The following is a 132,579-nucleotide window of genomic DNA, read 5'->3' on the forward strand; positions in this document are numbered from 1 at the left end:
CTTCCGGCTTCCCAAAGAGCCTTCATCACACCAGCTGGAAGACACACAGAGCTCTCTTTTAGCAAAAGTGACTGGAGACGCTGGATATTTTGCCCCAGGCCAGGCAGACAAGGAGAATATTTGGGCATTTGCCCACGGACCACTTCATCCCCTCCCCTGGCACCAGCCTCTGTCCCTCTGAGGTGCCAGGTCCCCAAGCTTCTGCTGAAGAAAACTTGAGCCACTGGAGCAGGAGGCGAGGTGCACTGGAAACACAGCTGCCTCCCTCCACGGCCTTCACACAGAGGGCGGTGCCCGCCAGCCCACCCTTGAAGGCCGCTCTGTCTCTCTCCTGACCAAAGCAGCCACTTCCGGGATCACATAAGGATGGAAGGCAGCCATCTCGAAGTTGGCTCCGACTGAATAGATCGCACTGTGAAAACACAGCCGGCCCTACCCCCATTCCAGCCATTGCCTGGGACAGAGTCCTCGTGGTGGTTATTTTTCCTACGACTGCGACCAAACACTCGCCAAGAAGCAATGTAAGGGCGAAAAGGGTTGTTTCAGCTCACGGGTTCCGGCTACGTAATCTATCATGGTGGCAGGAACGTGAGGCAGCTGGTCACGTTGAGTTTAGTCAGGGAGCAGAGATGCTGGTGCTCAGCCCACTTTCTCCTTGTGTTCCCTTGGGGACTCCAGGCCACGGTGTTGCCTACATTCAGGGTGAGTCTTCCTCAGCAAGCTTTTCTGGAGACGCCCTCACAGACATAGCCAAGAAATCTGGTGATTTCTACGGAGAAGCTTGCTGGGGGCATCCTCACTGTTTATGCAGGGTCTTCTCTCAGCGGTGTTCAAGTTCCCCCTTCAGAGAAGGACACCAGTCTTTCTTCACCTTGATAACGTTTTCCAAGATCCTGTCTCCAAATGCTGCTTCATGCTGAAGAGATGGTTGGTGGCTTCAGTGGGAATTTGATGGGGAGATAGAATTCCAGCCCTGACTTCAGGGAAGTTTGGACTTTTTTTTTTTTACTTTAGCCCTTTCTAACATGAAGAATGCCTTTGAGTGCTGAAAACAAAAGCCCATTTGAGCAGCCGAGGACCAAAAGCTGGGGAGTCTTCCATGTGCTCTGTGGGGACCAGCTCTCAGCGTCAGGTGAGGTCTGAGGAGACCACTTAGTCGGTAAAGTGCTTGCTGTGCAAACACAAGAACGTGAGTTCGAACCCCAGACCCCATGTAACAAGCTGGGCATGGCAGTGCATGTTTGTACGGCCTGGACTGGGGAGACAGAGGCAGAAGCCCTGGAGCTTGCTGTCTAGCCATCCTAGCGAAAATGGTAAGCTCCAGGTTCAGTGAGGGGACCGGAGGTGGACAATGACCATGGAAGACACCTAGCCGTGATCTCTGGCCTCCACACACACATAGACACAGGCACACACACACACACACACACACACACACACACACACACACATACACACATACACAGACACACACAGACACACACATACACAGACACACACACAGACACAGGCACACACACACACACACACACACACACACACACACACACACACAGAATGTTGGGAAACTCCATGGTAAACCAGCAGATGCATTTTCTCATGTGATGCTCCTCTCAAGGCCTCATATGACACTCAAGAATGAACGTATAGAAACAATGAATAAAGAGTAATGGTTTCCCTAAGCACTTAAGGCCTCTGCAGACAGAAAGCCTAGATGGGCCCCAGGCTCAGAAGTAACAGTTTGCAGGTCTGAGTGAATGTCTGTCTGTGGGTGGCAGGGTCTCCCATTCATAACTCTTTATTGTGTTTTTTGAGACAAGGTTTCTCTGTTAGTCCTGGCTATCTTGGAATTCACTCTGTAGACCAGGCAGGCCTCAAACTCAGAGATCTACCTGCCTCTGCCTCCCGAGTGCTGGGATTAAAGGTGTGCGCTGCCGCCACCACTACAATGGCTCATTTTTTCCCCCTTCTTGATGACACCTCTCTATTCAGGCTCGTAAAAGCCCAGGAACAATCTGTGAAGATTACAGAGCATTATGGTGTGAAATTTCCTCCCCTCCTCTCTCCCTTCTCCCTCCCTCTTTTTCATCATTTTCCCTCTGTCTTAGTCACTGTCCTATCGCTGTGGAGAGACATCACAACCAAGGCAGCTCTTACAAAAGCAAGAATTTAGTTGGGGGGCTTGCTTACAGCTTCAGAGACTTGGTGCATTATCATGCTGTCAGGAGCACGGCGGCAGGCAGACAGGCACGGTGCTGGAGAAGTGCCAAGAGCTACATCCAGCAGGCAGCAGGCAATGAGGTAGACACTGGCACGGTATGGGCTTTTGAAACCTCAAAGCCCACTCCCAGGGACTCACCTCCTCCAACAAGGCCACACCTCCTAATCCTTCCCAAATAGCTCCACTTCCTGGTGACTAAGCATTCAAATATATAAGCCTACGGCCACCTGGCAGTGGTGGTGCATACCTTTAGTCCCAGCACTCAGGAGGCAGAAGCAGGTAGATCTCTGTGAGTTCAAGGCCAGCCTGGTCTACAAAGTAAATTCCAGGATAGCCAGGACTGTTACACAGAGAAACCTTGTCTGGAAAACCCAAAAAGAAGTATATTTTTATTTTTATATACATATATAATTTATATATTAGCAATATACAAATATATAATAAATAAACATATGAATAAAATTATATATGTATGAGTCTGTGGGGCCTATTCTCATTCAAACCACCACACCTGTCTCTTCCTTCCTTTTCCTTCCCTTCCTCTTTCTTTCTTTTTAAACAGGCTTTCCTGTACACGAGGCTGACCTTGACCCCCTATGTAACGAAGGATGACCTTGAACTTCTGATCTTCCTGCCTGCACTTCCCCAGGGCTGAGATTATAAACCTGTACAGACATACCCAGTTTATGTGATACTAGAACTTGAACCCAGGGCTGTGTGCACGCCAGGAAAGCACCCCATCAGCTGAACTGTATCCCCAGCCTGACAACTGATTCATTCTTTCACCCCTCCTCCTCCTCCTCCTCCTCCTCCTCCTCCTCCTCCTCCTCCTCCTCCTCCTCCTCCTCATTATGCTGGAGATTGAACCTCTGGCTTCTCACACACTATATGAGTCCTCTACTGAGACACATTCCCAGACTTCTTTTCACCACTAAATTTTGAGATGGGGACCCCCTAAGTTGGGTAGTCTGGCCCTGAACTTACAATTCTTCTCTTCTCTCAGCCTCCCAAGTAGCTGGGATGATGGGTCTTCACCACCAGGCCAGCTCTAATTTCTTTTTGTTGAACTCCATAAATACTGAATCTATTTTGTTCTCAGAGAATTAAAAACTTTTTTAGGGACTAGAAAGATGACTCAGAAGTTAAGAGCACTCACTGCTCTTGCAGAGGATTTGGGTTCAGTTCCCAGCATCCACATGGTGTCTCACATCATTTGTATCTCCAGTTCCAGGGGATCCAACATCCTTTTCTGACCTCTGAGGGAACCAGGTGTGCATGTGGTACCATATACTTACCTGGAGGCAAAGACTCATATACATAAAATAAAAATATATAAATCTTAAAAAAAAAAACCAACTTTTCATCATCAGATCAGATTTGCCAATCCTTCAGCTTTGCAGAATCTTCCTCACCACTAACAACTCCATGTTTTTGGCAAAACAAAGCTAAATGTTGCTAAGTGGCTGGACTATCATCTGGGCACAGTAGCTTATGCCTATAACCCCAGAACTCAGAGGCTGCTGAATAGAAAGACTTAAGTTAAATGCCAGCCCTAGCTGAATGCTAAGACCCCATCTAAATTAAACACATGAATAAATAAATCTAAACTAAGTGAAAGAAGGCAAAAGGCCATATGTTGCCAGATTCTGCTTCTGTGAATGTCTAGGCAGAGGAAGGGGGCTGGTCAGCGATTTGAAGACCTGGGGTTGAGGGAGGGTGAAGGTAACCACAGATGGATGAGAGATGTCTTCCTGGAAAGGTGGGGTGCTTTAAAATTGAATCACAGAGGTGCTCACAAAACCAAAAGCATACTAAAAACCATTCAACTGTACACTGGAATAGTGTATAATTTATGCCTCATGTTGTCAATTACCGAAGACTGAGTGGCTTATGAACAACAGAAATTTGTTTCTTGTGCCTCTAGGAAAAGAACCCTGAGTATAGGGTGCAGCTTCTAAGAGGGCCCATCCTGGGTACAAGCTGTTAACATCTTGCTGTATAGTAACAAGGCGGTAAGAGAATTGATTAGCATTCTGCCCTCTTCTCCTACAGGCACTAGAGCAGTGGTTCTCACTCTTTCTGATGCTGTGACCCTTTAATACAGTTCCTCATGTACTGGTGACCCCAACCATAAAATTATTTTTGTTGCTACTTCACAACTGTAATTCTGCTACTGCTATGAATCATAATGTAAATATCTGTGTTTTCCGATGGTCCTTGGCAACCCCTGTGGAAGGGTCATTTCAACCCCCAAGGGGGTCACGACCCACAGATTGAGAACTGCTGCTCTAATTCAACCCTTGGTGAATGCACCCTTTTACCTAATCACCCCCAATAGTCCTATCCACTAAGAACCTCACTTTAGGAATTTCAGCATCTGGAGCTGGAGAGATGGCTCAGTAGTTAAGATTGCTTGCTGTTCTTCCAGAAGACCTGATGTGGCGGTTTGAATGAGAATGGCCCTCATAGGTTCGTATATTTGAATCCTTGGTCCCTGGCTGGCGAAACTAATTTTGAAAGGATTAGGTGTGGCCTCGTTGGAGGAGGTGTGTCACTGGGGATGGGCTCTGAGGCTTCAACAGCCCATGCCAGGCTCAGTCTCTCCTTTTCTGCCTCCTGCTTCCGGATCAGATGTAAGCACTCAGCCACTTCTCCAGCAGCACGCCTGCTGCCACACTCCCTGCCGAGATGGCCATAGACTCACCCTCTGAGACTGCGAACGAGGCCCCAACTATACGCTGTCTTTTGTAAGTTGCTTTAGTTGGGGTGTCTCTTCGCAACAACAGAACAGTCACCAAGACATTGGAGTTCAGTTCCCAGCACCCACATCAGACAGCTTCAGTAACTTTTGTAACTCAGAGAACCCTGATGCCCTCTTCTGGCCTCTGTGGATACCTGCAACACATGGCACACACTCACACAGATAAACACATGAATACAAATTTAAATAAAACCTTTAAGGAAGATAGCAGTGTATGAGTTGGGAATGGAGCAGAAACTTCCAATCTGTGATCCTTTTTAAAGCTGTTCTCTTAAAAATCTTCATGAGATCTCCCCAATGTTACTATGTTTTTACTTTGGTATATCTGAGAAGAGTCACATGTCTGAAGCTCCTATCTCCAGGCGGTGGTGGCGCACGCCTTTAATCTCTGCACTAGGGAGGCAGAGTCAGGTAGATCCCTGTGAGTTCCAGGCCAGCCTGGTCTACAAAGCAAGTTCCAGGACAATCAGCGCTGTTACACAGAGAAATCCTGTTTTGAAAAACAAACAAATGAAGAAGAAGAAGAAGAAGAAGAAGAAGAAGAAGAAGAAGAAGAAGAAGAAGAAAGATAAAGTTAATTTTATTTTCAAAGTTATCTTCCTTGAAATCCCCTGAGATGTCCTTTAAACATTTGAGCTTAGAATTTGGACACTCTCCACTTTTACCTGATTCCCTAACCAAGCCCAAATTGAAGGTATCAAGAAAATATAAAGGAAAGAAGTGATCCAGGCCAGAGTGGGGCCTGGAGCAATTGACTGTCCGACTGCTGCCTGTAATCCAGTGGTTCTCAACCCATGGGTTGTGCCCCCTCTGGAGCCATATATCTGATATTCACATTACGATTCCTAACAGTAGCAAAATTATAGTTACGAAGTAACAAGGAAATAATTTTATGGTTGGGGGTCACCACAACATGAGGAAATGTATTAAAGGGTCGCAGCATTAGGAGGGTTGAGAAACACTGTATATCTAACTCTCCTGTTAAATCAGAAGCTAAAGAAAGATTAAAACCAGCAGCTGAAAACCAGACAAAGAAAAAAAAGCCCTCATCCATGGCTAGAACCAAACTGTAGGAAGAATTCCAAAAGGCCAGTCATGGTGGCTCACATCAGTAATCCCAGTGCCCCTGGAGAGGCAGGGACAAGTGTATTACTTACTGCAAGTTCAAATCAGCCTGCTCTACAATAGTGAGCTCAAGGCAGAGGAATAAACCTACTTCCTGTATGTATGTATTGAGAGTATTGTGTATCAATAAACAGCTAGGAAACATAAGCTCTCTAGTTTTGCTCTGCCAACCTGGTTTGAAAATCTGCCTTACATTTGCTGGTCCCAAGTGCTGTGCATTTGTGTTACTTGTTGGGAATGCAAGGCAAGCATCAGCCAGCACTCTGACCTTCTGTGAAGGCTGTTGGTTCCTGCTCACACTTGCCCTCTGCTCTGTGACATTACTTGTTGTTGCTGCTGGTTTTGGGTTTTTGTTTGTTTGTTTGTTTTTGTTTTTTGTTTTTTGTTTTAAGACAGGGTCTCTCTGTGTAGCCCTGGCTATCCTGGAACTTGCTCTGTACACCAGGCTGACTTCCAACTCAGAGATCCACCTGTTTCTGCCTCCTGAGTGCTGGGATTAAAGATGTGTGCCACCACACCTGACATACTCTGTGATATCTTTTTGTTCGTTTGTTTATTTGTTTGTTTTAAGACAGGGTTTCTCTGTGTAGCTTTGGTGCCTGTCCTGGATCTCGCTCTGTAGACCAGGCTGGCCTCGAACTCATAGAGATCCGCCTGGCTCTGCCTCCCGAGTGCTGGGATTAAAGGTGTGTACCACCACACCTGACATACTCTGTGATATCTTAAGCCCTGCCTGATGTTTGAAGAAGGAGGGACTCGTACTAGCTAGCCCAAACCACAGATTGTCTCCGAAATGAATAGATTTCTGGATGTATACTCCCTCCTGTGGATGGCAGGCCATGTCTTAAAACCAGAACAGAAGCTATCCAGTCAGAGATTTACTTTCTCTTTAGAACCCAAGTCCAGACACAGCATAGTCTGCTCAGAGGATGAAAGTGGCTATGATTGGCAGATCTTGTCTTCAGCTCAGAATGAGGGTTAACATGGTGGAAACGGTGGAGGACAAGTTGGTTAGTATGTGGTTATGGAAGGCTTTGGGAATGAGGAGAGCTCTTGGCCTACCAGAAGCCCCAGTTAACAATGGCGAGAGCATATAGGAGAGGGTAGAGGAGTCTGGGAGACCTCCAAGAACATGGAGACCTCCAGTCCCAGCAAAGGGCATGTGTTGACTGTCCACCCCAGGCATCTCTGTAGGTGTGAATGTTGGCCCTTCTGTAAAACTCTTGGGCATAGGATTGCTTGTTTATTGTGCTTTGCTTATATAGCACCCATCCAATGCCCTCTGCTGGCCTCCACGGGCACCTGACCAAATGACATACATATATATACAATAATAAAAATAAATCTTTTGCTGGGCAGTGGTGGAGCACACCTTGGCAGGCAGAGGTAGGCAGATCTCTGATTTCAAGGCCAGCCTGGTCTACAGAGTGAGTTCCAGGACAGCCAGGGCTACACAGAGAAAACCTGTCACGAAAAAAATGGTATTTTTTCTTTTTAAACCACAACCAGGAAAGGAGCTGAGGTGTCCAGAATTCCCCATATTGTACCTAAAGGTCATGAGATCGAAATCCTACTTAAATACTACTAAAAGAATGACCTGAAGAACTTTAAAATGCAGATTTGAAAGTAGAAGTGAGACTGTTTGGGGAACAGAGGGACTAATGGGAGGTGGGGAGGGAGAAAGGAGAGAGAGGGTAATGGAATATGGGGGAATATGTCCAAATTACATTATGGATTATTAAAAAAAATTAAGACTTTTTGTCAAGCAAATTTGGCAGATTCTCTTAGATTTCCAAAATGACCATTCAAGTATCAGGAGGCCTTCTACTATCATTTAACTTGTTACACCACCAGATTATCTCAGTGGGATCTTGGGTGCTGGGAATCCAGCTCAGGGCCTTCTGAGGGCTTGGTAAGTACTCTTCAACCGAGCCACACCCCAGGTCATCCTACTGTACTTCTTAGGATGTGGTGTCCCCTGCTCTCTGCAGGTTGGAAACCACCTTTGTTGTGAGTGACTTTAAGCTTTGTTATCCTCTGGCCCTTCTGGACATCTCCCATATGGAATAGAGTGAAACTCGATCTCAGCTTGACTTGGAGGAAGATCACTGGGTCAGTTACTTTTGTGCCATTGTGACTACATGCCTGACTGAAATAACTTCATGACAGAAAGATTGGTTTGGGCTCACAACTTCAAGAGGGTTCCAGTCTGTTGTGGAGGGGGGCAGCATGGTACATCAGTTCAGTTCACAGTGCGGATCGTGTAGTGTAGGTCAGTCACATGTGGCGCTTCAGGAAGCAGAAAACAAGGCAGGAAGTGGGCAGGGATCATACACCCCCTGGAGCCCTCCCCCACTCACCTGCTTCTATCAGTAAAGCCCCAACTTCCCAAAGTTTCCAGAACCTTCCCAAATAGTGAGTAGCACCAGCTGGAGACCAAGAGCCAACACATGAGCCTGCAGGGGACATTTCAGACTCAAACCTCGGCAGTGACTCAGTGACAATGTTGTCATCTTACTCTCCTCAGAGTTTTCTCTGCGTCCTTTCAGGATTCAATCGCTATTTACAATGCAAGGGTTTCTTAGCCTCTTTGCACCTTGTGGGCAAGGCTAAGTGAAGACAGTCTAGGCTAACTCCCCTGGGGACTGTGCCTGCCAGAGCCTAGGCGCTTCTGTAGTCAGGGTGTCTGGCTCCAGCCCTGGTTTCCCGGCCATTAAATCTTGTGTCCTCAGACAGCCACATCACTTCACTTATGGGATGTGGATAATGGCGTGCACTCCACCTTCTCAGTCATTACTGTGATGACCCAAGGAGATAATGTGTGGGAAGTGCCCCTTAAAAAGGGCCTCAAGAATGAGTGCTTATCTGCACGTAGACAGTACAGGCCGGCTTTGCTTTCTTCTTCATGTTGTCTGGAATTGGCACTTTAAAAAATGTTGTGTTTTTTTTTTAATTAAAATGGCACATATTTTAAACCGAATGTATGTAATATTAAGCACATAGATGTCATTTACAAATCTTCTGAGGCAGGAGATCACTACTATAAGGCTGAGGTCAGCTTGGTCGACATAGCAAGTTCTAGATCAACTAGGGAAACATAGAGAGGCCCTGTCTGTGAATAAATACTAAATAAATACATAAATGTTTTATTTTGACGTTAAGCCCCAATCTTCTTAGTTTTTCTAGTAAAATACAAAAAGTTGCTAACTTTCTGCCTCCATCTGATGAAACAGAATGTCTCTCTGAGCACGTAGAAGACAGTCAAGCTAGGGGCCGGGGATGTGGCTCAGCTGGTGAAGCGCTTGTCTAGATTGCAGGAAGCCTGGCTCCTGCTAAGAAGTGAGTCTAGCTTCTCTCCGGGTACGTGGAACATTTGCCCCATCTCCTCCTCTTATGGTGAGATGGGAATTCTACTTGCCCCAGCCCTGAGAGCTTCAGCAGCCCCTTAGTGGTTCCTTGCCTGGCGCCCTAGGTGGTGTAGGTGGGTGTCCGGACTTCCAGGCCCTGGCTGTCAGCCCTGCAGATGACTCTCCCAGCCGGTGCAGCCAAGACCCCTTTAAGCTCTGCCGGAACTCTGGGAGGGTCTCCAGGCGAAAGGTCAGTACGGATGGTGGGGTGGCCTATCCTGTCAGGTGTTCCTATCCCGTCAGGGATCCCAGCCACTCCTGGCTCTTTATCCATATAAGAGCTTCTGCTTCCTATGTTTTGTCCAGTTTGAGGCACCAGTGGTCCCAACATGAGCAAAGGCAAATGGTACAAATGTCATTCTCAAGGCTAAAGTCTTCATATTGGCAGCAGCATAGCACATGAACGTTGGTGAGTCCAGACAAAGACCACAATCTCTCTCCCTCTCTCCCTCCCTCCCTCCCTCTACTCTGGGCATGGAACACTGGGTCTTGTTCTCACACATCCTAGCTAAGCACTGCACCACTGAGCTATACCCCCAGCCCTCACTAAAGGACAGAAAGGAAGGATGCTCTTGCTTTTTGCCTGTTTGTCCTCACTCTCACTGGCAAGTTCTTCTATCCTGTTGCTGAAACAATCCTTTGCTAGTATTAGAACCGACTTCCATGTGATTCCAACATTGACTAAAGACCAGCAGCTCGCTGGGAATCCTCTGGGACTCCAGCACCAGATTGGGACTGCTGAGACATCCAGTCTCCTGGATGGAACAATCTCAAATTATTGGCCTTTCTGTCAGGAGGCAGCCATTGTTGGACTACTCCAACGAGAACTCTGACTAATACACTCTTCTTACACTCTTTCCCTTTGGAGGATCAGCACAGCCACTTGCTGCCTGAAACAGGCCTAGTCTCACCTTTGACCTCTTACCACTTCATATCTCACCAGTCAGTGGCTGTCAGTTCACAATCTTAACCCATGCTCTGAACCCCACTTAGCAGCAAGGTCACAACAGAGATCTCTGTCTGCCTAACACCCTGAGGTGTCTCCTAAGTCTAACAGCACCCCCACACCACACATATATAGGTAGGTGCTGGTCACTGGCTGCATGCATGCAAGGTAGATTCTCATGCTTGCAACCTTGCCTGGGCCTTGTTATCTCTCATGGACTGAGCAATAGTTCAGCTGGATTTGATGGCACCAGCTCTACCACCCAGTGATGGCAGCCCTTTGTGATGACACCCAGAACTCATTACCTACAACAGTCACAAGACAGGAGAGATCATGAGGCCATGGATGAGAAAGAAGCCCTGGTCCTTGGAATGTGATTGCAGCCTCTCACCAGCTGAGAAGCAAGAATGCTAACCCAATTAACATTTGCTTTGAAGCTTGCTGTCTTAGTTACTGTGAAGGAACTGTTGCTGTGAAGAGACACAAAACCAAGGCAACTCTCATACTTCTATTTTATGTCCATTGGTGTTTTACATTGTCTGTGTGAAGGTGCCAGACCCCTTGGAACTGGAGTTACAGACAGCCATGAGCCACCACGTGGGTGCTGGGAATTGAACCTGGGTCCTTTGGAAGAGCACCTAGTGCTCTTAACCACTGAGCGATCTCTCCAGTACCCAAGGCAACTCTTATTTAAAAAGAAAGAAAGAAAGAAAGAAAGAAAGAAAGAAAGAAAGAAAGAAAGAAAGAAAGAAAGAAAGAAAGAAAGAATTTAATTGGGGGTTCCTTACAGTTTCAGAGGGTTAATCCATGGTCATCATGGCAGCATGAAGGCAGGACACTGAGAGCTTACATCCTGATCTTCAGGAAGCAGACAGAGAGAGACAGAGACAGAGACAGACAGACACTAGACCTGGTGTGAGCTTTTGAATCCTAAATGCCCACCACCAATGACACACCTCCTCCACAGTGTCACACCTCTCTATCCTCCCCAAACAGTTCCACTGAGAACCAAATATTCAAACATATGAGCCTATGCTGGTTCAAACCACCACAGTGGCTGACACATTGATGATATTCCTTTCCTATGTGGCTATTTTATAGTAAAGTAGCACTAAGCCAGGTGTAAGGCCTGAATGTATAAGGTTTTGGGTAGAGCTTCCTTCCTCTCCTCGACATTTTCGGGAAATCTCAAACCAGACTTACTCTGCTTACAGTAAAGATAGATACCCCACTTTCTAGCATCGCTCCATCTAGACCTCATCAGTTGGAGTCCTGTTAGGTTCTGGTCAGGAACCACCCTGAGGTCTCATTTAGGTTCCTTGCCAACCATTGGAAAACAGTAGTTTCAAAACTCACCAAGATTCTCTATACAACTATTGTAGGGACGAAGAAGGGTGACTGACTCTTCTTTGAGAAGTCCACACCCAGTTTCTGGGTGCGTCTTACTTTCTTCTGGAGCACCTTCCTTTCTCTTAACCCTTGTACTGAAAATCTACATCACAATCTCTTTTAACAAATCCTAACCTCTGCTTTGTACTGGCTTGTTTTCTTTACAGTACTGAAGATGGGATCTGGTTTTATCAGAGTTGAGGTCCTGTAAAGATTAAAAGAATGCCTTGGGCCGTTGCAGGTGACATTGTGGAACTGTGTCTCTGACAGTCATGGTCCCTAAAGTTTCTGTGAACACTGAATTCATGAATACAACCCCATTGCTCCTAGGGAGCAACCCTTAGGTCAGGCTCCCTCCTGTGAGACTCCAGTAACATCACTTTTGTCTGCCCACCTGCCTGCCTCTATGTCACCTGTTCTGTGTATGTGTGTAACACATCTTAGTTAACACTCACTGCTAACTAGTTGTTTTTAGGATTGTGGGTTATTTTTTTTTTTAAGAAGATTTAACATTTTTAATTTTTATTTTGTGAGTTTTGTTTTGCCTCGGATGGATGCTTGTGCACCATGTGCATGCTGTGCTCACAGAGGCCAGACGAGGGCAGCAGATCGCCTGGAACTGGAGTTACAGATGGTTGTCAGCTGCCGCGTGGGTGCTAGAGGTTGATCTCAGGTCTTCTGGAAGAACAGTGAGTTCTCTTAACACACTGGACCACCTGTCCAGCCCCAGTATTGTGTTTTGAGACCGTTTCATGTAGCCCAAGCTAACTGAAGTGTCTATGTAGCCGAGGAAGACCTCGCACTCCTGATCTTCCCTCTCCCACCTTCTGAATGTGGAGTTCCAACCACGAACCACTGTGCAGTTTATGCTGTGATGGAAATTGAACTCGGGGCTTTGTGCAAGACAGGCAAGCTCACTATGGGCCTAGCCATATACCTAGCCCCAGAAGGAACATCTCCACTATGCATTTTCTCTATAACACTAATTTCAGTGTTCTGGCCCTCAGGAGCATCAGACAATGAAGGATTCACCTGGGACCACAATAAACAACAAAATAACCAACAAAAAGCACAAAGATAGGGAAATCGTGGCACTAGAAAGACTGGAAAGGGCACTTGTTTATAGTCTGTCAGCTCAGCTGGGAACAGGAACAGCAGGAAACCCAAAATGTCCACTCCTCTCTCCATGTCCACAGATGAGAACACTGCATGTGCTACCTTGAGCCTCAAATGTTGGTAAGCAGGGGAATTCACAAATGCAGAACTTGTAAGTACACTGTAGATAATGTGGTTGTCTCTATCCTGAAGTTCCTCTGCCTGACATTCAGTGTCTTACCTTTGTCCCCACAGGACCAGGTCACATTTTTACGCCATTTCAACCACAAGGACCAGTTATGTTCATTTGACTTGTGTGTTTAGATTGTGGTTAGTAAACAGTAAGAAATAAAAGAGGCAAAAAGATTAATTATAGAAAAAAATAAGCCCTCTTTTTTTTTCAGCCTTGCTCATGGCAACCAAAGAAAGAGCTTCTCTATGTGGTCCTCTGTTGGTAGGGACGGATGCCCAGGAATCCCCTGTCCATGGTCAGCTTCCTGCCGAGGAATATGCTGTTTGTATTGTTTTAGAAGACCAGGCTAGGCCCGGCGGTGGTGGCGCACGCCTTTAATCCCAGCACTCGGGAGGCAGAGCCAGGATCTGTGAGTTCGAGGCCAGCCTGGGCTACCAAGTGAGTTCCAGGAAAGGTGCAAAGCTACACAGAGAAACCCTGTCTCGAAAAATTAAAAAAAAAGACCAGGCTGGGTTTTGTGAATAAAACTGAATGCATGTTTGTGTCATCAAAAAACAAAACAAACAAACAAAATAAAGAGTGGGCCAGCAAAACGTCTCAGTGGGTAAAAGCCCTTGCCACTGAGCCTGATGACCTGAGTTTGATCTCTGAGACACACATAATGAAAGGAGAGAACTGTAAGTTGTCCCCTGACTTACACACACGTCATGGCACAACATACATTAAATACATAAAAATGTAATACGTTTTAGAAGCTTAATTTTTAATGGTCTTAGGATCTCTAGGACAGAAACAGGCAAGACAAAGATTATTTTGCTGTATTGTTTTTGTTTTTTGTTTTGTTTTGTTTTTGAGATAGGGTCTTGCTCTATAGCCCAGGCTAGCCTCAAATTTGTGATCCTTCTGCCTCAGCCTCCTGTGCGTTGGGATTACAAGTGTGCACCATCACACCTGACTTTAGGTTGTTAATTTAAAATTCTCTTTTAGTTTATAGTAAGTTCTCCCAGAGTGAATTCACACATTACTAAGTTGTCTTAGTTAGGTTTTCTACTAGTGTGATGAAACACCATGACCAAAGTCACTTGGGGAGGAAAGGGTTTATTATGTTCACAGTTCCATATAGCAGTTCATCATCAAAAACAGTGAGGGCAGGAACTTAAGCAGGGCAGGAACCTGGAGGCAGGAGCTGATGCAGAGGCTGTGGAGAAGTGCTGCTTACTGATTTGCTCCCCATGGCTTTACTCAGCCTGTTTTCTTACAGAACCCAGGTCCACTAGCCTAGGGTTGGCCCCACCCACAGTGGGCTGGGCCCTCCTACATCAACCACTAATTAAGAAAATGCTCTACAAGCTTGCCTACAGCCGGATCTTACGGAGACATTTTCTCTGTTGAGGCTCCTTCCTCTCTGATGACTCTAGCTTATGCCAAGTTGACATAAAACTGCCCAAGACATAGTCACACTTTTAAGGAGGAGAATGAAAAAGGTGGAGACCTATTTACTGAGTCACACAGGTCTTTGTGGTCACCAGGGAGTGACAACAGAGTCCAGTCTGGCTAATCCGTGGAACTGCACAGCGCACAGTTTCCTCTGCTTTGTCGTGTGGGATTCTGATTACTGTGTCTGAATCAATTCTGTCTAGTCTTCCAGTTCTATTCACAACCCAATTCCCTCAGTGTGCGAATTCCCAGAGCATAGATGCTGGAAGCGTCCACGTGCCTCCACTGTGGGTGGGTGCTGGGAACTTCATCCTCGCTCTGCTTTCTGCTTGGGGAGGTTTGTCCCCAGAACCTGGTTGGTGTTCACTGAAACTGTGAGTGATGCCTGGTGGGGATCTCCAAGCTTTCAGTTTCTGCAAAGCTGTTATCTGAACAGGGCTTCCCAAGTATCGAAAGCACTTTTGGACATAGTGAGTGAGCTGGTGAGTGGACTTTTCAAAAGCTGGCCTTGTGTCCACTGAATAACTTTGATTTTGTATGGGACTCTCCACTCTCATTCATTCAGGATTTTAAAAGGAGAATGTAAATAGGTGGAGTCTGAGGATAATTCTCACATCTCTGAATGCAACCTGCCACACGCACGCGCCAAGCTCTGTAAAGTATCCTTCCTACTCCCATGCACAGCTTTGGCTCCTACAAGGATGCTTCATGAGCCCCACCCCCATTCACAGCTTACTAGCCCTCCTTACCAGGGATTGAGCCCATTTGAAAAAAAAAAAAAAAGCAGATGAGATGAAAATATATTTTGAGAATATCCAACAATTTTTTGAACATGCCATCAGTATAAAAAGGTGTTAGTAAGACATCTTACACTCTCTACTTGGTGACCACCATGTATCTTGTACAGCACATCCCAGCTAGGACCAGCCACATCTCAGGACTCAGCTGTGTCTCCTGGTTAGTCACTAACACTTTGGATGGTTCAGTTTGGGGCACCATTCTTTAACCCTCGTCTACAGTTGATTGACAACTAATATACTCAAAAATATAAGTCAACAGATTCCCGCCACCCTGGAGCACAGGTTCTGGCACATGGTTCTGTCCTTGACCCGGTCCTGTTTATCATTTCCATTGATGACTTTGGAGGTGCCTTGGCTGGGAATACCTGCTCTCTCAGCTTCATTTCATCAAGTACCAATGGGAGTCACTGGACAGACCTCAAGGAGAAAAGAGGGAATGTGACATACAGAGGCCTCTGCAAAACACACCACAGAGCTCAGTGAGCCTCGGAGCAGCCAATGTGGCCACTGTCACTGTCACCATAAATGATGACTTCATTAATTCAGAGGGCAAGAATTCAAGAGAGGATAGGTGTGAAAGTCGGTGAAGAGTCAAAGTTCAGGGTGTGACAGTGCCATGCCAGCACCATCAAGGGGCTGAGGCGAGAGGGTGTGCACGAGTTCAAGGCTGTCCTGAGCCACACAGTGAACTCTAGGCGGGCTTAATTACAATGTAAGATTCTGTCTCCGACAAAAACAAGACAATAAGGGTTCAGATATTGTCTTTGCCCAGTTAGGACTCAATAGGGCAAATACAAAATGGCGGCAATCACTATGGAGAATGCCAATGATGCCTATATTCAGCCTTGGTAGGTTTTAAGACTGAGGGTGTGGGCTATTGCTCCTTTGTGTGACTTCCCTGCAAAGGGATTAAACTGTAGCTGGATTAAAGCTCACTGTTGTTCGGAAGTGTGAAGCATCAAAGCAGACTTCACGTGGGTTTAAGCTTTGAAAGGAGGCAGCTCACAGCGCGGTGCAGGGGGGAAGCCTGGAACTGCTCAGCACTTGTCAAATACAGCTGGACTCTTTCTCACACCCCCGCCTCCCCGAGCAAGAAACTGTGAGCTGTTGGTGTCTAGAGGAGAGTGAGGAGGCAAAGAGGTGACAAACGGTGTCCGGCCAGACAGCTGCAGGGCTCAAGGTTCTGTGACCTGGTGTAAGGACCCTGGGAGGTGCGTGCTCTGGCTGCTCCAGGAGAGAATGGCCTCTCTGCCGGCCTCGGGGCAGAGGGCTCTGGCACTTGAGCAGAATAGACTGGCTGCTGAGAGTGACTAAGTTGTCAGGGTGGAACCTCATGAATGGGATTAGTGTCCTCATGGAAGGCTCCAGGGAGCGCCCCTCCACCCTGTGAGGACAGACAGAAGGCTGTTTGTGTGACACTGTGTGGTGCTTGGGCTCTCTAGGTGTCTTGATCTTAGAATCCCCAGCCTCAGAACCAGGAGCGGTAAACTTGGTTGTTAATAAATAACTAAGTCTGAGGTATTTGGTGAGAGTAGCTCCAGCAGACAGAGACAGCATATCAGATGAAAGCCAAGACTGCATACTCCAGTCTTGTCAGCAGTTGCTTTAACATCCCCCTTCTTTCATAAGCATGAACGTTAAAAAGCAGGTACCAGGGGAAGGCTAGGGAGAAAGCTCAGTCAGAACAGTGCTTGTCACAGAAGCTTGAGGACCTGATTCGGGGTTCCTCGACACCCATGTAAAGATCTGTGTTGGAAGGCACCCATGAACCCAGCACTGGGAAGAGAGACAGGAGGACCCCTGGAGCTTGCTGGCCAGTCAGTCTAGCTGATTGGGCGAGCTCCAGGTTCAGCGAGAGGCCCTGTCTCAGAAAAGGTGGAGGTAAAAATGTTTGATGGCCAGCCCGGTGACCTTAGTTTGACCCCTGGCATCCACACAGTGGCTTTCCCGAAAGTTGTCCTCTGACCTCACATGTGCACACACACAAAAATAAAAGAGACACGGTGGAAGACACCTGACAATGGATTCCCTGACTTCTGTTACACACACACACACACACACACACACACACACACACACACACACACACGCAAGGCCTGATGGCACAGTTCAGCAGTGGAGCACCTTTCCAGCAGGCACAAGCAGTATTTAATCCCTGGCACGGCTAAATAAATAAATAAACAAAGCAAGCAAGTGCTGGCACTTCCCATGGGTGTCAAAATATTTAGTTGACTGTTGCATAATTGTGTCTGGTTTATTCACGCAGTCCTTATCGGTATTGAATTAGTTCTGTAGTGATGTCTGTCCATCTTCGGGTGTTATTTGCTGACGGGGATTTTAGTATGTTCACTACTTTGAGTACATACCAGAAGGTAGGGCCTTTTAAACCCTGTGGTTGGCACTGGCCAGGTGGTCCTGACACAAAGGTCCCTAGGCTGTTTTCTAACCAGCTTCATCCTCTTTCCTTCAGCATCCTCCTTCCGAGGAAGGATGTACTTTAAGATGACTTCCGGGCCTCAGATGCTTTGCAATGCTTCCTCTTGCTCTATCGACTCACTTGACCATCCTGTTAGGTCTTCTAGAGAGGCAGCAAGGTGGCGGGTGAAAAAGAATCCAGGCCAGGTTGTGAAAGGCAGGTCTACTGTTTTCCACCCCTCCCCTCTTCCCTCCCTCCCTCCCTCCCTCCCTCCCACACAGGCAATCTCAGACTCTCCATTGCTTAACAAGTGGATGATGAAGGACCGCCTAAGTTTTAGGCAGGTGAGACGCTGAACGCCTGGGAAAGTGTGGGCAGGTGGGTTGGTGGTCTCCAGGGTGTCTGCCCTTAGATCTCACTGCCTAACCTACAGCTTCTCACTGTCTGACTGGGTCTAACATCAACTTCCCAGGTTGATTTTGAGGTGGGCTCCATGTACAGGAGCAGAAAGCCCCCAGAGCTAGAAGGTGCTTTTACAGCAGGCATCTGAAGCGCCTGAAACATTATGCTCCTACTGAATTAACTCAGATTCATTCAGTCCCTTTAAAACTAAACTCAGTAGCCATGGGCATGAAAGTTCTCAATACTGGCTCCCTAGGTTTCTCTGCTATTGAACAGAGCTCTGACTTCCTCATCTTGAATCTGAGCCAGTGGGTATCTTTTGCTAACGCTAACATTTGAGTCTTCCAGGAAGGGCAAAACCTGTTCCTGACTCCTCTCTCTCTCTCTCTCTCTCTCTCTCTCTCTCTCTCTCTCTCTCCCTCCCTCCCTCCTTCTCTCCCCCCCCCCCCCCGCCCCCTACAAGCTTTCTCTGTGTAGCTTTGGTGCCTGTACTGGAACTCACTCTGTAGACCAGGCTGGCCTCAAACTCACAGAGATCCGCCTGACTCTGCCTCCCGAGTGCTGGGAATAGACGTGTACCACCACCGCCCGGCCATTTCTCTTTTCTTTAAGGCGTACTTTTAGTTACTTTTGCTGAAGGTGGTAAAGAGTTCCTGAGATTCAACCTCCCTCTCTAACTCCCCGACACTTCAGTTTTCATTTTTTCCACTTACTGATTTTAGGGTGTATGCTGTGCACACATGTCATGGTGGTGCATGTACGATCACAACTTGCAGGAGTCGGTTCTCTCTTTCCACCAGGTGGAGCAGGGTCGTTATTCCTTGACATTTCTATTTAGAATTACTTTAGTGTTCTTGGCTGGGCTGAAAGACAAGTTGGTCCATTTCTTTAAAAGAGTGAACAAAGCAAGACCGGTACTCTTCTTGACTGCTGAAGTTCAGGAAACCTTGACATCCACAGAGGCGGCAAATAAGCCCCTGTGAATGAGCACTGGGCGCTGTTGTGGCTGGGGCCAGCACTCTGGGTCATCACTCTCACGCTGAGGCGCAGGCATTCCCGGGGTTGGGCGCTGGAACTGGGCCCCCTTGGTTGATAGAAGCTGTTTCAATGGCTGGTCAGAGTTAAGCCAGCGAGGCTAGACTCATCCAGTCAGGAGCCTGTCTGGAGTGCAGAAGACCACTAGGGTTTGGGGTGCAGAATGGGGGGTGGGAACAGCGCTGGTCGGGTGGGCCTGGGCCTGGAAGTGGGGTTCAGAGGGGAAGGGAGATGACCAGCTGGAGGTGGGGTGCACAGGGCTGGAGTAGGACTGGAAAGTGGAATATAGGCAGGTGGAGACCCGCTGCAGATGTGATGAAGAAGGGAGGGGACTGACTGCATGAGGGGGTTCACGGAGCTGAGACTTAAGGTGTCCGGGGGTGGTTGGTCCGGGGTGCAGATGGGTGGAGATGGAGCTGGAGGCCAGCCGGCCTTCAGGGAGCCACCTCAGGGCGAGCAGCAGGGAGCCGAGGAGGGGGCGGGCCCCGAGGAGGGGCGGAGACCAGGGGGCCGGGCAGCGGGCGGGCCTCGGGCGGGCGGGAAGTGGGTGGGGACCCGCGGGGCTCCGGGGACCTCGGCTGAGCTGCGCGCGCCTGTGTTGGTTGGCGCCGCGGCGAGATGAGCGGGGCAGGGTCGGCGGGCACGTCCCGGGGGCTGCGGGTAGACGGGCTGCCGCCGCTACCCAAAAGCCTGAGCGGGCTGTTGCACTCGGCGGCGGGCGGCGCGGCGGGCGGCTGGCGGCACCTGGAGCGGCTGTACGCGCAGAAGTCGCGCATCCAGGACGACCTGAGCCGAGGGGGCGCGGGCGGCGGCGGGACGAGGGCTTCGGGGACGAGGACCAAGCCCCCCAACCTGGACGCTGCGCTGGCGCTGTTGCGCAAGGAGATGGTAAGGACTAGGCGCCATGGGTCCCGTCGGGGCACAGTCTCCTCTGGTCCCTGAAAGTCCGTGCTCCCCTCTCGGATTTCCCGCGGCTGGACATCCACGCCCAGGACTGCCTTAGATTCTGGGGTCCTCCTGGGCCAGGCCAGGGCGCGTCATAGTCTGCCTACCGGGTCCCAGGAGAAACAGGCTTCCTGTGAGCCTGCAGATCGGTGTGGACAGCAGATGGATGGCCGGGCCCCTCCCCGGCTGCCCGCCAGGAATCCGATTACCGGCACGGAAGCCGTGCTCCGGCCGGGTGAAGTCCTTACGTCTGGTCTCAAACAATGGGGTTTAGTTTTTCTCCGTCCTGCGAAGTGCAGTAGGTGTTCCTGGACCAGGACTCGCGATTCAGGGTGACGCCAGGGCAGGGATTTGGGCCACAGGGAGCCCTGTCCCAGCTTGCTTCCTGCGGCAGGCCAGGTAGGGAGGGACAGAGACATCCACCCAAGACTCTGCCCTCTTTCCTTTCCCCTAGTCCAAGATCCACTGGGCCAGGTAAATACTAAAGAAATCTAATATAAGAAAACTGTTTATCCTGATAATAAATTTGCCAAAGAAAGTTAGAGGAGTTGACTCCTTTAATCATCCAGTGCGTTTTACATATGGTTTAAAAAATTAGATTTCTGCTGCTTTCTTTTTTATTTTATTTTTATTTATTTATTTATTTATTTATTTATTTATTTATTTATTTATTTATTATTTTTTATTTTTTATTTTTTGGTTTTTCGAGACAGGGTTTCTCTGTGTAGCTTTGCGCCTTTCCTGGAACTCACTTGGTAGTCCAGGCTGGCCTCGAACTCACAGAGATCCGCCTGCCTCTGCCTCCCGAGTGCTGGGATTAAAGGCCTGTGCCACCACCGCCCGGCTTCTGCTGCTTTCTTAAGTCTACCCTGCAAACTAAGACTTAATTGAATCCACTATGCAATCTTTTTTTTTTCCCCCTCCGAAATGGAATTTCTCTGTGTAGCTTTGGAGCTTGTCCTGGAACTCGCTCTGTAGACCAGGACAGTCTCAAACTCACAGAGATCCTCCTGGCTCTGCCCCCACCCCCACCCGAGTGCTGGGATTAAAGGCGGGTGCCACCACTGCCCGGCCACTATGCAGTCTTAATGCTTTTTCATCATGGAAGTGATGTCTAATTCTCTCTGAAAAGATTTCCTGAGTTTCTTACAGTTCTTCTAAGTTCCGAACTAGCCACCTTTCTTTATTAATAACCACTATTTGGAGTCTAGCACATCCGGCAAATTGCAATTGATTAAATACATCCATACCTAGTGTGTTTACGGCCTAAACTTGGACATAACATGAACCTCTGTGTAAAATAAGAAGACTGTCCCCTAGGTGTTGGAGTTTTGTTTTTATTTTTTTTTCTTGCATAAGATGCAGGATGACTTCTGGCTCTGAAGCTCTACTTTATAAACATGCTAGGGAGGCTGGGGAGCCCTGCTGCATTCCCGAAGGGATTTCCCAGGTCCCTCCTGATGTGACTAAAGTATGGAACCTTATAATTATGCCTTGGGCGGTAGCTCCGAAGCTCACCTGTAGGAAATGAGTGGCTGTCAGTCTGCCTGATAACAGTGTGAAAGGTAGGGTTTGGCTACAGGCCCTGACAGGCCCTTCCAGAAAACCATCTCGAGGATTTTCAGTCTGTCTTGCAGCTCAAGAGACTTACTGACCTGGGGGAACAGTGAGGTTTCTGCGATAACTCATGTCTTGCTTAAACAAGAACGGGCTTTCATTTCCAGAGCCTCCTGCAGAATGTCTGTGTTGATCTATTTAATTTGAAGGCCTGAGGTCAAATCTGTGGTGGGGATATAATTCCATGTCGGGACAGGATGTGACATATGCCTGAGGGAAACAGCTCCCTGTGAGCATAGAGAGAGAGAGTGTCCCCCGGATTGAGTGAGGGGGTTCTTCTCCATGGGGTTTCAGAGTCTGAGGTGGGAAGGCCTCAGGAGACAGGAAGAGAACACCGAGACAGCAGAGAGTGGAGCAGTGAGCCTCCAGCTTGACTGCCAGGAGTTTGAACAAGAGACACTTAGGAGGGTGGCCATGTGGCTGTGGGAAGCGAGGGTCACAGGTCATCAGCAGGAGTAGAAACTTTGAGGTGTGCAACAGGAACAGAAGGCTCCTGGGAAACACCCTGGAAGCACCTGGGAGTGATGGGTACAGTGGAAGCCACCTTATTGGCAACAAAACCCCCAGAGTCACAAGAATTGCTAATGAGTCCTCAAAGCTGATAAGGAAAAAGTGAATCAAAGATGACTCAAGGTTTTTGTTTGTTTGTTTACTAATGGGAAGCGTCTTGAAACAACAATTAAGAACCACAGTCCTAAAACTGGGACTATCCGCTCAATGGCAGAGCTCTTGCCCCGCGCACGAGGCCTGTGTTAACTGCTTTTGTCATTGCTCTGACAGAAGGGACGTGAGGGAGGAGGCTTTATCCTGGCTTCCTGTTCCAGGGTACAGTCTAGAGTGGTGAGGAAAGGATACCGGCTGGGGCGTGAGGCAGCTGGCGGCATTCTCTCTGCAGTCCGGATTCGAAGAGATGAATGCTGGTGCTCAGCTTGATTTTCTCCCTTTCTTCAGCCTGGGATCCAAGGCCATGGCAAGATATTACCCATGGGTAGGATGGGTCTTCCCAATTAATTAATTAACCTCAATTAACTCAATCTAGAAACTCCCTCAGAGATTTCCAGACGTTTCTCTCCTAGGTGGTTCAAGATCCTGTTGACAGTCAATACTAATCATTCCCAGGCCCTGTGTTCAGGTTCAGTATCAAGCAAATCTCCCCATGTCACAGTCCAGCACACAGAGAGATGATTACTGCTAATAGTTGGAGATATGTGAATATTTTGGCTGTATGTAAATATTCTGGTTGAACGTATACCCTGATGTGGTAGGGTGTACCTGTGATCTCACCAGTAGGGAAGCTGAGGAAGGAGGATTATAAGTTTGAGTGCAACCCTGGTTATACAACAAGACCCTATCTTAAAAAAACAAACAAAAGACAAGTGCTTTCTATACATTGTTTAAATCCTTGTGTTTTAGTTTTATCTCTGTTGCTGGGATAATATACCCTCAAAAAACAACTTAAGGAAGAATTTATTCAGCCTACAATTCCAAGTTACAGTCTATCATTTTGGAATGTCAAAGCCATAAGAACCTGAAGCAATTAGTTAGATCCAAGTAGAGAGAATGAATGCATGCATTCATGTTAGTGTTCAGCCCCCTTCCCCCTCTACTTATACAGTTCAGGATCCTCTGCCTAGGGAATGGTATCCGCTCACAGTGGGCTGGGTCATCATATATTAATTACCACATCAATTAACATTCCAGACTATTCTCCATATATTCCACCAGGCCAACCTAATTTAGACAATTTTTGAGACTTTCTTTTCAGGGAGTTCTAAGTTGTGCTACACTGATAATTAGAACTAACCATCACACCTTGTAAATTCTTCAAGGGAGAGGCATTCGACATGTATTTTATATTATTTTTCCTCCTCTTCCTCTTTCTTCCTTTTTGAGACAAGGTCTCACTATATAGCCCTTGGCTGGCCTGGAACTCACAGAAATCCACCTGCCTCTGCCTTTTGAGTGCTGGGATTAAAGACATTCACCAGTACTCCCAGCTTATTTTTTTAATCTCTTTTAGATTTTACTATTTTTAATTAAATGCATGAGTGTATGTATGCATGGGAGTATGTGTACATGAGTGCAAGTGCCCTTGGAGGCCAGAAGGAACTGGATTTACAGGTGGGTGTTGGGAACCGAACTTGGGCCCTCTCCCAGAGCAGTGTGAGATGTTGCTCTCTGAGCCATCTCTCCAGATCCTAATTATATTTTCAAAAGTCAGCTGCTCCCAGCTTAACTCCCTCGAGTTCTCACCCTTCGTTGGGTCTGTGGGGCTCCACAGCCCTGTCTGATCATTGCACTGTCTGGTCTGTACACGCAGTCACATGAAGCGCGAATACCTGGGTCACAGTGTATTTATTCTGCAGCTCAATTTTGGAGGGTGCATTCTGCAAACATGTTTCTGTCACTGTGTATTGTTGGGTCTTCAGTGAATGCAGAGGGTGTATAGTGTGGCGTCGCTGTGTCATTTTGGACCTTGTTATTGGGTTAAAAGGAAGTTTCTTACAGCATTGTGTCAGGGAGAGCGGCTGTTGGGGGAGGGGACTCATGACATGCCATCCGTAGAGGAGTGTGCCGAACAGTTCAGATGCAGAGTTGGAGGGGAGGAAGAGGGCTGGTTGGAGCTGAGGGTGCAAGTGTCCCTTCAAAGGCGGGACACTAATGATAAGAGTTAGGGGAGCAGCTACATGGACTGGAGAGGGCAGGAGCCCTTCCCTCGGGGCAGAGGCTCAGTCCCGAGATTGGTTAACACTGTACTCTCCTCAGACTTGTGCCTTCGATCCATGTTACTTCCTGTTCTAGTAACCCCACGTCTGTGAGATTTTGTCACTCTGAGTCCCTGTAGCCTCCAGGGAAGAGTCCATTTTGAAAGAGCCAAAGGTCACACCAGTGCTTATTGACTGTAAAAGCAACCATTTTTAAAAAAATCCTTTTATTTATTGAGTTTTTGTGGTTGTTTAGTTTTTGAGACCGTCTTACCATTAGCCCCGCCTGGCCTAGAACTCTCTTTTAGTGGTATTTATTTATATTATTATTTTTGAGATGGGATCTCAAATAGCCCAGGTTCTCTTTGAACTATGCAGCTAAGGCTGAACTTGACTCTTGTTCGCTTTTTTTTTTTTTTTAATTTTTCATTTTTTGAGATGGAGTCTTACTATATGGGCCAGACTAACTGAGAACTTGAGGTCTCTGCCTCCCAAATGTGGGGTTTATAGGCGTGCACCACGATGACACCCAGCCTGAAAAGGCCATTTGAAAGCATTGTTCTGGGGCTGGGAAGACAGCCTACTGGGTATAAAGTGCTCGTGGTGTGCAAGCATGAGGATCTGAGTTTGGATCCCCAGAATGCACAGAAAAGCCGGACATGGCAGTGCGAACCTGTAATCCCAGCTCCAGGAGCAGAGACAAAAGAATCTCTGAAGCTCACTGGCCAGCCAGTCCAAAACAGCTCCAGGTTCAGTGGGAGACTCTGTCTCAGAAATAAGCTAGACATGAAACTGAGGAGACATTGATGTTGCTTGCACACGTGCGTGCGCGTGTACACACACACACACACACACACATACACACACAGAGTTTGTTATGTTCTCAACAGAATGGTAGAGTCACATTCTGGATGTTCACAGAGTGAGCATTTGTAAAATGCTGCAGAGGACTAAGGGCAAACAGGAAATCTGGAGATGTGAGTGGATATGGGTGTCTTTACGGTTCCAGACTGCTAGACTTTGACCTATTTACCTCCCTGTGGAGCAGCAGCACCTCAGGCTCGTGTTTACGGACTGAACTCCCAAGTGCTTCATCAGTTGCTCATGCTCCTTCTTCTCCATCTAGTTAAAGCAGCCATCTGTTGCATGTAAATGTCAGAGGGCCCCAGCTCTTGGCACACTGGGCATCTTTCCATCTGCTGAGGCCTCCGAGGAGCAGCAGCCTAGGCAGTCACTGCTGCATCTCAAGGATGCTGGTGCTTCCCACACCCACCCCTTTGTTCTGGGGCTTGATCCCTGCATTACTGAGGCTCTTAATGCTAGGTAGAGGAATGGGAGGTCTTGGAGGGACAACCATGGCCCACTGCAGGTCACTCCAGCGAGCAGCAGCTGGGAGCTTTGAGGTTCCGCTCTTGGTTCCCTGTGGATTCCAGCCTTCCATGATCCTGTGACAGAAACCACACGTGCAGACTGAGCCGGAAGCCAGCCAGTCAGATCCATGCCCAATGCCAGTGCTAGCTGAGGCTTCAGACACGGTGCCTCCCTCCCACACTTGTTTCCATAAAGGTCACTTATTGCTTCATTCCTTCCTGTGCTGGTCCCTGTCCCTGCAGACACAGAACACTAAGATGGTTGTTCTCAGGACGCAGGAGACAGAAGTCCAGGCCTGCCTTCCAGAGCAACAGAAACTCACTAAGGCTTGTTCATTTTATTATTATTTGTTTACGTTTAAGTTTGTGTATGTGTGTGTGTATGTGTGTGTGTGTGCGTGCGTGTGTGCGTGTGTGCGTGCGCGCGCGCGCGTATGTGTCATGTGCAGACATGTCTTGTTGTGCCTGTGGAGGTCAAAGGTCTCTTTGCAGGGGTCAGTTCTCTCCTTCTACCATGTGGGTCCCAGGGATCTAACTCAGGTCGTCAGCCTTGGCAAGAAGCATCCTTACTCACTGAGCCATCTTGCCAGCCCGACCCTGTTCATTTTTATTTGCTCTGTTAACGTCTGTGATTGGCTCTGAGAGCCACAGCTGCCTGGTCGTGCAGGCCTATATATTCTGAGTCTTGTATAAGGGATGAGAAGTGGTGTCCTTGATCAGAGGAGCAAACCTTTCCCCTGTGATCAGAGCTCCATAGTACAGGATAATCTATGGGAAACCGGTCTGTTCCAGCCAGGAACAAGTCGACAGAAGAAGATGACTAAAGCACGTACTGAAGAGCAAGTGTGCAAAGAGGCTGTTGGAGCCAGGCCTGGCGGCTCATCCCTGTAATCTCAGCACCCTAAAGTGGAGGCAGGAGGATCACTGCGAGTTTGAAGCTAGCCTGAGATACACAGTGAGGCCCTGTCTCCAAAAAGCAAATGAAAATCCTACTAGTGATAGAAGTAAATAAACACCATAGAAGATAAATTACAGTGTTCAGCATCCTTTGTAATTGCTGATGTAAAAATGACTGTGCTGTACCTGAAAGACCAGCGAAGACTTGACAGGAGGCTGGCGTGGGCCTCTCTTGCCTGGCTGGCAGAGGCTGGTGCACTTCGTTTTGGAGGTCGGTTTCACAATACCCATGGAATTGAATCTGAAGCTGCCCTTTGGCCCTGTAACTTCATTTCCTTAAAAGCTCTAAAACAGTGCTTTACAGAATGCAAGGGGAAACTGAGGTGCTGTTTTGTTCATGTGAGTGGGGGTACACTGCACGTGAGTCCATGTGGACGTTAGAGGATAGACACCTCGGGCGGTGGCCCTCAAGTGTCAAGCTTTTGTTCTTGACACAGGCTCTCTCGCTGAAGAGGCGAGGGTGGCCGGCCGTCTCAGGGGTCCTCCTCTCTCTGTCTCTCCAGGATTCTGTTACTGACTCCTGTACCACACCAGCTTTTTGCACATGGGCTCTTGGCAGGTCTTTCTGCTTGCAAAGAGATGACTCTTAAGGAGTCATCCCTCAGCCCTGCATACTGGATTTGAAGGCATGAGAGGGACCTAGGACATGGGCAGTGTGACGGCTAGCTCTCCAGGCTCTGACCCGTTTTTATAGCTCTGTAGACCTGGGACTCAATGCTGACTGAGCCCTCCTAGCTTGATTAGGGCATCTCCTTCCAGGCCCATCGCACCTCTGTTTTAACCTTGCTTCAGGTTTGAGGCCTGAGGTTGGGGTGTGATGGAAGGACTCGTGAGTCTCCCACCCCACCCCACCGACACTTGTGTCTTCTCCCACACTCGTCATTTTCAGAACGTATCTTACAGATACGATCACACGAGGGAATAGCAATTCTCCTGCATGGGTGTAATAGAGTTTGTTTGTCTTCCAGCCCAGTATTTTGTTCTGTTTTCAGGTTTTTCGAGACAGGGTTTCTCTGTGGAAACCTGGAACAGCCCTGGCTGTCCTGGAACCTGCTTTGTAAACCAGTGTGGCCTCGAAATTGCAGATGTGCCTGCCTCTGCCCCCCCTCCCCGCCCCCAGGAGTGCTCTACCACTCCTGGCCTTCGGCCTTCAGTTGTGACTTAATATATTACCCAGGCTGACCTGTGAGTCACGATCATCTTGCCTCAGCCTCCTGAGTAGTTAGAATTGCAGGTACATACCACTGCACCCAACTGCAGGGCTTTTTTGTTTTAAACAAATATTTATTTTAGGCTGGGTGGGGTAGTGCATGTCTTTAATCCCAGCACTTGGAAGCAGAGACAGGTGTATCTCTGAGTTTGAGGCCAGTCTGACCTACATAGCAAGTTCCAGGACATAGAAAGACCTTGTCTCAAAAATAAATAAATAAATAAATAAATAAATAAATAAGAATAAATAAATAAATAAATAAATAAATAAATAAATAAATAATGTCTATGTGTGTAGACCTGAGTATGTGTGCAACATATGCACGTACCACCTGATTTTGCATGAGCATGTGTGCATGCACTTGTGACTATGTCTATGGAGGCCAGAGGTTGACTTTACATATCTTCCTGAGTCCCTTCCCACTTTATTTTGTGAGACAAGCTTCTCACTGAACCTGGAACTTGCTAATTTTGGCCAGACTAGCTGTTCCAGGCATCCTCCTGTCTCTGCCTACCAAGCTAGGATTACAGGTGTGCACCGCCACACCCAGCTTTTACTTGAGTTTTGGGGATCGAACTCAGGTCAGCATGCTTTCGAGACAAGCTCTTTATCTACTGAGCCATCTCCTCATCCCTTGCACAATAATTTTTTAACTCTGACAAGGGACAGTGGGCATCATCTCCTAGAGGTCTTTGTGTGACACTCATAGGCTAATACTCCCTCACCCCCCACCCTTATTGCCTGCTTCCCACCTCCTACACCTGGCCAGGAGTAAGAACATTTCCCTATGTGTTTGTTTGGCTTTGAATCTTCACTGTAGTTGGGAAGAAGTTGCTTTCCTGTTTAGTTTTGTAAATAGAGTAGTGTATCATTCTTGTTTTTGTTGTTGTTGTTGTCTGATTTTGAACCTTGAATGAGAAATAATTTATACTGTGGAGCTCAGGTAGACTGTGCTTGGCACACCATTGATTGGATGGAGGTGGGGGTCCCACTGGTATAAGTAGGTAACAAGCTAATTAAAACAAGGGAATTATTCCTAAAAGGTACTTTTTTTTTTTTTTTGAGACAGGGTCTCATTATGTATCTGTCTCTGGTTAGAACTCACTGTGTAGACCAGGCTGGCCTTGGACTCACAGAGATCCTCCTGCCTCTGCCTCCCCAGTGCTAGGATCACAGGTATGTGTTGTTTTTAACTAAGTCTATCATTCAATTTTACCAATAAAGTCTTCAAAGCCAGATGCTGGGGTGAAAACCCACTAGCTCAGAGAGGCAGAGAAAGCTGACCTTCCGCTGCCGCTGCCACTCACCATCGTTGTTGCTGCTGCGCCGTTGTTACCACCGCAGAAAAGGGGGCTTTTCCTACTCTGTCTCAAACAAAAAACTCCTCCAACCATATCTCCTCGCCTTCTGCTTCCTGTGCATCTCGCTCTTCCCGGCCTCCCAACTTCCCCTCACTCTCTATGGTCACTTCCAGTCAACTGGTTGCTTGCTCTGCCTCTTGATCTATGGTTGATTTTATTTGAACATAATCTTGGGGTTCACAATGTGATCAAATATCCCGCAACAGGTGTGCACAACCATGCCAAGCTAATATGTCTTAATATTTTAATGTTTTGAGTCAGCAAAAATTTCCTTTTCCCCCCCAGTATTTTGTGTATGTGTGTGTGTGTACATCCTGTTTGTGAGTGTGCGTGCTCCTGTGTGGAGGCCAGAGGATACCGTCAGGTGTCTTCCTCTGGTCCTCTCCACCCTGTGTTCTGAGATACGGTCTCCCACTGAACCTGAGATTCACTGATTTGGGTGGAATGACTCCAGTGAGCTCCAGGCGTCCCACTCTGCCTTCTCAGTGCTGGGGTTATATTACAGGGGTGATGCTGCTCACAGATAGCCACCTGCCTCAGCCTCCTGAGTGCTGAGACTAAAGCTGTGCACCACCACACCTGGCTATGGCTGGCTTTTAAAAGTGTGGGTTGGGGGCATCATTTTTGCATGGCAAGCACTTTACAGACTGAGCCATCTCTCTAGACCCAAAAGGTTCCTCTGGACAGAGGATGGTGGTGAGCACCTGTCACTCCAGCACTTGGGAGGCAGAAACAAGAGGATCGGGGGTTCAAGGTCATCTTTGCTGTAAATTGAGTTGACGCCAGCCAGGGCTCCATGAGAACCGGTCTAAAGAAAGAAAAGCTTCTAGGCCTCTTAAGCCCCAGCCACCTAGTGATGAGCCCCTCTCCGCCAGCCTCAGTGAGTTTCTGGGACTCTACTGACCCTCAGCCCAGCAGGGAGCCACCATCCTGTCTGAGATAATTCCTGCAACTGAGCCTATTGTTAAATTCCCTTAGAGCAGTGGTTCTCAACCTTCCTAACGCTGCGACCCTTTAATACAGTTCCTCATGTTGTGGTGGCCCCAAACATATATATATATATATGTTGTGGTGACCCCAAACATGTGTATATATATATATAGCCACTTCATAACTGTAATGATCTGATATGCAACCCTAAAGAGGTTGAGACCCACAGGTTGAGAACCCTTGTCCTAGTGAAAGGCCACAGATCTGGCAGCAGGGGGATGAGGAGAGAGAATGGCAGAGAGGAAGCAGGCAGCCCCAGCAGAGGAGGGAAGGATAACCAGCTTGCAGGGACTAAACTGGCCCTCATCATCATGCCCTACTGTAAGTCACAATAAAGGATGGGAAACCACAGGGGCTGAGGTGACTATGATTTGTGGAAATGAGCCTAAAGTTTTCAAAATGCCTCCAGAAGAAAGCTGTCCTTTCTAAATCCTACGAAGTTGTGCTTCAGGGACACGTGGGTGGGTGTTTTGGGCTTGCTTATGGGTAAGGAAGGGGATAATTCCTTAACAATTTTTTCCTGGAAGGGCGGAGTTGCTCTTGCCCATGGGGTGACTTCATAATGTCCTGTAGTTTAGTCCTGGGGCATGCTCTCCTCCTTGTCCTCATCCAGACCCCTTAGCAAAGAATCTTCTGGAGGAGCCAGGCTGGCCCACCGTGCCCCTCTCAAGCTGATGACAGGAGCCATGTAGGCATGCCGTAAGCACACAGCACTGCCTGTCCTGCCATGGCCTCTGGGTTCCCGCTCTAACATGACACTACACCAGGACAGATCTTTGTATTCATTCAGTCATCTAGAACCAGCTATGCTGAAGACTGCCTGTGCTGGCTAGAATGTCACTGTCACTTACCTTATACTTCAGGAAAATTCTGCCTAGTGGGAGGAAGTTAGCCTGGTGCCTGGAGCAGTTGTTCTGAGGAGCTGAGGCAGGTGTGATCATGTACTACTGTATTTAGGTAAAATCCTTGCCTGTGCAATGGGCACGTGTTTGGCTGTGTAACAGGTGTGTCAGAACCATGCTGTATCTCTAGGCGGGTCAGGTGTTTCTAGGCCAGTGTCACACCCAATGACAGGGCAGCTCTGTGAATCATCCCTGTGTGCCAGTGCAGGGAGGTCCGTTCAGATTCTCCACTTACCACCGTGTGCTGGGCACGTCCTTGGGCATGTCCTTGGGTATCCAGGAAGACTTCATTTGGAAGAACCCGGCACCATGAGTCTTGGGTGACATGGGATCACGACCTTGTCATCCAACAGAGTTTCAGAGCTGAGGCTTTTGTCTCACCCTGGGCTGACCCCGTGGGTCCCCAGAGGGTGAACATTACCGTCTGCTCAGAGCCCCTTCGGCCTTCCTGTGGTCTGTTCTTGACATGAGAAGCAGTCTTGGTGTCTTTCACTTGATGGTGAAGCAGTGACTGGGTAGGAGACATGTATCATAGGAGCCTCTTCTTAATACTTTAAGCAAACACAGGTATGAATCTTGGAAGGTGCGGCTTTATCAAAGATAAATTTGAGAGCAGACAGGTGTATTTGACTTACTTAGTCAGAACCTTGAGCCGTGGAGGTTGTGATCATATCTGCAATAGAATCTTGGCACGTAGGAGCCATGCACAGGAAGGATTTGGCCAGAACATCCCAATGAAAACAGCCAACAGGCTGTTTTGTCTTCCGATGCTATCACTATGTAGCTCAGGCTGGCCTCAAACTCACAATCCTCCTGCCTCAGCTTCCCAAGTGCTGGGATGTCAGCCATGCTCTACCCTGCCTGACTTGGCTGTTTGCTCTTTTTAGGCCAGAGGATGTGGTCTGCCTTCAGATATCTAAAGTGTGGTTAGGAAAGAGTGACATTAGGTCTGTTTGCATGTGGGGTGGTCACACCTAGGCTTGGGCTCTCCAGGCTGGACGCTGGAGAGGTTGTGACTTTGTGTAATAAGGTTACATCTGATTGAAATCCTCCTTAAGCCTGACGTTAGCATCCCAGGTCTGGGCCTACTGGAGTCTTTCTCTTTCCCTGGGCCATTCTTTTTTTTTTTTTTCTTTTCTTTTTTTTTTTTTTTGTTTGTTTGTTTCAAGACAGGGTTCCTCTGTGTAGCTTTTGCACCTTTCCTGGATCTCGTTCTGTAGACCAGGCTGGCCTCGAACTCACAGAGATCCGCCTGTCTCTGCCTGCCGAGTACTGGGATTAAAGGCGTGCGCCACCACCGCCCAGCTTCCCTGGGCCATTCTGGTGGTAGCTTTCATCTTGTCTGACCCGGGTGGCTGCTTTGCAGGAAGCAGAGGGTGCTTTTTCAAGCTGCTAACACGGTGCTTGGCCTGTTAAAGGTTGAGGTGTGCAGGCTCCCCTGCAGTTCTGAGCATCATCCCCTCCCTGGGTTTAGGCTTGATGGAACCCAGGCTTTTCTGGACCTGGCTGCTTCTCGCCATAGGGCAGGCAGTAGGGAGAGAGGAAGGTGAGGATGATCAATTGCTGCCTGCCATTCCCACACATTTCTTGTCCCCTGCCACTTGTTTTAGTGAAATGTCCAGCAGGTTGGTATAAGGCTGCATCTTCAGTTCATAGTTCATTGTCTTGGGGGAGGGATCACACTAGGCCCTGTCTAGAAGAGAGAGTGTCTGAACTCTGCCATGCCTGGAAAACCCTGAGGCAAATGGGGTTGCTTACAAGTGTGCCACGCCACACTGACCAGTGAGATCCTGTCCCTGGCCAGGGGTAATGTGCTGCCTGAGAACAACAGATGTGAGGGCTTGCCAGGGTTACAAGGAAGTCACGTGTGGGTCTTCTCTGAGTGTGGGTGTGGGAAGCAGTCATGTCTCCAGGACCTGGTGCCACGGACTGGGTCTCAGCTGGAACACCAGACCGAGGGAGAACGGGGTGAAGGTACTCAGGATAAGTGAGATTCGGCGAATGACAGACAGACACAGACACCAGAGTATGCTGTGAAACTGCTGCAATTTTACTCAGACCAAGCAGTGTTTTTATACATTCAATCGGCAATTGAATGTATAACATGGCAATCGGCCAGTGGGGCGATAGACATAGAATTAACAATGTGGTCACACAATTTTCTCAGAATGACTAACAGATCTCATGCATACAGGTGTTATTTTTCTCTTTTGTGGTTCCTCATCCAGACAGAGAACATTACGGCCCTAGCTGAAGTTTTCCTTCTACATAATTATTAGACCTTTGTTTTGTATCAAAGTTAAACCCTTCCCACCATCGTTCTCACCATGGTTTCATTTGTGTGAAAATATTTAACCTTTGTCTGCAGGTGGGAAGGCACCAGGGGGGGTTGGGACCTAGCTATTCTTTCCATGAACTGTAACTTATGCCATTCTGTTTTCATACTATTATGATTCACCCATTGGTTCCCATGTTTATCATAAGCTCCCGTAAAGGGCAATGGCTCCAAATAATTATTATATCTAGGATTAAAGTTAGGGGGTTGCCACCACCGGCCCTTGATGAGAAACTTTATTTGTCCCTGGATAATTCTTGTAGGAATGGCTAATTCCTGTAACTGCTTCCTTGTAGCTGCTGTTGGCTGTGCGTGTGGATTGCTTATGAGTTCCTGGACTTTTACTTTTATTCTCTCTTCACTAGAATCTTCGTCCCTCTGAGTCATAAGTTCTTTTTGCTCTAAATCATTCATAAATTCCCCCAAACTTCTAGGACCCTCTTTAACTGTTTGCCTAAAAGCTTGAATTATAGGTGGGGGTATTGAGGCCACTTTTGAGGAATCATTATTCTCTTTATGGGGCACATCAGGAACATTGAGAGTTAACTTCCCGAAATCAATACACAAGGAAACAGCAATAGTCACAGCTGCAAAGAGAAAAAGGCAGAGTGCCAGCCAGCCTCTGCAAGCAGATTTTGCGTGGTTCCGTGTAGCCTGGCACCATGATTCGGGCAGATTGATAAGGGGTCGCCGGGGGCATAGACCCGAGGGCCGCGAGCCCCCCTTTTCCCACGTAACCACCTCATCCAAGGCATTTGTCACGCGGGCGACACCGTCGTGGGCGTGGCAACCTGGCATCCACAATGAAACCTGCTGAGGTGCCCAGAACATGCCCTGCTGTTGCTTCACTGGGTGTGTCTGGAGCGCCAGGGCAAATTCAGGCTGGGCTCACTGCCCCCAGGTATGGACTCACCCACTCAGGTCTGGGGTATGGCATGACACAGTGGAAGTACGTGTCCACCTGGATTGGAATTCCACAGCGTCCCATTGATGCTGCCTGCCTTAAGCCTTCCTGAGGGAAGGAATGTACTAGCCCAGGCAGATTTCTTTCTTTCTTTTTTTTAAAGATTTATTTATTTATTATGTATACAGCATGTATGACTGCAGGCCAGAAGAGGGCACCAGATCTCATTACAGATGGTTGTGAGCCACCATGTGGTTGCTGGGAATTGAACTCAGGACCTCTGGAAAAGCAGTCAGTGCTCTTAACCTCTGAGCCATCTCTCCAGCACCCCCCAGGCAGATTTCTAGTTGGGTATTGAACTAAAATTCAATTTTAGCACTGACTTAGCTTCCCCCCCCCCCCTTCCCTCAAGGTTGGCCTCCGACAGCTCGACATGTCCTTGCTCTGCCAGCTCTACAGCCTCTATGAGTCCATTCAGGAGTACAAGGGAGCGTGCCAGGCAGCCTCCAGCCTGGACTGCACCTATGCATTGGAGAATGGCTTCTTCGATGACGAGGAGGACTTCCAGGAGCAGGGCTCTCTCCAAGAAGACCAGGGCCGAGGCCCTCCCCGGGACTTGTCCCTGCCTGTTACCCATCTCTCCAACAGTGACTGGATTCTGGAGTCCATCTAGCACCTCTGGAGTCTATCAGCACAGACAGACCGGCGGCATCTGTTTCTCTTCTTGCAAGAAAGTACGTCAGCCTCTTCATGGTGGACAGTCCACGGGCATGTGGGAACATGTGCCACTGGTTTAACTTGTGGGTGAGTGTGGAGTCTGTTGACAAGCGGGACAGCCTGCTTAGTTGGCCACAGGGTCTTCCCAGATGACCTAGAGGCACGTTACAATATCCTTGCCACCTTTAGTAACACCTGTCGGAAGCTGTGACAAAAGGGTTCCACGTGGAAAGCCTTCATGGGCACTTCGGGTGAGGTTGCTCTCAGCCCGCTTCTTTGTAGATGGCAGGTGTGTTATGTCCTCTCTGGTTTAGGAATGCCACACAGGCATGTGAAATATGAAAACCACCATTTCCCTGCCCAGAGTTCCCAAGGCAGTCTGCATCTGTTCTTGCTGTTACTGAGCTGATAGCTTCTTTGCTCAGATTTATTTGGAAGTTTCATCGCTGATTCATGAGAGCTTTCCAGAAGGAGGAAATATTCTGCCACTCTGGTCAATTTGCTTTTCCGCAACTACCAAAATTGATATCAGGCATAGGTAGAGGGAAAAGACTGGAATGAATATACATTGAATGGAGAGAGAAAACAAACCTGCGACAAGCTAATATTTGTATCGCTCACCATAAGTGAGTGACTGTTTATGGCTACAGACCTGATTGTAAATGTCAGTGCTGGACAGTAATCCTTCCAAACAGTAGTTACCTGAAGCCTTAATAATATTTATTAAAACACTTCATGAGAGCATCACACTGTAGGCGAAACATGGATAAACATGGATAAAATGCTCAACTGTCTCTTGTCATGTATCATTTTGTTTGGGGGGTCTGGGGATGTGGCTCAGTGGATCCAGTGAGTCCCTAGCATATATGAGGCCTGGGGTTTGACCTTAGTATCATGTCAACTGGGCATGATGGTGTATGCCTATAATCCCAGGACTGAGGTGGAGGTAGAAGGATCAGAGGTTCAAGGTCACCCTTGGCAATACAGAGAGTTTAGGGCCATTCTGGGCTGTCCTTTCTCAAAACAAAAATTGTATTGAGTTCAGACTTACAACCTGCATGTGAGTCCAATATAACGCATAATAAAAGAAACTTAGGACTTCTTTGGCCATTAAATGAACTTCAGAAGATATATTTATTTCTCTGTTAAGTTTGGACAGTCATTTCATTGGTACCAGGCCACATTTACACCAAGATTTCACCTTGTTTCTCACAGCATGCCAAGTTCCTTGGTCCTCTTTTCGTGAGCAGTCTGCTCAACAGTGCCCTCTTGAGGCCAACAGGGGGAAGTACAATGTAGCAATTGTGTGACCTTTTCCTACTCACCCCAAACGGCACCAGGGACAGACCAAAGCAAGGCTTACACAAAAGTCCGACCTGGCAAACCAATGAGCTTATTCATGTTACTTTGAAGTGTGAGTGATCCCCAAACAGCTACATCATCAAAAGTCCCCCTCCAGGACGGTTGATGACCTCCCTACAGCTGTGTGGAGGAAGGTCCTCTATTCTTCCCCTACCCCGCCCCCAGCAGCTAACCTCTTACACTCTATACACTCTCTCACCTCCAAGACCAGACCAGGAGACCAGATGCTGCTGGGACAGAATTCCACATAGCTGGGAAGGCTTTATAGAATCTCAGGGGAGGGTCGTTAGACACCACCCCCCCACCCCCACCCCGTGAAGGACTGGCAACAGGCCTGATCCTGAGGCTCCCTTTTGGGTGTTACAGCTGCTCGATCCAGGTAAGAACGGCTGTTGTGCTCGGAGGACAGTGTGCTGGTTAGTTTGTCAACACAAGCTTGAGGCATCTTGGAAGAGGGAATGTCAGTTGAGGAATTTTCTCCATCAGACTGACCTGCAGGCATATCTGGAGTGCTTCTTGATGGATGATTGATATGGGAGGGCCCAACCTCCTGCCAGTGGTACCACCCTGAGCAGGTGGTCCTGAACAGTATAAGAAACGCAGCTGATTGAGTCCGAGGGGTCAAGCCGGTAAGCGGCCTTCTCCTCTCAGGGTCTGTGTGTCCTGACGGTGGATTATAATAAGGTATAAGAAGTGCAAACCCTTTGCTCTCCCGAGTTGTTTTTGGTCGGTGTTTTACCACAGCAACAGAAAGCCAACTAGGACAGGCTGCGTTCAGTTACACAGCAACCCAAGCATTACCCCGTCTGCGCTGTAAGAAACTAGGTTAAGACAGAGGAAGACAGGCGTCTCTGCTCAGCATCTCTGTTGGCAGCAGTCCAAGGGATGACAGAATGGTTCAGACAGGATAAAAGATTGAAAGCAGAAAATCTAGTCACCTGCAGGGCCCCGCTTCCGGGCTAAGTCCTGCTTAGCTATGAGATAACCCTAGGTTGGCTGCTCTCTGCCCTGATGGCCTTAAGGTCACTTGGAGAGCTTTGGAAGACCTCCAGCAGCAGTGCCCCACCCCAAATCTGGATCTTAGATGCTGGAGGGTCTGAGCCCGTTAGCAGATGGGAGGTATAGGTCAGTAAAGGCATGTTTCGCCGTGCACCTCTATTATAAACGATCTGGTATTATCTATAACCCCCCAATTACCTACAGCTGCCTTATAAAAATTCACACGACACAATAAAATTGCTTTTTAATGCATTTTGTTTGCTTGGTTTTTGGTTTTGGTTTTGTTTTTGTTTTTGTTTTTGTTTTTTTTGTTTTTCGAGACAGGGTTTCTCTGTGTAGCTTTGCGCCTTTCCTGGAACTCGTTTTGGAGACCAGGCTGGCCTCGAACTCACAGAGATCCGCCTAGCTCTGCCTCCCGAGTGCTGGGATTAAAGGCGTGCGCCACCACCGCCCGGCTGTTTGTTGTTTTTTAAGTGAGTTGACAAGTTAGGACAAAGCAGGGCAGATAACATGAAGCCAGACTTTGGAAAATGGCCACACTGCAGGGAAGACAAAGCATCCTGTTTGTTTTAGGATGCACAGGGCAGCTCTGACCTTGATTCCAATCCAAGCCCAGAGTGAGCTAGCGAGTGAGAAAGCACTATGGAGCAGGTACCTGCCTTTTCCTCCCAAGTGTCCTGCCAAGTGTGTCTGCCCAAGTGTGTCCACCCAAGTGTGTCCTCCCAAGTGTGTCCGCCCAAGTGTGTCCTGCCAAGTGTGTCCTGCCAAGTGTGTCCGCCCAAGGCGACTTCTGGGAAGAGCAGGAACGGTTGTTTTCTTGGTTGGGATTTTGATCAAGGTCTCACTCTGTTGCTCAGGCTGGTCTTGGACTCATGGCATTCCTCCTGCCTCAGCTGTCCACATGTGGAGATTTTAAGACTTGTATCCATCTGCCCCTTGGTCAGAATGGAGTACACCCCACACCACTGGCTGAGGTACTAGAGCTTCGGGCAGTGCCCTTACACCCACAGGTGAGAGCCCTGCTCTCTTTGCAGTGAACACTGCTGCCCTGGTGGATGGGCACAGCTAGTCACCTGGGATTTTGCAGCAGGTGGAAACAGCCGCCCAAAGTTGTCTGAAGGTAGAGCCTCAGGAGTTTGTATCTAAGCACGTGTGGAGAGGGCCTTTATAGAACTGATCAATAACCTTGAAATGGGATTACTCTGTATTACCTAGGTGGGGAATGCCACCAGTGGTACTTTATAAGGAGGGTAGAGGTCCACTCGACTGGAGACTAGTGATGTTGGCCAGGTACAAGCCAGGGAGTGTGCACAGCAGCTGTCTCTACAGCAGGGTTCCCCCTCAGCACCTCCGGGGACGCACAGCTTGTGTGTGTGTGTGGGTGACACACAAGAAACTGCGGAGGCTCCCTGTCTGCCTTCCTTATGCAGGAATGAGCATGGTCCTAAGCCTCCTAGCTGCAGGCACCTGGTATTGACTCCTGGGCACCTCCATGTTCTCTGATAGCTCATCACCGGAGAGCTAACATGTATCAGCCCATCACTGGACCCAACACTCCTCATCTTCCACACTGAAGACACTTCCTGATCTACTCCTGAGAGCCAACAAAGTCGACGGGTTTCTTCTGGTCATTATGGGGAATTAATAAGCCATCACTGTAAAGCCCTTAAAACTGCCTGCCACAAGCCGGGCGGTGGTGGCTCACGCCTTTAATCCCAGCACTCGGGAGGCAGAGGCAGGAGGATCTTTGTGAGTTTGAGGCCAGTCTGGTCTACAGAGTGAGTTCCAGGAAAGGCGCAAAGCTACACAGAGAAACCCTGTCTCGATAAACAAAAAACAAAACAGAACTGCCTGCCACAACTCAATAGGACATGCAGGCATTTATTAAATGGGAGTAGGCAGGTCGGATCCGATTTCATGTCCCAGATTCTGGCTTTCGTGTTCCTTTTTTGTTGATACTTCAGAAGCCAGTATTTAGCTTGAAGCTAGAAACACTTCCCCTCACGTTTTCTCTCACTGAATGAAGGCTGTAGGTAGGCACAAGCTGGACTGTTAGAACTGTCAGGGTCCCAGCACATGTTCACTTCCTTTCATTCACTGTTTCCTCGGAGTCAGACTCACTGAAACCTGGTTCTGGTCACCTGAGTGCTCTCCTTATCAAAACTCCTTCTGGTCTCCCTTCCCTGCACTGTATTTGAAGAACGGTAAGTTGTTCTTTTTCTTAACAAAGAAATACAGACCCCCAGAGACCCGCCACTAGGCTACAGATAGGTAGAGGCTGTCCATCAGACCAAGAACAAGGGGGACTTGATCTTGTCCCTTCTCTGGTAGGGGGTATAATTCACCTCTGGGTTGTGCCATTCAGGGGCTTTTCTGATTTTGGTGGTTGGAATGAGAATGGTCCCCATAATCCCATATACATATTTTGTTTTTTTGAGACAGAGTTTCTCTGTGTAGCTTTGGAGCCTGTCCTGGAACTCACTCTATAGCCCAGGCTGGCCTCGAACTCACAGAGATCTGCCTGGCTCTGTCTCCTGAGTGCTGAGGTTAAAGGCATGCGCCAACACCTCTTGGCTGAAACACTTTCTTTTATAAAGTACCCTAGTTGTGGTGTTTTATGACACAGCATTAGAGAAATAACTAAGATACTTGGTTATTTCTGGCTCAGGCAATTCAAAAGACGAATCAGAAATGTATAAAAAACTTGATTTATTCTGAAAGACTACTTAAGAGAAAAGTGCTTCTGTCAGAAAAACACAAAGTATGATTTTTAATGTACTATTTAGATTTAAAGGACATAAACATGCCAAAGGAATGGTGCTGAGCCCTTTCATTACTGGGGACCATGGTGCCTGCCCACGTGTCACTCAGTGCTCTCAGCCTTGTGTCGAGGTGGTTCAGATCTTCCTGGGGGTGTCTGGGTACGTTCAGGAATCCCCAGTCCTTCACTCCACTCACAGAAATGAGGGCCTTGGTTTCTCTTGCGCCTTCTCTTTTGAGGTAGCTGGTCCTGCCACAGAGAGTGAAGAATAAAGCTGTGGACGAGAGAAGACGACTCTGAAGGGCTGTTCTGATCACCACAGACTTACTTCCAAGGCTGGCTGGGAGCCACGGAGGACCCAGCGGGCCTGAGGCAGGGTCTCTCCGGGTGCAATTTCAAGGAGACAGACAGAACAACCTATAGGATAACAAAGCAGGCCTCTGGCTCTGTGGTGGGCTCTAAAGACTCATGCGCTGAGTTTCCTGCCTTATACAAATGACAGCAGACAACCAGATGCACAGCAACACTGGGGAAACCCAGCCCAGGGTGGCCTAGGGTAGAATCTGGAAGGCAGCTGCTGGGAGGTGCCAATGGGGTGGAAGCCCAGGATGGAGTGTGGAGAGGTATCCTCCCTCAGGAGTGAATGTGGCCTTCTGTGAAAGAATGTGGAAAACAGTAGCAGTTGGAGTGTGGGCATATTGGATGGAGGGCCACACTCTTAGATTCACAAGTGTCAGGCAAGGGACAGGACCCAGCACTGGGCAGAGGAGAGGGATCTGGGAGGAGTAGGCCACTCCTTCACATGAAGGAAGGAGGTGGGGCTAGAATTCCAGCACCAGCAGGTGTTGTGTGATATTTTGTTTGTGTTCTGACAAATAAAGCTCTCCTGGAGATCAGAGTGCGGACCTAAGCCACTAGTTAACCACAGAGGCCAGGCAGTGGTGGCACACACCTTTAATCCCAGCACTAGGGAGATGGAAGCAGGAAGAACAAGAGTTTGAGGCCACCCTGGGCTACATGAGATTGAACCAGTCTAAAAGAAACAGAGCCAGGCAGTGGTGGCACACGCCTTCAGTCCCAGCACAATCGGAAGGTGGAAGAACATAAGGCAGGTGGAGAGAGGCTCTCAGCCCATTTAGTCTGAAGATTCGTGGAGACAGGATGCCCTTTCCATCTGAGATTTCGTGGAGGTAAGAAGTCTCTAGTGGCTGCTGCTCTGCATCTCTGATTGTTCAGCTTTCACCCTCAATCTCTGACTCTGGGTTTTTATTGTTAAGACTAATTAGGATCACGCTTCAAGCAGGAAAGCAGGTCTGAGAAACAGACTATGAGGTACACAGATACAGTAGCTCCTGTGAAGTTCAGGCCTGTGGACCAGGGCGTGGAAAGAGCTGTTGGCAAAGGGGAAGGCAGGAAGAGCAGCAGCTCAGACAGACGTTCAGAATAAAGAGCTGTACACACATGCACACGGAAGAGAGGACAGGCCCAGCAGCGACACCTCCGAAGACCCAGAAGGAAGGAAGAGGAGCTGGCTCAAAGCACAGCAGGAGGCAGGGCTGCACTGCAGGGTATGGGAGGGGCTGGGAGCTCCACATGCAAGAAGGAGGAGGGAGCGGGAGCATGGCCTCCCTTCCTGCTATGGGTCCTCCTGCGTTTCTTCAACCTAGGATTCTGCTTCCTCATGTGGAGGAATGGGGCCCACAGGTCAGAATCGGTCCCAAGGGGGCTGCACACAGCAGAAGACAAGATAAGAGAAGGAAGGAATACCAGAGATGAAGAACAAACTGAAGGAATCTACAGCCACTGTCGTCAACACAGGGAGGCAGGGCGGCTGAGGAGAAGTGCGAGACGATTCAGGTCTTAGACAGGAGAGTTCTCAGAGGCCAGAGTCCTGCTGAGATCACATGACCAGCAGAGACCACCCACTCAAGAATCTTGAGCCTTGTGTAGACACAGGGCTTGGCAGGCAAGGTGGAAGGCAAGAAGTGTAAGTATTCTGAGGGCCTGGCAGAGAACCACTCAGCAGCTTCCTTCAGGGTCCACGTGTGGTTGAGAGATGCAGGACAAGTCAGAAGTAGAGGGATTTGAATCTGGAGCGGGGGAAGAGACTGGGAGAGAGCAGTTAAGGGAGAGAAGGAGAGAACAGCTGGGAAAGGCAGCAGCCAGCTGTCAATGGATGGATGGGGTCAGAGCCTGTAGCCCCAGCAAGGGCCGGAGCGGGCTAGACTATGAGGACAGGTGGGGAGAAGTCAGGGGAGTCAAGAGAAGGACACAGGGAGCCCAACACCCAGTCCTCCTGGAGGACAGACAGCCTGAAGCAGAGGAGGCGAGGGGAGAGGCCATATGCACCACCAACTCAGCCACACCCCCCTGCCACCTAGCAGAAGAGGACCCATGTCTGATAGAATTTTCGTGGAATGCTGACCTCCAGGCACGACACAGCCACTGTCCTCAACTCTCAGCAGCTATTATGACTCATGCTGAGCTAAGCCTATCAACATTCAGTCATGGGGAGGTTTGCAAGCCCCTATCCCTCCCCAGGATCCACCAGCGGTTAATAGATTCTGAGGAGGCTTTTCTTGGTGGCATGGCTGCCTAGGAAATTGCCATGTTCCTGTCAGTAATCCCAACTCATGGAACTAGACTTGGGTGGAACCATTTCTTTGGTTTGTTGTTGGTGCCCCATGTGGAATAAGTAGATGAGATTACTCATGTCTCCCAGGCAAAGTGAATTCCAGAGAAACCAGCTGTTTCCAGTACCTTCAGAAGTCCTGAGTCTTGTAGACCGCACAGTCACTGCCCACGTCCCACTCCATCCTCTGGAAGAAGTAGACCATGACGCTCTCCAGCAACAAGCCGCTCAGTACGGCCAGCAGCGAGAGTCTGCGGCTGGTGTTCAGAGTAACTAGAAAGCAAAGACAGCAAGTTGTCCTAGGGATTCCCAAGACACGACAGCAGGGCCTGTGCGCTGCATGGTGCTGAGAACTGGAAACTAGGGCATGAAGGTGATCTGAGGAAACCCACCCTGCTCTACATGTCCTCAAACAATCTCTCCTTCTAACACAAGCATCAAGCTCTTCTCAAGCAAAGAGGCAGAAGCCCATGAAATAAAGAATAAACTGGGTGTGGTGGTTCCTGCCTATAATCCCAGCACTCGGGAGGTTCATAGAGATGGACTGCAATGAGTTTAAGGACAGCCTGGTCTGCAGGGAGAGATTGTTTCAAAACAACCACCACCCTCCACCTGGAAGGTTTAGAGAGACTAACAGAAAGGAAGCTGCACTTGCAGCATCATGGTTCAGGAAGAGCAGCATTGTGGCAAGAAGTCCAGGTGGCAGCTTCATTCACAACAGTGCTTTTCACAGTGCCTAAAAAGTGAAGACTCATCTGGCAGGTGGGAACTGTCTTTGTATGGGAGGCAGGCACCTGGCATTTTCTCTTGGGCAGACAACTGCTCAGTCTTGTAACTCTGGACAAGCCATTCATAAAGTGGAGGTAACAAAAGGCTGCTACCTAGCCCACAGGAGAGATGGTGTGGATGAATGTGCACTGAAGACATGCAGCACCATATGGCTGAACTGAGTGATCCTAAGTGTCTGCTGTGTGGAGGACTCTAATGGCACACTCAAGACCAACAAGGGTCTGTGGAGAGCTCAGGTTCAGCAAATCTGATGCCCCAGGGCCAAGACTTCAGCCTTCCATAAAGGCTGGAAGCTGACATATCAAATAAAAAGGGACATACTCACCTCTGATTGCCTGGAAATTCGATGTCAGGACAAACACTTTAATGAGCCTGAGGCACAAAGGTGTGTAGTCATGTTCCCAGATGACGGCTGGGATCAGCAGGAGCTTCCCATAGCTGGACAACAGCAGTGCTTTTAGTAGTAAAATGAAGTTGGGCTTTTTTTTTGCTGTCATGGGTTGCTCAACCCACAGAAAAGCAAAAATGCCAGCAAAAAAGGCAGCTTGTTCTATGAAGCAAATGAGAGAAATACAGATATCTTACCCAAATCTAACCCCTGAAAAACAAAGAAATCCTAATTCCAACACAGATGTCATAAGAAACACCTTAATAATACAGTTTTCTTACACACACATACACACATATGCACACATGCACAGGCTTTGTGTTAAATCCTGCTGGCATGATTTAAGAAATACATTTCAATAGGTTTTAGAGTTTTCTTTTTTCTTTTTGGGCTGAGAGTGAGGGCTGGTGCCCTGCTACGATGCCCAGGTTGGTCTCAAACCTCTGGCCTTACTGCATCTCAAAGTTCTGGGATCAGCTGGTTGTTGTTGGTGGCGGCGGCGGCGGTGCACACTAATCCCAGCACTTGGAAAGCAGATGCAAGCAGATCTCTGTGAGTTCGAGGCCAGCCTGGTCTACAGATAGAGTTCCAGGGCATCAAGTACTATACAGAGAAACCCTCTCAAAAACAAAACAAAACAAAAACAAAACAAAAGTTCTGGGATCCTATCTGGGAGTATAGATGTGAGCCACCAATCCTGAGAAAACTTTAATTTAAAGTCTGAAATTGTTATGTTTAGCTCTTGAGTGGGTTGGAATTCTTCATTTTTTTTTAAGGTTTATTTTACTTTTAATTATCTGTGCCTGTCTGTGTGGGTATATACATATGAGTGCTAGTGTCTGTGGAGGCCAGAAGAGGGCATCTGATCCCCTGAAGCTGGAGTTATAAGAAGCTGTGAGACACCCAGTGTGGGTGTTGTGAACCAAACTGTGGTCCTCTGCCAGATCTTTACATGCTCTTAACCACTAAGCTATCTCTACTTCCCTTGAGTATTTTTCTATTACTGTCTATAAGATGTAAATGGTAATAAATCCTGTGCATTTCAAGTTTTAGTTAGAGAATAAAGAAACATTCTACATTAAGCTTTTTAAAGTTGCAACAGAGTCCAAATTATATCTTAATTATGGACTAAATGTGTATTATGGTTATTAAAATAGTCATAAACCCAAGTAAACAGATTACAACCCATCCTTAATTCTAAGCTCCCAAAAGGTGAGAAGATCAGTGTTTTGTGGTTGTTTTTATTTTTTCATTGATGCCTCTCCAGTGTCTACCACATGAATACAGAGTAGTTCTTAAGTCCGCCAGCAATGCTGGACAGTGAATGAGTAATCCCAGTTTAACTGATGGGACATGCTCGGGTTGGACTGTATGTCCATCTGTATGCAACCCTTCATTCATTACTCAGACAAATGTCTACTGAGCAGTCATGATAGGCCAAACACTCACTGGGTTTAATCTAAGTGGGTGAAGGCAAATCAGTAAGAAGCTGATAATAATCACAGCACTTATAGTAGGTGAGATGGTGTGTACCTTGAGAGAGGCATAGCAAAGCATGGCAGGAAATGGGTGTCAGGGAGAAGGTAGAAGTGTTATAAGGATAAGTGTCACCAAGATGAGATTGAAGCCAAGACCCCAGCGACATGAGGAAGTCAGACATGGGGACATCATAGACAAGCACTGGAGAAAAGGGAAAAGCCAGGTCAAAGGCCATCAGCTGGAGGCTCACTGAATGTGTCTAAAGCAGCTGGGTTAGAGTGGGCTTGAGTGGCAGCAGAAGGTGCAATGAGATCCATGGGGAGCAAGGGGCTTGTCCCACTGCAAAGACGGTCAGTGTACAGAAAACTACAGAAAGCTGGAAAGAGCTACACACAGATCCATACACGGGCACTGGGCTCATCAGAAAGGGAACATTTTGTATGAAGAAGAGACCTCGGGTACAACATCAGGTCTGAGCCATGGTATTCTAGCCAGATATGGAGGCAATGGGAAGCAGGTATAGAACTGTTCTACCTTTCAATGAAAGGTAGACTGGATGAGGCCTCCAATGACTGAACTGAAGGCTCCAAAGGTTTTCAGGCAGGACCCCAAGGCTTTGATCTTGGCAATCTGCAGTGGGAGGCTGTGGGCAGAGGCAGAGTAAGACCAGGCTTAGAGATGAGAACTCACTAGCTGTCCAGTAGGGCGGGTAAGCAGCAGGTAGACACAGGATCCAGAGGTCGGGAGAAAGGTCTAGGTCAGACATCGGTACCTGGGAGTTCTGAGCAGACCCAAAAGATGCAAGGGAGGGTAGGGATAATGGCAGACAGGACAAAAAAGGACAAATGGTCCAGAATAAGATGTGAAAGGCATCATACTAAGAGAATTTCTGACAGTGCCTCGTGATTAGCTGAAGGGCTATTTTTAATTTATTTTTGAGATGGAATCTCATTGTTTTGCCAAGACTGGCCTCAAAGCTTCTGTTTCAGCAACCCTTCTGCCTTAGGCTCCAGAGTAGCTGGGAGTACAAATGTATGCCACAGCCTGGCTTAAGTCAAAGGCCTCTGAGGCCAGAGAAGAAAGGAAACTAAAAATAAAGTTGTCACAGAAATTAACTCAATGCAATTTGGACCCTAGAGAGAAAGCCATGGATTTCAATTTCAATGAAAGGCACTTTCCACACAGAGGTAAGTTTGGGGAGTAGTCCAATTCCTTGGATGCAGTCCCCCAAACAGTAAACTCACTGTTGGACATTTGCACAAAGCAGTTAGCCCAATGGACTGGGAAATATCAGGTAATTACTAATGTGTTTTCAGTGACAGGACAGATGCACTCTTCAAGGTGGACAATAAGAACTTAAAAACAGTTTAAAGTATTCTACAAAATGTCCTAGTCCGAGAAGTATACTATTATTATTTCTCTACCAAATATTTAAGACAATGCAAGCAGGTGGTTCAGACAAACTCCCCAGGCAGGTTAGTGTCAGGGCTGAAGGTGCAGTCTCCAGTCCTGTGTTGACTGTCTTTAACGAGAGCAGGGAGTCAGAATCTGCTTACCAAAAGACGCAATCACAAACATCCTGTAGAAGTCCCACTCCTTGGCATACCGGATCAGGTCATCAGGGGCTGTGCTCTGGCTTGAGTCCTGCAGCTGCCACCACCTCAGGTATGCTTCACAAAGCAAACAAAACATGCAGAGTTTCCCATGGATCTGACAGTCAAAGACAGTGTCCTCGGGTCAGGTCAAACATGCAGCTGACTGCACACCAACAGGCACACCTCAGCTAAGCAGCTGTAGGCTTTATTTATTCTTTCTTTCTTTTTTTTTTTTTGTTGTTTGTTTTGTCTGCTTTTTTTGAGATAAGGTCTTGCTATGTAGCCAAAGCTGGTCTGAAACTTCAGATAGCCCTCCTGCCTCAGCCTTCCAAGTACTAAGACTATAAATGTGCAGCACATTCTACTCAGTAATTGTACTGAGAATGCCCCAGGTGGATTTGCCAACGTTATTAACTGGTTAATTAAATTCGTTATGTAAGTCATAAGTTCTTAACTAGCAGTGTCTACTGGAACCTCATGGGGAATTCCAAACTTGGACCATCAAAGGACCCAGTCTGGAGTCAGCTTTTTAGGAGTAAAACCTGGATAGGTATATTTTGCAGAATTCCTGGAGAGACCCTAACGTGCATCCCTATAGGAATCATTGCTTTTAACAGTTCAACTCTAATCCATACATAGTCAAATACAACATTTATGTGACTGACATGAGTGGATGAGTCAGAAGAGGATGAATTTAAAGATTTTTTTTGTTTGTTTTCTAAGATAGGTTTCTCTGCGTAGTCCTGGCTGTCTTGAAACTCGGTAGACCAGGCTGGTGGCCTCAAATCCACCTGCCTCTGCCTTGAGTGTTGGAATTAAAGGTGTACACCATCACACCCAGCTAATCTAAAGATTTCAGGACACCACATAAACTATTAGTTTGAACAGGAATAAAAAAAAAAAAGCCTCTGGGTTGAATGAGTATTGGGTCAATGAAAGAGAAAAAAACCATATGGTAGATTACCAAATAGAAAACACTAAGTGGTAAGAATTGGCCTTTCCCCGACCTATCTTTCCTGCAAACTGAGCTTTCTCCAGTAATTTACAGTGGGCATGAGAAAGCATGTATGAACCTGACCTGACCCGAACCAGTCTCCGGTTCTGAGGCTCCTCAGCTGGCATATAGGTTCTCTGGTTGCTCTCTGGAAACATCTGGGGAAAGGTATATGCCATCCACAAAGATGCTGAGCTGGCCTGGGGGAGGTCTGCTGCACCCCATCCAGGAAATTTTCAGTGTGTAAGCAAGCTTGAAAATTGACACTCTGGTCACTTAAAAGGCCTTGATTGGGCTAGAGAGATAGCTCCGTGGTTAAGAGCACTGGCTGTTCTTCCAGAGGTCCTGTGTTCAATTCCCAGCAACCACATGGTGGCTCACAACTATCTATAGTGGAGTCTGATGCCCTCTTCTGGCATAAAGGCATACATACAGATAGAGCACTCATATACATAAACATAAATAAATAAATAATTTTTTTAAAAAAGGCCATGATTATTTGAGGGGCAGACTACTGTACTGTCTACTTCTGCCCAAATTAAGTGGTGCCAGATTAAGCAATTAAGAACATATACCCAGTTAAATTTGAATTTTAGATTCACAACAAATAATCTGTCTTAAGTATATTCCATGCAATAATTGGGACAGACTGAATGCTATAAAGTTTTCACCATTTGGGCTAGAGGGATGGCTCAGTGGTTAGGAGCACTGGCTGCTCTTCCAGAGGACCCGGGTTCAATTCCTAGCACCCACATGGCAGCTCAAGGCTGTCTGTGATTCCAGTTCCAGGGGACCCGACACCCATGGCAAAAACACCAATGCACATAAAATAAAAATAAAAATAAAACTTTAAAAAAAAGTTTTCACCATTTATCCTAGTTTCAAATTTAACTGGCTGTCTTGCATTTTACCTGTCAACTCAATCCAAACTATTAACCCATTTATAGTTCAGTAAGCCAAGTGCACATCTTGAAAAATCCAGCATTAAATGTCAGTACCTTTCTGACTTGTTATTCATTCCCTGCATTCTTTTGTTTGTTTTTTTTAAGATAGAGTGCCTCTGTGTAGCCCTGGCTATTCTGGAACTTGCTCTGTAAACCAGGCTGGCCTCAAACTCAGAGACCCGCCTGCCTCTGTCTCCCTGCTGTGATTAAAGTTGTGGTCCACCACCACCTGGCTCCTGCATTCTCTTAACAGCAGAGTGTAAAACACATTAAGTTGTGCTTTTAAAAACAGTTTTCTTTTAATGTCTGCTTCCTAAATTTAGGTGTAATTGTCTCCTACTGTGCCCTGGATTTGGGCTGTTAAACTGATTAGATTAAAAAAACACCTAGCATATTGATAAGGTACACTTCCAAGTTTGTCTTAGGGCTTTGCAAACAGGACTAACCTAGGAGGAAAGACTGAATGTGGGCAGCACTGTCACACTGGCTGGGCCCCTGGCCTGGAAAAGGGGAAGACAGCCAGCCAGCTAAGCCCAGGCAGGCCCTTTCCATTTCCTGGTCTACTAAGTCCCACCCTTTCACTGACATGCCTTCTCCATCACAATGGACGCAACCTGTGAGCCCACCTGAAGCTGCTGCTTCTCAAGTATCAGGTCACAGCAGTGAGGTAAGGAACTACACACCTAACCAGATATGGTTAGTGTTCTTCTGCTCAAAGTCAACATTTTAAGAGGTAATCCACAAGAGACAATCCAAACTAGTTGTCTGCATCTTGCTGTGACACATCCTGGAACATAGTAAGTGCTGCACAGTCTTTTAAATTTGTATCTATTCCTTCTAGAAAACCTCCAGACATGATTAGTAAAAAAAAAAAAAATCCCCGTTAGAATTATTACATATCCTTTAATTCTGCTTGAAATTTTTAATGTTTCTTTTAAGTGCAAAAGCATCAAGTAACATTAAAGATTTTTAAGTCCAAGGTTGGAGAGAGGGCTTGGCAGTTAAGAGGGTGTACTGCTTTTGCAGAGGACAGGAGTTGTGTTCCCAGCACCCAAGAAGGAGGCACACAACCACCTGTAACTCCAGCTTCCACAGGCACCTGCAATCAAGTGCGCATATCCTTCCTCCTTCAACATACACACAGAATTTAAAAAAAATTTAAACTACCACAACTTACATTTATTTTAGTGTTGAAAAGAATATGCCTATAGGCCTGAGCTTTGCATAAAATGGCATTAATCAAGATAATAACAGGATCATACTCAATATATTTGTCTACCGGTTTCTGGCAAGATTTCTGGAAAAAAAAAGCAACAAAGTAATATTAGAGCAAACAAATGAATACATTCTGAAATTTTAAAGGACTTGGAGTCTGTTTTAGACTTTCTCAGCGACAAGATGTATAAGCATCTATTTAAAATCCTCAGATTAAAAATGTTCACCCATACCGGGCGGTGGTGGCACACGCCTTTAATCCTAGCACTCGGGAGGCAGAGGCAGGCGGATCTTTGTGAGTTCGAGGCCAGCCTGGTCTACAGAGCGAGATCCAGGAAAGGCGCAAAGCTACACAGAGAAACCTTGTCTTGAAAAACCAAAAAGTTCACCCATGTAAGAAGTGGCTTCATGATGACTAAATATTCACTTCTAGCTAATATTTAAATTTATATTCAAGAATCCAAAAAGAAAGCCAGGTGTGGTAACATAAAACTGTAACCCCAGCATTTAAGACACAGAGGCTGGAGGATCCTGAGTTTGAGGTTAGCCAGTATGTACTGAATAGGTAGATCTTGCCTCAAAAAACAAAACAAAACAGAAAAAAATATCAGGAAAGAATTTGATTTAAAGACTCATGGCAGGCACAAAAGTATTTTAGAAGATCCTACTTTCAATTCCACTTTTGGTTTGTACAATTTTTTGGAGGGTGGGATGGGGTTTCGAGATAGGGTTTCTCTGTGTAGTTTTTGGCACCTGTCCTGGATCTCGCTCTGTAGACCAGGCTGGCCTCAAACTCACAGATATCCACCTGCCTCTGCCTCCTGAGTGCTGGGATTAAAGGCGTGTGCCACCACTGCCCGCCTGGTTTGTACGATTTTTTAAAAGCAAATCTCTAACACACTTTAGCTGTGGTAGAGACGGTGGCTCAGGATTTGGAGGAAGGTGTTCAACAAAGTTCCTATCTTCTAGCTTCTGAGAGCTACAGCTAGATAAAGATCAGGGTACAATGTCAGCGATCCTAAGCCTGGGCTTGTCTCCAATGAGATCAAGAACCACAGAGACAGTGGAGAGCGCTGAGCTGTGTGCATGAACCTGGGTTGTGCAGCCTGGGTCTATGTCACTCAAATCAAGACTCCCTCAGCTTCCAAGGTGGACATTCTGAAAGGCTGACAGGATAAAACAGAAACTGAACTAACAGGCACACAAACATACCAGGACCATCTTTTGGTTACATCAAAACCTACAAGAAAAGCCAAGTGCATTGGAGAATTGTAACCCTGTACTTCCTCATAATAAAACAGATTCACTTTCACCTAGAAGAGACTCTCCACTTTGTTCACACCATTGTAAGAAATAACAGGCTCTTCCAGCTACCAGGTCAAACAGTAGTTGTGCTGTTCCCTCAAATATCAATCTATCTGTCAAAATGGAGGCACAGAGGTTCACATTTTTACAGATTACCTGAGCAAAGACTGAGTAAAAAAGTAACCACAAGGGGCTGGAGAGATGGCTCAGAGGACTGCTCTTCAAGAGGTCCTGAATTCAATTCCCAGCACCCACATGGTGGCTCACAACCATCTGTAATAAGATCTGGCAACCTCTTCTGTGTACATAATAAATAAATAAATCTTGAAAAAAAAAAGATTAACCACAAGATCAGGACACCAGCTCTTTCCCAGATTTCCTTTGCCACTGATGAAGAGCCTGCCTCCTCCCCTCAGCCATGAGGTTCAAGCCCAGAGATGCAACATTATTGTTAAAAAACAAAACCAAACTGTTAAGTTGGTAAGTCCCTTTCTCTGTCTTTCAAAAGTTATCTAAATCTTACTTTCAGAAAGTACCCCAAATTTAAGATTAGGAGTAGACAATTTTTGGAAACAGGAGGGGAAAACCAGCATCAGGAAACAGAGTCCCTATTCCTTCAGTATCATTTGTTAGTCAGATGCCTGTGCAGTAGATGTTACTAGATCACAAGAGCTCTCCTTCCTCAGAGCTTCATGAGCTCCAAGAAGCTAATTACCTGGAGCCACTATTCTCTAATCTCAGGGTTAGAAAGGTAAGAAAGCATGCCACCATGCCATCTGAAGACTATTACAATGAGATGATGCCAATGACCTGAACCTGAGGGGTGACTTCTAGTACCAGGTGGCATGCTGTGTGCTGCCTATCCTCCTTCCATAGCACCCAACAGACAGGGAGCTCACTTAAGTCAGCTGCCTTTCTCCATCAGTGGGACCTGCTTGTCATTCTATCAGCACCCCACTCTACTCTTTCCTCTTACCTTCACTTTGAACATAAGAAGGAAACAACACACACACACACACACACACACACACACACACACACACACACACGAGCAGCAGAACAACTAACTGAAAGTTTATTACTTTAAAAAAAAAAATTTAAGGCAGGGTCTCTGAGCCAGGCTGGCCTCAAAAATCATTGTGTAGGGGACTAGAGAAATGGCCCAGTGGTTAAGAACACTTGTGGTTCTTGCAGGGACGGTGGGTTCAGCTCCCAGCATACACACATCCGCTCATAGCTTTAAACTTCTGGTCCTCCTGCCTCCACCTCCCAATTGCAGGGATTACAGGTGTGTACTACCATGCCTCTTGGATTTATGTAGTTCTGGAGATGGAATCTAAGGTTTCATGCATGTCAAGCAAGCACTCTACCAACTGAGCAACATCCCTGCCCGTAGTGAATGTTTTCTATTTTGGCTAAATTATTCCATTTCGTACATTTACTATTTAATTGACAAGTACCCTGAAAAGACACAATTTTCTTCTAAGAGATGTCTACTGCACCAGACCTGAAACACTGCTTCCATCTCCTCAGGCTCAACATGAAAATGACACATTTTCTGCTACAATGCCTACTTCCTTAGTGAATCGCATCTCTCTCCGTCACTCATTCACTCGTTTGAGACAGGCTCTCTCTCTCTAGGTAACCAAGGCTGGCGTCGAATTGGTAATCTACCTCCTGCCTGGCATGCTAGTAGACTGCTGGAGTCACAGAAATGCGCCAGCACTCCTGGGTGTCATAAGTCTTAGAAAGTCAGTGGCCTAGCTGAAGTCCTTATGAACTCCTTGCTTTCTCTTTCCCACGATCCTAAGAACCACTCCTCCCCGACGTGCTCAAGGACCCTCGCCTCGCCCCCAACCCCGGGGCGTTCGGGTCCACCTTCCTAACCGCGCCCCGCCCCTGGCGCGCTCACGCAGATGGTTATCTTGAGTACGCCGTGGCTGTAGTCCCGGTACAGCTCCCGGGCCTCCCGGTTGCACTCGATACAACGGTACAGGCAAGGGGAGGTAGCCGTCGCCGCGCCCTCGGCGCCCTTCCCGGACAGCGACCCCCTGCGCCCGCCCGTCCCCATGGCCACTCTAGGGCCCCTACTTCCGGCCTCTGGCGGAAGTCGCGTGCACTAGACCTGGAAAGGTGCGCCAAGGGGCTTACTGGGACTTGTAGTCCGGATGCTGGATGCGCGCTGGAGGCTGAGAGGACGCGGACTACGACTCCCGGGGGGTACTGCGGCCACGCGCCGCGCCCACCTGCCCGCGGCGGGCAGAGCACAGCCGCGCCTGCGCCGTGCAGGAAGATGGCACCTGCCGGCTGCGGCTGCGGCTGCTGGGGCAGCTCGGGCGCCGGGGTGGTGCTGTGGCTGCTGCTGCTGCTGGGGGCGCTGGCTTGCGCGCGGGCCACCGAGTACTACTCTCCGCTGTCCTTGCTGAAGCAGGAGCTTCAGCACCGGCAGCATCAGGAGGCCCCGGCGGGCGGCGGCTGCCCGCAGTCGGGGGACTGGGCGGACCAGTACCCGGAGTGCGGTGAGTGGGCCGGGCTGCCCTCTCCATGCGGCCGCCCCTGCCCAGCATGGAGGCACCTGGGTGGTGGAGAGAGCGGGGATGGGCTCAGGCGGGCGGTAGGGACGCGGACTCGCCTGGAGTGTGCCTGCTGGCGTGGGCCAGGAAGTCCGACTTCCTTTCTGCTTGCCCGGGTGGGTGTCTTGGGCTCATCCTCACCCCAGGAATCCAACCCTGAGAGATGCAAGCCAGCTGGATCTGCGGGGTGACATCAGCACTGACCCGTGCCCCTCAGATGTTCTCCCAAGGGTAGAGCCTCAGGCCTGGATCCTGCGTGCTTTCCAGTCGCTCAGGCTCATTCATTGAAAGCAGATGCTGTAGACCTGTAGAATAAGTGATGGAAGACAACGCTGGGCAAAATACACATACTCTTTTTCCGTCCTCAGTTGTACAGTGGGCATTTTTTTACCCTCTTCACCAACCCTTCCCTCTGTGGGTTATGCTACGACTTGCCTTGGCCTGGGTCTTCCAGACTTACTAGCAGCTGGCTTTTAAGACACCGCACCGATCAACACCTTATGCCTGCCTGGACACCACCTAATTTCCTAGCTGAGATAAAATCCCAAGATGAGCCCAATCTGATTTTCTTTGAGCACCATCTGGCGTCTTGGATAAAGTCTCAGTTACTGAGGGTGACTTTTGTAACTTATTTTGTGGCCAGCTTTGGCTGCCGACAGCATGGCTAATGTGGACTTAGTGAGTCGAATGGCCATTGTAAATGTCACCTCTTGAATCCCTGAGTCTCAGCAAGGGAGTTACCTCTCTGTGAATTTAAATTGTCTGTAAATAGGAGACTCTGTTTATTTGAATGTGGGGTTTCATTTTCCTTATTTAGCTATGTTAGTTTGGCGGATTAATTTACCATAAAAGCAGTAGCCACCCTGTTGGATGGCAGCTCTTTATCTCAGAAAACCGAGGCACGATGAAAATGCTAGCTCCCGAGGTCTCTGCTGTAGAAGGGCAGAGGATACTGCTGCGGGCAGTAGTTGCTTTGCGTTTTTTTGTTTTTGAGAAAGGGTCGCTGTAGCCCAGGCTGGCTTTGAACTTACATTTACCATGATTCTCTGCTTTATCCGCACAAGTACTGGGATTACAAGTGTGAGCGACCATGCTCGATTTTGCAGACAGGTTTTGTCTTAACTGCCAAGTGGTTGTAGGAAATGCCTCTTAATCTGTTTTTCCAAGCCCTGTACAATTAATTATATGGGAATTGGACCCTGTGAAGCCTTCCTCAGGCACCTGTCCTGGACAAATTCAGAACAGGCAACTAAGCATGTCATAGCCTGCTCCAATACCACCAGTGCAGTGGTCTACTCTTGATGATGCCCAAAACTGATCAGGTCTCCCAAATCATACAGGTCTGACCTCACCACCAGGGCACCTTCGATCTTACCATAGCCACTTACTTGCCTGCCACATCAAACCAGACTCTAGACTCGGGGCAAAGAGCAACAAAGCTCTCTTTCAGAGTCGTGCTCGGGTGCAGGTTGCTGAAGTGATGCCTGCTTGGTTTTCAGTCTGCAGCCTGTCTCATGCTTGTTCCCTTACTGCAGAGCCCCCAGTGGTGGGAGGTGCACATGGCTCCAGTGAGAGCCCATTAGCCTGGAGGTGTCTATCAGCAGTGGCTGGCCTGCCTGGTTCCAGGGAATCCCTGAAGCCTTAAACCCACAAGCACACTATGTGTCTCTGCCCTGGGTTTACATGTTTCCCAACCTGTAGTGATATTTTGGCCTCCAGTACATGTTTTATGTTTCTTACTGAAAACAATTCATGATGCTTATGATCCTATTTTCCCGTGGAAAAATGTTAAAAAAAGATTTACTTCTATTTATGTCTTTGATGCTGGGTGGTAGGTATGGGTGGGTGTTCACAGAGGCCAGAAGAGGGCAGCAGATCACCTGAAGCTGGAGTTACAGGTGGTTGTGAGTGCTGGGAACCAAACATGGATCTTCTTAACCACAGAGCCATCTTCAGCCCTAAGAAAATGATCTTACTTTTTCAAAAGAGAAGAAATGATCTGGTATATTATTTGTTTTTGCTTGTTTTTTTCCCCTGCTTTATTTTGTTTGATATTGGCATACACTAATTTAAGCTAGCCTGGCCTGGAACTCAACTTGTAGCTCAGACTGTCCTTGAGTTTGTGACAGTCCTCCTGCCTCAGCCTCCTGAGTGCTGAGAATAAAAGCATGTGCCATCAAACCTGAAAATTTTATTCTTAAAATAAAAGTTAAAAAATTCTTATTCCTGTGGCCCTATTTTTAATTTAAAATTGTGGGAGAAAATACTGAACAAAGCCTTTTCCCAATTCTCTTCCCTATTCTTGACTAGAACCTGGATACATCTCCATCTGACTCCTTTGTTTTATGGATTTAGTAAATTAGAGTCTATATCAATTAAAACTTGCCCACTGAATAAAGAATACAGGTTTCCTGCTTTTCTACAAACCTACATTGTGTGTTATTCAAATGGAACATTGGTTAGTGCTAATGACCTCTGAGTTCTTTACAGACATTCGAAGCTACATTTTAGTATTCCAACACATGCATTTCTAGTAATTTCCAAAATGTCTTTTGGTTTCTCTTTCTTTGCAGTTATAGGAGCGATGAGCTAAGAGAGGCTTTTGGCTTTTGCTTTTTCTTTTTTTTTTCTTTGGAGATAGCATGTCATATATCCCAAACTGGTTTCCAGCTCTCTGTATAGCAGAGTATGACTTTGAACTCCTTATCCTTCTGCCTCTGCTTCCCAAAATGCTAGGATTATAGGTATGTGCCACCACAACTGGTGTTTTTGTTTGTTTGTTTGTTTTGTTTTGTTTTTTTAATGGTGGGGCTTTGTCCTGGCAAGCACTTTACCAACTGAGCCACATCTTAGCCCGTATGTAACGTTTTCAAGTGACAGACTTGGTTGTTCCTAAGTGACAGTCCTATACTTGATGTCTTCATGGTAGGTTTCAGAGGGGACCTCCATCTGGTTGGTGACTTTGGCATAAGCCATGTTGAATACTGCGCTCTGAATGATAGCTTATAGCCTTAAGCATGTTAAGTTTGTTGGGATAAATAATTCCAGAACTGAGCCAATGAGATAGCCCACTGGGTAAAGGTGCTTGCCACCAAGCAGGACTTGGGTTCAGTCTCAGGAACCACACAATGGAAGGAGAGAACTGACCCCTGTAGTTGACCTCTGACCTCCACATGTACACATAGTGCACACTTAGCCACGTATATTGGCACGTGTAATAAATGAGTGTTTTGAAAATTTTCAGCCTTAGCTGGGTGGTGGTGGCACATGCCTTTAATCATAGCAGTTGAGAGGGAGAGGCAAGTGGATCTTTGTGAGTTCGAAGCTAGCTTGGCCTACAGAGTGAGTTCCAGGACAGCCAAGGCAAAAAACGGAAAAAAATAAATAATTTTTTCCCATAATTTTTTTTGTGTCCCTCTATCTAAGTTGAGGGGCTGCTTGCCAGGAGAGTAAGAAGTAGCCACGAGCCCAACTCTGTAGTTCTGACAGACTCAGCAAGGCCTAGCTTGCCAATGTCGTGTGTCTTTCTTGGGTGGGACACTTTACAGGAACTTATCTTGCTCACTATGCCTAGGTGTGGCGAGAATCAATGGAAGGGAGCGTGGAAAGAGAAGAGCTTCTTTTTTTTTGTTCTAGAGGAAGTTGAGAACCAAGTTTTGTGCTGTGTGAACAGCTGTGCAAGTCCTTACTGCTGGTGTGCTGGGTGGGGCTGGGGGTGCTTTCTCAGAACTGAATGTTAGTGTATGGTTGTACCTGGTTTTGGGACATGTCATCGTAATAGACCTGTGTGGTGGCCCACAGAGGCTCCCTAGTATGCCTTACTCAAGGTCAGAAAGTCTGAGCTTGCTTTGTCCAGCAGGGCTGCATAATGGAATGATTTGGTCAAGGGTGTGGTTACCACATGTTTTGAAGGGTCTACACTTGTTGATACTTTATACCTCGACCTTCAGAGGGGGAGATCTTTTGCTTCTCCCCTGCTGATGTATAAAAAGCCCATCATGATTAAAGTCAAGGTGGCTGGGTATTAACCCAGGGCCCTCCCGAAGCTATCTTGAGTCTCTTTCTCATTGGCTCCACCTATATTTCTGTCTAATACTTCCTCATTCCTCTCTCTTCCCTCCAAGAACCCTTTGACGGGCCAGAGCTAGTCTCCTACAGACCTGCATCTGTTGGCCAGGGTAAGGTGTTTCCTTACTATGTGTATAGGGACTGGCCACTGTGGTATTGCCCTGGGAACAGCATCCTTCAGAAAGTCCTTTGATTTAACTAGAAATGGCATTGATTACTTTGAGATGATTGGACCCTGTGAGAGTACCTATGGTCTTTGCAGACACATTTGCCTTTCAGATATGTCTTTTATATATATATATATATATATATATATATATATATATATATATATATATATATATTTTTTTTTTTTTTTTTTTTGAGAAAGGGTCTCACTATGTAAACCAGGCTGGCCTGGAATACAGAGATCCACCTGCCTCTTCCTCCCAAGTGCTGAGATTATAGGCATGTATCCATGCCCTGCTATAAATTATATTTCCTTTTAGGAAGTCCAGGAACCACTAGACACATGGATGAGGGCTGATTTCACATTTGTGTGGGTAAAGGACACAGCCTGCTAAACCTGCAGGTATTAAGACAAGTACAGGCACTTTAGAGCTTTCAGGGAAGCCCTCTGTCAGGTGTTTGGGCCAACCTGGGTGAATCTCCCTTGTAATATTCTACTGTGCCAGGCTCACCTTTGAGAGACAGGAAATTTTTACTAAAAAATGCACCTGACACTGTGGAAACCTCGTGGTTTTACCAATGAACCTCTTCGTGTGATCAAAAAGGACCCCAGTTGGTATGCTGTAATAGTTGATGAAGTTTTGATATGTGATGAGGCATCACATTTCGATGACTGTCTTGCATGGCATCTGAATTAGGACCAGCATGGAGCAGTGGACTAAGATTGGCTGACACGTGCTTAGGTTCTTTCCTGGACCCTGGACCCTCTGTAGGCCTTTCTGTCTGGGCCCATCTTCTGCTCACACATAAAGGCTGCTTGGCCCCTTGCCACTCTTGGTAGGCTGTCCAAGGGGCTCTAATCCCTGGATGAATCCATCTGTTACAGCCTGGAGCTGGTCCACAATTCTAGTCCAATTGATGTCTGACAGTGACTGGAATTATGGGAAAATTGTTGACTTTTTAAAATGCATGTGGTTGGGCTGGAGAGATGGCTCAGCAGTTAAGAGAACTTGCTGTTAGAAGACTCAACTTCATTTCCCAGCACCCATGTTGGTGGCTCACAACTGCCTGAGACTCCAACTCTAGGTGATTTGATACTCTCTTCTGCCCTTCATAGGCACCTGTACATATGGGCATACTCACATATTTATTTACTTGAGACATAGACTCTCACTGTGTAGCCTTGGCTGGCCTGGAACATAGATCATTCTGCTTCTGCCTCCTGAGTACCGGGGTTAAAGAAGTACACCCCCATACCTGGCAAAATTAAATCTTTTTTAAAGAAAGTTCACATGGCCAGGTGTGGCAGAACAAGTCTTAATTCCAATACTTGGGAGACAGAGGCAGGAGATTCTGAGTTCCAGGCCAGCCAGGGCCGCATAGACACTGTCTCAAAAGTAAAGAAAACAAAAATACACACTGCTTTGAGCACCTGGTGCGTCCTGGGTCTCCTTTACAGCTAGGCCTGTGTCTGTCTGTCCTCTGCCACCTGTCCTGCTCTTGAATTGTACCCCCACCCCCATTTGCTTCTTCGTTCTGAGCAGCTGACTCTTCCCTTCAGGCTTCTGCTCCCTTTACATGTGGTGCCCTTTATATGCCATGCAGTTGGTATTGATTTGGTCAGGTCACAGTCAAGCTTTCTTAAACATTCTGTTCCTTCAGAGAGGCTGAGTGGGTCCTCATTCTAATATACCCTTATCTAATTATGTGATTGCTTTGTCACTGGCAGTGGAAAGTCTTTACAGTGGCTTTGAGGTGGCTTTGTTTTGTGATCTTAAATACACTCATCTGGGAACAGAGGCTCTCAGAGTTATAATCTCACTTGGGAGGCTGAGGCAGGAAGATTTGCATTCAAAAACAGCCTTTGCTTTATAGTAAGGTGCAGGCCAGCCTGGGCTATATCAGACTGTGTCTCAAAAAAAACCAAAACAAAACCCAAAACCCAAAAAAACCCAAAACCAAACCAAACAAATAAACAACAACAAAAAAAAACCTAAAACCCCCAAGCACCTCCCCCCCCCACACACAGTCGTGAACATTGAAGTTACTTCCCATGCATGCCCTCATTATGCTGCATGTTTCATGTACCTAAGAGGAATGAGGATGAGAAGAAATAAGATTTGTGAAGCATATGGAAGCTAAAACATACTGTTTTGGTCTCAAAGGAAATGAGGAAAATAGATGTTAATGAGGGGTGGGTTTCTATTGATTCCCCAGGGTCCAAGGGGGCTTTCCTATGTTCGGCGTGGGATATTAGGGGAAAAAAAAATCTACGTACACTGTGTTCTTAATGTCTGTTAACTTTATTCCTCTAAGACAAAATTACATCAGTTCAGCTATAGCTCCACCAGACATTCAAGGCAGGAATAACTCGAGACATAACAAGCTCTATATCCGTCTACCTTATTTCTCTAGGATGAAATCCTGTCTCCATAACTGCAGTTCCGTGCAGCTCCCCAGCTCCTCGTCCAGCTAACGACTAACTTTATGCTTCCAGCCTCATCTTCGTCCTCTGTATTCTCTTTCTCCATCTCTACTGCTCTCTACTCCTGGCACTCAGAAGACTCTACCCGAGATCTGCTTACCCTCTACGGAACCTCTGTCATCCTCTCTTCTCTCTCGCCATGCTGTTCTGTCCCTGTCCACAGAAAATACCTGTCTTTTCTTTCCCTGGGCACGTGGTTCTCTGCCTCCTCAGGAATGTTATTCTACCTCTCACCTTGATATGTAAAAACCTCTTTTGTTCTCAGTCAAAGTGCTCTGAAGAAGCCCTAGGCCTCCTCAAGGCGAAAGGATGGTCTGAGCTTCATTAGCACAGGAAACAAAGCGTGTCTCCTGACAGCTTGTCTTCTAAACTCAGCAGGGCAGTTAGTAACTTGGTAGGTTCAGCAGGTCTGGGGAGCTGAACTCTTTACCAATTGGTCTGGGCATGCACGGATTTCATAGCAGAAGACAGCTGGAATATTAAAGGCTGGGTAACATCAAATATTCATAATAAATGGCTTTGCCTTTTGACAGACCCTTGGCCGGTCAAAGTTCAGCTTTAATACACAGCAAGAGGTTTCAACCCATGTACATAGATCCAGATGCAGAACTTTGAGCCCTTTTATGGTGCCATAAGTAGAAAATTCTATATTGTAAAGCTTGTTTCATATTCAGAGTCCTTGAAAACACTGCACAAAGTGACCTTTGGGCTACATGTGTATGGTGTGTGTGAAACATGGATTTTTTTTTTTTTAATGTGGGCCCTATCCCCTAGATAGCTCATACTTATTCAGATATAGAATTTTTAAATCCCCAGTCACTGGACAGTGATGGTGCATACCTTTAATCCCAGCACTTGAGAGGCAGAGGCAGGTGGATCTCTGAGTTTAAGGCCAGCCTGGTCTACAGAGCAAGTTCCGGGACAGCCAGGGCTACACAGAGAGACCCTGTCTCAAAAACCAACAAAATCCCCAGTCTGCAGCTGGAATGATGGCTTAGCAGTTAAGAGCACCTGTTGCTCTTGCAGAGGACCCAGGTTCAATTCTTAGCATCCATATCATGGCTCACAACCACTTCAGTTCCAAGGGAGTCAATGTCCTCATCTGATTTCTGAGGATAGGCACACATGTGGTGTACATACACAAATTCAGGCAAACATTCATACACATAAATCTTTAAAAAAAAAAAAATCCTCAACCCAGAATACTTCCAGTCCAGTCATTTCAGATAAGAGATGTACAGCGCAGTGGGTAAAGGCAGTTTCCACTAAATCTGATGACCTGAGTTAGGATCTTGGAACCCACATGCTGGAGAGAGTGGATCTTTTTATGTCCACACGTGGCGTGTTCACCCATATATATGCACACCAATAAATGTAATAATTTTAAAATGACACTCAACCTGTGCTGAGTAACTGTTTTCTGTAAGCTGGGCTGTGATCTTAGCAGCTGTTGGTTGTGGCCCTTCCCATCCTAAAGAATGGGGCACAGAAGTAAGGTAACTGAGGGTCATGCCCAGCCTCAGACACCGTCAAGGTGCCTGAGCTCTGAGCCAGCATGACATTGCCTCCAAAGCAGTCAGATTAAAGTCAAGAAAAAAGTACAATGAAGTTTAAGACTTGGTTCTCTGAAAACACTAACTACAGTAAGATATCCAGCAGCCTACCAAAGGGAAATGTGGAGAAACACTAGTTGGCTTTAGAGGCGTTTGATGCAATCTGCAAATCACTATAGTAGCTTTTTGTGGCCTTAGGAGTAAATTGTAGACTGTGTTATTGAGGGGCCAGTTGTTTAAGAAGGTAAATTCAGTCTCCCTGTCTTAGAATCTTGTTCTCTGCTTGTATTGGCTTTTTGTCTTAGTAAGCGAAGCTTCCCATTCCATCATGGTGGTCCTGCCTAATGACCCATCATAAGATCATATCCATACAGCATTCCCTGAGCGTGTATCACACTGCTACTGCTTCCATCGGCCCTTGCCTATGCATCTGACATTAAAGCAGACTTAACCATTTCCCTCTGGGCTTTCTGTTTTCCCTGGTGCCACTAGTGACTTCTTCCCTGTGTCACAGCCAGATGCTTGTCTTTCATTTCTGTAACAGAAAGGCTTTTCACTTTTCCCTCTCCAGATTGGGCTCTTCATATCTGGCCACTGCCTGGGCTTCAAGATCACCTCAAACAAATAAAACCCCAACCTAGAACCAAATCTTCCTTCTGGGAGCCGCACGATAGCAATAGCATTTGCCAGTCTCTCCCTGTGCCAGAACCCCCACCTGCTGCTGTACACGGTGGCTTGCTTAATTCACTCAGCCCCTCCTAAAAAGCTAGTGAGTAACAGCAGCAAACACAAAATTCACAGTAGTTCTTAGGCTATTCCAAATGCCTCAATGTTTTATGCTTTCTTTATACTTCCTTCAATTAACAAGAATTAGTATTGTATTTTTTAAAAAGTATCCATTTGGAGCTCAGACTTCATTTGTCTGTGTTATTACAGAAATGTCGAGTTTTTTGTTTTTGTTTTGTTTGTTGAGATACAGTCTTGCCAAGTAGCCCAGGCTAACTTTGAACTTGTGGTAGTCCTCCTGCCTCCGCTTTCTGAGTGCTGGGATTACAGGCATTCGCCACCTCACCTGGCTTTTGTTGAATTGGAGTAATCTATAAGATTTCCCTGGAGCCAGGAAGGGTGCTTAGAAGCAGACTGTAATGGCCAAAGTGCATTATGAAGATGATGGGCAAATTGGTGATTTAGTCATCGGTGCTTGGACAGCAGGCTAGCAGTTAGGAAAGCAGGCTGGGAGGTTTTCTGTGTGTTATATTGGAGTAGATTCAGGTGCCCGAAAATGAGCATGAAGCCGTATGTGGTGACGAACGCCTGTAACTGGAGCACTCTGTGGGTAAAGCAGGAGGATTGAACGTTCCAGGGCAGCGTGAGCTAATAAAGGCAATGCTAGTACTTTCCGAACTTCTCTTCCAACTTGCCAAAGGGCAAGTGACTCGGCACATACGTTTGTTGGACTCTATCCTAGGTGGGTAAGTAAAGATGAGGGTCACGGCAGCTTATTAAAACAACATCTGTGCTTAGTGAAGAGGCAGGGATGGGACGTGTGAAGTGCTCATGGTGGGAGGCTGCTTCAAACGAGAATGCACATTACTGCAACTGGAGTCTGCAAGGCATCAGGATAGAAGCAGTGAGGTGGCATGGGGACTTTCCCTAGGCTCACTCCTTCCTTCCCAGCCTCCCTTTCCCTCCCTCCCTCCCTCTCTCCCTCCCTCCCTCCCATCCTCCCTCTCTCCCTCCCTCCCTCCCATCCTCCCTCTCTCCCTCCCATCCTTCCTTTATTTTTGGCTTTTAAAGACAGAGTCTCGTTATGTAGCTCTAGCTGGCCTGGAACTCCCAGAGTTCCTGCCTCTGACTCCCAAGTGCTGGGATTAATGGTGTACTTCACACCTGGCTTTCCAATCTCCTATGTTTTAAAAAAGATTTTTCTTAGGTTTGTTTGTTTGGTTAGTGCGTGGTGGGGGGGTGCCTATGCCACAACACATTTATGGAAGTTAAAGGAAAACTTTGGGAATCGGTTCTCCTTCCATCATGTGCTTCCAGGGATTGAACTCAGGTCACCAGGCCTGGTGGCAAGTGCCCTTGGTCCTGGAGCCCCGGCCTCCTGCCTCCTATTGGTCAGCTCCGACACAGACTGCGGTCCAGTAGGGTCATCTGCTGTCGCTGGCAGTGAGTGTCTGCCCTTTGTCCCTTTGGTTGTGGCTCTCGTGGCCCCGAGGTACTGCTCAGCAGTCTGTCTTTGCCTCAGATGGTTCCTGGGGCGAAATTGGATGCTTCTTAGTTACCATGGCGTCACAACACACTTCTTAAACAGCTGACTGGGGTGAGGTTCTCATGACCGAAACAAACTGTCTTGGAGTAACTGGCAGTTGTACATTTCTCATGCTCTGCAACTACTTCAGACATTTCTGTCCCCACTGGGAGGCTCCTTACCCCATAGGCCAATGGTTCTCAACCTTCCTAATGCTGCAACCCTTTAATACAGTTCCTCATGATGTGGTGACCCCAACCATAAAATTGTTTCTGTTGCTACTTCACAACTGTAATTTTGCTACTATTATGAATCATAATGTAATTATCTGTGTTTTCCAATGGTCTTAGGCGACCCCTGCGAAAGGGTCATTCAACTCCCAAAGGGGTTGTAACTCACAGATTGAGAACCACCATCATAGGCCTTTCTGATCTACTTACTTCTGATCTACTCAGCCCTGAGACACCATCACTTCCCATTCTGTTTCCATAGTCACCCATCTGGACATTTGTGAGTTGTACACTCTGTGATCTTTTGTGTCTTGCTTCTGTCACTGAGACTCATGTATGAGACATTTTTCCATGTTGTTCTGTGTATCAGTACTTCATTTTCATGGTGGGTTAATCCATCATGTGTATCTGTCACAGTTTATCTGCTCATCTGCTATGAATACTTGAGCTGTTACCACCGTTTGTGAATCCTGCTTCCACAAACAAGTGTACAGTATTTGTTTGAGTTCCTGTGTTCAGTTCTTGATATGATCAGAGATGGAGTTGCTGGGCCATGTGTTGGTTCTATGTGCGACTTGAGGAATTACCAACACATTTTCTGCAGGGCTGAACCATTGTACAGTGCTTCCATCAGTGCCCAAAGTTTCCAATTTCTCCTAGCCATCTTGTGGGTTGGGAGGAGATCCTTATTGTGGTTCAAATTGCATTTCTCTAATTAATGATGATGGCCCTTTCTTGTGCTCAGTAGCTTTTGTATATCTTTAGAAAGTTGCCCAGTCGAGGCCCTTTGCTTATTTCTAATCTGATTATCTTTTTCTCATTGAGTTGTAGGACATGTTTATATATTTGGGGCTCTGGACCCTTAGTGCGTATCTTCTAGTGTTAGGTCTCCTAGCTAGGCTTTGTTCTTGTGTGTGTGGGTATGTGCATACACATGAGCAGGTGTGTCTTAAGCCTAAGGCAGCTGCTGCCACACAGGGAGGCGTTTAATTCAGCTGCACCATGGCCGTTGGCTGCAGCTGGGTTGTAGACAGGTGTTGGCTCTGCCCATTGCTTCAGATAAGTCCTGACTTCCTCCTGACCCTCATCTCACATCAGGAAGCTCTGCTGTTGTTTGTGACGGTGGCAGGGCACTTGTAACCTGCAGGATACCATGCAGCTGGAGTGCAGGGAGCCTCTGAGCTTTCTTAACTTGCCTCTAGTTTGGTCTGGGGCATCTTAAGATTTCAGCGTATGCCTGAGCACCTAAGGCCTTTGAGATGAGTGAGTGACACAGAATGTTTGCTTTGCAGAGTCGTCGTTTTTGAACTTCCATGAGTCAGACTGCGAACTGAGAGGCTCAGCACCCTGTGACTCCCTGCTTTCTCTCAACACTGAAAAGATTCTGGTATGTGTCCTGCCACTCTGCACTTGCTGAACACTGGCCAGGTTCCCACCTGTGGACTTTGTACTGCAAGTTCCTCTGTAGGAACCAAGGTTTGACCAAGAGCCAGAATGTGAAGCATTCCTGTGATTCTGAGATTGCCTAAGGTGGTACCCTCTGTCCTGTGTGCGTTTGGATCTGAGCTAGCTTGCTCTTGACTTTATAGGTAAGCAGAGCACTGTGGTTTATGACAAGAAAGTCTTGTAACCACATTGAACACAGTGGTCAGTTCATTGTGGCTGGCAGTGTGGCTCATTGGTCACACTGCATTACATCAGCTGTTTGGGTATGTGTGCCAGTGGGCTCTACTGTGTATCAAGGAAAGACTAGCTGAGGTTTGGAGCTGTCATCTGATTCCCGTCCTCTAGATTTGCCCAGGTGTTGGATCTTTAGTCCTTTCTGATTTAGGGTTTCCTGCACATATGCCTACGAGTTTGAATTGTGTCTGTGGCAACTTTCTGTCCACACATGATCTCTGGGTCTGCCTAGGGCCAGCCTGGCCACACTAGATGGCAGTGTGCATTACTTGATGGGGAAATATTTAGTCATATGTCTTGTTTCTTGGTCAGATTCTTTTAGGTCTTTATGTCCAACATGTAGCTGTGGATTCTGGAACAGTTGTATGCTTTACCTGGTATTCTGTGTTCAGGCCACCCTGGAGAACTGGTGACTAAAATGTGATCTTCTCAACATAATTAAAAGCACTAAAGAGCCTGTGCAAACTTGAAGGGGCCTTAATAGCCAACAGGGCTAACCCCATGAAATAGAGAAGATGCTTCCTCTTGAAAACAGAAGTGGCTGATGATAAGGGGACCAAAGCATTCACCTACAAATCGTATTCTCAAAACTCAGCAGACAGTGGCACATATGTTCTGCTTCTATAGAGCTCAGACAGCTCCAGCATCTTAAAATACAGGCTTTCTTACAGGGCTTCCATCATTTGTCAGAAGCTAAAACATATCTCTGTTTGTTTTCAGAGCCAGGCCAAGTCTATTGCAGAACAAAAGAGATTCCCGTTTGCTACTGACAATGACAGCACCAATGAAGAGTTAGGTGAGAATCCAGTCTGGAAGCGCTTGCAATATCTGCCCAGAGCTGTGGTTGGATGGAGAGCAGGAAGCCAGGTGGGAGGAGAGCTAGAAGACTGGCCCTGCCACCCAAGCCAGATAGGGTTGCCCTGGCCTTCCTGAGATCTGTGTGCTGTGCATGACCAAAGGTTTGGGTGGGGCCTGGGGATGTATTTCAACTGATGGAGTGCTTGCCTAGTGTTCAGGAGGCCCTGGGTTCGGTCCCCAGCACAGCAGAAGCTAGGTGTGGTGTAATTGCAGCACTTGGGAGGTAGACGGATGAGGATCAGAAGTTTACAGTATCCTTGACTAATTAGTGAGTTTGAGGTCAACCTGGGATATAGGAGACCCTGGCTCAAACAAAGGAAAGGCAGGCAGGCAGGCAGGCAGGCAGGAAGGGAGAAAAGGCTTTTGCACAGTGCTTGGTAAGGACCATTCCAGCCCTGGGTTTCTATGGAAATTAATAGTTAATAAGGTCAGCTGCTCTGATACTGGGCTAGAAGAGTCACGTGCCATCATCATCATGAACAACAAGAGAATGGAAGAGACTCTCAGAGTAGCATCCTAGGTGTGGTGACATAAGCAGGCCTGCATTTATCTCCCACAGGAGGCAGATCACAGTTAGTGGGGCCAACATGGGTGTGGAACAACCACATTCACTCAGGTCTGCAAAGGAGCTTCATGGTTTGGCCATTCTGGCATGCTTTAAAACAGGTGGGGTTTACCAGCATCTAATGTGTGTTGGGGTGCTCCTCATTGCCTAGTGGGCACACATGTGAAGAGTGGACCCATAATGAGCACAGAGACAGGCAGAGCAGATGGTCTCCAGTTTCTACAAATGGCTAGCTGCAGGAAGTACCCAAGGAATTGTTCTTTTGACTGACAAGTGACCATTTCATCCTAATTTTGGCCATCCATTCTTCATGGTAAAGTCTTTTATTCTGCTTTGTTACTGCAGAACACTGCCACCATTTGGAAAGTTCCCCCTCTTGTCCTGTTCTTTGGGGTGACTTTAAGAACTAATTGTCCTTTAAGGCACCAGACTGATCTTTGTGAAATGATTGGCATGTGTTTAGTTGAATGTTCATTTAGTAAATGGTACTAAAGCCCTAGTATGGAGGCTGGAGAGATGGCTCAGCTAAGAGCACGGTCTGCTTTTCCAGAAGACATAGGTTCGATTCCCAGCACCCACATGGCACCCCATAACTGTCTGTAACTCCAGTTCTGGGGTACCTGACACCCTTTTCTGGCCTCCGTGAGCACCAGGCATGTGTGTGGTGCACTGTCATATATTCAGTAAAGAGAGTCATACACATAAAATAAAAATAAATAGGAGGAAAAAAAGCCCTGGTATGAGCCTGCCTTACTTATTCTTAGGAACAATCCAGGAAGCCCTGGAGTAGCGTGGGGCCTGAGCCGAGTTAGGCTCTTCTGTGTGACGGAGATTTTTCTTAGAAAAGAGCCTGTCAGCAAAGGCTGTGTCCAGAGATGAGTTGCTGGCTGTAAAGATCTCTGCTGGAATTGTAGCTATCCCAGTTTTTCTTTTATATCTCTGGGTATACCTTCACAGTAAAATTTAGACCCTGACAGCTATCTACATTGAAGTGATATGTGGATCAGTTTTTTTTTGTTGTTGTTGTTTTGGTTTTTTGTGTTTTTTTTTTTTTTTTTGAAGTTGTGGGTAGATATGGCAAGATTAGGGCCCCATTTGTTTTCTTTTGATGGAAATTTGATAGCCAGGGCCCAGACAGATCTATTCTTAAACCAAGGGTTTCCCTGAAGTTATGTTTCATTTTACTTTTTAAAGAATTAAAAAAATATATATCTTTTATGTGAATGAGTGTTTTGCTCACATGTGTGTGTGTACACTGTCTACATGCTTTTGGGGGCCAGAAGAGGGTGTCGAATCTTCTGGAACTAGAGTTACAGACAGTTGTGAGCCACCATGTGGTTGCTGGGAACTGAACTCAGGTCCTCTGTAAGAGCAGCCCGTGCTCTTAACCACTGAGCCATCTCTCCAGCCCCTGTTCGTTTTATAGCTCATTTCTTCATTCCGCAGATAGTACCAGCTATGGGGAAATAGGGAATTCTAAAAATTTAACCACTGGCTTATTAGGCAAGAACCAGGGAGTTTGGCGAGGTTTTGGAGGTCCCCATCCCCGTACAGCTGGGCAGAACTGAGCCGCTCTTCAGTGGTCTTCATCCTCTTACTTCAGAAAGCTGGTCTTGTGTCTGGGTGTAGCAGGCTGGGAAGGGCGGCTCTGCAGCCTGGGGCCTGCTTTCATGGCCTCACTCAGTGCCGCTGTTTCCGGGCAGCCCCCAGCCGCTTGTGCTTCAACACCTTGTGGGCAAGTGCAGGAGATAGTCATGCCAGCCTCTTCGCAGCCAGTCAGAGAGTAAGAGTCTTCCATTCCCAGAGGCCTGGAGCTGCCAGTGCCCGAGAAGAGCTGTGAGATAGGCCCTTGTGCTGGCATCCGAGACTCCGTGCTGCCTGCAGGCTGCCCAGCCAGTGCCGGAGGGCACGGGTGGGAGGGAGGACCCAGGGCATCCTGTCCGCTTGCTTTTAGGTTCTTTAACTGCATCCCCTCCTCAGAGCTGCCTTCTGAGACAAGGCAGAGTGACTGACTGACTATATAGCCTGCCTGCCTTTCTTGTTTTCTCTGATACTTTTCTGTTTTGTCTCACAGCTATTGCCTATGTGTTGGTCGGCAGTGGTCTCTATGATGAAGCAATAAGGCATTTTTCAACAATGCTCCAGGTAATGCTCTCCTTGGGTGTGTGATTATGAGTGTTTAATATGATGCAAGGTGAACCCACACATCTGCAGGGTTGCAGTGAAACCTGATGCACAGTTGCAGGGAGTGGAAGAAGGCAGCATTGACCATGACTTCTTGGCGCCAGGCCTTGAAGGATCACTTTATTCTACATGAGATAAAGGAGATCAGTGTTGGTTGAGTAGCGCACACTGTTTGCATCTTCCTGTAGTAGAGGTAACCTTTTGCTGCCAGATTGACCAGAAGTAGCTCCAGGCTGCTTTTCTCTGCCATGGAACCTCATTGAGACATGGACTCTGCATAAGACAGACCTTCTCTGAGATCTGGACCCACTGTGAGAGGTGGACATTAAAGCTGTGTTTTTCCAGGACAGGAGTTGAGGTTAACTTGTTCCTGCTTATGGATCTGCTTCTCACTTAAGCAGGGAATTATGAGGCTGCATGAGGCAGGCTCGGTCTTTGCTTGTTAGCAAATAGTCTAGTGATATGGTGGTGTACACCTGGAATGCTAGCACTTGGGAGGCTGAGAGAGTGAGTTCCGGGCCAGCCCTGGTTACAGAGCTAAAACCCCGTGTACACATGCACGGAGAGAAGGAGGAAGTGGGGAATCATGAGTAAGTGTGCCCGTGCGTGCTGTGGAGGAGACCCCGCAGAAGTGCTAGCCTTCCCTCACAGTATTGCTTACTTGTGCTGTTTTAGGAGTTTGTCCGCTGTTGATGGGTCTGGCCAGTGCTCTACGGGAGAAGGACCTACTCCCACGTCCACACCTTCTGCTCTGAGCTTGCATGTATGAATCATAGAATGTCCTTTTTTGGTTAGATGAAATATCCTATACTTTATACTTTATACCCTAGTATCTGATACCTTGTACATAGAGTGCTCAGCAGGCACTCTGAGTTCTCACTACTCAGATGTCATTGTTGCTTAGAGGGGACAATAGATAGCTCAAAGCCCAGCAGATAGACTTCATTTTAAAACTTTGGCTTTGCCTGAGTTCCTTAAAAAAACAAACAAACAAACACAAAACCCACAACAATTGGATTATGTTGATAATTCTATATTCCCAGAAAATTCATGAGAGTTTTGGTTATTACTTTGAGGTCCTTAAGTCAAAGCTCTGTGTGTGGGTGGTCACACAGGCTTTTGTTTTTCAGTGGAATTTGAAATGCAAAGATAGATGTTTAAATAGGTTTTCAAATTGTAGTTCTATATAATGTTACATTATTACAAAAGGTAAGTAAGACTTCCACAATAAACACAGGATCCTGTTTAGAAAGGAGATCTGAGGCATTTTCCTCCTATCTGAGTACTAACCAGGCCCAATTCTGATCAGCTTCTGAGATCAGGTGAGATTGGACTCCTTCAGGGTGGTCTGGTCATAGACTTACGCACCACCCCTCCCCTCAGGGTTTCTCTGTGTAACCCTGGCCGTCCTGGAACTCACTGTGTAGACCAGGCTACCCTAGAACTCAGAGATCTGCCTGCCTCTGCCTCCTGAGTGCTGAAATTAAAGTCATGCGCCACCACACCCAGCAACTTAAGGCATTTTTATGAACAGAAATCAGTTCTTTTATGGTACCAGCACCTGAAGATATATAATCATTTAGTTCAGCTTTTTAAAAAAGTATTATTATTGTGATTGATGACAGTACTAAAACATTAAAATAAAAAATGTCCTTATTCTACCATTCTGAGGTCATTTAAATTCTATTACTATTTGTGTTTTATGATCTGAATACATGTACTACAGATTTTGTATTAGTGTTTAAATTAGTGCTGTAACCAGTCTGTGGGTGCCACCTGGAGCTGTAGAACACGCTGGTATTCCATTGGTCAGACTTTCTCTCTGTGCAGAGATACTATAGTAGCGATACAGTGTTTCCATAGGGCTGAGACATAGCCAGTGTGTGCCATAGGTCAGGTCAAGTGTGGAAGGGAGGACCCAGGGTCCTTTGTAATGCATTGGTCTCAGGGCAGGAGAGCCCAGCTGCCCCTGCAGTCTCCTGCTGGCTTCCCTGGTGCCTCCAGCCTTCTCTGCACAGTGAGAAGTGTGGAATCTGTGTTTGTGCACACATGGGCGGGGACAGAGTGGAGTGTCCAGGGTAGGCTTGTGACTCTGTGTCACATTTCTTTGTAACATGTTATTATGCTAAGTAGAGAACTCCAAGATTCAATAACAAATGCTACCATTTCCGCAGAAGTTTTAGTGGAAATTCTCAGTCCTCTTTTCTGCCCAAGCTTTCCTATGTTAGGTTTGTGTTTAAGAGTTCCTTCCCTGTTGATTTCTTCGAATGCCCTGTCACCGGTGTGTTGTGACTCCGGACAAGTAGGTAGCAGCAGATGTAGAGTAGCTGCTGCCAACTCCACTTAACCAGAACTTTCTTACATGGGTGGATTTTGCATAAACCAGTCTCTTTAGGTTGAATGTAGACAGCATATTTGTCCTTTAAATTAAACTCTTGCTTTCTTTATATTGGTAAAGGTAACGGTCGGATTTCTTGGTGTAGTTAGTAGAACTGATTTTTATCCCAGGATCCCTTTTCCTATCCAGAATTTCAGAACCTTAACTCCTCAAACACACCCGCTGGTGCTCAGGTTCTTTGTCCTCTCTAAATTGTAACTGACTAAGCATCTCTAGGGACCTGTTTGTGCTGTGCTGTTGCTGACCAGTTCTACCTGTTGCTCATAGGACCCTCCAGATGAGCAGCGGTTGTTTTAAAGCCAGTGACCATCCTAAATAAACCACACTGTGATAGCTATCCTCACACAGACTTGGGGTTTTCTTGAGTTCATTAACACTCAGCAGACTTTTTAGACAGCTGTGGACTACATCGTAAAGCAGCAACTTCTGATCCCACTTCCAACAAGTGACAAGGGTGACCGCAGGGGCTTGGAGGTTGTAAAGCTGCTGTATGCATGAGATCACTTTCGTGTGAAAGTTGAATTCCAGAGAGCTTGGAGGTAAAGTTTCCTGTCTTCCTATCATCTGCTCTGTGCCATCAGGGTACGGATCTGAGGTATTCCCATGATCCTCATCTGTGCGTTTATTCCAGTGCTTGTCATGGAAGAGTGTCCTCTTTGTGTCTTGTGGCTCGAATCAAGCAGTTACCTGTTGTTCATTCCTTCCTTCCTTCCTTCCTTCCTTCCTTCCTTCCTTCCTTCCTTCCTTCCTTCCTTCTTCTTCTTCCTCTTCCTCTTCTTAAAGATCTCACTGTGTGGCCCAGAGGAGCCTCAGACTCTCAATCCTGCCACAATTTCCTGAGTCAGGGATTATAGGTGTGGGCCACCAGATCCAGCCAAGCTCAGTAAGCGCTTTGTAAATGTCCGTCTGCACTGTCAATTGCTGGTTTATCTATCCATTCATTCACTTTGAGACAGTGTCTCACTTTGTAACCTGCACTGGCCTTGAACTTACAGCAGTCCTTCTGCCTCTGCTTCCATAGTACTGGAATTAATGTGTGGACCACCCCCAAGGACTGAAATGCTGATTTTCATTTGAGTTAGGTTGATTTCACATCAGAGTCCTGCATCACTTCCACGTGCATCTATGCACAGCAGTGGTGGCCTTGAATGCCGAGCCTTTGCCCAGTTACCTGCCTCTCTGGCCCTGGTAGGGCAGGTACCTGGATAGTCTAATGCAGCAGTTGGACCTCTGTGTGGATCCGATCTGATTGTGGTGGTCTTGAATTCCTAACGCAACTCTGCTTCTCACCTTCCATCCACAAAAGAACTGCAGACACCCTGTGGGTTTTGCAACATTTTATAAACACCCTCTAAGTAAATGAGCACCACTGAGGCAGAATTTAGCCCCATTACACCCCTAATGTACTGATTTTTCTGACTTGACTTTGAACATAATGACTTTCTAGTTTGGATTCAGAAGCCAGCCTTATGGTAGAAAAAGAATCACCTCTACTTTTAAGAAGATTATCTTATTTTATGTTATGGTATATGTGAGTACTTGCTTGTATGTACCCTCACTAGTGTGTGCCTGGGGCCCTAGGAGACCAGAAGAGGGTATTAGATAGTTGTGAGTCACCTCATGGAGGTGTCAGGAACGAAACCTAGCTCCTCTCCAGGAACAGCCAGAGCCAGTGCCCCAACCTCTGAGCTGTGTCTCCAGCCCCTCGTGTAAAATTAAAGTCACTGCGTCTGTTAGCTATGGCATGACAGTGACATGTAGACTGCCTTCTGAGTGGTTGTTCCCTGTTGCTGTGGCCACCCCCACCCCCCCAGATGCTGTAGCTGCAGAAACTCAGGGAGGTTGGGAGACAGTGTAGATTTCACTGAGCTCACTTAAAATGCTGAAGAGCCTATTAAAAAACAGGACTAAACTGGTCATGTTTGCTCAGTAGCCTCAAACTTTATCCTCTGATCTCAACTTATTTTTAGAGATAATGTGTTGTGTTTTGTTTTGAGGCAGGGTTTTTCTGTATGACAGCCCTGGCTGTCCTGGAACTCACTTTGTAGAGCATACTGGCCTTGAACTCACAGAGATATGCCTGCCTCTGTCTTCCCAATCTGGAATTAAAGGCATGGGCCACCATGCTGGGCTGTTTTTTCTTTTTGTTGTTTTAAAGAAAAGTTATATTACATAAATAAAAGCTTTGTCTTGTTAACATTGAAAGCTAAAGATTTTTTTTTTTTTTTTTTTTTTTTTTTTTTAAAGATTTTTTTTTTTAATTTATTTATTCATTATGTATACAGAAGAAGGCGCCAGATCTCATTACAGATGGCTGTGAGCCACCATGTGGTTGCTGGGAATTGAACTCAGGACCTCTGGAAGTGCAGTCAGTGCTCTTAACCTCTGAGCCATCTCTCCAGCCCCGAAAGCTAAAGATGTTTAATGTGACTAATAAGGTTGTACCTTTTTTTTTTTTTTTTTTTTTTTTTTTTAGGTTTTCCAAGACAGGGTTTCTCTGTGTAGCTTTGTGCTTTTCCTGGACCTCGCTCTGTAGGCCAGGCTGGCCTCGAACTCACAAAGATCCGCCTGCCTCTGCCTCCTGAGTGCTGGGATTAAAGGCGTGTGCCACCTCCGCCCGGCGGGTTGTACCCATTTTTAAAACTAAAAATATCTGTACTTAAATTTAGACTGTAAATACAGTAGTACAATTGTGCATGTCCTTCGTGTCGTTACAAAGTGTTTCTTCAAAGGCAGCCTTTGGACAGGGGAAACATGAGTACTGCACAGCTGCTCACAGGGATGGCTGCAGTGCGGGGGTAGTTAGGCCTCGGGAGGGTTTCAGAAGAGGCCTGTGTGGGGGCTGCCTGTGGGCACACTTTACACCCCATAGCTCAGGTGAAGGAGGCTGAAGACAGGAAGCTGTCAGTATGCCTGTATTTCAGTTAGCACTTCAGTGCTGCAGCTTTTATCAGCTTTTGAGCGGCAATTTTTTTTTTTTAAGGTTCAAACTATTCTAAATGTTCCTGCTGTGGTAGCTGGAGGTTCCCATGAGCCATTTCAGACAGGCAAAGCTCTGTCTGCTTCAGTTCACCCTGCAGCTGGCCCCTTTTCCATCAACCGTACTCCACCATCTCTAGCTAGCACAGGCTGAGCAGAGCAAACCTCAGCCTGATGTCTTCATCCCCTCTGAGGCTTCTCTAGCTGTTGCGTGCCTTGTGTTTGTCACTAAATAAATCTGACCTGTGGTTAGACTCACTCTGTGCTCGGTTCTGTGCATGGGTGAGAAGACGTGCTTCAAAGACACTGGATTCCAGTGGTGACAGGTGTGAAAAATGACACTGTGACACTGAAGCTGTATCTGCTCGGGCCCTCTGTTTGTTTGCTTGACTTTTTTTGAGGCAGATTTTCACTCTTGGAAGGTTGGCCTTGGAAGCCTCTTGCCTCAGCCTCCCCAGTGCCAGGGCTGTAGGCTGGAGCACTGTGCCCAGCTAAGATAGGCTGTACTTGTGTATTTGTAGTCATGGGATACTAGCACTTGACTTAAACACGTAATCTTAATTACATAATCTTAATGTGACTTCAGGCTGGTTGTTTTTGTTTGTTTGTTTGTTTGTTTTGTTTTTTTGAGAGGTGGAGAAAGTGCCGAGGATATCTCTGGTCCTTGCTAGGCAAGCATCACCATTGAGCTACAACCATAGACCTGCCAAACTCTTCTTCCTGTTTTCTTCCCCTTTCCCTTTTAGTCTTTTTCTTTAGGGTTTTTTTTTTGTTGTTGTTGTTATTGTTTTGTTTTGTTTTGTTTTTCATCCCTCTATGAGGAAGTCTCCAGCTCGCAGAAATCCTCCTGCCTCAGCCTCCCAGGTGCTGGGGACAGATCGAAGCCGCCATGCTGGGTTCTGGCTCTATCTGGATTTACTTATTTATTTACTTATCTACGTGGTTAGTTAGTTTGGTGTTTTGTATCAGGGTCTCAAGTATTCTAGGCTGTCCTTGAACTTGTTATGTAACTGAGATTGGCTTTGAACTCTTGATCCTTCTTCCTCTACCTCCCAAGTGCCTGGCTGTGCTTTACCTACATTTGGACTTCCAAAAGGCTATCTTATTCAGAATTCCACATCTTTTTTCTGCCCCCTCACCTGAGTCCCATCCAATCACCCAGCTCTGCATGCCCTTCCAGTTTAACTCAGGAGTTCACACTCCATACACCTGCTCTGCACTCACACTGTCGTCACCCAGCTCTGCTGCAGCTGAGATCCAGACCCCTCTGCTTGTATGTTCTAGCCAGGGACGCATGGGCTGTTTTCTGGCTGACCTTACCACTATTCCAGTTACACCCCAAGCAATATGATCCCTTGCCTGTTCCTCCCTACCTCTGCAGCCAAGCCTTGAACTAAAGCTATGGTCTTGCCTCCCAGGCTACCTTCTGTCTGGGTGGCGATCTGGGCTCTTCCCCAAACCCTACCCCAGAGGCTTCCTGGGGACAGGGCTAAGGTGTGTCCCAGCTGGACTGGGAACAGATGCTGTCATCCTCGGCTAGGCTAGTTGATGAGAAATGACTGAGAAGTAGTACTGGTTTTCCGAGCATGAAGTGGGCGTATGGAAGGGAACAGTACAGGATGACCAGTGAGGTCAGAGACAAGTATCAGTTTCTATAGGACCCTGCAGGGTGGCCTCACTGCCACTGCTCTCAGTGAGTGGTCATGTGTAGACAGCAAGGGTGAGTCTGACGAAATGATTCTCCGCTGATCCCCATGTGCAGTGTGCACATACATGTCTGTATGTGCATGTGTGTGTTACATACAGTGGTGGGCCCTTGTGCACCCTGGGTGGCAGTATGAAATACAATGTTGTTGGGGTTGGTGATGGCACAGGAGAGTGTCACACCCCAGACATCTGAATCCAGAAGATGGTGTGTGTGTGTGTGTGTGTGTGTGTGTGTGTGTGTGTGTGTGTGTGGTTTTAGGGGGATGAGGTGGCACTCTGAGAGCCAGCCCCAGCTCCAGGTGAGGCCAGTCCCATCCTTAGGGTAACTATTTATTTGTACCTCTTTCTGATTCACTTTGTGGTTCCTAGAATAAACTGTTCATTGCAGAACTCCTGTTTGGTACATTTGAGTCACACCAAATCTGAGCCTGGGCCTGTTGTCCACAGAAATGTTGTCTCAGGTTTGAGTCCAAGATGCAAGGAGTCCAGGGCTCCTGTGAGAGCCCTGCGGACTGTGTCCAGACCCTCTCCAGGCCCGAGTCCTGTTTTGTCTGCTCAGTTCTGCCTGAGTAGAAATCCCTGCCAAAGCAGGCGGCAGTTTCCGTCTGGCCGTCTGGTTGCTTTCTCCTGTCTTATACCACGCCCTTCCACACCTGTGTGTTCCCACTCTGCAGCCACCTGCTCTGCCTTCCTGTTTTAGTGATGAGTAGAATCCTAGAATCCTTGGTGCCCTTTACAGTCTGTCTGTCTGTCTGTCTGCCTTCCTTTCTTCCTTTCTTTTTCTTTTTTTTTTCTTTTTTTTTTTTTTTTTGGTTTTCCGAGACAGGGTTTCTCTGTGTAGCTTTGCGCCTTACCTGGAACTCGCTTTGCAGACTAGGCTGGCCTCGAACTCACAGAGATCCGCCTGCCTCTGCCTCCCGAGTGCTGGGATTAAAGGTGTGCGCCACCACCGCCCGGCTCTTTACAGTCTTTCTTAAGCCCAGAAAGGCTTGGTTCTTCTTGGTTTTCTATAGTATGTTTTACTGAAAATGTGTTTCCTGTCTGTGGATGAAAAGACGCAGGTTTGTTTTCAATGACTGACAGGAACACATGCTCTCAGGATGGGGTCATGGGTAGCAGTCGTCTCCACCAGAAGAGGGGCTGCCGTTTCGTTCTCTGTCCTGTGCACACACTGCCTGGGGTCACCTATGAGGGCTAGCGATTGCTCTAAGGTGTCATTACAGCCTGCACTCCTCTGTGACCATGTGACCCTCTGTGACCTCTGTGACCCTCCTCCTCCTTAGCAGATGCACAGACAACCTTCATGCAGTTGCATAGGGCGTACAGCTAACAGACTGAGAATCGCATGGGAACCAGGAGGGAACCGAAGAGAGTTTCTACTGCGGGAGATGATCGAAGCATGCTTGTTCTTGTTGGCTCTTTATAGTTTTCATTTGGTGTTGTTTTGAGATAGGATCTTACTATAAAGCCAAGGTTTGCCTCACACTCCGACTCTCCTGCCTTGTCCTCCCCAGTGCTGGTATTACAGCCTGACTTTTTTGTTGTCTCCCCAGAGGTCCCAGGAGAAACTAGCACGACAGTTGTTGGGTTGAATTTCTGTGACCCTTTACATACGGTGTGCCAGATTGCTGTCTGGGCCCCTGACCACAGGGTCCTTATTCTGTGTAAGCAGCCTAAGAATTGAGTGCAGGGTCCTCCCCTTCGTTTGTCTGCGTTCACCAGCATGGATGCTGGGGTGCTCTTTGTCATAGTGTGGGCAGACATGGGTCTCAGCTTGGAAGCTGAGCAGCGTATTCCCCTCTGATGGGTTCAGCCGGGATGTTCTGAGCAGCTCTTCAAGTTCACCAGGACCTTGTAGCAAGGAATGAAAAAATGAGGTGAAAGAGGCTGAGGCCCAGCCTAGACAGGTGTTCCTACCACCCAGGTAGAAGAGAGGTCACGCCTCTCCCCGGGGCAGGTCCTGTGCAGGGACTGCAGAAGGCTTGTCCTTACCTCTGCAGGTGGTAAAAGGGTCCCTTTGGATCCTTGTGAGGAGTGGAAGAATGGGAGAGCAAGCTACAGAGTCAGATACTTCGTTCCCATGGCTCCTGGCACATTCTGGAATGCATTGCTGCCCTTCCTTTGTTTGAGAGGACTCCTGCCTCCTCAGGTTAAGTCATGGGTATATGCAAGGCAACATGGTAGGGCATTAGAAAACTACCTGCTCACATCCCCCCTTTGCTGAACTCCCAGGCTCTCTCTCTGTGAGATGCGGTCGGTTGCTGGCGTGCCGATCATGGAGTGACTGAGAAGGTGGCATTTGCACTAAGACAGCTCCATGAGGGAAACTCTAGTGATGGGCAGTGATGGGCCCCTTCCATCCAGTGCAGTTTAGTCATGTTTCAATGCATAGCAGTCTCCGCATGTCTCCGTCAGCAAGCTTTCTGGTTACAGGTTGCAGATCTGGACTGCAGAGTCAGTCACCTAGGGTCACACCAGTGTAAAGCTATAGAGCTGTCTTTTGAGGTATTACTTATCTTTAAGCAGAAACTGACTCTTGTTTTGTTTTGTTTGTTTCTAGTTTTTGACGTGTTTCTGTTTTGGTCTGACTAGGAGGAGCCTGATCTGGTTAGTGCAATTTATGGCCGAGGGATAGCCTATGGAAAGAAGGGATTACATGTGAGTATGTATAGTTACGCTTGCCACCGTGCCCGCGTGGCTCAATGCACCCAAGCCTTTGTCCAAACTGCTTCTTGTTCACTCAGCTCTGCCAGGACACAGATGAGAAAGAAGGGTGGATGATCACCCCAGGTGCCATGGCTAGAAGGTGGGCAGCCAGGCTCCCATGGGTCTTCCAAGTCAGTGATGAGCTGGCCACAGGAAAAGCCAGAGGTCTAACTGTATTCCCAGACCATTCCCCGAGAATGCAGAGACTAGGCTAGATTGTCACAGTGGGAGGACGTACAGCCTGAAATCTAGTCACAGTCGTGACAAGTTGGGTGAAAGAACACAGGTTTTTTGTTGTTGTTGTTTGTTTGTTTGTTTTTTAGCATGTGGCATTTGTTTTTATTTGCTACATTTTATGCTTTTTGCAGATAGGAAAAGGTCTTTGCAGCAATAATCAAGTCATTCCCTTTATTTCCCTGAGGAAGGCGGTGGAGGTGACAGTGAGCCCTGTTCATTAAAAAGCCACCATGCTGTAGAAGTGCTTTCCCAAGATTATGCAGTAAATCACAGAGTGCCCTTATAGTCAGCATGCTTAGAGTGTTGTACACAAACCCTTCGTATGATTCTCAACTAAAGACATTCGTGTGAAACAGTGCTTGGAGGGAAAAATCATCATTTTCATAACTTTTACATTAAAAAGTCACAGTCTTTAACATTTTATTAAATATTCTAATTAGAATTTATTGAAGTTTAAAACATTCTACTATGCTGGTACTGGCTTGGAGAAAATTGATACGACAGTTATAGTTGTACCCTTCTGAAACAGAGGCCTGGGACAGACTCAGCCCCGGGAACCATGGAATTGAGGGTACAAAACCATTTCAGTCATATATCAGCAGGGACTAGATTCAAGTTGTCACATAGCCTTCAGATAAGTGCTACTTCCTGTCCCCATCTGTCTAAATTTTGCAGCTCAACATGTAACTTGTTTTTGTCTTTAGTGGAAACTTCAATGTGCATTTTTAAGCATAAAATCAGCCTGTACATGCTCAAGAGAATTTAGCTAGACTAGTTGTGAAGTCGGTTCTGAGTTCATGGTTTTGATTGACACTTGGCATTTCCCTGTTCCTCACTCACTGGTGGGTGTCATTCCTCAGGCTGGCATCCATGTGTTCACCCTGGGGGATTAGGTAGGTTACGTTAGATGATACCTGCCATCTGTGAACTTGCGGTAAGCATTCAGGATTAGTGTGCCACTTCCTTAGGGGTGGGAGACTTGGGTGAGTTGAGCAGCTGACCTGACATCACTCCTTGACCAAACCTGGCAGAGCATTGGTGGAGAACTGAAGTTTGTGTTCATCTCTAAGGAGCGGTTTCTCTGGTGACTGCATTGTTAGTGTCTCAGAAGATCTTGCCACTGTTCCAAGCAGCAGTGTGTCTCATACTAAGCTAATACCTTTTCAAGGACATTAAGAACGCTGAGCTTGCTCTGTTTGAACTGAGCCGAGTAATTGCCTTGGAACCTGACCGTCCAGAGGTATTTGAGCAGCGGGCTGAAGTGAGTGCGGTTTTCTTTTTCCCTCTGTTCCTGAGTTAGCTGAAATTCAGAGCCTTTTCCCATGATTATCATTATAACTGTTAATGCTCCTTTATGCCAAATCGTGTTCCTACCTAGTTCCTAAGGCTTGTAAGTACGGTGGTAATTACTGGACAACCATGGAATGAGTGATGCACTTAAAGTAATATGAGAGTGCTGTTTAGAGTGAAAACATGTGGTTATATTGTCTGCTTCTGCAGCAGATACTCATTAAAGAGATATCATTCACCATATTGCAGATATAAATGACACAATTTAACAAAACTGACTATAACAGCATTTGGACAACCTGAAATATGTAGCCCTTGGAAGCAGTTATTCCACTGGTATGGAAGGAGGAGAGAGAATGGGTGAATGAATGAACAATGAATGAATGAATTGCCTGAGTGTATGTACCCATGTGCTCATGTACAGCTCTTATGAGATGGACCTGCCTCCATAGATGCCCAGAGCAGGTAGGTTTGCTGTAGAGCTCCAGTTAGAGACAGGCATGGGAGGGGGTGTCTGTAGCATCTGCGGAGTGGACATCCGTAGGTACAGAAGCTGATGGGGTGTGCTAGGCACTTGGGAGGTGAGGCTTGAGAACAGCAGGAGGAGGGTGTTTTGCAGAGAGAGGAGAGTGCCAAGACTCCGTTTGTGGCTTTAAATCCCCGTGTTCTTGCAGTAGTGCTGGGCTGTTGGGGTCATGTATGCTAGTGTGTGCATACAGTTAGTTCTTTGATATAGGGTGACCTTTTCTCTCTCTGAGTGAGAGAGAGAGAGAGAGAGAGAGAGAGAGAGAGAGAGAGAAGAAGCAAGTATAGGAACCCTGAGGGCTCAGTCACTCCAAGACTGCTTCTGGAGGTCCTGTCCTCAAGTTGTAGTGTCTTATAGTTCACTTTCTTTTAGTGTTTTTATGTTGTATCGGGGACTTGGTTTTAATCTAATTTTTCTCGGTGATGTAGTTCCTTCCCTGTTCATTTTGGGTCTCACTGTTGGGCTTGGTGGCTGTAGTCCTGTCCCCACAGCAGAGGCTCTTGTGTAGTGGCTGGGCTGCCTACTCTATGTCCCACCAACTCTGGGTGGGCTGGTATTTCCCTCAGGACTCTGGGGCTGCATGAAATGATTCTGATAAACCAGGAATTCAGTTAAGACTTGCAGGTTTTTAAATTTGGCACATCTGAGAAAAAAAAAACTAATTGCTTATCTAAAGTGATATTGGTGATTAGAACAATAATTTTTCCATTATCTAAAAAATGCATAGCAACATTTATGACCCTGCCAGCAGTCACTACATCATGATTTTCACACCAAATTGCAGCCTGCCTTTGTCTGCCTTAGAACTAATTTGTGAAATGCTTTGCTTTTATGTTTACTGAAATAATCTGTATTTGATGAAAATATTTTAACCCATTACTGTGGGTATTAGCAGTTGTACCAAGATGTGATAGTTTTAACCTAGGTGTTAATAAAGCAGAGAAGGGCATTTTTCCTTCCAAATGGTAGCTCCACCCCACCCTGTGATGAGTTCCAGGCCATGTCCATCTTTTTCCATTTTGGAAGCCACTGCTGATGTTTGGGATGGACCCACACAAGTGCTCTCCCAGGCTATCCTGAACTCCTGCAGAGCAAGTGACCAATTGTAACACAGGGTGAACATGACCTTTCTTAGAGCACCCTGGTTAGAAATTGCTGGAATGATGATTGCTTGTGACCAAGTGCATGGGATGGATTGCATGAACACAGGGACCCACTGGGGCTTTCTTATATCTTGTTGACTTCCTTTTGTGTGCTGGGCTGTCGTCTGTGCTGTCATGCTGCCTGGACCACAGTGACTGCTGGCTCTGAGGGGCTTTTCAAGTGGGCAGACAGTTTCCCCTGTGATGCTGAGTGTGGTTGATGAGCTAGGGGCTGACAGGGTACCTGGGATCCTAGAAATCCTCCTTCATCTTTTGCTCCCACAGGGAGTAGAGCTAGAGACCAGGAAGGACTTAACTGCCAGGACTTGTCTGTCTCTCCCAGTGGTTGAATGTGCATGTGCCAATTTTTTACTTAAAAAGTGAACATAGCATAAGAAAAAAGGGGTCTTGTTTCAAGAAGAGCCGTATCTGGTATGCCCAGAGTGGAGTCAGTAGCAAGGCAGCTGCTTCAGCCGTATCCGGTCTCCTCTCACTAACTGAGACTAGCGGTTCTTCTGTGCATCCACCTGTAGTGCATGAAGCCGTGGGTCGCAGCCTGCTACAGGGAGCTTTGTGAGTGGTGTGTGGTTCAGTGGAATTGAAAAATTAAAACACTGACAGTATAGGAGGGCTGGTCGTAGGAACCTTTCCTGATTGCATGTTTTGGATTTCTAGATTCTGTCCCCTCTGGGACGAATTACTGAAGCCGTAAATGATCTCACTAAAGCTATTCAGCTTCAGCCCTCTGCACGGCTGTACCGACACCGGGGGACCTTGTACTTCATATCCGAGGTGATTGCCCCGTAAAAATTGGTCCACACCTCACTTCTCCCACCATTTCAGAAGCCACTCTTTGCTAGATTGGGTTCAGTTTAATGTCAGTGCTACAGGGCAGCTGTGTGAGTATTGTCTTTGGCAGAAATTAAATGCAATAGAGAATAATAAGGGCCAGTCGTGTCTCCATGTTTGGGCCTTCAGCAGTATCAAATTCTAGGCTCATATGAAAAGGTTGCAATTTGGTTCATAGCTTCTACTTAGAGGTACAACTTGAATTTATCTGCTTCTCAGTCTGAGAGCTGTACTCTGAACCTGTAAGACTTCCAGACCATTCTGTTTAGGTGGACTGAATCTAGCAAGAGTCTGTTTCTGTCACTGTGGTTCCTAGACCACGGGTGTCTGTGGGCTTGCAGTACTTTTAACAGTGCATGTACAGACCAGAGCTTCAGCTAACACACAGTGAGGATGCACCGCAGCCTGGGCATTTCACCAGTGTCCAGTGTGAGAAAAGCTGGTCTCGCTGGCATTTGAAATGATACTTTTCCTGTGGTCGAGACAAAAGGCCGAAAATTAAGCCTCTGTGAACACCAGTTAGCAGTTAGCAGGGTGAGGACTGCTAGTTCGTCTGCACTGCTTCGCCGTGGCCTTTCCTCCAAGGCCATGAAGGGCCCAGGACCCGATGGGGTTTTCCCTCTGCCCGTCTAATTTCTAACAAACGCAATCTTATCTTTCCTCCTCCTTTCCATAGGACTACGCGACAGCCCACGAGGACTTTCAGCAGTCCTTGGAGCTGAACAGAAACCAGCCCACAGCCATGCTGTACAAAGGCCTAACTTTCTTTCACAGAGGACTTCTGAAGGTGAAGCTGCGCTGCCCGCGCCTGCGCTGCTGTGCCTGCTTCGCTTGAGGGGCGGGAGGACTTAGTGGGACTGACCTCATGCACCTCAGAATGTCACAGGTGTCTTAGCTCTGTGCGTGTGTGTGCGCTCGCGTGTGCACGCGCGTGCGTGAGTGCATGCACACTTCACTTGCTGGCTGCTAGAAGCAGGTCTTCCTCTGGAGCAGTGAGCACTTAGGCTTCAGCTCACGGGTTTAGAGGAGCTGTGTGTTGTGGCTTTGGGAAAAATCATAGTGGGTCCCAAGTCTGTGATTTAGAGGTTGGTTCTGACAGTATGGCCCAGGTGAGAAGGACCGGAGACTGATAGGAGACATTTGTAGGTCCCATTGGGGCTGAAGAGACTTGGCCCAGCGACTGGGTCCACAGGAGTGGGAGGCTAGTGATATGACCAGTGTGACTAGTATGACCATGGGCACGGATCACGAGGCAGTAGGAGGAGTAAGCCACTGTAAACAATCAGACCACTTGACCTGAGGAGAAGTATTTGTGTGGGTTGCTTCCTGCTGAGCACTCCATTGCATGTCCATGCATCTCTGTGGGGATCCTGCTGTGCAGCAGGCTGTACCAGTAGCCAGGGATCACAAATTTGCTACCTCCCATACCTGGGTTATAATGCCACACAAGGCCTCAAAGTATTGGTGGTCCCCTATTACAGGAAAATCCAAGCTACTCGATGAGAGATAGGCTGGCCTGAGAGCTACGCACAGCCAGTCGCCTTGTTAGAGAGTACACTGTAGGATGAAACAGTCCTGTGTAGAGATGGTGGTCTTGAGTCCAACGTTGAAGCCTGTGAAAAGCTTTGGCAGCACAGGACGGGGAGTGTCTTCAGCAAGCAGAACATGCATCTCACCTCATCAAATAGTTCTGCCATGGGGCAGGCAGCCCTGCATATCCATTAGCTGCTTGGTCTTAGATCTGCCCTCCACGGCCCTGAAATACTCAGGAGGAAAGAGTACAGGTTTTGTCCTTGTCACTCTTGCCTAGACAGCGGAGAACCGCGACAGAGCTCAGAGGATGGATGTGGACCCCATGCAGACACTGCACCGTGTTGTCTGAGAACCGGAGACCTTGTGCATTGTAGTATCTGCAGAGATCCCAGAGCCATCCCTGTCATTCCCAGGACTGCAGATGTGGTTGGGGATGGCAGATTTGTCTGGGCAGAGGCCGCAAACAAGTTCTCAGTGTTGAGGATGGCACTTGTTGTATAACCTGTGTTCAGAAGTAACAGGGACAGCTGATATCAAGGGCAGAGCACATGGCCTTGGAGGTCAGGCTGTGCTCTTGCTTTGAGCCCTGCTAACCACCTGCTGGACATGTAGCTGAGCTCTTTCAGCTTCTTGTACATCCATAAAGTAGGCACAACCTTCTGTCTCCTTTCAAAGCACCCAACAGAGATCGGTGGCATCCCATATGAGAAAAGTATAACTACAGCTTATTTATCAGGGAAAGTTTAATCTGTTGTATAGATGCTTTTTTAAAACTCCCATCCCACTGAAAACCAAAAGACAAAACAAATTTGCTAGTTCTTTGTAGGTTCCTCACATCCCATGTGTAAGTGCCCAGAGTGTTCAAAAGAAGACTTCTCCTTAGGTGTGGAGCTACCAGCAAGGATATAGGCCGTAGTGGGCTCTGCCCACCCATTCTCCGAGTCCCTTTCATTCTTCCTCTTTTCTCACAGCCTCTGTATGTGAAAAGGTTCAGGCCACCATGCTGCACTCAGAGGCAATCTCAGGAGGAGAAAGAGACACATGGAAAATACCATCTAGTACATATTATGAATATTTTTTAAAGGAACGCATGTAGCAGCAAATGCACTCTGTTTGTTAGACAAAGCTGGACATCGGTGCAGGGACAGTCTCCTGAAACAGGCTGGAGGAGTGAGACTTGGTTTGGTTTCTCTAGATCTCCAAGAACCTGGACAGTACTTTCATTGTCTGAGCATTTGAAGTCCCTCAGTGCATGGTCTTCCCAAGTCACTGGGTCTTCCTTCCTCCCCCTGTGCCGAGTCACGTGCATGGGACAATAGGAGGAGAAATGGAGGGGCCTCTTTGTGGTGGTTTATCTGTGCTGTCCAAGCCGGTCAGAGGGCTGCACTTCGTCCCTCATGTCCCACCAGCAGCCTCGTGAGGAGCAGACAGCTGCCTGTGTGATTACGGAGCTAAAGAATGACCCCTGCTCTCCACAGACACAAAGCAGTGGGCTTGAGCTGACAGACCTCAGCGTGGGTCTGTTCAGGCCAATGACAACTGAGAAAGTAAGGAGGTGACTTGACTTTGTAAGGCCCTTTTGTGGAAGGACATTAAATATTTTTAAATGTTTTATTTATGTCCTTTGTTACAGAAAGGGCTTGACTATGTAGCTCAAGCCAGTCTTTAGCTTGTAACCCTCCTGTCTCAGCCTCCTGGTAGGCTGATTTCGTGTGATCCCCACCAGACCTGGCCAGGCACATACACGCTGTCCAGTGTGGTGGTTAGGGCCCTTGCAATCCAACAGCAAGAACTTGCCCTCCACTTAGTCCATGTCACAAGGACATGTTAAGCTCTTCACCCTGAGCTGTGTGATGGGAGCAGCCAAGTGGTGGCCGCCCAGTGACCAGGGCGGATGGTGGTGATGGAGTCAAGATGGTGGCATCTGCCGAGCCCACGGCTCTGAAGCCGTCCATACGTAGAGGTTGCCTCGTGTGAGCTAGTCTCTTGTTCCCGATGCTGTAAAATCTTGATTCTGCTGTGTCCCTCTTTGGCAGCTGAGGTAGAGAGCTGAGCAGTGCTTAGACAGGAACCCTGAAACCAAAGACTCTTAAAAGCTGAAGAGAATCAGACTTTGAAGAACTGTGGCGTCCACGCATGCTGTAAGTGGAGTGGGCAGCAGCTGCCCGCTGGGCATCTCCCCTGGATGTCCACAGACAAGGCAGACTTAACACGCCCCAGCCCCTCTCCCTGCTGTCCTCCTGCCTCCTGGTGGTGGCCACTGTACTTGCCCTCCCCCAGACTCTCCAGCCTAGAAACTCCCTGCCTCACCTCCCTCTCCTCACGCCACCGGATTCTGTCTCTGATTGCCTTCAGAAATGTCCCTGGATCTGACCCTTCTTTCTTTCCTCAGGGACACTCACCTTGAGCTTTCATTATCTCTTGCCCAGAGGCCCACTGACCCAGCCCGGGGCCTGCTCCTCTGCCCCCCCCCCCCCCCCCCCCCGCACTGCTGCTCTGCCACGGTCACTGTCCTTTCCCCGAGGCCTGGGTGCCTGGGCAGGTACCAGCCAGGTCCTGTCCTTGTCTCTGCGCTCACACCTGCGGGCACTGTCGTGATTTCCTCCCGCTCCTGACTCTGAGCTGCGCACAGTATAGCACTGTGCTCTCTCCTCCCAATGCTGTTCAGTCCCTAGAGCGCTTGGCGGTCACTACCTTCTCTTTGTTCCCAGAGCCTCACTTCTGTCTCTGTTTTAGCTCGTAACGTTTATGCTAATAACTCCATTACATAATTGGCTTTCTAGTCTAACTAGACTGAGTATTCTTAGAGGACAGAGATAATGACTTGCTCATCTTGTACCCACCCCTCGATTCCTCACACTGGCTCTGGTACATAATAGGCACTCAAGAGGTGTTTGTTAAATAAAAGTATCATAAAAGCCCTAAAAGATTAAGACTAGGCCACTTCAGGAGCCACATTCAGAGTTGAAGGAGCCCTTCACCATCAGTTCCTCTTCCCTGCCGCGGCTCCTCCACCCATGCTGCCCCCGCCCCCATCTACGTAGAGTCTGGATGCAGAGGCCGATGGCTTTCTGAAGTCTTGCAGTTGTACGGTTTGCAAAGCTGCCTTACACCTGCAAGTTGCTGACTGTTTATTGAGTGCCTACCATGTACAAGGCATGTGACACCAGTAGCTCTCGCCTACCAACATCTAATTGAACAGGTGTGATGTTGTCTAAAGTCGAGTCTTTTTCTTCAAGTTACAGTGGCTACTTTAGTGCCATTCTGTCCTGTCCTTGGGAAAGTGTGAAGTGACTGTATTTTTTTTTTCAATTACAGTAACAGTAATAGCATGTGAAAGTGCAAGGGTAGTGGGTACACATATTTAGGTTGTCTAGCCTTGACCAGAATGGTGCCCTCTAGTAGCAGTTCTCACATTAGGATTTGGGTGTGAGCAAGTGTGCTCTGGATTCCTCCCGGTGGCCACAGCACTCTGGCCTCAGCCCCGTGCCAGCTGCTGGGCTACACAGCTGTGCCCAGTGCCCAGTCCTCAGCCAGCTGCTGGGCTGCACAGCCGTGCCCAGTGCCCAGTCCTCAGCCCTGTGCCAGCTGCACAGCCGTGCCCAGTCCTGAGCCAGCTGTTGGTGCTACACAGCTGTGCCCAGTGCCCAGTCCTCAGCCAGCTGCTGGGCTGCACAGCTGTGCCCAGTGCCCAGTCCTCAGCCAGCTGCTGGGCTGCACAGCCGTGCCCAGTGCCCTAGCCTTTTTCTGTTTTCTTTCACTGTTTCCCTGTAGAACCAAGGAATCCCAACTGCCAACACAGGAGTCTTTTTGGCTTTTTTTATGTGCAGTTTATATCTATCTGTCTTGTTGATTTAGTTGAAATGCAGCAAGCTGTCATTTTGAATATTCTCACAGAGCTGTTGAGTTTCCTTGGTCCATTGGGCTGTTATGGATTGAAGAAATGATGTTCTTATGAAGGTGAAATCATTAGCACTCCAGCACTACTGAGTTAGACAAGACAACAGCTCTGTCACAGTGGGAAGCCTGAGGCTGTTTTTATAGAAATGCATTTTTTTTTTTATTGTTAGAATCACAGCCTCCCAACAGTTTATTGCAAAAAACAGCTTGCCTCATTTTTTGGTCCTATTTAAGATAATTCTGCCAGAGACAGGTGTGGCATATGTGTAAACCTTTAGTGATGCAAGTGGAATTAATGCAAGTGGGCTCATTTTCTGCATACCTTCCACAGGAAGCCATCGAGGCCTTCAAAGAAGCTCTGAAACAGAAAGTTGACTTTATCGATGCATATAAAAGTCTAGGACAGGCCTACAGGTGAGTGACAATGGGCTGAAAGGAGACTAAGCCAGGAAAGACACATGCATCTCTCAGAAAAGATGTCCACTTTGAAGGCATTGCTTCATCTGCTGGCATCTCCTCTGGGATGTGAGGGAGCCCTGTGTCAGGACCCCTGGTATGTGTTACCATATAGAAGTCATGTCAGCTTACACAGCTCTCTGAGGGTCATAGTGGTGTGAGGGCATAAGTCCCTGTAGATTAATGTTGTGCCTGGCATTGGACGGTGCTGGGTGATAGACACCATCGCCACTTGCCAGGCTATGTGGTGGTGAATTCCTGATCGTGGGAAAGTCAGTCCAGTATAGGAAGCTGTGACCAGGCCCTCACCTCTTGGCTCTGTGCATTGCTTCACTGTTAGAGTATTCAACTTTAAAAAGCAACCCCACTTCAATCAGAAAGGCAGGTGACATGGTTGATGTGGGAATGCATGAGCTAGGAGCTCCTGAAACTTGAACTGTGCAGGTGTGCCACTGATGGCTCTCTGGGCTTCCAGTGTCTTGCCTGTAAAGGAGCCATTGTGGCTACAGGGGAAAGACTGTTAGAGAAATCTTACCCTCGTACAGAGGGTGCATTTGGTTTTGGAAATCAGTAACTTAATTTTTCCTAGAGAAGTCCAACAATGTGAGCATCCTTTAATGCTGTATGTTAGATTCCTGTAATGTTAGATTCCTAGGTGGTGTGAAGACTATGCAACTGTGTGTGAGGTGTTCAGGCAGCAGGAGACACACACCTCCCTCGAGACCTCCCAGAACTGAACTCCAGGGCTGGCGTCACTGACCTGCTGCCCGGTGCTCATCACAGTTGTTCAATCCTTAGAGAACTTGGCAATTTTGAAGCAGCCACTGAGAGCTTCCAGAAAGCCTTACTGCTCAACCAGAACCATGTGCAGACCCTGCAGCTCCGAGGGATGATGCTCTACCACCATGGCAGCCTGCAGGAGGCCCTGAAGAACTTCAAGGTAAGCCTCTCCAGCAGGCCGAGCTACAGCTGGAGTTCTTGCTGGTGCTTCAGAGGTCAGTGGAACTCTCTGAAGGAAATACAAATACCTGCACATGCCACACACCCTAAAAAGAGGAATCTGGACATGGTGTACTCCTTTAATCCCCACACTTGGGAGGCAGAGGCAGTCATCTCTTAGCGAGTTCAAGGCCAGCATGGTCTGCATAGCAAGTTCTAGGCCAGCCTAGTGGCCTGGATAGTGAGACCCTGTCTGGGGGGTTAGAGGCGGGGGTGGGAAGGGGAGGGGGAGAGAGGGAGGGACCTTTGCTTTGGCCTCTAGACTAACTTAGAAACCTCTATGTAGTTTGACTCAACCTGGAAGGAGAGCTTTTGGGTTGCAGGAAAAGCTGTCCTAACCCCTGTGACACTAATGCAGCCTTTTGTCCTAAACTGTAGCGTTGCCTGCAACTAGAGCCGTACAATGAAGTGTGCCAGTACATGAAAGGGCTCAGCCACGTGGCAATGGGACAGTTTTATGAAGGAATTAAAGCGCAGACAAAAGTTATGCTGAACGATCCTCTCCCCGGCCAGAAGGCTAGCCCAGAGTACTTGAGGGTGAAGTATCTCCGAGGTAAGCAGAAAATGGTGGGAGTTTTCCACTTCCATGCCCAGCTGTAGGTTCGCTGCTGCCTCTGTGAGATGGTGGAGTTGAAGCTGGGCATCCTGTCCCTAGCGTCTCTTGATGCTGGAGGTTTCAGGACTAGGGGCCTCAATATCTTCCGAGACAGGCCTGATGTTCTTTCTACCTTACCTACAGGTCTTCTAAAACTCCACGGAAGCTTGACCTGAATAAAAGCACGTTTGTAGCTGGATGTGAGGTTCTTTGTGGGTAGTTTGTTGGGTGCCTCCTCATCTCACTGAAGGACAGGAAAGTACCCTGCATGGGGTTTTCATTGTTGAGAGTTACCTGGCATCTCTGATCCTGCATTCCATTCTATCACAACTTCTGATATCAGAAAGATGCAGTTTGGTGAGAAAAGGAGCAATTCTTGAATTAGTCACAGACTTGCTTTTTCTCCATATACATCTTTTAGTATACATATACATGTACCTTCCAAAGCAACCCCTACATCTTCCCATGTAACACACACTTCTTCATATGTACGTAAACATCTTCTTATGTGTATATATAAATCTTCCTATGTACACACACATCTTCCTTTGAATACACATACACACACGTCTTTTATCTATACATACATCTTTCTGTGTATACACACATCTTTCTGTATACACACACACATATTCCTATGCACACACATTAACATACCTTATGTAGACACACACATCTTCCTATGTACACACACCTTTTATATACAAATATACCTTCCCATGTATATACACACACAAACACTTTTCTGAGTACATACACATCTTCCTATACACTTAATACACACATTTTCCTACACACACACAACACACACACACGCACACCTTCCTATATACTCATAAACATCTTCCTGTATATGTAGCTTGAGTTTACCTGCCTGGCCCACAGTCAGGGCAAATCTCTCTCACCTGCCAGTCCCACAGCCACTCAGACCCAACCAAGTAAACACAGAGACTTATATTGGTTACAAACTGTATGGCCATGGCAGGCTTCTTGCTAACTGTTCTTACAGTTTAAATTAATTCATTTCCATAAATCTATCCCTTGCCACATGGCTTGTGGCTTACCAGGATCTTCACATGCAGCTTGTCATGGTGGCAGCTGGCAGTGTCTCTCTGACTCAGCCTTCCACTTCCCAGCTTTATTCTCCTCCTTGCCCCGCCTATACTTCCTGCCTAGCCAACGGCCAATCAGTGTTTTATTGATTAATCAGCAACACATTTGCCATACATCCCATAGCATGTATATACACACATCTTTTTATTCATACACACACCAACACACACACACACACACACATCTTCCAGTGTACACAGACACACCTTCTAATGTACACAGACATACACATCTTCCTATGCTTGCTTACACACACACACACACACACACACACACACACACACACACACACGCCTTCTAGTATATACATACCTCTTCCAGCACACATGCACATTGTCTTAGGGTTTCTATTGCTGTGATAAAACACCATGACCAAAAGCAACTTGTGGGAAAAGGGTTTATTTGGCTCACATTTAGATTTTAGAGTCTATCACTGAAGGAAGTAAGGGCAGGAACCTGGAGGCAAGAATTGGAGCAGAAGCCATGGAGGGGTACTGCTTACTGGCTTGCTCCTCACAGCTTGCTCAGCCTGCATTCTGATACACCTCAGGACTACCTGCCCAGGGATGGCACCACCTACAGTGGGTTGAACTCTTCCACACCAATCATTAATCAAGAAAATGCCATACAGACTTGCCTACAGCCTGATGTTCTGGAGACACTTTCTCAATTAAGATTCCCTCTTCCCAGATATATCTAGGTTTGTGTCAAGTTAACAAAACCCAGCCAGCACAAACATACTTCCTCCAGCATCCACACAGTTTTATCTTCCAGTATATAGACACATTATTTTCCCCATTTATTTAGGAAGGTTTTGTCTGCATACCCACATATTTTGCCTTTGCTTTCATTAGCCCTTGAGAGCATTATTGTGAAACAGAAAAAAGATGCAATCCAGGTATATCCTTTTAAGTTAGTACTAGTCATATTAAAATGTAAAAGCATAGGATCTGCAGGATGGCTCAGTGGGTGAAAACAGTTGCCACCAAGCCTGTCTTCCTGAGTTCAATCCCAAGACTCCCATGGTGGAAAGAGAGAACCGAGTTCCACAGATCGTCCTCAGACCTCCACGTACATATATGGCACACACATGCTTTCCCCCAAATAAGTAAAAATGAAAAAATATTTAAAAGAAATGCAAAAACAAGCAGTTAGAGTTAATTTTAATAATATATTTTATTTTATTCAGTGTATCTAAAATTTTAATTCAGCATATAATTAACAGAAAACTATTTATTAGACTTTTTTCTAATCAATTTTTTTGGTCTCACCTTTATCCATGCTGGCCTAGAACTAATTATGTAGCTCAAGATGGCTTAGAACTCATGATGGTCTTCCTGTCTCAGCCTTCTAAGTACTAAGATTACATACATAAGCCATCATGACTGACCTTAGAAATGTTAGGGTTTAGGACTGGGGAGATGGCTCAGTGGTTAAGAGCACATACTGCTCCTCTAGTGGACTCAGGTTTGGATCCGAGCAACCACATGTGGCAACTCAGAGCCACTTGTACCCAGCTCCAGGGGGATCCAACATCTTTGTTCTCCAGGGGCACCTGCATTCATATGAATAGATCCACATTCAGACACACACACACACACACACACACACACACACACACACACACTTTTAAAAATAACCAAAAATTTTTTAAAAAAATTTACATTCCATGGTTTTTACTCTAGGTCTTTGGCCTCTGCAGTGTATTTTGCAATCATAGGACATCTAGTTTGAATGCTAATCTTTTATTAGCTGTACTTGATCAGAATTTGAGCTTCTTAGACTTTATAATTGGAAAAAACAGATTGACATGTGCACGTTGTCCCAAACATACTGAAGTCTCTGAAGATGCATGAAGTATCAACAGCCCAGGGGCCATCTCTTGGACAGTTTACCCTTCACACTCCTCCTGGCTCAGCAGGGCTGGCACTGAGAATGACCCCTGACTGGGCTAGCATACCTGCCATGTTCCTTCCTGCAGGTCTCTATAGAGATATGCAGCTGTCAGTCAGGTTGTGGTGAGACTGCATACCCATTTGGTCTCTCAGAGCTGACAGAGCCCCAGGCTCAGTCTGGTACTTCCCTGGGGTTTCAGGCTCTGAAACAGAAAGATGAGCTCTTTGGCTTTCTTCATGGAAAGGTGGTTAAAATGTAGTCAAAGAAGACCCCAACAGACTGATGTATACTTGATCCTTGTGCTTCCAGTCAGTAGCAGGCTTCTATAGTTCTGCAGCCATCTTCCAGAATTCCTACAGTAATGACAATGTGGGTCAAAGCATCTGTGTGGTGCCTTGCTCTAACAAGGGCTTCCTCAGCAGTATCTAGGTTTGGCAGCTCCTTTCCTGTCTACAGAATATTCTCGATATCTGCACGCACACCTCGATACCCCCCTGACGGAGTACAACATTGACACGGATCTACCAGGCAGCTTCAAGGACCACTGGGCGAAGAACCTGCCTTTTCTCATAGATGGCTACGAAGAGCAGCCGGGCCTGCAGCCTCACATCAAGTAAGTGTTGGGTGGTGTGGCTTCTCAAAGCCCAAACTGGGAGCTCATCTTTTTTTTTTTTTTTTTTTTTTTTTTTTTCCCATTTATTTAAAGGGATTGGGTCTCAGTGTGTATTCATTCCAGGCTGACTTCAAACTCATGATCCTACTGCTTCAGCCTCCTGAGTGCTGCTATTTCTTGATCAATAAATGACGTCTTGCAGTTTATATGCCACTAGCTATTTCTCTTAGTTTATAAGGCACCTTGAAACTTTCTTACAGATGTTGCTTCTTCTGCTAGCCTGACCTTTCTATACTCATTTTGTTCAGCCTTTGCATGTCAGATACATGGAGGCTCACAGGCAGTCTTTAGTAAGCAATGCTTGCTTGTTGCTTAGAAAACAAATTGTTTAGCAATTTGAAAGTTTCGCCAGGTGTGGTAGTGCACAATTATAATCCCAGTACTAGGGAGGTGGAGGCGGGAAGCTTAGGAGTTCAGGGCCAGCCAAGGAACATAGGTTAAAAATCACACTGCTGGCGCAAAGCTACACAGAGAAACCCTGTCTCGAAAAACCAAAAAAAAAAAAAAAAAAAAAAAAAAAAAAAATCACACTGCTGGGCAGCTGCTGCTGTAATGGGAAAGTGCAGATGTACTTAAGGGCGGGCAGGCCACAAAACAGATCAGAATAGAGAATAATTCCCAAACGTCCAGCAGTGCCTTAAAATTGAAAAATCGCTACATTTTGACGTTTCTGTTCTCTTTAAAAGAAGGAGGGAGGTGAGTATTCATGAGAGAGAAACATCTGGATTGTAGCCCACCAGCCCTGCAGGGGAGTAAGGAAACCTTTTAGAAGTTAATGTGACCCCATGGAGGCATTCTAGGAACTCCGCAGACATAGTTGCAAACTCCTAGTAGGAAAGCTATACCCATTTGGGTCCCCATAGTCTCTTAAACTAAGACCATGGGAATGACATCCAAACCCCAGGACTCTCCACACCGCATGCATGAGTCAGTGAAGGAGCAACTGGCAAGCTTGGACCTTGAGGACCTTCACATACTGAAGTTGCTGAATACAGACAGAAAATAACTAAATAAAATGCTAAAAGAAACAATGACTAATTTGCCAACATGAACAAGAAACAAGAGACTATCTGATGTGGCCAGGTTGATTTTAAAATAAATGGCAGTTTTAGGGATAGAAGACATTGTCACTGAGTAAAGACTTTAATAATAGGCTAAGCAGCAAGACAGGTGGCTGCGGGGAAGCAGCACAGCTGGAAGGAAGGGGGCAGAAGACAGGAGGAGGGGACACTGAGGGCCTGGAGGAGTAGGCACACCTGGAATCTAAGGGAAATGGATAAGCAGCGGTGTTTAAAAAAATTGCGGCCAAGAGTTTTCCAAAGCTAATGAATCACATAAGTCCACAGTTGCATTTTTAAATATTGTTTTGTTTTGTTTTTGTTTTTTGAGACAGGGTTTTTCTGTGTGGTCCTGCCTGTCCTGGAACTCACTCTGTAGCCCAGGCTGGCCTCGAACTCACAGAGATCGGCCTGCTTCTGCTTCCTGAGTGCTGGGAGTAAAGGTGTGCGCCATCACCACCCAGCACATTTTTTTAAATTTAATTTTATTATTTTATGTGTATGGGTGTTTGGGCTGTGTCTTAGGCTGTTATTGCTGTTGTGAAACACTATGACCAAAAACAACTTGGAGAGGAAGGGTTTATTTGACTTATACTTCCATATCACTATTCATCATCGAAAGAAGTCAGGGCAGGAACTCAAGCAGGACAGGAACCTGGAGGGAGGAGCTGATGCAGAGGCCACGGAGGAGTGTTATTTACTCACTTGCTCCCCTAGCTTGCTTAGCCTGCTTTCTTATAGAACCCAAGACCACCAGCCCAGGGGTGGCCTCACCCAAAATTGTCTGGGCCCTCCCTACAGTCCAGTCTTAAGTAGGCGTTTTCTCAATTGGGGCTTCCTCCTCTCAGATGACTTTAGCATGTGTCAAGTTGACATAAAAATATCCAGCACAAAGGGAAAAATAGGAAAATGGGCTGAAATCAATTCAGATCTCTGATAATTGCAATAAACGTCAATGGACTGAGAATACGTTAAAAGTCATAGTTGGACAAGATTTGACCACCTGTTGGAAGGGGCACTACACACTGTGTATTTGGAGATGTTTCCAGGACAAATGCTAGTAAGAGGGCCTTGGATCCCCACCTATGATACTTAACCTGCATGGGGTAGTAGCAATGGTACATATGACTTGCATAAGAGATTGCTTCTTTTAGTTGTGTGTGGAGATGTGAAACTCCAGAGAATTGCTTGGTTCTATGTGTGTCTTGGTTGAGTTCCAGTGGGGGAGGGGTGCAAGCGTCTGCTGCAGAGTCCTTATCTCAGTCACGGTGTTTCTTGCAGGGATGTGCTACATCAGAATTTCGAGGGCTACAAGCCTGAAGTACAGGAGCTGATATGTGTAGCTGACCGCCTGGGCTCACTTATGCAGTATGAAACACCTGGTTTCCTGCCCAACAAGAGGATACACAGAGGTATTCTCTAGAAATGGAGCAGGGTCTTTAGGCTGTGTTGTCTTTCTTCAGAAGTTGGTATTTATTGTACTTACTCAGCTTTCCATGCGGCCGGAACAGAAGTGTGTAGACTAGTTCACAGTGAGCTCTGGAGAAAGCTGCCTGCTCCAGCTGGGCTCTGCACTCGTGCTGCCGTGTAGATGTGCAGCATGGCACTCAACTCTCACTGGAAGTTGGGCACCTGATCCAGGGCAGCTGTCTTCTTCCTGCAGGAGTGAGGAGGAACTTGAGGCCCTCCTTGTTTCTGTAGGAAGCAGGGCTGGGTCTGAGTAGGATGTCAGATGCTCCGTCTCCCTGTTTCATTGGTGCTTCTGGTTCTTTATGTGGTCACCAAGACTTGAGAGAAAAGATGAGGACTGGCCCCTTGGAAAGGGTTCTGGTGAGCTCTGTCTTGGTCTTCCTCTCCCTTAGCCATGGGCTTGGCAGCACTGGAAGTCATGCAGGCTGTCCATCGGACCTGGACGAACTCAAAGGTCCGCATGAACGGGAAGACGAGGCTGATGCAATGGAGGGACATGTTCGACATTGCCGTCAAGTGGAGAAGGTAACCAGTGGGCGAGTGAGACAGTGAAGAGTGCTCCTAGCAGGTGTGTGTCTTTTCTCACCAAGAGGTTTGAATCCACACTTTGCTCACAAAATTGGACCCTGTAAATTAGGGTCCTGAGTTCTTTTCTCCTAAAGTTTGCCAGACATCACTGTTACCTTTATTCCCCAGAACACACTCAGCTCATGCTCATGAAATAGGAGTAAGGGTTGCCAAGTTTCCAAGCCCCTGTGTGAGCACAGTGTTTCAGATGAGGTCTTCGGAGTATCCTTTCTTACCTGTGGCCTGTCCCCTAAGGTGCAGGCCGCCTCTGGATTTCTTTTTTTTTTTTTTTTTGGTTTTTCGAGACAGGGTTTCTCTGTGTATCCTGGAACCCAGGCTGGCCTCAAACTCACAGAGATCCGCCTGGCTCTGCCTCCCGAGTGATGGGATTAAAGGTGTGTGCCACCACCGCCCGGCTGCCTCTGGATTTCTAGAACTCATATAGCTGCCCAGTGTATTAGTTCCTTTTCTCATTGCTAGGACAGAACACCCGAGGAAAAGCAATGTAAGAGGGAAGGGTTAGTTTAAGCTCAGGCCTTCCATCATGGCGGGAAGGTGTGCAGCAGGAATATGAGGCAGGTGCACACCGTCATCCCGTCAGGAAGCAGAGAAGTGCTCAGTCACTTTCTCCTTACTGAGTATGGGCCCCTAGCCCATGGAACGGTACCAGTTACATGTGGGTGGGTCTTCCCCCAACGGTTACTCTTCTGTGGAATCACCATTGTGGGTGTGTTTCCTAGGATGATTCTCATGCCCATCAAGTTGACAGTTTAGACCAACCATTACAGCTCATCAGTCTTTGCTGGCTTCTCACCTGGTGTGGCCAGACTGTGCATTTGGAATGTGCTGGTCTGTGTGCTCTTTTCAGAAGTTGGAGCCAGTAAGAGCTCCTTCCTCACTTTTGCAGAGACCCATCCTTGGTTTATCCTGGAAGCGGTGGGTAAGGTCTCAGCCCTCATGAGCTCTGTTTCACAGGATCGCTGATCCAGACCAGCCTGTACTGTGGCTGGATCAGATGCCAGCTCGAAGTCTCAGCAGAGGTTTCAACAACCATATCAACTTAATCAGGTGGGAACCTTTTGTGCCTTGTTCTTGTTGGCATAGGAGTGCAGCAGTATGAGATGTACCTGGGTGGCCTTGACAGGGAGCATACCCATAGGAGTTCTGCACAAGTCCCTTCTCACTGCTCCAGCTGCATACAAGCAGTGTATGCCATGCACCTCCACATGAAGAACAGTGCTGAAGGGTGGATTCACGAATTATGGACTAGGGAGCCGTAGTACCCTCACAGGTCTGCTCTGTCCGGGGACCCTAGCTCCACCCTGAGCACTAAGGGCCAGTCACTGAGGTTGCTCCCTGGCAGACTGAGAGCCTCTGTGTTGTCCTGAGCCCTGCAGTTAGGAACCACCTGGGTGATGCTTGCCTTTCCTTCCTTTATGGGCTACCTACCCTGAAAACAGGCATGAGAACATACTGAAGAGACCCACCTCAGCGATGCTCATGGTGTTTGCCTGCCATTTAGTAAACATGACTTCAGATAAAATTGGCAGATGTGACACTATGTCATATCTGAAATACTTCCAGCTCCAGAAACCTGGATCTAGAAAATGTTACTCTATCTAACATTTGACATTTAAATTTAGGTTTTAGTGTAAATGTCTTTTTATATTTATCTTTTTAATTTCTAGAAGTCATGTTTCTTTTCCCTGTGTAATTGGTTCCTTTCTATTTCTCATGGAATGATTTGTGATGCTTTTAGCTAGATTTGGTCATGGGTTGTAACTGAGGCCACTGTGTATCACCTTATGTTCTTGCTCATGGTGCTTGAGTCAGAGGCCCCGTGTCAGGATTTGATGATGGAGTGCAGAAAAGGGCCACCTGGTGTAGCCAGTAGCCATGCCTGAACTGTCTCAAGAGAGAGAATGGGGTTGTGCACCCACCCACTGGTGAACTCAGCCTGGCCAGGAAGCTGTGATCCATCCATTGTTGCTGCCAACCACTGTGCATTCCAGAGAGTCTCAGGGATCGAGGCTGGAAAGATAGATAGCCAAAATGGTGAGCCATTCACGGGTGGTGAGCCATTTGGGGATAGTGAGCAGAGAAACAGCAAGAACAGATGTATACACGTGGAGGGTCATGATGGCAACAGATGAATGAACAGACTGTGAGGGGCAACAGACTGGGAACAAAGGAAAGGGTTTGAGATCTGAGAACACAGATGATGGAGACCCATGAGACCCCTGCATGGTGGGAAGGGAGCTGCAGAGGCTTTGAGACATGGCAGGGAACTCTGCAGTGGCTCAGAGGTGCCTGGTAGAGTAGCTTCAGAGGAATTCATTCAGCCTCTAGTGTAGGCTATGGTTGACCCCGTCAGCCTGAGAGTTATCAGGAGAGAAAGTGGGGCCTGGAGACTGAAGTGCCCTATTGGGGAAAGGAATCCTACTTGAGTCATGACTTTGACAGGAGGATGCTGTGGGAATCGGGGTGGTGTTTCTAGAGCAGTTAGACTCAGACTCAGCTGTTTCTAGATATGAACACCTTCAAGAGAGTTTAAAGGAAGAAAAAACAGAAAGTGGGAATGTGAGGAATATAATGTTATATAGAGGGAAAGAAGACTGCTAAACAGCAAGGAGAGGCATCATCAGATATGCAGGCATGCTATACAGAGAGCAGAGAATGGCATCTCCACCTAAGATAGTTGCCATCAGGTCTGAACTCCATTTAAGCTGATCCTGGACCCTTTCGTCCAGAACAGGCTCCAAGAGCCCAGGCTTCCTGCTGGGATGGGACTTGCTTCTCCCACAGTGACAGAGCAAGCAGCTTTCTTACACTCTGCCACACTAGTCTCAGCTCTTCGTTTTCAGAATTAACTGATACTTGCATTCCTTTGTAAAATGATGGTTAATTTTATCATTTTTTACCTTACAGGGGTCAGGTGATTAATATGAGATATCTGGAATATTTTGAGAAAATACTTCATTTTATTAAAGATAGAATTCTTGTTTATCATGGGTAAGCCTTCAGTCTTCCCCTTTGCTGTGAAGGATTGATTCCATGCATTTCATGTGTGGTATATTTGTGAAATTTGAAAACTGAGCCACTGGCAGACAGAACAATCCAGATCAGAAGTTTCACGCCTTTTAGTCACTTGCCTGTATAATGACTTCACAGAGTCTCAGGCCTTGGTGGTGCTTGTAGCCTGACACTCAGCACTGTGGTATTCCCAGTTGCCTACCAAGCTCTCATCAGTTGGGGAGTTCAGTTTTGAATGGTGGAATCCCCAGCTGAGTGGAACGACGTGGAACCCCAGCAGGGCGCTTTGGTCTGAGCCACACATACTTCCACTGCAGACTCGGAGCAGGACAGTCGAGGTTTTACTAAGAAACTGGGCCTGTACCTGGGGCGAATGTGAAGGCCGCCGGCGGCCATGCTGTGTTTCCTCTGGTCACCTCTGTTCTCATCTGCATTTCCGCACCTGCACCTGTATGTGGGGGTGTATGTGAAGGCCACCGCCGGCCATGCTGCTTTTCATCCGATCACCTCCGTTCTCATCTGCAACTCCACATCTGTTAGCTAGGATTGACTTTGCTTGTTGCCCAGTTTGGATACTGTTTATCGTCAGTGTCTGGCAGTGGATTTCAAGATCTCTGGGTGCTCAGGTCCCTTCCATTAAATGGTATGACATTTACACAAAACCCACACACATGCTCCTACATGCTTCAGATCATCTAGACTCCTTATAATACCAACACTTGGCCAGTGCTGTGTTGCTTAGGGGGTTGCCGAGCAGGAGGAAGGTCTGAACAGTTACTCCAGACACAATTTTCTCACATAGATTACTGGTCTGGGTAGATGGTCCTGTCAGTAAGGAGCCCTAGGCTGTACAGGCCTACAGCATTGAGCTGCTTGTCATTAGGAACAGTTGTTTAGAATGTAAATGAGATCCACATGTCATGTTTTTGCATTAATCTCCATTGCCTCCTCCCTTCTACTTTCCCCCTCGCTTCAAGAGCAAATAATCCAAAGGGCTTGTTGGAAGTCAGAGAAGCCCTGGAAAAGGTACATAAAGTGGAAGACCTTCTTCCAATTATGAAGGTAAGTTTATCATCAGAATCGCAGTTGGGGATGGAGCAGGAACTGATTTTCAAGGAAGCAGTTGACTCAGGAAATAAAAGGGACTTGAAAATAGATATACTCAAACTGGACTTGTGGTCACAATCAAGTGCTCCTCGGTTGCCCTTCCACATGTGGGAACCTAGGACAGCTGTAGTTAGACTGATTCCTGAAAGAAGAGAGAAGTTGAGGAACCCCATTTCCCCAGCTTCCTTGGAGAACGTTCACTGTCCCATAGGACAGGTGGCCAGCAGCTGTAGAAGAGGAGGAGGTGCCTAAGGCAGGGGTGGAGGGGTCCATGGTGCATGGCCATGCATCCACAGTGAGAGCTTGCTGCATAACCGACTGCCCAGAGTACCCCGAGTAGAGTTGTCTGTATTGCAGAGCTGAGACTGAGCTCTGGCCTTGAAAGTGGGCCATTCCTATGTGCACCTCCAGCTTCATTTGGTCCCGGAGGTGACTCATTGTGAGTTACGGTAGAACACTCATGGTAGAGCACATTAGGCCCATCCTTGTTCCCCAACACTGTGCAAACAGCAACAGCATGAATTTTGATGTCTGCCTTAGTTTGAAGTGCACTCTGAAAGAATAGAAATGAGACGCGTTCTTGACATAGAAAGTCAGAACCAAGAAAAGACATCAGTCCAACTGAAAGCTCACACACACACAGAGAGAGAGAGAGAGAGAGAGAGAGAGAGAGAGAGAGAGAGAGAGAGAGAGAGAGAGAGAGAGAGGGAGGGGGAGAGAGAGAGAGAGAACGCTAAGGAGGAAATCCTTAGCTGTGACAAGTCTCAGCGTGTCCTGAGTAATGACAGACTGGTTGAAGGAAGGATCTCAGATGGCCTTTGAAGTCCACCTGTGCTGCACTAACCTTCAGTATCATGGCAGTTCCTCCCATGACTGAGGCTGCCGGGACACTCCATAGAGAAGAACCCGGTCAGCTCCTTGATTGCTTTCCTGTGGAGGTTAGGCACTAAAATTTAGTAAGATACCAGGTGGAAGACAAAATCTGCTTATACAACTATGGAAAGGAAAGCCAAGGGTACTGAGACCAGTCCCACAACACCTAGCCAGAGGGTGGCAGCATCGCCCATATTGTGCTGTCTGTAGGAGCCTGTCCTTTGGATGGGAGCATTTTCAGCTTCAGACTGGCTTCAGCCAGATTATGGATGCATTGGTCTGCATGTGTGTTTAAAGTGTACAGGAAATGTAGCTTGCCACTTCCTCTGGAAAGCCTGGAGTGCCGCTGGAAGACTCAGAGATCGTGCTCCGGCAAATGGCTTATTAGCTGGGGGCTGGCCTCACCCCTCCACTCTGCCACGTCTTGGCCCACTGGCTTGGCCAGGCTTGTTTCCTTTCTTGTGAGTGTGCATTCTTACCTGGTCTTGTTTGTGGTGAGGCTCCAGCTGGCATATAGTAAGTACTTGGACTTGTCTTCTGAGCTCCAGTCCCTGAAAGAAAGGCGCCTCTTGCCTCAGTTCAGCTGGTAGCCCTGGTAGCCTGCTCTGTCCAGCTGCACCCTGCTCTGGGCCTCCAGCCAGCACTCCTGTGGCCAGCTGTTGGAGAAGCCCTCCCGCCAGAGCCCAGAGAAGGCCTTTGTCCTTGCCTGTCTTACTCCAGGTCCACCCATCCTAGGAAAACACGGACAGCATCAAGTAGCCAAAGTAGGAAGGCACTCTTCTAAAGTCAAGGCAGAACCTGCTTACTGCTATTTCGGAATGTCGCAAGTTTTAACTCAACGCCGGCATCTGAAGCTGTGTTCCTAGGACACACCCTAGCCAGCTCTGAGGAACTCCTAATAACCCGTGGTCCCCAAGGTTGGAGTGTATGCAGATAAAACTCCCCAGCTCGAGAAGGAATGCTGAGCACCTCTTGGGCCTGCAGCTCTAGGGAAGCTCTTGCAGGAACACAAAGTGCTTTTTCAGGATCCGGCATGCTGGCATTGCTGCTCTGTTGGCAGGCAAGATTGCGGCCTGCTGAGTGGGGAGGAGAAACAAGCCCAGAGCAGCTGCCACAGTGAGCCAGATCTTGGCTGGTTAGGGGTACCCTGCAGCTCATGCTGGGGTCTTCACTACTCTGTAGGCTTGTGGGAAGTGAGACTGGGGCTCCTGGGGTTTGTGCTGCACCTAAAAAGAGGAGAGGTGTCCTTAGTCACTGTCTGCCAAGAGAGAGCACGTGGTCTCTCAATTTGAATGCCTTAGAAAAACCCAGGACCGAGTCAGGGTCTAGGACAGATTAGAACTAGATATGTCTAGCCTGCAGCCTGTGGGCCGTATGCAGCCCAGGGTAGCTGTCAGTGCGGCCTAACATGTTTGTAGATGACAGTGTCATGTTGCAGTGTCAGAACTGCAACTAATATAGATTTTTGTTTTCCCTTGAAAGCAGTTTAATACCAAAACGAAGGACGGGTTCACTGTGAACACCAAGGTTCCCAGCCTCAAAGATCAAGGGAAGGAATATGACGGCTTCACCATCACTATCACGGGAGACAAGTATGTGTGCTCAAGTGTGATGTGGGGCTGGTGGTGGCCAATGGCATGTTCTGAAATGAACCATGTCAGAGCCCTGTGCATACTCACAATATACCTCTGGAGCTGCATCTCTCCTGGCCAAGTGCTCAGCCCATTGTGTTCCTGCAACAGCTCTGCCTGGGTGCTCAAAGGCTGTGGAGAGCTTGTCTAGCAGCAGGAAAACATGGATCTGTGCAGGTCCAGGGCTGCCATGCCAGGACTGCTGATGTGTGTATTGCAAGGGTGGTGTTGTCTTGGTGGAAAGTTTGGAGGCACAGATAACCAAATGAAGCTTTGAAAATCTGAGGTTGGACTTGTCACTTGTGCCCTCCTCCTCTGCCTTTATTCTCACATCCTCATGGTTTTTCACAGCCACTGATTTACAAGCATTTAAAAGAGTATTTTTTTTTCTTTGACAGTTTCATACATGTATATAATGACTTTTAGTCCTTCTCACTCCGTATTACCTGTTCATCCCCCGACTATTCCCACTGAAAGCCTTCTTCCCAACCAGGCCCCTTCCTACTTCGTGTTGTGTGTGTGCATGCATGTGTCCCACTGAATTTAATTAGGATAGACAGACATTCAGGCCTCTTCTCCCATGAAACTTTCAGCTTTTCCCCAAGTCTCCCAAATTATAAGTCCTCTTCTATTTTGAACTGTTACTCAGCTATGATGTCTCCAAGCCAGGTCACACCTCCTCCTCCCTCCTGCTAAAGGATCGAAGAACTAGAAGGTTCTGCTGATGATGTCATGATAAATACATGCTGCATGAGTTTATCCTCACAGAGCCACAGTGGTGCTACATGCAAAAGCTTAAACACGATACATGATATGTGTGTGAGCCTCCCACAACCCCTGCTCCTGATTACTGACAGGGTGGCTGGAAAAGTGGTGGCAGAGCCTGGAGCACACCTCTTTCAGTTGCTCAGCACTCTGGGCATACACTGCGAGCACACACACACATCACACATACACACTACTTCTCCAGTGTTCTGTTTGGACTACTTAATCCATGCCTTTGACAGTGCTGCTTATGTTTCAGGGTTGGCAATATCCTGTTTTCTGTGGAAACTCAAACCACAGAAGAGAGGACGCAGCTGTATCATGCTGAAATAGATGCCCTTTATAAAGACTTGACGGCAAAGGGAAAAGTACTGATCCTCTCCTCAGAATTCGGGGTAGGTTTGCCTTGTCTCATTTTCTATTTTGGGGTGGGGGGCTAGAGAGGGAGAAAAAGAGAATATCTGTGTGTGTGTGTTGCTGAGGCTGGAACCCAGAACTACACACACACTAGGCAAGTGCTCCACTGCTGAGCCACACCCTAGACCTGCAATTTCTTTGGTAAATGTTCCACATACACCCTTCCCCGGTTTTACTAGGCTGTATATCTTATGCCTGAAATTAAATGTAATTGTCTCAACCTCCTTTCTATATCCCTATGACACAAAAAAATCTCTAGGGTTTAAGAAGGACAGTAATAGGGAATGACACACAGTTCGTATTGTTAGCTCTGTGCTGTGTTAGTACAAGTGTAGGGTCAGGAGAGGTTTACCCAGATCGGCCACAGTGAAAGTGCTCTGTATCTCACCCTTCTCCCATAGTCTTCCCTGCATTATGGTTGCTGCTTATTGTGAGACCGTTGTCTTGACTGCCACATTGAAGGGATTTAGGAGGCACCTAGGAGGCACCTCTGGCTCTGTCTATAGAGTGTTTCTAGAGAGGTTAACTGAGGAAGAAAGACTCACCCTGATGTGGGCATCACCGTCCCATGGACTGGGGTCCTGGACTGAATAGAAGGGAGGAAAAAGAAAGTGACCTTAGCACCAGCATGTGCTCTGTCTGCTTCCTGACTGCAGCTGTGGTGTGACCAGTCCCATAATCATGTTTCCAGCAGGTTCTCATTTGAACTAGCTGGTGCATGCTGACTGGCTCCTGGTGGTGGAAGAACACAGAAACTGGGCGTTCTTTGGTCTGTGACTTCTCTCCCCATGTCCGCTGAGACAAGAAGTGGCTCCTTGCAGGAGGAAGACATTCCTCTCACACAGTGGAAGCTAGTGGCTCCCAGAAGCCACTGCACTTCCTTGACATGTAGTCAGCTATTCCATGAGTTTGGGCACCTCAGCCTATACAGCACTAAGCACTGCAGCCTCTAAGTCTCAGTCCTGAGGGAGGGGGACAGCTCGTGAGACTCTTCTGGGGAAGGGATGCACATTCTAGAAAACATATTAAGTATTGCCTCGTCCTTTGTAAAATTGTCACTTCAGCGTGCATTTTGAAATTGCAAGTCACCATAAAGGAGACTGATCTTGGTGTTCAAAGGTGGTAGCCTAAGAAACAGCTGGGCAAATGCTGCTGGAGTGACTAGTGTAGACACTAGAACACAACACATAAACAAGTGGCCTTCGGGAGAGGAGGGGAGCCGTCCTGTCTCACACAGTGATGGATGTCCCTCACTTAATACAGCACTAGTTTGTGATATGGACTTTGAGTTCATGAACCTCTCTCTGTCCTTTTTCCTAGGAGGCTGATGCTGTCTGCAACTTAATCTTATCCTTAGTTTATTACTTTTATAATTTAATGCCATTGTCTCGAGGATCTAGGTAAGTGATATCCTATACTGTGATGGTTTCACGTTGAAAACTTGCTCCGGCCCTAAAGCACACCACAAATCATAGGAAGCTCCTGTCATTTCCTCTAAAATCCACCCTCACCCTCAAATCACATCCTTCTTGGGTATAGTGGTATGTGCCTTTAATGCTAGCCCTGGAGAGACAGAGGTGGGTAGATCTCTGTGAGTTTGAGGCCAGCCTGGTCTACATAACGAGGTCCTGTCTCAAGAAAAAAGAAAGAAAGAAAAATCATATCCTTGACCAACCATCAAGAGAATTTAATGTAAGTCCAAGAGGAGAGGTGGATGTGTGCTTGTCTCACAAAAGTAGGGAAGGAAGCAAGAGGAAAACTAATGGAAATCCGTTTTTCCTCAGAAAACCGATGTTCCTGTTGACAGCGGCCCTTAAGGTCCATATGCTTTTTAAGTAGAAAAGTAGAAAAAGACAACAAAGTTCTTCTGTTAACTAAACACTTAAGGTTTTAGTCCAAAGAATTCCTCCGTAGGATTTTGTTTCCTGGTGGAAGCCCGTGGGGAGGTCAGTGTGGTGCCTGTAGTAGACCAGGGCTGACTGACTTGTTCTCTCTGGACAGTGTCATTGCCTACTCAGTCATTGTGGGAGCGCTGATGGCCAGTGGTAAAGAAGTGGCTGGGAAGATCCCCAAAGGGAAGGTATGTTGGGCTGGCAGGAGGCGCATGCGTGGCTGCCCCGTGTCCCGGGCTTCTGGTTATGGAACCTATGTGACTTAGACCTCACACGGTGCCTCCCTTCACCGCATCCCACCCTGCTTCTCTTCTTTCGCAGTTAGTTGACTTTGAAGCCATGACAGCCCCTGGCTCAGAGGCCTTCAGCAAAATAGCAAAAAGCTGGATGAACTTGAAAAGGTAACTGTGGTTGTGCTTGGTGCGGCCTTGCTGGGGAAGGGAGGAGGGGCAGAAGCCTGTGTGTGCTCGTTTTTAATAGGTCAGAGCTTATTGTCGTTCAGGACGCTGTTCTAAAGTGGAGGGATTCTGCTGCAGGGAAGAATGAGTGATGGTGGGGCTGGGGACATAGCTCAGTGGATAAAGCACGTCTTGAGGATCCAAGCTCAGGTCCCCAGGACCCAAATAAAATGCTGGGTAGTTGTGATAGCTCACTTGGAAATTCAGAGCTCAGAGTGCAGAGATGGGATCCCCAGAACAAGGAAGTTAGCTAGGCTAACCTGTATCTGTGAGCTCTGGGTTCAGTAAGAGACCCTGACTCAATAAATAGAGTGGAGAGTAATTAAGGAAGAATCTCATTGTCAACCTAGGGCCACTACACACACACACACACACACACACACACACACACACACACACACACCTAAAATGAGTGATGATTAAAAACAATAAGGAAAAGGGTATGTGAAGCAAAGTTTACTGGTATTTTTTTATTTTAAGATTTATTTATTTATTATATATACAGTGTTCTGTCTGCATGTGTCCCTACATGCCAAAAGAGAGCACCAGATCTCATTACAGATGGTTGTGAGTCGCCATGTGGTTGCTGGGAGTTGAACTGAGGACCTCTGGAAGAGCAGTCAGTGCTCTTAACTGCTGAGCCATCTCTCCAGCCCTGATACCTCATTTTTGTAGTCAGGTTCTCCTTTCTCTCCATCCATTATCCCAAACTCAGGCCCAGGTCCTGGAGTGGGTTAAAACCATTCATTTCCCATGACCCACGTGTAGCACAGGCCTGGTGGCTTGTACTATCACGGCATTCCAGTTCCCAGAAGGTGGCACTTTGTTGCAGCCTAGGCAGGGGCTGTGGGTGACCAGCTCCAGCAGGGGTCCTCTCTCTCCATCTTGTCACTGTGTGCCAGAGTCCAGCAAGTTGCCTTACAGCTCTCATTTCCAGAAATGAGTGTGTACAGGCTTGAGCTTATAATGCTCTAAGGATGAGTAAGACACTAACTTATTTCATGTCTCTTCATGGCTATGTGACAATAGCCATTCTGTCACCTACTGGGCCATTTGAGCTGTCTAAAGCTGAGAAATAGTGTCTGCCATCCACAGAGCTCAGCTTGGCCCATATAGTCTTGTTTTGAGCTTACTCATTTACACATGGTTTGGTGACGTGCTCACGAGATGGAAGGTCCTGCTTCCTTTTCTTAGGTAACTTTGGCAAATCTTTCCACAGACCACACAGCCACATATTGTACAGTCATGGGTCATGGCAAACCTGGTGTGTAATGTTTCTCAGGGCACATGGGAGTTCTGAGCTAAGGATTTTATCTACTGCTGCAGATGGAGGAGGCAGGGCTTACAGAAGTGACAGCGTCAGGAAGGGGTAAGACCAGGTTTGAGGTTAGCATCCTCAGAGTCCAGCTCCAGCATGCATGGCAGCCACAACAGGGTGTGTGATGTCTGGTCCTGTACACATTTAAGAGGCATTTGTTTTCCCCAAAGTCCCAGCTGAGCTTCCAAGCAGCTCAGGATGTGAGGTCACTACTATGGAAGTGACTGCCATGCCTTCTGCCTTTCTGGTATTGTCCTTCATGAGAGACTCGGGTCTGGAAAGTTCCTCATGTGAATGCATATACCCAGGCTCTGGCCCTTCCTCTAAGGCAGAGGTAATAGTCACAGTTTCCCTCTGCTTCTCTTCCAGTATCTCCCCTTCCTACAAGACCCTGCCATCGGTGTCAGAGACATTCCCGACTCTGAGGTCCATGATCGAGGTGCTCAACACAGACTCCACTCCGCGGTGTCTAAAGAAACTCTAGCTCCACCAGAGGATTTGTACACACGAAGGGCCAGGCCTCTTGCTTCTTAAGTTATTTTTTAAAACATGGAATTACTATGGAATTAGGTCCTTTATTACTTTTGATACCAATTTTTGATAGGAATTGAATACTTGAAATCATTTTCTTTACTTTTTCTGAACCATAACAGAAATCATGAAAACGGGTTTTGGAGGAGAAAGCTACTTGACCGGGAAGGGAAGTGTGTGTATTAATGGCACCTGTTGGTTTCCATGTGTTAAGGCATACTGCTCCTTCCTTACAAAACAAAAAATGTTTACTTCAAAAACCAAAAATTAATAATGATTAAGATGAACAAAGCCAGCAACAAGCAGGCCTTGTCTTCACTCGACAGAGGTGTAGCTGTTCCTCAGACTTCCTTCCTGTGCACCTTTGTGGGGCGCCTTGCTGCTGCCGTGCCCCCACACGTGGGCCCTCCGTCCTCCCAAACCGTGGAAGGGCCCCGGCACCTATGGTTCCATGGCTTGTGCAAAGGACACAGACAGTATTTGCCAACGTCCCAACACTGAATCACTGAACATGTTTCTCTTTCTTTTGTTGGAAAAATAAGCCGAGGTGATTGCTATAAGTCACCGAGTTTGGGCACTGGATTATGTTGTCTTATGTGTGAGCTAGTTTTGCTTTTAGTATAAGAACGTTTAGAAAGTGTCTTGTTTTCTCAGACAAGATGAATGCTGCAGTAAGAAGGTCCATTAAACTGTTGCAGTTTGAAACCATGGTCAGTTTTTGTAGTTCTGCTGTTGCCACTGTGGCTTTTTTACCCTTTTATCTTCTTTATGTATCGGTTTAGGTGCTAGGGCTAGATCCCAGAGCTTTCACATTCTAGGAGAACACTCAGCTACTCAGCTGCAGCCCTAGTTTCTGCCTTGAGCTTCTTGTAAGAGCAGGGCAGTATCAACATTTGTAGCCTGAACTGTGGTGACTCGGTGATCCCTGAGTGAGTGGATCACTGTGGGCCTCTAGAGGAGGCGTCCTGTTTGTCCACCCCCATCATCTACAGTACCAGTCCAGGAACTGAATGGTGCTTCAGACCAGTCCCAGAGATGCAGCTTTCCCGAGGTGATCTAAGGGAGTTACAGTGATGAGTCACCAGACCCCACTCTGTGGCCAGAGTCTACACACAGGGTCTGTCTTGGAAGAAGCCTGAGGCTGTACTGAGATGGGACAAGTGGCCCACCCTTGTTTCCTAGGTAAAGCCCACACTCTGAGGTCTCTGCCTCCCCATAGCTGGCTATAAGCTACAGGATGGTGCTGGGGAATTCCTACCAGGGACTCTCTGGGGACCCGGGACTCAAACTTCCTTCTGCCTCAACTCTGAGTGCTTAGCACAGTCTGGAGCGATATCTCTATGTGCTCCTTTGGTTACATTGCCCTCTTGGCTTCATCCCCTCTGACAAATGGTTCAAAACCAGAAGTGGGGCCTAGAGGAACCACTGAACTCAGTGGGAAGAAGCTGGGCCTGAATCAGCTTTTGTGTTGATGCTGGGATAGGATGCTGGACAAAGGATGCCTCAGAGCCACACAGGGTCCAGCCTGTGTCCTCTGAGACAGGCCAAGTGCACTTTGAGGAATGTGTGGTACCCCGTGCTGTCTGAGTTAACTCATCCTTCCCCAGAGTCCTGATGAACTTCAAGCACGGGAGGGCTGCCTGCAGATGGATTCTGACAGTGGTGGGGAGGGTGGGATGGGAACCACAGATGGGAACAGAAAACATGTGGGGCTTTTAAACTTCCCTTTTGCTTAAAGTCACAATCCTTCGGTTTCATCAGAGGCTTTTCCTGCCATTATCACCAAACCATCAAGATTGGAAATTGAGATGTGTGGTGAAGGCCGCTCCTCTGACTTCACGGTCCAGCTTGTCTCCACATGGTAGGAAGGGTCCTCATGCTACTTGCTATGGAACTCTAGTCCCCGTCCCTGAGGTCCACACATGTTACTTCACTCTTCATGCCCCTACCAACCCCACTGACTGAATTTAGAGTCACCATGGAAACATGCCTCTGGGTATGTCTGTGAGGATGTTGCCAGAAAGGTTTATCCAGTGTAGGAAGATACAGCCTGAATTTGGGCAGTAGCATCCCTCAGGCTGGGGTTCTGGACTGAATAAAAAGGAGAAAGCGTGCTGAGCACTCTGTATTTCCTGATTGTGGATGCAGTGTGACCAGCCACTCCACACCTTCCCACCATGATGACTGTACCCTCAAACTGTGAGTCAAAACAAATCCTTAAGTTCCCTTTGTCATATACTTTGTCCCCCAATATGTTCATCTTGGGGACACATACACACTTAGATTCTAGCAGCACAGACTAGAATATGGTTCTTTATAACTCAGCCCATTGACTCCAGATTACTACATTTTCATTTCTGTGTTACTAGCCCAATTTCTGCTCATGCAGGCGATGTGATTTGATGTTTTGAGTCCTGAGAAGCAGCGGGTCTGTGTCTACAATGGCCAGAAGCTCCCGGAATAGATGGGCCAAATCCCCCAGTCACTGTGATCCCCAAATCACAGGCAGTTCTGTTTAGTGGCCAAGAAGGTATCATCCTAGGGTACCCTGAGGACTCTCGTTCCAGGAAGACCATTGGGAGTACATTTTTGTGTGGTTCTCTCATCAACTTGAGAAGTCCCTTTAGAAACCAGCCACACTTCTGACACAGTAGTTGCCCTCTTCAGAACTTTTACTTCTCCAACTTGAATCTGTTTCCTAGAACTTCGTATTAAGGAACTGGGGAGATGACTTAATGGGTAATGCACTTGCTGCACAACCATGAGGATCCGATTGTGTGTTCTCATAACACACGTAAGAGGCAACATGGCTGTAATGGCCTCAAAACCAGTCTTTGGGGTGCAGAGGCCAGGATTGCTGGTGCTTGCTGGTTGCCAGCCACCAGGAAGCTGACCACTCCAGGTTTGGTGTGAGATGCTGCCTCAAGGGAGACCTGACACCCTCCTCTGGTTTCTGCATGCACTCACAAGTGCACATAGACTACACACATGCTTAAAAAGATAAAACAGGAGAATACAGGATACCAGTAATCCCTGTAGGCAAGAGGATCAGGAGTTCAGGGTCATCCTCAGCTTTGTAGTGAGTTTAAGGCCACTCTGGAATACTTGAGACCCTGCCAGAAAGAATGAAAAGGAAGGAGTCCAAGCCGGTTGTGGTAGCTTATGCCTATTATCCTAGACAGCAGGAATATTACTGCAAGTCTGGGACAATAAGAGCTATATAGTTCTAGGTCAGTCTGGGCTACACTATGAAACCCTGTTTTAAAAAAAATCATATGGGTGCTGGAGAGATGGCTTGGAGGTTAAGAGCACTGGCTGCTCCTCCAGAGGTCCTGAGTTCAATTCCCAGCAACCACATGGTGGCTCACAACCATCTGTAATGAGATCTGGTGCCCTCTTCTGGCCTGCAGGGATACAGGCAGACAGAACACTGTATACATAATAAATAAATTTTTAAAAAATCATATGTATATATATATGTAAGTATCATACACACACACACATACATATGCATACACACATTTTTGTGTTCAACTCTAAACACTGCCTCCAGAAAAAGTCAGCAAGTGCAATAGGTGCAGTAAGATGTTCAACGTCTCTCTCCAAGGGAGCTGTGTGGTGTGGGCCAGTAAGACATCCGGGCAAGCAATACCCCTTCCTGAGCATGTCCCTGAGCAGTCCTAACTGGACCCACTTGGGTCTTCACTTGGACTTGTTAGTCCTGGGGCCTAGGGAAGGTACCTCCTTATTCTCTGAGCCAGAGAGGCTGCCCAGATGTCGCTTGGCAACTGCTTGAGAGGCCTGCAAGCTGCCCAGGAACTTCCACTCTGAGTATCACTGAGGAAGGTGGCTTGCGCCCAGTGGACCAGTCAGATTTGATCCCTTAATTTTGCTTTGTTGTCAGGCCAGAAAGCCCAGCTGTTAGGCCAACAGCTGGTTGGAACTCAAGCAGCAGATGACAGAAACATCAAAGTGGACCGTGGACTCTGAGTCTGAGGATCCTCAGACATAGTGTCTGTGGCGTCTAGGGAAGGTGTGACTAGGAACCTTGGGCAGATCTTCTCTGCCACCTCCTTTCCAGAGAAGAGCCAGTCCAGAAAGGAAGGGCCCAACATTTGATTCTAAAAATGTATTTGCATGAGAGCAGCAGAGCCATGGGCTTGCTGCCTCCTTGCAAGCTGGCTTAGATACCTACAGCCTGTAGAACAGCCCTACTTGACATTAGGAAAATTACCCAGGACTCAGACTCTTCAAAGGAAAATGCTCTGTGTCCTTGGCCCGTGCCCCCCACCCCCGCAAGCTCTGGTGGCAAAATACATCCACCTAGAAAATGCAGGTTTAGCTCAGTGAACATGGTAAGTAGGCACCTCATCTTCCTTAGGTCAGCAAGATAGAAGAAAATATTCCATGCCCCACGAGGGAGGCCCTGCCTCTTTCCATGGATCTTCCCAGTGGTGAAGGATGCATGGGTGTTACTGGCATGGCAGATTGCCTTGGTCCAGGGCAGCAAGAATGGTCTGATTAGATCACGGAGAAGACACCCTGAGAGCTTCAGAAAGATAGCAAGAGGTGGGCTCTCTGCCTCTTCACTGCTGAGGTAAGGGCTAGACGTGAGAGGTGAGGTACCCTGTCCCATTCTTAGCAGCCCAGCTCCTGGGGTGATACAACTCAGATGCAGTGCAGACCCTGGCATTACGTGCCACTGAAAAGCAGTAGCACCAGTGTGTCCTTCATAGTCGGTGTCCTCCAGGGTAGTCATGGAGAGCACCCAGGAAATGGAAGCAAACTGTTCTAAGGTACCTTATTTGTCCTGGGCTGCTGGAGGCTTGGCGCCATGCGTCTCAGTGTGGTCCTAGGCAACTGGACCAGCGGCAGCATGGAACTTATTGATGGTGTTGGACTCTTACTAAAGACCAGCCTGCTCAGAAATCTGGGCCCAGGTGGGCCCAGATCTCACTTGGACAGTGAAATTCTGCCAGTTGTGAGCATGAGAAGCGCTCAGATGTAAAGACGGTATGTCTGCTGCCACATGTTAATCGCTGTCTGCATCCTCTAGTTCATGGACAGTAGGTAAGTGAAAGAAAGTTCTTTGATAGCTAAGGTTCTTCTTAGCTAGATGCCAGCATTCAGGAAGCTGAGGCAGAATGATCATAAATTCCAGGCCATCCTGGCTACAGAGCAAGACCAAGTCAAAAAAAGAAATTTAAGCTGAGCATGGAGGTGTACCCCAAAATCCTAGCAATCAAGAAGCCGAGGAAGGAGGATTATGAGTGAGGCTATCCTAGGCTACATAGTGAGATCCTCATCTTCAACACTCAAACAAAAAGGGGAAATGAAGCATGTGATATAAAAATCTCAGTGGTGAAAACTGCAACTAATGTGAACAGAACACCACTGTGCCCATCTGTGCTGGTCCTGGTCATCCTGAGCGCAGCTGCCTTGCCTGGCTGTACCAGGCCCTGAAGAGCGGAGTACATTGGCTGGGGGTGTGCATTTGTCCCACTCAGCTCATGTTATTGCACTGCTGTAGAGGTCCCCTTACCTTGGGAATCAATTAGCTGTGCATTTGGTTGTTTCTCTGGCACATGTTTGTGTGTTCTGTCAGTTACTTTTCTCGGTACTGTGACCAAGTATATGACAAAGCAGCTTAAGGCCCGTATTTGAGGTATAACCCATCATGGCTGGGGAAGCAGAGGAGCTGGAGGGTGAGGCTGCTTGTTCACGTTTTGATGGGTCAGGAGTTGGAAGAAAGTTGAAGCAGGTCAGTCTGTAAAACATGAAAGCTAACCTCTGTGACCCATCTTCTACTATGACCCACCTCCTAAAGGTCCACAGCCTCTCAAACAGCACCACCAGATGGATAAGCCTGTGCACATACAGACCACAACACGTTTGTTTGTTTGTTTGTTTGTTTGTTTGTTTGTTTTTTTCTCCCAACCTGGAAGAATAAAGCAGACACTGTTGGGTTCCGGCGGCGGTACAGCCAAGCACTTTAAATTCCTGAGTTCTTGGTAGGAAAAGCAGCCTCAGATCCACGGTCTTACTCTTTCTCCTTTTCAGCCTTTGCTTACTATGAAGCCTAAGCAGTCTTGAACTTTCAGTCCTCCAGCCTCAGCCTCCTGAGTAGCTGGGGTTAAAGGCTTATGCCATTACAGATGGCTTTGGATTTATAATACTGTAGAAACTTGTCTAGCAATAAATTATATTTGATCCAAAAATACTTAATGAAACTGTTTTGTTTGTTTGTTTTGGAAACCACTTATTTTTTTAACTGCTTCCTAAAAAAAAAAAAAAGGATTTGTTCATTTTTATTTTATGTGTATGTTTGCCTGTATGTATGTAAGTACACCACATGAGGTTGTAAGAGGGTGTCAGATCCCTAGAGTTACAGACCATTGTGAGCTGCCATGTAGGTGCTGGGAACCGAACTCGGGTCTCTGCAAGAGCAGACCATGTTCTCAGCCAGGGAGCTATCTCTCCAGCCCCACAACTGCTTTGAAAAGAGCATGAGGCCAACTCTCTGAAACCAAAGACCCTTCCTATGTAGTTTCAAGGTAAGCACATGATGTTAATTAAAATGCAAGGAATGAGGCCAGCCTGGTCTACAGAGCGAGATCCAGGAGAAAAGGTTTCTCTGTGTAGCCCAGGCTGTCCTGGAACTCGCTTTGTAGACCAGGCTGGCCTTGAACCCACAGAGATCCACCTGGCTCTGCCTCCCGAGTGCTGGGATTAAAGGCGTGCGCCACCGCTGCCCAGCTTAAATCATGTATTTTGATAATATCTAACCACCATTACCTTTCCCCAGTTCTTCTCAGTGACCCCAACCTGTGTCCCTCTCAACCTCATGTCTTCCTTACCCTGAGTCTACTTCATGCTGTCCGTATGTGGATGGGTGTGCGACTATCCACAGGGGTGTGGCCAACCTACTAGCGGCCTCTCCCCTAAAGGAGAGTGACTGTACCTCCCTCAGCAACTACTAATTGCTAATGGTTTCCCCACCAATCGTGGGGCCTTAGGGGCCCACCCCTCCTTCACACTGGCGTTTTGACTGGCTTGATCTTGTGTTGGTCTTGTGCAGGTAATCACAGCTGCCGAGTTGATTTGAACAACAGCCGTGCCATGTCCAGAAGCAAGCATTTTGCAGCTCTCCTCATCTCTCTCTTAACCTTCTTTCTGCCTGCTCTTCTGCAGTGTTCCTGAGCCTTGCATGGGGGAGGTTAATAGAGATGATTCACCCACAGCTGAGCACGCACAGTTCAAGAACACATCTTTAAGCACCATTTGTGTTACTAAAAGGGGGTTAGTGGAGACAAACCAGGGGGTTGGGGCCAGTGTACTGAGCCTGTAAGTGAGACTTGTTACAGTCCCATTTAAATAGGTAATGATAAAATACCAAAGCTTAGCATCCCAGGTCTGTGGCTTCTTAAAGACTCAGCCGACACGTGATGGCTTTGCTTTCCTCATTTCTTCAGTGTGTTATACCGATGAAATGTTTGGTTTGTTTTTGCCTGCATGTAAACGCACCACATGCATGCATCCATCATCTACGAGGCCAGAAGAGGATATCTGATTTCCTGGAACTGGAGTTACAAACAGTTGTGAGCTGCCATGTGGGTGCTGGGACGTGAACTCCTGTCCTTTGCAAGAGCAGCAAGTACTCTTAACCACTGAGCCATCCCTCCAGCAAGAGTTTTATTTTTATTTATTCATTTATTTATTTTGAGACATAATCTTACACTGTAGCTCAGACTGGCCTGGAACTCACTGTACAACACAGGTTTGTTTCAAACTCATGGCACTCTTCCTGCCTCAACCTCCCCATTGCTAGGGTCTCTGGTGTGAACCACCATGCCTATTTTATGTCAAATACACACAGACACACAGTTGGAGACAGGTTGTTATGTAGTTCAGACTGGCCTTGAACTGACTAGGTAGCTGAGAATGGCCTTGAACATCTGATTCTCTTGCCTAGACCTCACTCAAGTGTTGGGATTACATGCCCAATTTATGGTGTACTGGGGATGGAAGTCAGATCTTTATGCTTGCTAGACAGGCACTCTGCAAACTGAGCCACATCCCCACTACCCTGATAACATTCTTGATTGTGGTACAGAGCCTGCTGCATTTGTGACATTCCATTTAGATCAAGGCGTTTCAAGTTATTGCTGCACTTGGGCTACTTTAGAGGCAACTATGCCACAGTAGGTATTTAGCTGTTTTTCGAAAGTGGATATAATGCTTACCTGTTACAGTCTTGTGAAAATCAGACAGTAGGGGTGGAGACACAAACATTCCTGTATAACTTTGTGTGGTCTGCAAAGAAACTTTACCATGGCGAGCCGGGCCCCCTTTGGGGATACATCTCCTCTGCTTCCCTGTGGAAATTTCCATCCTCTTCAATTTGTTTGCAGACAGCAAACCTCCCGGAGTTCCTGTGATTTCTGAGATTCCAGGATTCGTTCGCTTGGCCATTTTTGGAAGTTTAAGCTTTTGGGTTGCCCCTCACTTAAGTTGACTGAATATAGGTTCCTTAAACTGATCAGTGTCTGCTGACTAGAGTTCTTTAATTCCTGCTTAGGACCCTGAGTGATGTTTAAAGACATAGTCCTGGGATTTAATTAATGTGTGTGTGTGTGTGTGTGTGTGTGTGTGTGTGTGTGTGTGTGCACGCGCGCGTGCCTCATCTCAGTAGTGGCAAGCATCACAGAAAGCAAAAGCTCTGCGGACATGGAGAGGCTTTGTGTGTAGCTCTCCAGAAAAGGGAAAGACCTTTGGAGCTTGGGGCACTTCCCTCACGCTGCCGGCTTTAAGCAGGGGGCTTTCTTTCTTTTTGTGGGGATAGTGATAGTGAGACAGGAGTTCACTCTATAACCCAGGTTAGCCTTGAATTTGCCATGGTCTTCCTGCCAAGGCCTGCCCAGTGCCGGTATTACAAGCCAGTGCCTCGATGCCAGGCTTGACAGAAGTTTTCTAGAAGTCTGCCAGGGACAGGGGTCTAGACGCCTTATTGATGGTGGTGGGTCAGTGCCCTCGCCTGGACCCCAACTTAGCGTGGCAGATCGCCCAGCAAACAAAGCGGTAAACTCGAAAATGCAATGCGCAAGAGCTCCAAGGAGCGAGGATGATTGAGAGCCAGGCTGGGCACGTGCAGGAAGAAGTTTCCTTTGTCATCAGTGCCACGTGGCGCCATGGCGGTCCTTGCCCGGAGTTAACCCCAGTCACCATCTCCAACCGCGGCGCGCGTACAGGCGACGCAGGAGCCGCCCCAGAGATGCCCCCGGGGTCCTGGAAAGCGCCCCCACCAGCGGGGAAATTAAAGGGCAGGGAGAGGAGGAGCTTGGGGGTGGGGCTCAGGATGGGGGCGGGACTCCAGGTGGGGATGGAACTCCGAGTGGAGGCGGGACTTCAGGTGCTGACAGGGCTCGGGGACGATTCGTGGTTCGGACCGGTACCAGGTGGGGCATAGGTGGCCCGGAGGAAGGGCGTCCCGGCAAGGTCTGGGGGCGGTGCTCAGCCAGGGGCGGAGGGAGGCAGGAGCCGCGGGTGGGGTAGGGACGGAGCTCCGGGCGGAGACGGAGGCGGAGCTCCGGGGCGGGGCGCGGGCGGCCCGGGAGGCGGCGCTCGGGCCGGGACGCGCGGGCCGGGCATGGCGTCGATGGCGGCGGCGATCGCGGCCTCGCGCTCGGCCGTCATGAGCGGGAACCGGCCGCTGGACGACCGGGAGCGGAAGCGCTTCACCTACTTCTCGTCGCTGAGCCCCATGGCTAGGAAGATCATGCAGGACAAGGAGAAGATCCGGGAGAAGTATGGGCCCGAGTGGGCGCGGCTGCCGCCCGCGCAGCAGGACGAAATCATCGACCGCTGCCTGGTGGGGCCTCGCGCCCCGCGGGCCGCGGACGCGGGGGACGTGGGGGACCCCGCGCGCTTCCCTGGCCTGCGCGGGCCCACGGGCCAGAAGCTGGTGCGCTTCGGCGACGAGGTGGGTGCGGCGGGACTGGCCACTTACGGCGGAGCGGGCGGTGAGGGGGAGTTCAGAAATCTCTGGGAGAAGGGAACATGTAAAGACAAAGTGGAAACAGTAGAGAGGAAATCACGCGAACCTGGGTTTTGATGAGGCTCTGCCCCTTAGCAGCCTGGCCCTCGATGAGTTTACGACTTAGAGCCTCAGTTTTCCGGGTATGAAACGGGAATAATGTCTACCGTTCCCGAACACCAGGCACCCAGGGGCCGGCAAATGTTATGTCTGAGGACCTCAGTGGGGGAGGTAGGACTGCCAGGCACCGCCGCCCTGGGATATGTCCCCGGGAGACCACAATGGAGGTTGTGTTTGGGTGTGACATGTGAGTCCCGGTTCCCACCCAAACACCGGAGAAGTTGAGATAACTCCAGTAAGCCTGAGTCCCGAAGCCTGAGCTCTGGACGCTGAGGGATGAGAGAAACTACTGAAATTGCTCCGGCCTGATCCTGGTCTTAGGCACAATGGATCCGGAGTCTGCGCTGCCCAGAAAACTGGTGTTTTACTTGGAGATGGTTTCTCTGAAGCCCGTTGTGCCGCGAGAGTATGTACTTGGACCTCAGGGACTCAACTTTGTTTTGAAGGACAAAATCAGTAGCAACCGGAGTTGTGAAAGTCTTTTGGGGTGGAGGCAGTTTTCTAGGAGGCAGGGAGGAGGGCCTAGGAGAGATTTTCCCCCTTTCCTCCTCTGGGGAAGTTATGCCGAGAGTGGAAGGAATACCAGTTAAGAATAAGATTTTTCAGGCCAGGTATTCGTCGATGTTTGTTACTACAGGACGCTTGTGGTCACAAACCCACTTTACTGCCAGGGAATTGTGAAGGCAGAGCTGTCCACCAACGTAGCCTTCTGCTCTCCATCCCATTTGAAACTCTGAGGGCCTTGCCAGGAAAAACAAGGGTGTGGTAGGAGATGAAAATATAAGTCTTAAAATATATTCCTGGAGCTGAAACATTTCATTGTGAAAATATGCATCTCCATAAAGACATGTGGACAGAGTTTGCGCTTGGATCTGGATGATGAGCAGGCAAGCAGTTCCTCTTTGGCAGTGCCTCCGGTAAATAAATGTAAGAGGAAGCAGCCCTGTCAGTACTTAACAAATGCCAGGGATTGGCTGTCACTGGCCCTGAGAATATCACAAGGCCAAGCCACATTGGAGCCAGGGTCGCTGACAAGGAGAGATGTGGCCACTTTCCTTTTTACTCTAGCTCCTCATCTGGTGCCAGACTGCCCTGATTCTGCCTTTGTGTACCGGTGTGGTTTAAAGCAAATAGGGGCTTGGGAGATGGTTCCAACAGCGAGACTTGCCGTGCCCGAATGAGGATCTCTAGCAACCATGGAGAGGTGGCACACACTTGCGATTCCCGTGCTGGGAAGTAGATATAGGCTGATCCCTGGGGATCACTGGCCAACCAGCCTAGCCTGTTTGTCAAGTTCCAGACTAATGAGAGATCCTGTCCCCAAAGACAAGGTCGACACCGTCTTGAGGGACAACACCTAATGTTGACCTCTGACCTACACTCATACTCCAGCGTTTGCACGAAATGAAACTTTGTGCTGAGCTAGCTGTCCACGTGCCCTTCAGTAGCACCCAGTGTCAATCCCAGCAGTGCAAAATGGACAGAATACACACACACCTCCCAAGTCCCTGAGCAGCTTCAGCCCAGGTGGCAGAGGGACAAGCAACCTTGAGTCTTAGGCAGGGTCTGTAGGATGTCAGCCAGGGTGAGTGTTTCCTTTTTGCCTGCGGTAGTGTGAGGTTTAACAGCACAGGGGACCATAAATTCCACCAGACTGAGTGAGAGGTTGGCACCAAATTGAAGTCAATTTGGTCCCATCAGTGGTCTCATCATGGCACCCAGGAGATCATTCATGAAGGAGGACTAGTGTCTGGCCACGGGGCTAACAGATGGGAATACAATGTGTGTGTGTGTGTGTGTGTGTGTGTGTGTGTGTGTGTGTGTGTGCATCCCAGCTAGGTGATATGACACCCAAATAAGTGGCCCCAAATTTGAGCAAAAAAACAAAAACAAAAACAAAAAATCCAGGGCTCCAAAGCCCATTCTACACCCAAAGGATGCTTCCTGTTTTCTTGAATCATGTTCTCTGTTGCCAATAAAATTTTGTGCCCCGCATAGTAACACCATCTAGTTGGTTTTGTTTTGTTTTTTTTACTCTCATTTACTATCATTATTTTCAGTATCATATACTCATTTTTATGTCTTTCAGGAACAAATGGGACCCTAATTATAGACTGGTGACCATAGGTCTTGGTGACTCTGGATGTTGTAGGGGCTCCTTTGCCTGTGTGCATAGGACAGGTGCAGCAACATGACACCTGTGTGTGTGTGTGTGTGTGTGTGTGTGTGTGTAGGTGTGTCTTCACCCTGATCTCCAGAAAGCTGCATGGCCTGGGCAGAACTCAGATCTCCTCTTGTCTTGCTAATGTAACCTGGTCCTCTGTAGAGATAGTGGTCTCTGCTTTTAGTGCTGTGGCAAAGAAGGAACTGTCAGTACTTTAGCTGCTTTGGGAATCAGCTAAGCAAGTGTTTTCCTAGGCTGTCATAGAAACTAGAGGCACCCTGGACTAGGGTGCTTAAACCTCCCTCTCCCCCCAATTAGCCTTCACCAGCTCTATTAAAATCCCTGCTTCGTGAACTGATGTCAGTGGAGATGTGCAGAGAACTTAGTTTTGTTCAAGCCTGCCAGCTCCTACCCCAACTCCAGTATTGTCTTAATTCCTTCACTGCTGTCCTACAGCAGCAAAGAAGAGGGCTTGGAGCCCCAGGGCCCAGGTTCAAGTCCGGCCATGTCATCAGCAGGATGCCACTCTGGCAGGGTGAAGCATAATGTGGCATCAATGGTTCGGAACAGATGAAGTCCCTGGGGAAGTTCCCTCGGCCTTGCGAGTTTTCTTGAGAACATTAAGGCATGCTTTTCGGTGGATGCTTTTCTCAGGCTGGCAGCTCCCTTCCTTCTCTGGAAGGTTTGTTCTTTCAGCAGTGAAGTTCTGGGAATGGCTTCTTTGAGAGCTAAAAGGTTTTTGATTGAGAAGAGATCTCCTGTATACTCTACTGTTGTCATAGGAAGCAATCCAACAAACCTAGAACTCTGAATTTTCAGGAGGTGGTTGCATCTGTTTCCTGTCCCCAACTCCAACTCCTTGCCACACCCAGCAGGACCCGGGCACATTGGTGAGTCCCAGGGTTCTAAGCACTGCCGTTGTCTTAGCTCCAAACAGACCCTTGCAGAGATGCTGGAGCTCCTGCGGTGGTGAATCTTGCTGCTGTGGCATCTGTTTGTCTCTGCCACCTCTCCACGGAGTAGGTGGACCTGGGCAGGAGTGCTGGTGTGGGTCAGCCAGCCCCACAGCCCCTTGACCTGGATTCTAGAAACTGGAGTTTTAAGACCCTGGAGCCAGATCGCTCTGAACCTTGCCTGCGGCTTAGTTGACAGCTGCCTCCCAAAAGCTCCTCCTGGAGGCCTGAGGCCCTCCTTAGTGCTCTTGCTCCTCTCTGTCTGAGACCCTTCCTAGATCCTTCTGGAATTCTATTTTGTTGGGCATGAATTTGGCCAGATGTTTGGCTTCGGAGACTAGAGGGCTTTTTCTCTCCCATGTAAAACTCGGCTTTGCCTTTCTCTCTCTCTCTCTCTCTCTCTCTCTCTCTCTCTCTCTCTCTCTTTCTTTAACAATTTCTTTTTATCTTTATCTCTCTCTCTCTCTCTCTGTGTGTGTGTGTGTGTGTGTGTGTGTGTGTGTGTGTGTGCGTGCAGAGGCCAAACCTAGGGTGTTTCTCTGGTACTATCCACCTTGTTTGTTGACACAGACTCTGTCTTGCTGGTGGTTCACTATTCAGCTAGGCCAGCTGTCCAGTGAGCCCCAGGGATTCTGTCTTTCCCTCCTCAGCTCTGGAATCATAAGTGTGCACTACCATGCCCTCCCTGCTTTCTATCTGAGTACTGAGGAGTGAACTAGGTCCTCTTGCCTCTGTAGCGAACATATTCTCCATGGAGTTATGTTCCTAGCTCTCAGCCCTTTGGGGGGTGGGGACAGTGATTTGAGAGTTGATTTCTCAGTATTTTGCCTTGGTTTTTAAGGAAAGTGGAATGTGTGAATCACCATCCCCTCCTGTCTGGCATATCCATGTGTATTTTAGAAATGAGGACAAGGTAAATTTGGCCTCTTGCGTCCCTCTGCCTGGACCCTGTGCTGGACTGCCAGGTTAGCACTGAGAATGGTCCAGATGCAGCAGGCTGTGAGCGAGGCTCTGGGCCGGCCCCTCCTGCTCCCCTTGCAGATTGATGGCTCCTCAGCATGATAGCACTTGGCTGGGTGCCCAGAGCTGAGCCAGCAAACGTGGCTTCCCTTCTGGGCACCTCCATTGCTGCCTTCCATGGGAGGTGACCCGGTGGCAGCCTGGAAACTGGTTTTGCAGAGATGGAAGGATCAGTTTGTGCCATTCCGGGAGGGCAAGAAGCACATGGGCAGTCTTGGAGTCATCTTTTGACTGACAGGACTCACACCCCAAGGAAGAGGTTCCCATGGTGCTGGGAGAATGTAGCCATTTCTCAAAAAATACATAAGTAACCAAAAAAGAGTGATGACCACATTCCTGCTAGTCCCTTGACCTCCCTCCTCCCAGTCCGTTCCCTGTCTCATCACCAAGAGAGATGGCCCTAGCTCTGCACATGCCCACGATTCTGAACTTGTGTCCCTAGTGGAATGTGTCACAAGCTAACTCACCAGGGCTTTCTGTCTTTGGAACTACAGCTCTGAACTCGCAGTTATGGACCCTTACTTCAGTAGAGATAAGTATACTGCTGCTCTAAGAGACCAGAGCCACTTCTGTAAGTGTATGCACATACAGGCAGTTATTTTTTTAAAGGCGTATTTTAACTGTTCTTTTCAAACTCCCATCCTTTTTATTTTTTCTGTACATGGAGAATCAACCCAGGGCTTCCTGCATGTTAAGCAAGTGCTCTACCACCAGGCTATAGCCCAGCCCTTTCTTTTTCTAATCTTTTAGGGTCTTGCTAGGCTGCCCAAGTTGACTTTGAACTCAAGGCAGACCTTGGACTATTAGAATCCTCCTGTCTCAGTCTCCCGAGTAGCTGGGACTATAGATAGGCCTAGGCCACCATGCTGGGCTTGATGTGGTTTACCACTGTGAACATCAGAGAGACTGATCGCCTCATTCCCTTGTTCCTTTATTTATTTATTTACTTATGATGCTGGAGATTAAACCCAGAGTCATGTATATGTGTACTGTATATGTATAAACCTTCTACCATTGAGTTACTTACATCCCCAGCTCATTCCTGTTTTTTTTTTTAATTAATGTATTATTATAGTGTGTGTGGTGTGTGTGTGTGTGTGGTGTATGTGTGTGTGTGTGTGTGTGTGTGTGTCCAAGCAAGTGTGCTCATGCACAGGAGGATGATGTGTGTGCATGGGTGTACATGTCACAGTACATGTGTGGAGGTCAGAGGACAGCTTTGGAGTCACGGCTTTCCTTCCGCCTTTGTGGAGGTCCTGGGGATTGAACTCAGGTTGGCCAGGCTAGTTTGGCAAGTACCTTTACTCACTGAGCCATCTCACTGGCCCTCACTCCTGTTTTTTTGTTTTTGTTTTTGTTTTTTTTTTCTTTTAAATGCTTTTTTAAAAAAAGTTTTTTTTTTTTTTTATTTTATTTGTATGTGTATGTATGGGTGTTTTGCTTGCATGTGTGTGTCTGTGAACCATGTGTGTGACTCATGACCGCAGAGTCCTGGGAAGGGTGTTGGACTCCCTGGACCTGGAGTTACAGGTGCTTGTGAGCCAATACAGGGATGCTGGGGTCGAACCCAGGGCCTCTGGAAGAGGAGCCAGTGTTCTTAATTGCTGGACCTGAAAGGAGCTGTGAGCTGTCCTTAGTCTACACACAGTCGTGGTGTCTTTGAGTACGCAGAGGCTTTGAGTGTCCAGGCCACCCAGCATCGACCCACGGGTGACTGCTGTCAGCCCAGGGGATTTTCTCTTCCTTTGCACAGGCTCTGCCGTCAGATCTTGATCTCTCTGGTTGACAGCATTTCTTAGCCTGAGCTACAATGCCATTGCTTGTCCCCTAGGAGCGCCCCTGATCCTGGGCTTTAGCGGCATAGTGATCGTTTGTGGTCCCCAAGGCATCTTGTAACTGCAGACCCTGCTTCTGAGTCACCAAGGAAACTGGCCCTATTTCTGGGACTTAATAGTTGGGGTTCCCACTTTTGGAAACCAGGCAGTCCTCGCAGAAGGTGTCTGCTTTGTGGTCAGGGTGTGTCCAGTTGGCAAGTAATAGGTACTATAGTTCTGAAACATTGTGATTAAACATGCTTGGCGATGGTTAGTGTGTAATCTTCAAATGTCACCAAGAACAAAGATGCCCTCGCAGGGCTCGGAGACCACTCATTTGCCCTGGAACTGCCTTGGAGGGATGTGTAGAGTGAGTCCATAGGAGGCTAGACAGTTGTTTGTAGAGGGTCTTTGCACACAGGTGGCTTTTACACACCTGGCCACACTATATCTGATCTTTTTCCCAGGAGAGTTGAAATCCCAGACTGCAATCTGCCAGGTTGGCAGCTCCCAGTTAGTAATTAGCATCTTCAGTTCCTCCTTGTCTTTCCAAGACCTTTTTATTGCTATGCAGTATACATAGCACAAAACTTGACATTATAACCAGTCTTTTTTCTTCTTTAAGACTCTGGCTGGGTGTGGTGGTGCATGCCTTTAATCCCAGCACTCTGGAGGCAGAGGCAGGTAGATCTCTGTGAGTTTAAGGCCAACCTGGTCTACAGAGCGAGTTCCAGGATAGTTACGACTATAGAGAGAGACCCTGTCTCAAAAACTAAAAAAGACAGTGTCTTATGATTCCCTGGCAATCCTTGAACTCACTATGTAGCGAAGGATGACTGCATTTCTGATCCTCCTGCCTCTACTTCCTGAGTGCTGGGATTACAAATGTGAGCCATACCCAACTTATGTTAAAGAGACAGGATCTTGTGTATCATATCATACCCTCCAACTCTGTGTAGCTGAGGATGGCCTTGAACTTCTGATCCTCCTGCTTCCCCTTCCCAAGTGCTGAGATTGCAGGTGTGTATCATCATACCCTGTTTATGCCGCGTTGAAGATCAAACCCAGGATCTTTGTACATTCCAGGGAAGCACTATACCAGATAATCTCCATCCCCAACCCCATTTCAACCATTTCTGAGTGTAAAATGTCATTCCACGTATTTAAAGTGTGTGCAACCATTCCCACATCCAGTTCCAGATTATTTAGTTGTTCCTGGCACAGAGTCTTGTTATGGGGCCCAGGCTAGTCTGGAACTCACCATCCTCCTGCCTTAGCATTCTGAACGTTGGGATGACAGGTGTGCTCAGCCATGCCCAGCCATGTTTGTTTGTGTTTTGTTTTTGAGGCAGGGTTGCACTTTGTAGTTTTGGCTGGCTTGGAAATCATTATGTAAATCAGGCTGTCCTTGAGCTCACAGAGATCTGCCTGCCTCTGCTTCCTGAGTGCTAGGATTAAAAGCCCATGCCAGCCACCACCAAATTCGATGCCAGCCATGTTTTGTTTGTTTGTTTTTAAATTGTTATTTTTTATTGTGTATATGCATGATATATGTATGTGAGCATGTGTGCCAGTGTTTATGTGGCATTCATAGGAAGCTTTGGGAGTTGGTTCTTTCCTTCCCCCTTACACATTCTGGGAGATTGAATTCAGATTGTCATGCTGAGCCATCCACTGCCCTGCCCAGCAGTTTGTGTTGTTTTGAAATGAAACTTTATATCCTTTAATCAATAAACAGTACAGGTTAATTATAACTGCCGTTCTCCCCACCCCACCTCCAGCTTCTGGCAGCTTCTGTTTTCTGCCACTATGATTTTTCATACTCCAGTATTGCATGTCGATGGGACCACAAAAACAATATTTGTTCTTGTGTCTGGCTTATTTCACTTAGCATAATGTGAAGAATATGCTTATTACACACATAGTAATACTGCTCTCCTTTGGAGACACTGAGTCGGATCAACATTTTACAGACAGCAAATGCACCTGAGATGGTAGTGGTTTAACTAGTTTTAGTGCTGGTTACTGTGGAAGCAGAAGAAAAAGGGGAAACACTGTGTGTGTGTGTGTGTGTGTGTGTGTGTGTGTATAACCCTTGTGAGGACCAGCAGCCCCTCCTGTAGTGCGTACCAGCTTCTGATTGCTGCCTTCCATGGTTTTCCGTGGTTTTCCATGCTTCTGTGTCCTCATAGTTGTGTCTCTTGTGGCTTCTGTTCCGCTTTGGCTATTCTGATTTGGTGATGTGTGGTTGGCATACTCTTACGCTGTGCTCCACAGAGGCCCAGCCAGACATACAGGGTCTGTGTCTCTTTCACATGGGATTCTGACTCTGCGGGTGATGGTTGGCCAGAGTGAAGGCCACCTGTGTTGTCCTGAGGTCTGAAGGACGTGAGTGAGTTGTACTTCCACTGTTTCAGATCTGGGTGCCTGGGAGGTGGGCAGAGGGCTTTTCAGCAGCCCCAGAGTGAGAATGCACGATCCCACTCCAGGCCTGCATCTGCCTGTATTTTGTTTGCCTGCTGGTTACTGTGGAAGCAGAAAAAAAAGGGGAAACACTCGTGTGTGTGTGTGTGTGTGTGTGTGTGTGTGTGTGTGTGTGTGTGTCTATATATATGCATGAATGTGTCTGTGTGTGTTTGTGTATGTATATGTCTGTGTGTCTGTGCTTGTAAGTGTTTGTATGAGTGTGTCTGTGTGTGTCTTCATGCAGGTGTATCTATGTGCAAGTATCTAAGTATCTGAGTAAGTCTGTGTGGGAGTGCATTTATATGTGAGAGTGTGTCTGTGTGGAAGTGTGTAGAAGTCTATGTATGGGACTGTGTCTATGTGTAAGAGTGTATCTATGTATGAGAATATGTTTGTATGGAAATGTCTTTGTGTGAGTGTGAGTTTGTCTGTGTAAGTGAGTGTGTCTCTGTGTGTAGGAGCAGGAACTACCACTTTGAGAATCTGCTGCCATTTGTGCTGGCAGCCTGGGAGGCTGCTCTAATGCCAGCGAAGTCTATGGCTGGAGGCACAGCCACTGCCAGCTGACGACGGAGCTCCCATCACATTTTTGTTTGGCAGATTTATTTTTGCTAAGTGCTTTATTATTTTTTATGAGCTCAGAATTGCAGAAATCTAAGGAATCTGCCTCTTGATTAAGCTTCCTTCTGAAGCAAACAGAAGATTGTTGACGCTAAGGGGACATCTCAGTGACCTTTCCCAGCCTGTGACCCCTGTGACCTCCCGTGGAATTCCAGGAAGTGTGAGCAGCGACCCTGGGACTCCGACCCACCAAGCACTGGGCCCTGACTTTTGCTTCCTGGAGTCCTGCTCACAGTTGCCTCCCACAGCCAGGAGCCTCTGACTTATCATCGGCGATTCAAAGGGACTGACCTGACAGAACTCTTTAGAAGTCAGGCCAGGTGACCCATGAGTGGTTCCAGCTCCCACCCACCCTTGTGATCCCTACCTCCTTTCTCTGTCCACTAATGTGGCTTGGGCTGGTGGCCTCAGTGAAAACTGCGTTAGCCACAAGTCACCTCTCCCACAAGTCACAGCTAGAATAAGCAGTATCTGTTCCACTGACCTGCTCCGCTTCCACTGGAGGCTGTCTGCCTTACTGCCTCTGAGAGGAGTGCAGTGTCCCAAGAGCCTAGAACTGCAGAATTAACTCGATGTTTCCGCCCCCGGCAGCCGCAGAGAGGAGGACAGGTCCCAGCTGCAGCTGTCGCTCCCAGGCATTGGCTCGCGTTCCTCCAGATAGCCATGGCCATTTTTGGAGGGGCAGAATTTAGACATTGGAATTGGGACTTAGCCGAAATTCCAGAGTGGAATGCAGTGACCCTGTTCTCATTTTTAGAAGTTTTGCCTGACGACTGTGTAGTGCAGAATAACCCACGTGGGCTGGAGAGGCTGCCAGTGGTTAAGAGCACTTGCTGCTCTTGCAGAGGACCTGAGTTTGGTTCCCGGCACCCGTGTACAGTGGCTCACAACCATCTGTAACTCCAGCTCCAGGCCAGGCTGACAACCCTCTTCTGGCCTCCAAAGGCACTTTCACTCACGTGTGCATATCCATACACAGACACACGTACACATAAATATTTTTTAAAAAGCAGTGCAAGTCCATTCTGGAGCCAAGACTCTCCACAGATGTTTCCATTGTGCAGGATCAGTGGCTATTTATGGTGGACTGTATTAGCTGCCCAGCTGAGGTGCCTTTGGCTCTCTTAATGCCTGGTCCCACTTTACTGCTCAGCCTATCCAGCTCTGGGGATATACGCTCTGCGATGTAGTCTTGGTATAACATGTATCCACGTGAACAGGCTTTCTCTGGTGTTAGTGTGCAGTTCTTGGACCCTCTGCACACCCACTGGAGGAAAGGGCCTAAGCATGAACTTGCAGCCCCTCCTCCTGAGCCCAGCCCCAAGCCCCAGGAGCCACAGTAGGGTAGCCCTTACCGTACAACCACCGACTACTCATCCCCCAGTGCAAGAGACTCTCTATAAATGGCAGTTTTACCCTTCGTACCTTCATCCCAGAAGACCCAGATCCCCACTCCCCACATTGTGATGCTTTAGGAATAGGAATGTGTGAGGTGTATGAGTTGTGGTATGTGAAGACCTGTCTTGTGCAGAGGTCCTGAGCTCATAACTGTGGAACCTGGGCTTCTCCAGCTCTGGGGATAGGGTGGGGAAAGGGCTTATTATGTTACTGTGCCTTGTCAAGCTCGGTGTCTTCTTAGGAATGGGCTGTCAACTGCCCAGAGCCACCATGCCTTTGCTATCATCGTTCTTCACTGGACCTCACCTGCTGCTCAGCTCAGCAGGGGTGTGCCTAGGGAAAGCTGGCTTGCAGCGGAGATGGCTATTGTGCTTGCAAGCATTCTTCCGGGGTTCCTGCCATCTGTGAGGCTGGTCTGGGGTAGGGCTCTGTCAGCATCTGAAGAAGGAGCCTTGGGCACAACAGCTCTCTTTGTGGAGCTTGGAGCCAGGTCACCTGGCTGCTAGGTGACAAGGGACGTAATTTATTGGGTACTACATGAAGTGATATAAATCACCGAGGACGGGCGGTGGTGAGGCGCACGCCTTTAATCCCAGCACTCGGGAGGCAGAGCCAGGCGGATCTCTGTGAGTTCGAGGCCAGCCTGGGCTACCAAGTGAGTCCCAGGAAAGGTGCAAAGCTACACAGAGAAATCCTGTCTTGAAAAACCAAAAAAAAAAAAAAAAAAAAAAAAAAAAAAAAAAAAATAAATCACCGAGGAGTTGTTTGGGGACAGTGGGAGATGAACATAGAATTAATGTCACTCTCGGTTTACATATTTCATCTGGGGTTTCAGACATAGCTCTGTTGGTAAGGTGCTTGCCTAGTGTGCATAAAGCCTCGAGTTCAATCCCCTGTACGACATAAACCAGACATGGTGCTATGTGCCTGTAATCTCCTCACTTGGAAAGTAGAAACAGGAAGATCAGGAGTTCAAGGTCATCCCTGGACACACAGTGAATTTGAAGCCAGATTGTGACATGAGACCATCTAAAAAAAAAAAAAAAGACAAAAATCTGTCCCATGTTTTAGAGCAGCCGGGCACAGACAGGTACTCTGTGGGGGTGGAGAGGAGGCCTAAGCCCTTTCTTCAAGCTAGCCAACAGGACCTGCAAGCCAGGGTCTGAGTCCGGTGAGTGCTCTGAAGAGGTCTTCTGCCGCAAGTGTGTGCTGAGTCAGGAGCAAGATTAGCGTTGTTAGGATTAGACACTCGCATTTCCCGATGCTTTGTCCACAGACTCTGCTGCCGGTGCCTTTCAGCGGCTGGGAGGAGGGGGCACGAGTGTGTTGTTGGCTGTGTTCTTTGCACAAGTTGCCAGGTTACAACCTCACAGCAAGCCTGCAGGGTGTGTGAGCCCCTCACAGAAGCAAGGAAACAGGTTCAGAAGGCCGTGTCCTCGCGCCAGATCATACAGTTTGCCCTGGTCGGGCTGAGACTCGACCCTGTTTTTGCTGAGGACAGTAGCCGTCCCATGTCTTGAAGCTCCTGTCTTGGGTTGGCTCGGCTGAGGTCT

General features: G+C 47.6%; 4 protein-coding genes across 11 annotated transcripts in view; 3 read left to right on the plus strand and 1 right to left on the minus strand.

Annotated features, from left to right (window-relative positions):
- The first annotated feature begins 19,839 nt into the window (after positions 1 to 19,839).
- On the plus strand, positions 19,840 to 36,005 carry Fam89a (family with sequence similarity 89 member A). The gene is made up of 2 exons (XM_059262483.1): positions 19,840 to 20,115; positions 34,936 to 36,005. Exons 1-2 carry the CDS (start codon positions 19,846 to 19,848, stop codon positions 35,194 to 35,196), a joined length of 531 nt encoding a protein of 176 aa, XP_059118466.1. The 5' UTR covers positions 19,840 to 19,845; the 3' UTR covers positions 35,197 to 36,005.
- Positions 36,006 to 40,293: 4,288 nt separating this feature from the next.
- Arv1 (ARV1 homolog, fatty acid homeostasis modulator) lies at positions 40,294 to 53,796 on the minus strand. 2 transcript variants are annotated; one of them, XM_059263816.1, is made up of 6 exons: positions 53,616 to 53,796; positions 50,361 to 50,480; positions 47,207 to 47,360; positions 44,109 to 44,333; positions 43,123 to 43,267; positions 40,294 to 40,611 (listed from the first exon to the last, which is right to left on the minus strand). In XM_059263816.1, the coding sequence occupies exons 1-5, from the start codon at positions 53,772 to 53,774 to the stop codon at positions 43,125 to 43,127; spliced, it is 801 nt and encodes a 266-aa protein (XP_059119799.1). In that variant the 5' UTR covers positions 53,775 to 53,796; the 3' UTR covers positions 40,294 to 40,611; positions 43,123 to 43,124. The 2 variants fall into 2 exon arrangements, with proteins under 2 accessions (XP_059119799.1, XP_059119798.1); XM_059263815.1 differs by having other exon boundaries at positions 40,294 to 40,636.
- A 171-nt stretch (positions 53,797 to 53,967) lies between these two features.
- On the plus strand, positions 53,968 to 111,145 carry Ttc13 (tetratricopeptide repeat domain 13). 7 transcript variants are annotated; one of them, XM_059263817.1, is made up of 23 exons: positions 53,968 to 54,222; positions 66,324 to 66,418; positions 67,432 to 67,507; positions 70,209 to 70,279; positions 79,995 to 80,060; positions 81,514 to 81,606; positions 83,979 to 84,095; positions 84,829 to 84,939; positions 89,917 to 89,999; positions 90,840 to 90,981; positions 91,419 to 91,593; positions 95,101 to 95,257; positions 97,657 to 97,787; positions 98,238 to 98,370; positions 99,388 to 99,480; positions 101,341 to 101,424; positions 102,423 to 102,507; positions 104,908 to 105,017; positions 106,081 to 106,216; positions 107,559 to 107,638; positions 108,240 to 108,318; positions 108,452 to 108,531; positions 110,276 to 111,145. In XM_059263817.1, the coding sequence occupies exons 1-23, from the start codon at positions 53,997 to 53,999 to the stop codon at positions 110,388 to 110,390; spliced, it is 2,538 nt and encodes an 845-aa protein (XP_059119800.1). In that variant the 5' UTR covers positions 53,968 to 53,996; the 3' UTR covers positions 110,391 to 111,145. The 7 variants fall into 7 exon arrangements, with proteins under 7 accessions (XP_059119800.1, XP_059119801.1, XP_059119802.1 ...); XM_059263818.1 differs by having other exon boundaries at positions 104,911 to 105,017; XM_059263819.1 differs by lacking the exons at positions 79,995 to 80,060; positions 81,514 to 81,606.
- An 8,906-nt stretch (positions 111,146 to 120,051) lies between these two features.
- The window catches only part of C5H1orf198 (chromosome 5 C1orf198 homolog), a 32,190-nt gene continuing 19,662 nt past the window's right edge, over positions 120,052 to 132,579 (plus strand). Inside the window, exon 1 of the mRNA XM_059263825.1 lies at positions 120,052 to 120,416. Within this exon, the coding sequence (XP_059119808.1) occupies positions 120,084 to 120,416 (333 nt within the window). The 5' untranslated portion in view covers positions 120,052 to 120,083. The remainder of the gene's footprint in view (positions 120,417 to 132,579) is intronic.

Source organism: Peromyscus eremicus, chromosome 5, assembly GCF_949786415.1.
Source record: "Peromyscus eremicus chromosome 5, PerEre_H2_v1, whole genome shotgun sequence".
In the NCBI taxonomy this organism is placed as follows: Eukaryota; Metazoa; Chordata; class Mammalia; order Rodentia; family Cricetidae; genus Peromyscus; species Peromyscus eremicus.

Bases quoted from the DNA above. Each gene is read 5' to 3' on its own strand.
- Ttc13 (XM_059263817.1), top strand. From the start codon at position 53,997: ATGGCACCTGCCGGCTGCGGCTGCGGCTGCTGGGGCAGCTCGGGCGCC. The intron at 54,223-66,323 runs GTGAGTGGGCCG...TTTGCTTTGCAG, and splicing joins GGACCAGTACCCGGAGTGCG to AGTCGTCGTTTTTGAACTTC. The intron at 108,319-108,451 runs GTATGTTGGGCT...CTTCTTTCGCAG, and splicing joins GGAAGATCCCCAAAGGGAAG to TTAGTTGACTTTGAAGCCAT.
- Fam89a (XM_059262483.1), top strand. From the start codon at position 19,846: ATGAGCGGGGCAGGGTCGGCGGGCACGTCCCGGGGGCTGCGGGTAGAC. The intron at 20,116-34,935 runs GTAAGGACTAGG...CCTTCCCTCAAG, and splicing joins CGCTGTTGCGCAAGGAGATG to GTTGGCCTCCGACAGCTCGA.
- Arv1 (XM_059263816.1), bottom strand. From the start codon at position 53,774: ATGGGGACGGGCGGGCGCAGGGGGTCGCTGTCCGGGAAGGGCGCCGAG. The intron at 47,361-50,360 runs GTAAGTTGTGGT...TTTGACTGTCAG, and splicing joins TTTTCAACACTAAAATAAAT to ATCCATGGGAAACTCTGCAT. The intron at 44,334-47,206 runs GTAAGCAGATTC...TTTGCTTCATAG, and splicing joins GTTTGTGATTGCGTCTTTTG to AACAAGCTGCCTTTTTTGCT.